This window comes from Xenopus laevis, chromosome 5L (genome assembly GCF_017654675.1).
Source record: "Xenopus laevis strain J_2021 chromosome 5L, Xenopus_laevis_v10.1, whole genome shotgun sequence".
Classification (NCBI taxonomy): Eukaryota; Metazoa; Chordata; class Amphibia; order Anura; family Pipidae; genus Xenopus; species Xenopus laevis.
This window is the reverse complement of record NC_054379.1, coordinates 154,992,921-155,137,099: the sequence shown is the minus strand read 5'-3', so window position 1 is coordinate 155,137,099 and position 144,179 is coordinate 154,992,921. Positions and strand designations below refer to the sequence as shown.

Genomic DNA, 144,179 nt, shown 5'->3' with positions numbered 1-144,179 from the left:
ACATTAAGGACAACTCTATATTTGATCTGATACATAAAAAATGGCTTGAAATTCGAAAATTTTTTCATTCGAAAATTCACCTCGACCTTTGATAAATCTGCCCCTTAGAAGTACTGCCTATTAAGACAGCTGAAACAAACACAATTGGAGTTACTGGTGCACCATGCTCTGGGATGCCCACGTTATTGTAACCGCTGCATGTTTGGTGGTTGTATTGATGAAGGACAATTTTGGAATGCTGGGTAAGAATGCTGTTTTTTTGTTAAACACACAGTGAACTGAACTGATATTTTTCACTTTGCAAAATTAGTAAACTAAGCCCTGATCGTAAGTCATCCACAGGAAGAACCATTTCTACATCAGCACAAGGCAAGAGGCATAATGCCTACTCAACATCTCATCAAACATTTAACATTGGAACTGATGTGCCAAGTATATTGGACAAAGTTCTTTATGATCTTCAGTTCAGTAATTGAGACAAATATGTCACTTTCTGTAGAAAAATACAGTGTGGGTAGGCAGGACAGGTAATAAAATGGTATTATTGAAAATGCAATTTAAAGAGGTTGTAAACCTTTGAGTTAACATTTAATATGATGTAGAGAGCTGGGATATTCTGAGACAATTTGCATTGCTTTTAATTTTTTATTACTTTTCAGTTATTTAGCTTTTTATTCACTAGCTCTCTGGTTTGCAATTTCAGCAGTATAGTATTTTTTTTCCCATAAAATCCCCCTCATGGGTTTTGATGCCTCCATCGCCATCACACAGTGTGTGTGTGTGTATGTTTGTGAACTCCCAGTTAGGGGCAGATTTATCAAGGGTCGAATTTCGAGTTCATGGGAGTTTGTAAAAACTCCCATAAACTCTCATGAACTCGAAATTCAAAAAAAAAACGACCAATCGAAAATTTAAAAAAAATAAACAACTTTTCAAATTCGGATGAATGGGATTGATCCGCAAATTGAATTCAATCAAATTCAAATCTAGTTTTTTCACCAAAAAAAAAATAGATTTTCAGGATGTCTGCGAACAACTCCAAATTGATTCCAGGACATTCCCCATAGGCTAAAACAGCAATTCGGCAGGTTTAGGGTGACGAATAGTCAAATTTGAATTCTTAAAGGGCCACGATACATTTTGAAATTACAATACAATTTTCTTTAAAAACTCTGATCGAATTTTAACTATTCTCTAGTCAAATTACACTAAAATAAACTCGAAAACTTGAATGTTTAAATCCGAAATTTGAATTCAAATTTTCACTTCAACCCTTGATAAATCTGCCTCTTAGTGTCCATGTTGTGTATTCATGCGACATAGGATTGGAAACAGGCTGTGTCACCATGTGAGGGGATAACAATAGAAACAGGCAGTGGATTTTGAGTTATTTAGCTTTCTCTTCAACAGCTCACCAGTTTACAATTTCAGTAATCTGGTTGCTAGGGTCCAAATTACCCTAACAGCCATGCATTGATTTAAGTAGGAGACTGGAATATGAATAAAAGAGGCCTGAATAGAAACATGAGTAATAAAAAGTATCAAAAAACATAAAATTGTGGCTTTACAGCGCATTTAAAGAAGGCAAATAATTAAAAACATACTATAACATACTAAAAGTCAACTTAAAGGTGAACTGCCCTTTTAAATTGGTCTATAACTGCCATGAATTGTATGCAGGGGCTACAGGAACTTGTAGCCCATCTGCTTGCATTTGGAGAGCCTTGCTCTAACTGCCAGAGAATTAAAAGTGACCTGATGAATTTCACAATGAGATGACACACAAAGGGGGTTATTTACTAAACTCTGAATGCAAAATTTGTGATTTTTTTTTTTTTATAAAATTGGACTTTTAAAAAACCACACATTTTTTGAAATGTATTAAACCCAGAGGATGGAAAAGTCTAAATCAGAAAATCCGTCATCTCAGAACTGTCGAGGTTACATATAAGTCAATGGGAGAAGTACCAATGATTTTTTTGATGTGCGCTGGGTTTTGTGCAATACCCCGAAGTTTTCGGGCAACAATTATGAGTTTTCGTGTGAAAAATCCGAAAAAAATATGAAAATCTTTTCCCGCAAAGCAAATTTTAGGGAAAATGTAATAATAACTAAGCGCAAAAAAGCTGAGTGGATTTGATCAGAGTTTGTAGCAGAAAATATTGAGATAAATTCAGACTTTGATAAATAATCCCCAATGAGTAAGCTACACCTTTTCTCTACGTATATATTTTTGTGAATTTCAGATTTAACATGTATGCAGACTTTAAATCCCAAGATCAATTATCCACTATGTAGTAGCTGCACAAAAGTGATATTAAAGGTAAATTTACACTGTGAGTGCGTTCTCCTTGTTTAAGTAAAATGAGCTGACACTGAACGCATTACTCATTTATACACATAAATCCTCAATGGTACTTTCGTTAATAATCTCGAAACACATTTGGCACAATCATTTTGGTTCCTGAACATTGATGCAATTGTCAGTGATGTTGAGAATTTCAGCCAAATGAACAGAAAAAGCATTTGCAGAAGAAAAGAAATATAGCTGATAAGTGCTGGGACGTGCTGCGCGAGCACAATGCGTGCCAACAAAAATAAACTCATCTGTTCCTAAGGTTTCAGAAGCAGTAAGTCAGACACATGTGTAGCTTCTTGTAAGAAACTGTGCACATAAAGCTCATGTAAAAACAGAAAATCTCCTCTTCTGTCAAACTCGATTCATCTTGTTCTGAAAAGCTTCCTGAACAAAGGGAAAGACCTTTTCTAGCAAAAGTAGAGCTTTCTGCTACAGATGAAAATATTAACTCCTTCAAACCTAAGTTTGAATTTGCTCAGCGTCGCCATACATAAGTTGCTTTACTCCATTGTTTAACGCTCCCCAACTCCTATTACATCTGAATGTTGCTCATGGGTAAAAAAAGGTTGGGGACCCCTGGTTTAGTGTTTATCCTCTATATATAAGAAAACCTGTCCATAGTATAGTGTCTTGTCGAGATAAGAAGGCTAGCTTGCAGTAGGGAAGCTAAGAGCTATGGTTCCTGGAGAGTTTTAATTCCTGTTGGTACCAGACTATGACCTATATTGGGCAGCAGCAATATAGAATAATGTTGGCCACGGTTGATGACAGAGGTGACAATGGCAAAAACATCAGTTTGAATTGCACGGAAGAAGGCAATGGTAAACCCCTTCTGTACTTTCCCAGAATTAAGGGAAAGTTGCTCACCAACCCATTGGATGTTGCTCCCAGTGGCCTAAAGCAGGTCCTTATTTTTGAATTTCTGGCTTGAAGGCAAGTGTTAGTTGCATAAAAAACAGATGTACTATCAAACAAAGCTTTCTGTAAGTTGCCAGTCCACATAGAGGCAACCAATAGCCAAAGACAGACCATATTTGGTACCCCCAGGACACTTTCACATACTTATGTTGCTCTCCAACCTTTTTTGGCATCTGACTGACCCCTGTGCTAGACAAAAACTGAATAAGCCACAATATAGTGCCAAATGTACCTCACAGTTCCGAATGCACTGATTATAGTACAGAAGAAGGGCTAAAGCAGGTGTTTGTTTATGATATGATTGAAAATCTTTTTGCCCTTCTGTCTATTAATGGCCAAAAACAAAATTGTAATTTGTAATGTACGGAGCACAAATCAAAGTAAGCTGGAAGTACTGAACTGCTTATTGGACTTAGATGTTGCTAAAAAGCCATCCAACCCCTTCTTATACCTATCTAATGTATCAGCCTGTACAACTGGTTCAGGGAGAGAATTCCACATCTTCACAGCTCTCACTGTAAAAAACCCCTTCTGAATACAGTATAACATGTTGAATGGGATAGTGCGTTCAGCAAACTAGTAATGGTGTTTTTGTGGGCTTTTTTATGATATGTCTCTTAAGTATTGTAACAATACCTGGCAGTCTTGTGGGGAGGTACGTCCTTTTATTCAGCATGCCGTGTCTGGCGTTGCCATGAAATTCAAATGCATAAAGGCACCTTGTTTGTTTTTTCATTGCCCAATGTAGCTCTATTCTATAAAGTTCCTATATGTTCTTCTAATCTGATTCATTGTTCCTTGACCTCTGCCTGTCCTTGATCAACGATGTATCGCTGCTTGACCCGACCTTTGCCTGTTACTGACTACTCTTCTGGATTCTGTACTGCACTGACTGACTTGTCATTGACTCTGGCCTGTTCCACAACAATACTTACTCTTACCCCATACCCTGTCACACATTCTGGTTCCCTTGCCTGCCCAGAACCCTTGCCTTGGTCGTCTTACTTTAAGACCTGGCTGGAAGGGCTTCTCCTGATGTAAAAGGCGGCTGTTAAAGGCAGAAGCGTGATGTGTGACTGGGAAATTGACGTAATAAATGGGTAATATCGGTGATACTCCACATAGAGTTATTGTGTGCTTTTAGAAAACATTCCACGTGAACACACACAATCAATATATTATTCTATACTGTAATAAGGAAAATGCAACATATCTGTTCCAGAACAATAGCAGACATTCATTAGCAGAGTCAAGTTGTTGAAATGGCAGATGGTTAAGCCACTTAAGGTCCGTATTCACAGCAGGGAGCAAACTATTTTAACACCCAGCTATTTGATTTTGTTGTAAAGTTTGCACTCTGTTGACTGCAACAATTTTACATCTGCAAGAAGTCATTTTAGGCCAAAAGTATATGTCATTCCATTATTAGTAAAACCGAGTGTGTTGGCTTAAAAACCTTTTCTAGTCCCCATGCAGAGTGGGGTTGAGAAGATGGATCTCAGCTGCAGAAACAAATGACAACTTCACTTTTGAATAGTAGTACGCACTGGTTCTGGGATATTCAGACAAAACTGGTGGTAAGAGTTATTGTAGGCGATAAGGATTGCATTTATGGAGTTAATTCCTCAGTTTGTGTAAGAAGAGAACTTGATAGGGATGAAGACCAAAATGAACTCACTGTAAAAATTAAAAAAAATGAATTGGAACGTAGCCCTTAAAATGTTTATGAGTTTATCCAAACATTTATTTAATGCATTGAACAGATGTCATGATGTCGGAGATAAGTAATTCCATTATCTTGATTGTCTGCTTCCTTGTTTTAAGGTGGGGTCAGTAGGGAGTCTTTCACTTAATTATAATTGCAATTAAAATTTGGTGAATGTTCCCCAACTGTGCATGAGCGATACTACACTTACTTGTCAATACCATAATCAAAACTGCAAGGGCAGGGCTGCAAAAAGACCAAAAAGTCAATGGGATGAACAAGGAAGTTTATCCATATTACATGATTCCATTTTACAGGTATGGGGCCAGTTATCTGGAAACCTATTATCCACAAAGCTCTGAAATAATGGGAAGGTCATCTCCCAAAGACTCCATTTTATCTAAAATACTATATACTTGATCCAAACTTAGATATAATTAATCCTTATTGAATGCAAAATAATCCTATTGGGTTTATTTAATGTTTAAATGATTTTTTTTAGAAAACTAGGGAGATCCAAATTACGGAAAGATCCATGTTCCAGAAAACCCCAGGTTCCAGGAATTCTGGATAAAAGGTCCCATATGTTGTCATCATTATCTAAACGAGCATTTTAAATCCATGCTAATGAGCTAAAGCGCTCAGAAGAGCTTAGTTTCAGCTATGTGTCCAGGAACAGTAACATCAAAAAATGTAAAAGTGTTTTAAAGTAATACAAATATGATGCAGTGTTGCCCTGCACTGGTAAAACTGCTGTGATTGCTTCAGAAACACTACTATTGTTTATACTATTGCTGTGTAGCAATGGGGGCAGCCATTCAAAGGACAAAAGACTCAGGTTACACAGCAGATAAACTCTGTAGAACATACTGGTGTTATCTGTTATCCACTATTTAACCTGTGCCATATAGACTTTTTTCAATTTCCGCCATTGCTACACAGCAGCTTGTTTATAGGAACTATATTAGTGTTTTTGAAGCAAACACATCAGTTTAACCAGTGCAGGGAAACAGTACATGATATTTTCATTACTTTAAAACACTTTCATTTTTTGCTGTTACTGTTCCCTTAAAGGTTTATATATGTTACTTTACCAAAAAATAATCTGTACCCAAACAAGTGGCCATTTTGATGAAAGTTGCATTACTGTAGGAAAATGTATAACATAGTCCAAAAGTAGCAACTGACAGAAGCACAGTTTTCTTGATTACTCATCTTAAAAAGTCCTATATCCTTAGGTGAACGAAGGCGAACAGTAAATTATATACTGAAGAGTGAGTGAGCATTTAGGCGATTAGCTACAAAAATGGAAAAGGATACGTAACTAATCTTACCTAGTAATAGACAATACCTGATGGCCCTTTGGGTTTTGTGGGGACGACTATGCGGAACAGACAAGATGATTGATTAAAATTTACTTTGTGAGATCTGGGAGTGGAGGAAGCGATGAATTACCTAGGTTTCAGTAGCTTCACCACTTCCCAATCTGGCAAGGGAAGTGATCCAACTGGACAATTTTTATTATGTTTTTACTATCACGTCAGCTTTTGGAGAGGAGAACAAAATAACAGGGGAAGGAAATAAACTGACATGATCCTATTTGCACACACGCACTGGCAGAACGAATCCTCGTCTCATGCCCAGTTACCAGCTGAGCAAAGAATTGGAGGCATTTTATTTTCCTCAATACATCCGGAATTAATAGAGGCTTAACAAGACAACTTCCAGGTGCAAAGTGGAGGGGCTTTCATAAATTGCCAACATGGGCATCAGTCGAGAACATTTAGTCAATATCCTATTTTCATTCACTCTTTGTGACCAGGTCATGCCAAGTGGAACCAGTCTGTTTTGTGTCACAAACAGAGGCCTTGCTGAACCTACTCACTGATGAAAATGTTTCTTCTTCTTCAATTTTAGTTGCAATGCAATACAGGAGAAAACTGTAACTATATTCTTGTATTTAGTCTGTAAAATATGCATCCTATTGGCAGTTACAGTGGGTACTTTTCAAATTCAAGTAACACAAGAAACATAAAGGGGTTTGGACACTTACTATTCAATGCCAAACAATTATACTTTATGTGTAATACAAGAAAAACCTAAATATCTTTTGTGATTAATCATTGTCGTATGCGTTATCTGACAAATATAATTATACCATAGACTCTACATTTGTTTGGATAGGAGAAGGATACTTAATACCGCTGTCAGATCTATTCAAATCAGCGTATTTGTTCTATCAAAATAATAAAACGCTTTGTGGTGTCTTGATTTCAGTCCTTGGGATTGCACCCAGTACTTATACTTTTGTATTGCTGGATAGTGGTTACACTTCGGGGGTTATTTATCAAGGTCCGAATTTCTCAATATCGGCTGCTACAAACTCCGATCTAACCCGCTCGGGTTTTTAGCACTTATTTATTATTACATTTTCCCGAAAATTCACTTTGCGGGAAAAGCTCAGATTTTCACGATTTTTTTTGTGAATTTTCCCTGAAAGCTCCAAAAACATTGTGGAAACCCACGACACAACCAAAAATCTATTTGACTGTTCCCATTGACTTTTATGCAACCTCGACAGGTTTGAGATGCCTTGTTTTTATATTTGGGCTTTTTAGTCCTCGGGGTTTAATAAATTACGATGATTCGTGATTTTTTTTTAAAAGTCCGATTTTATTAAAAAAAAAAAATCACAAAATTTTCGGATTTCAGGGAATTTCGGGTATTCGGAGCTTAGTAAATAACCCCCTTCATCTTCTAATCAGCAACTGATACATTGATTGGTTGTAAAGAGTGAATTAGGTTCAGGAGTTTACCACAAAAATAAATGATAAGTACAAGTCTAAGAAATAATTGTGAAAATAAAATAACTGAAAACACTGAGAAAATGTGGCAGTCGGTTAAGATAAGGAAACCTACTGACCTATTAGTGGTCCTCCATCTGTTGTTGAACTATTGATCTGCTCTTGAACTGATTTTTAGGGGGTTATTTATTAAAGTCTGAATGCAAAAAACTTGAAAAATTTGATTTTTTTTTTTAACTATAAAATCCAAATTTTTTTATTATACCCAGAGGATGGAAAATGTCTCAATCCGAAAATCAATGGTCAATAAAAGTCAATGGGAGAGGTCCCTATCCTATTTGGAATTTGCTGTGGTCTGCGCTGGAATTCCCCCGAAAATCCGACTATTTCGAACTTTTGGGGAAAAATCAAAATAATTTAGGCTTTTTGGGGAAAATCTTGAAAAAAATCGTGTGATTCTGGAAAAAAACCTGAAAAAAACATACAATTCAAATGTTTGCTCTATTTTTTTGTTTGTCCCCAATCCAATTCAATTGTGATTTTTTTTTAATAATAAATAAGATCCAATCTAGTTTGGTCTGACTTTTTTCATTACATTAATTATAAAAATTCAGACTTTGATAATCAAGGCCCCCTGAGGCTGCTGCCATCAAACAAAACAAACCAACAATATAAGGGTAAAAAACATGGTGGATGGTGTCTGTTTTTGCACCCGGCTCTGAAGGTAGTAAAAGAGCTTTTATGTCACAATTTCATAGAAATTATTCCTTGAATTTTAAAACTAAGCCTATATGGGATATCAGCATGTGGAAAACTTTGTCACCATGACAACTGTCATATTTATTCTTGCTGTTTAGTCAAAATAAATTAGTGCAAAGGTTCTAAAACCCCACCCTCCACCCGTTTTATGGAAAAATCGCAGGGATAATTGAACCGCAGACCAATACAGGGCATATAATATTTCAAATTACAGGGAAGCAAACCACAGAGAATACATCATCAAGGTCTCCGATTTACTATTCTTTCAGGGGCACTTTTGCTGTTACGCCGCACCGTCCCAAAAAAGACGCTTGACAACATTACACAAATATGTCAATGAATGTGTCCCAGAAGCTAAGTGCATGGCAACAGACTAATAAAAACTCATCACAAAGTCTACAGAAAGTAAAAAGGTAAAACACAACTTAGTTACATAAAAATATTACAATGTATAAAATTGTAAAAACATACTTTTTATCATACTGAGCCCAACAGGAAATGTAATCTTTGAGACAAAATGGTTTGTCCTTTCTTTAAGATGAGGCACATGCGGGGAAGTGATATACAGTACACTAACAAACTAAACCAGAATCTCACCACTTCTACATTGAAGAGCATTGCAAAACTCTTCATTTCAACTTCATGCCTAATAAAATAACCGGCATGTTCTCATTTTGTGCCTAACTGGCGTCAGATTATAAGCAAGATCCAATAGGAGAAGAAAACGTTTCTCATAATTCAATTTCAAATTTTCCTATAGACCTCTCTCAAACTGAATCTGGCCCTATGTTTGCAATACAGGTATGGGGCCTGTTATCCAGAATGCTCAGGACCTGGGGTTTTCCCAGATAACAGATCTTTCTATAATTTGGATCTTCATACCATAAGCAGAGTCGGACTGGGCTGGCAGACACTGGGAAAAAACCCCAGCTCTCATGGGCCCAGACCCCCTCTCCCAATCTGCTGGCCCTAGAAAAAAAACCAATTTGCAGCGATGAGCGACTCAGTTTGCGCATGCACGCCCCGCGGGCGTGCAATGTTGCAATAGGGGGGCAGCGGCCCTGGACAGGGTTCCCGGTGGGCCCCGGGCCCCCCAGTCCGACCCTGATCTTAAGTCTACTAGAAAATCATTTAAACATTGATTAAACCTAATAGGCCGGTTTTGCTTCCAACAAGGACTAATTATATCTTAGTTGGGATCATGTACAAGTTACTGTTTTATTATTACAGAAAAAAGGAAATCAGTTAAAAATTTGGATTATTTGGATAAAATGGAGTCTATGGGAGATGGCCTTCCCATAATTTAAAGCTTTTCTGGATAACGGATCTCATACCTGTAATGATTTTATATTTTAATCTGATATTTTAATGATATATGCATGCAATTATAGACATAAAGGACCCCATATACATCTCATTCCAACTTATAGGGGACCTGCCTCTTTTTGGAATTTCAAACTGTATATTAGAGGGTGAAGGTACCTGTACATCAATATGCTGAACCTTATTCTAACTAGTCTTTGTGTTGGTGATGGGAGTCAATACAGGTATGGGATTCGTTATCCAGAAAGCTCTGAATTACAGAAAGGCTGTTTCCCATAGACTCCATTTTATCCAAATAATTCAATAATTCTCTGTAATAATAAAACAGTATCTTGTACTTGATCCCAACTAAGATATAATTCAGTTAAAAGGGATAACACCCAGTGTTTAGTTACAATTAACCCTAAAGGTGCCTATTTCTTTTACTCTCTCCCTTTTACAATAATACACACATTACTCTAGTGTTCCTTTGTGGTACGACTTATTGATATCATATCACATAAGCCTTAGTGGACCTCCATCAAATAGCAGCAATTCCTACTCACAAACCCAGGGTATGAACATGCATGTAGTTTATATTCCTGTTCTGGTTAGCTCCAGCCCCGCACCAGTCTCCTACTCCAAAGCATGGAAAGAGATGGAAACCGAAGATAGTATAATCCTGTTTTATTAAAACAATTTTTTAAAAACAATTGCACTCACGTTTTTGAAATAAAAGAATCGCATATAGTCCACATAGGGCGCTCTCCCAGGGGTGGTTTTGCCGGCTCTTTTGGTGTCCACTCCGTGGTGTTGTCTGCAGCCCTTATATCATGTGTCCTTATTGCCTTATGGCAATGGCAATAAGGACACATGATATAAATCTTTGTTTGACTAAGCAAAACCAGCCTATTGGGTTTATTTAATGTTTGCATGATTTTCTAATAGACTTAAGGCATGAAGATCCAAATTACCGAAAGACCCGTTATCCAGAAACCTCCAGGTCCTGAGCATTCTGGATAATAGGTCCCATACCTGTAATCTTTCTTTATGTACAGCTTAATATAACAGTTCAAGTGTATTTCTGTGCTTCTATCATTGTCTTACTATAGTTTAGTAATTAAGCATTAACCATCTCACCCTTAAATTATCCCCCCGTCACAGCTGCAGTAGCCTTAGGAAGCAAAGCCCCACAACTTCAAAACCTCTGCCTCAGGATCTGTTGCCTACAAAGGGAACATTGTGCAGGAGGGCTCACTTAATGAACCAGGTCTTCAGCTAAAGTAAAAACATTTTTCTATAAGCGTAGAGCAAAATTACTAAAGGAAAGCTTCATAAAACTAATATTTTTCTTACAGCGTATGATTACCTTTATGACTGGTAACCACAAGAATCCCAGCTTTTAATTACATTATTGCGGTAATGTATTACAGTAAGTAGAGTGAGGTTTTTCTGTTTATGGATGTATTCATTTATACATGTCTATTTGGCAATCACATGAATCAGATTTTTTGGGAAGACCACAATGAGGGTTGGTACATTTCCACTTTGATCAACTTGCGTTGTTGTTAGAACTTGTGCTTAGTGCTAAGTGCACAAATTCAGAGCAATATGCCGTGTTTTTTTTACCCACATGAACTGCTTTTCCCAAAATCCCAAGCTAACTGACCTGGCAAAATTCTATGTGTACTGTATGTCTGTTTGGAAATGACAAGCAAGCTGCACTCTTGTGCAACACAGGTTGGCCAACCATGGATGATACTTTCACTTCTCATAATTGCAAGCCAGTTGCAGATCGGTGGCAGGTGTAAAGTACAGGACACCATAGTGATAGTAATAGACACAATTGGCTTATTGATCCTATGGGTTTTTTATGCATCTTGCACCAACCACAATGGCATTTTGGCATGACACATTTGTGCACCATTTTGCACCACTAAAACTTACTTATGCATATATATATTTGTATATTTTAAACACAAGGTGCTTCTATTTTAATTTGTATTTCAATTTTATTTAATTATGGCCCCCACCTCTGCCACATTTTGGCAAGTCACAAATGCCACATAAATCAGGGATGTCTAACCCTACAGCAGTTCAGCAATAACATCTCTCAGCATCATCTCAGTACCAAAGACAACAGCCTTCCAATGAGTTCCACAATGTACTTGGCACATATTGAACAAGCCCAGTTATGCCAAATGATGGCCCTAGCCCCACCACCACCACCCAATATATATAATTCCAGCATGTTCCTGGTAAAGATAGGAGGGTTGACATATCAGAATTATTCTACTAACATTAAGGGGTTTATTTACTAAAATCTGAATTTATCTCATAATATTAATTAAAAAAAAGCTCAAACAAACTCAAAACTTTTTAAAAAAAAACTTGATTTAATCGGATCAGGAAAAAATTGTAAAATTGAGCAAAAACTCATCGTACGAATTGTTTTGGCTTTTTGCCAAATTGCTGGATCTTTTTCGAGTTTTTCCCAGATTTTAGGGCTTAACCCAGAGCAGACTACGATAACTTCAAATTGAGATAGGTGCCTCTCCCTTTGACTTATAGAGGACCTTGACAGGTCTGAGATAGCGGATTTTGGATTCTGGCTTTTTGCAGAAACGGGGGTATAATAAGCGGCAGATTTACTGGCTGGTAAATTCAAATTCGAATTTTCAAGTTGGTCTCTTGGTGAAAACTCACATTTTCAAATTTGAAATTTATCGTACCGCTACAATGGAAATAACTCGAATTTGATAGCTACACCACCTAAAACCTGCCGAGTTCATGCAGAAGTCAATGGCAGAGGTCCATTACAGTGGCATAACTAGATATTACTGGGCCCCACAGCAAACTAATTTTATGGCCCCCAACATAGCCAGAGGTTGTCCTGTTTAACCAATATTTCTTGAAATGGTATATGAATTAGAGCCTGATGGGGCCCTTATAACTACTTGGGCCCCCTGCAGCCGCAGGGCCTGCTTCCTCTATAGTTACTCCCCTGCCAATTACCTATTTGAAGATGTTAATAGCCTTTATGACATTTGAGTTTTTTACAGAGGTAAACAATTCAAGTTTCGTTCGAATTTGATTTGAGTTTTTAGGTCGGTACCATTCATTCGAATTTTAGACATCCAAGTTTTTTCTTAGATAAGATACCATTTGAGTTTCAAGGTCATTCGAAAACTTTTGAGGTAAAAAAAACTCTAACACTCGACCTTTGATAAATACCCCCATTAATCGCGAAAAAAATGTAGTTTTTTTTCCCTCTAATAATTCAAGTTTTCGAATGAAAAAAAAACGCAGAATTTTTGAGATTTCACAACTCGATCTTTAATAAATAACCCCCTAAGATAGTCCTACACTGGATCTTCTGAATCTCTGCAGGGGTCCGTAAACTCATACTACTTAATCTCCGGCTTTCTCTACTTTCTCAGCCATACTGAAGCTATTTAAGAGACAGTTGAATTTAACATATAACATGACTTAGACAGGGTATTCTAAGACAATTTGTAATTGTGCATTATATTTTCATTATTCTTTTTGCTTGAGCGCTCCAGTTTGGAATTTAAGCTGTTATTCGGTTGTCAAGGATGTTATACTGGATGAAATTCCGGTTTGTATTAAAATTATTATCATTGATTGATTTTCAATAGTTCTGGTCAAAAAACTGTAGGATAAACACCTTATGCAGATGTAAATCAATGTATGATGATTTTGTAACTTTTCTAAAGTTTTATAAGGCTACCAAAAAATACAATCTTGTCTTGGCAGCCCAGGATTGGAAAGCAAATCATCTGTTAATTGTATGACATGAGCATACAGGAAATGAAACATTGTATATCCTACATTTGCCAAAGCTTCCTCTGCTTGTTGATACTTGTACAGTAGTTTATCAAAGGCAATCATATGTTCCAAATCCCTAAATCCTCTGCTTGTTGCTACTAACAGAACAAAAGGCATGTATCTATCACAATCTATCTGTCACAGTTGATGATATAATGACATGTGCATCTGCAATTAACACAAGATAATCTAATTTCCCCATGGTGCAGGGTACTTACTTGCCAATCTGGACATGTGCTAAAGCAGGGGTCCCCAAACTTTTTTACCCGTGAGCCACATTTAAAAGTAAAAAGAGTTGGGGAGCAACACAGGTATGCAAAAAGTTCCTGGGGTACCAAATAAGTGCTGTGATTGGCAATGTTGTAGCCCCTATGTGGATTGTCAACCCACATTGAGGCTCTGTTTGGCAGTGCACCTGGTTTTTATACAACCAAAACTTGCCTCCAAGCCTGGAATTCCAAACTAGGCACCTGCTTTGAGGCCACTGGGAGCAACATCCAAGGCGTTGGAGAGCAACATGTTGCTCAAGAGCCACTGGTTGGGGACCACTGTGCTAAAGGCACCCAACATCATTTTTATCATCTGCAACTGGATCTTTTTGGCTATTGAGAAACTAGCAAACATAGTGATTTCAGATTATTCACAAAAAGGCTTGGCTAGAATTATTTGCTGATGGGTGGAGCCACCTGTTATTTTGATGGGCCAAAGCTGGACTATGCCCTACCTCTAAGTACAAGGTATTAAAGTGGTTGCTCGCCTTGAAATTACTTTTTACTATAATGTAGTGAGTGATATTCTAAGACAATTTACAATTGGTTAGCATTTTTTATTATTTGTGGTATTTAAGCTTTCTTTTAGCAGCTCTTCAGTCTGCAGTTTCAGCAATCTGGTTGCTAGGGTCCAAATAACCCTAGCAATCATGCACTGATTTGATTAATAGATTGGAGTATGAATAGTAGAGGGTCTGAATAGAAAGAGGAATAATAAATAATAAGGTAACAATAATAATATATCTGTAGACTTACAAACCCTTTGTTTTTATATGGGGTTATTTGAAAACTGGAAAGAGGCAGAAAAAGACAAATAATTTAAAAAAAAAATTAAAAAATTAAGTCCAGTTGAAAAGTTGCTTATAATTAGTCATTCTATAACATGCTTAAAATTAGCACAAAGGTGAGCCGCCCCTTTAAGTAAGCTTGAAAATGATATACCACGACCAATCTGAATGTATATTTAGGTTGACGTCATGCCAAACATAGATACATGCATGGCCAGCTTTATACATTTGCATTTGTATTACAGAATATTCAGACAGCAGCCATACAATCTCATGTCTGAAACCCACTGTCATCAGTGGGTAGAAAATCAATCACACTGTGGGGCAGAGCGCAGTAGCTAATGCTGCAGGCGCCAATTCACTAGCGAACTGGACCATCGGTAGTGGTCATTCGCACTCTATAGGCAGGCGACTTTTCGCTCTGGCGAATGGACGTTACTCCACAAATTTACTAAAATGCGGATTTTACTGAACGTTACCTCTTTCACGAGAGTTGCCTTCGCCACCTCAAACCTGTGCTGAAAATGCATTAAAGTTCAAAAAAACGCTGGCGACTTTTACTTTTTTTAAGCGGGATTGGCTGCAAAACTCCTAACTTACTTTTTTGGGTAAAAAAACACATTTTATAACATATGGAACATTAATTTTACAGTGGGCTCATGTGTAGGGCATTATATTAACTCTCTTGTCTTTATTAAGGTTCCCTGGACATGTGTAATATAAACCGGTAACTTAAACCATTTGCAGCAAGATTTATAATAAAGACGTCCATACAACTTTAAATTTCCCACCCTATGCAAATTGACCTAAGCACGAGATCACTAGGAAGTCTCGCTAGGCACAAATGAATGCTAGCGCATCTTCGCTATGAAATGCTCGCACTGCCGAAGTAACGCTAGTGAAAAAGTCGCCATCGTTCGATGCCCGGTACTAAACTTTGCATTTTAGTGAATTAGCATATTCGTAGTGTATTTGTGCCTGGCGAAGTTGTGTGATGGGTGTGAAGCTGACGCTGATGAAAATTCGCCCGTTAGTGAATCTGCCCCTGTGTGTATTTTTAAAAAAAATTAAAAATAAATGGCATTTGGACAAAATAATTAAACACAAAAAAGTTTGAAAAAATTATATAAATAAAATGTTAGTATTATTCTTACATTTACCCTCCCCTCTGATTATCAATCTTGCAAAACATCAGAGGGCTCATCAATTTAAACCTAAGGGTAAGTCCTCACAGGGCGTTTTGGGGAGATTTGGTCGCCTGGTGACTAATCGCCTCGTTTTTGCGGCGACCAATCTCCCCAAATGCCTTCCCTGTTCCTGTTCCGGCTAAAATGAAAAAACGCCAGTGCTAATCACACGCGGCGGATCATTTTCCAAAGTCGCCCGAAGTTGGCTCACGAGGAAACTTCGGAAAACGAATCGCCGCGTGTGATTAGCGCCGGAGTTTTTTTTTTTCATTTTAGCCGGCGCATATTCAGGGAAGGCGTTTGGGGAGATTGGTCGCCGCAAAAACGAGGTGATTAGTCGCAAGGCGACCAAATCTCCCCAAAACGCCCTGTGCGGCCTTACCCTTAAAGTGTACTACAGATATAAAATCTGTTATCTGGAATGTTAGGTCCTGGGGTTTTCTGGATAAAAGCTCACATACCTTAAGGTTGCTAAAAATCATTTAAACATGGAATACTCAAGATAGATAAGGAATACCTTTACTGGTTAAATATATAAATTAATGAAATCCTAAATATTATACAGAGTATAATATTTTATTAGTAAAAAAAAAAATCCTCTTACTGCATCGTCTTACCAGATCTTGTTTTTTTTCCTTTGTATTGGCAGTCTCTGCAGTTTGTCATATTATTGTCATAGTCTGGCTGCTCTCGCCTTCTAAGCAGTCTTCTTTCTGATTCCGAGAGTCAGTGAGCCCAGCAACTACATTACACATTCAATTCTGGCATGAAATAGAGGTGATTAAAAAAATTAAATATTTAGGAAAAAAATAGACTAATTACCAGGTTGCTGGTACCTACAAAAAAAAAACCAGTTACTGTTAATACAAATATATATATAAAAAAAGACAGGTTGCACTGTCTGAACATTTCTTAATGTCCCACCTTTCCTATTTTTTGCTGGAGCTCCATCTCCATCTCCATTAGCAGCTCAGTAACCCCTCACTGGCATCTTTCTTAGCACCTCTGTCAAAGTATAGAATTAAGACATTATACATGCTTAAAATATTATATAATAAAGGGCATATCGAGGATTAATCCTCCTGTCGGCTTTTTCTTTCCTCTGCTCTGTGTAAAGCTATGATTAAAAGAAATCATAATATTCAACATTAGTCAGTAAGATGTCAACAGGCATGCAAAGGTCTTGGAAAAATGAAATCAAGACAACAGCATTTCCCTTGATACATAAAGTAACCACAGCTTCCAGGACACCTGCAGTCAGCGGTACATGAAGTAACCACAGCTTCTGTACTGCATAAACTCAGCATTAGTCAAGTCTCTCCAGCCAACAGCAGTTGAATTGAGTGTTGCCAATGATGGAAAAAAAGCACTGCTGCTGGAACACATGCAAACCGGGCAGTCTATTCTTGTGCTAGAGCACACTGAAGGCTTCGACCCTTAAATAAGAGGTTTAAGCTTTTCACCGCACTCCCTGGCCATATACAGGTACAGGTTCTAGGTGATGTTGCTTTATTCTCTTTTATTTATTTTTTTGCTTCTGCCAGTGATAACATATATACAGAATAAATAAACATAAACGGCACAAAGAATGCATGGTGATCGTTGTACCCAGGATACAGTTTTACACCACAAGCCGAACTAAATGGCTGCACTCAAGTCTTTAAAGTATTTGTTACATTTTAAAAGACCGGCGTGGTTTGAAAAAAAAAAAACATTGTATAAATAAACCTTTTATGTAGCAGAATCGTATGCCTTTGGCTCTATTTCCCTTTCCTTTTGGTAAGTTGTTGTTGGTGTGACTGCCGTGAGTGATGACATCTGTGCAACTTCACTGGGACATCAGATCGGGGCATAAACCAAAGTGTCCTGTGAGTGAAGAGAAAATCCATTATTGATTGTCCTTATTATACACAAGAGCCATGAATATCTTGCAAAATATATCCTTAAAATACACAAAAGCCATGAATGTCATCAGTTATAATTAATGCTTAATAATGTCACCGCCGGATATAATTGACTCTTAGCGATGTCATTTGTTTCACATGACTCCATTAATTTTGTTTATTATAGCAAATAATATACCGGTACCCCCCTGCTGTACAAGGATATTAGTCACCTTTGTGTTTTATGACCTATATAAAAGCAGCTGTCTTTGGTCTCCTTCTGTTATATGGTCATGGAAAATCTTATAATATCCTTATATTTCACAATTGGGGGTATATTATTCTCTATATAAATGGTCAGTTATGAAAGAAGCTTAGTGATGTCTCATTTATCACATGACCCTATGAAACTGGTGTATTGTAAGAAATATTGTAAACCATTTAAAACTCACTTGAAAATTACTTTGGCGTTCCATGGCTTTTATGAAAGTACTTAGATCACAGCCTTGTGCCTTTATATGGCCATAGGACCCCTCAATGGGGCAGATTTACTAAAGGGCGAATTGTCGCCAGTGACCGCTTCGTACACTTCGCCAGGCGCATATTCGTTACCACTACGCTAATTCACTAAAATGCGAAGTTGTGTCCTGGGCACTGAATGCTGGTGACTTTACGCTAGCGATACTTCTTCAGTGCAAGCATTTCATAGACAAAATTCGCTAGCGTTTGTTTATGCCTAGTGAAAAGTCACTAGTGATCTTACATTAGGTCAATTTTTAATAGGGCGGGTACATTAAAGTTGTATGGACGTCTTTATTAGAGATGTTGGTGCAAATTCTTGAAGTGGCCACTTTTTATTACAAATGTCCAAGGAACCTTAATAAAGACAAAAGAGATCATATAATGCCCTAGACATGAGCCCACTGTAAAATTAATGTTCTATGTCCCTCAAATGTCTGGGGAAAAATGTTAACCCAAAAAAGTTCAAGTCAGGACTTTTACAGGCAATCCCGCTTAAAAAACTGAAAAAGTCACCAGCGTTTTTTCAAATTTAATGCGTTTTCGGCAGACAGGATATGATGTAAGTGACATAAGATTGAGGAAGATGAAGCTTCATTTTAGCAGTTCGCCTGGTCTGAGGTGGCAAAGTCAACTATGGCGAAAGAGGAAACGTTCAGTAAAATCCGCACTTTGTTGAATTTGCGGAGCAATGACCATTCGCCTGAGCAAAAAGTTGCCTGGTGATAGAGTGCGAACAAATGCTAGTGTCGATCTCTTTTGCTAGCGAATTGTCGTCTGTGCCTGTTAGTGAATTGGCAATGTCCCGGCGGATTGGATTTCGGGCGAATTTTCACTACTTCACCCTTTAGTAAATCTGTCCCATAGGGGTATATTTATCAAGAAGTAAAGTAAGAGATCGCCACTGTCCTCTAGAGGGAAACTCCGCCACTCTACTTTCATTTCTATGGGATTTTTAAAAGAGTATTTATCAATGGGTGAAAGTGGAAGTTCATTCTTTGATAAAACCGGTAGAAATGAATGGAGAGTGGCGGAATTTCACTCTAGAGAACTGTGGCGATTCTCTAACTTCAATGTTTGATAAATATACCCCAATGTCTTTAAATAGTTTTACATTTCACAATAGGGCATTCATTATTCCCCAATGTAAGTGATGATGTCACATGACAGTAAACCTATATATTATGAGAAAGATGTATCCCTTCCGTTGAGCAATGAAGTTTAAATGATGATAGACAAATGCAAGAGGAAAAATAAGAAAGAATGATGTGAAGGTTGAGACCAATATGGATGAAGGAGGAGGAAGGATGACATGAGAGGGAAGGTGATTGAGAGAACAAGTGATAAGTTGGGAAATATAAAGGTTGAGTCAGTCTTTTTGATGAAATGCTTTGAGGCAAGTATGGGATCACTCCCTCTCACCCAAGAAATACCAACAACTGACTGATAAGAAGAGAAAGATGTTTGGCGCAATTCATATTGCATAGTCTGTGTTTAAGGCTGAAGTCAATACTTGGTCAATTCCAGTAGTAACAGAATCTCTGTAGAAAGAGTTTCACCAGACCTTTCACTCACAATTTAGATAAGATTTGTTCACCAATCAACACAACAAAAAGATATGTTGAAGTCATTACAATGTTCTGAAAGTATTCGGGATTCGCTAACATGCTATCATTTTGATGCGCCTTCCATCCTGTTTTTTTCGTATTTGCTTTGCTTTATATATATATTATTAATATAGTTGTCCTAAAAACCAGAATTTCAGTCTGTCTTGATGGACCTAAAGTTGCTACCAAAAGGAAGAGTCCGTGGATGACAACTACAAAATTAAAACAAATACGCAATCAAAACAAAGGCATTGAGCTTTAAAAAGAAATTAAAAATGAAAAAACTTCTGCTAGTTTTGGTTCACATTCGTTACACCGTGTGTCGTTTTTACTACAGATTTATAGCCAGCGGGCGCTGATAAACAGGCACCATAGTGTTATATTTTTATGCATGCAAAAGAAATACTATTTTAAGACCATTTCCAGGAACCTGTGTTAAAATCCAAGCATTCACACCTGCAAAAAAAAGTACCCTCTGCTTATATTTGCTGTTATTAAGTCCACTTATAAAGTCGAAATTTTGTGCCCTAAGAACTCAGCTAGAAATGTGGTTTAGAATTATAAGATGACCAAACTCTCTTATGCCCGTGCCAAAGAGAAATCATTTCCTGATCTTTTGCAGCAAGGCATGGCACTGGCTTACGGGTCCCCACAGCAGCTTCAACAAGTTCTAACAAAAATAAACAATTCCAAAAAAATAAATAAATCTCTCTGAACTTTTACATTCTGTACAGAGGAAGGCCTTACAAGTGTAACTGTCCAAGGAAAGTGACTAAATGCTTGTTTTGGCCTGACAGTTAAATCTCAGTGGCATTCGAAGTCTCAGTTGGTATTTGGACAATAATTCAAGGATTACATCAATCAAAAAAGTCTGGAGAATAGCACGGGCCAAGGCAAGGAAAGATGTATTGTGTGTTTAACGATTGCAAAGTGCCCTGCAATAAAAATATGCACATTTGTAATGAAAATAGTCCATTTAAAGCAGCGATCCCCAACCTTTTTTGTACCACAGACCCAATCGGGTAATTAGATGTTACTGGGCCCCACAGCAAATTCAATTTGGGGACCCAAAACATTGGTAAATTGACCTATTGTATTAAGATATATAAAAGTTGCTCATTAATGTTGGCCTTTGTGGGCCCCTTACACTCCTGCCCCCCCACCCCCATGACCACAGGGTCTACTTCCTCTATAGTTATGCCCCAGATGCGTAGATAGATGCGTGGGTGCATTTCAGGCTTAACAAAAAAAACTGTCCAAACAGTATTTTGGTCCTTATAGCAATCAGTAGTAAGCTTACTGGCCTTTATTATAGACCACAGCTGGGAGCAGAGGTGGCCCAGTTCAGCACAGCCCACGGCCCACCACAGGTTCAAGGTCTTGTGGTTGGGGACCTCTGATTTAAAGAATCCCTTTTCTCATTAATATATTATGTAACGCTAATCTGGGATATCCAGACCACAAGGAGTTCATGTCCAGCCTTGTGACAGAAGCATGGGTTACATCGCTACTCACACTTCAGGATCAGGGCCTTCGCTAAGTGGAAGATTCCCATAAAGGTGTAGTTGAACTGTATAGCAAAATAGGAATGATTGGATGCCAGGAGGTTCTTGTGGTGAAAGGAGGGTTTATTAGTCAAAGACAATGACCACAGGTTTTACTCACATAGGAGGAGGTGTTAGCAGATGTACATCACATATGGCAGAACAGGCAGATGACACAGCATAGAGAATATGACTCCCATAAGGCATTGTAGTCAAAGAGTACATCAACTCCGTCAGGGAGATATACCTCTAAGTGGTCTGGATCCCACCCAGCAGAGTGGTCAGGGAGAAGGAGTCTAGCCTGACACCCTATACACTGTGGTCCCTGCACTAAAGGCAATCTAGGAGCCTTGGGAAGCTACTCCCTCCTACAGGTCCTCAATGGAGCACACAGCTGCCCTTGCTAGTTAAGCTCTCTATCTCACTCTCCTAGAGAGTCTATAACAGAACTATCCTGTTCTAGCTAAACCTCGTTCACAGGGTTCCCTGGTCCCCGACTTAATCGCTAAAGGTACAGTTGCCTTTAGGGCGGTGGCTTTACTGGGCCTTGGTGCACCCAGGCTCAATGAGAACACCCAGTAGGCAAGGACACCAGCAGCCAAAGAGAAAGCTCCACCCCTTTCCCTGCACTATATTGAAGTGTGGTAGGTAGTGGTCATTACACCCCTTGGCCAATAACACTGGTTATTAATTAATTAGTTAATAACTAACTAGATACATAGGCCTTTGCCTAGTAACTAGGAAGAAAAAAGGGAGGGTAGGGATTTAACAGCATAGTGGTGATTTAACCCCTATGGGTCCCTACAATTATTTGAAATGTCTATGCTGCACATTGCAAATACACCCTCTTGGTGACACCATGTGCATGTTACGTTCAGATCATCGCAGCGTTGCTAAAAATTCAACTCATGAGGTAAAAAGTGGGAGATTATGGTGAGACTGCTGTTCAAAAAAGAATCATAGAGAAACCTAATACAGGTATTCATTTCACCCTTTGCCTCAGCTATCTGTAATCGACCACGAACTGTATCTGTTGCTGATCAAAAGTTTTTTTAGTACAAATGTTTAATTTTGGATTTATATATATTTGTACCTGTGTAAATTATCTTAAAAATAAATTCCATTTTGCAAATCGCTGCCAACATTTGTGAGTCATTGGACCACCTCAACCTGTAACGTGACAGTAATGCACTCCCTTGCCAGGCCTGCCCATCACATTATAGAGATATGATGTCATTGAGCTGAATATAAAACATGATAATCTCTGTATACATATCAGCGCTGCCAATGGGCTGTGCATTATGCACCTGCAAAAGCATACAAGTTATGTTCTTTAGTTATTCTGCCCAAACATGACTTCTGAAATACAATAAAATTCTTATGGCTTGACAGCAAACACTAGAAGGACAAATATTGCTTGTGGCATCAGAGCATGCTGCTCAAGAAGTTTTTCCCATATATATATCCCTTATATCTAGACTGGTTATGGCTAAGAAATTAACTCAGTTCACAGTTGGAAAGTTATCATAAGAAGATCACAGGGTACACTGAATAAAAAGTTTTGCATATCTCAACAAATTCTAGAAAATACACCTGTGATTTATTTTAATGCAATTCACATAAGAATCCTTCTGCAAAAACATACCGGAAGGTTTGTTGACTCCTAGGGGCAAATTTACTTAAGGTCGAATATCGTGGGTTAATTAACCCTCGATATTAGACTGTCGAAGTTAAATCCTTCGACTTCGAATATCGAAGGATTTAGCGCTATTTGTTTGATAGTTCGATCGAAAAACGGATTGGATTTTTGTTCGACCAAAAAAAACTAGCAAAGCCTATGGGGACCTTCCCCATAGGCTAACATTGACTTCTGTAGCTTTTAGGTGGCGAACTAGGGGGTCGAAGTTTTTTCTTAAAGAGACAGTACTTAGACTATCAAATGGTCGAATAGTCGAACGATTTTTACTTTGAATCGTTCGATTCAAAGTCATAGTCAAAGGTCGAAGTAGCCCATTCGATGGTCGAAGTAGCCAGAAAAACCATTCGAAATTCGAAGTTTTTTTTCCTCTATTCATTCACTCGAGCTAAGTAAATGGGCCCCCTAATGAAACTGATCATTTTCATGCATCTTATGCTTCAGACAAAATAAAACTGAGAAGAGTAAAATGATGAAAATAATCCTAAATATACAAATTACAAATCATACAAGGGGGTATATTTATCATAAAGTGAAATCCCATAGAAATGAATGGAGAGAGGCGGTATTTCACTCTAGCGGACTGTGGTGATCACTAACTTCACTCTTTGATAAATATGCACCACTGTGTTAAACTACTTTGAGAAGTCAAACATATTCATTGCTTGGGGCAGATTTACAAACCGGCAAAAATTTGCCAGCGTCCACTTTTCATACAGCGCAACACTTCAATGAACTTTAATGCATTTTCCACTCACAGAATATAATGTAAGTGACAGAAGATTGAGGAAGATCTATGCACTCCAGTGCACTTCGCTGGTCTGAACTGGTGAAAGCAAGTCTTGCGAAAGAGGTAACGTTCAGTTAAATCCGCATCTTAGTGAATTTATGGAGTAACGTCCATTTGCCATGATAGAGTGCGAAAGACTGCAAGCGTCTGTCTCCACCTCTAGCGAATTGGCAATGTCCCTGCGGGTGGTAACACTAGCGAATTGACGCTAGCGTTAGCCACGTCGCCCTTTAGTAAATCTGCCCCGTATGCTGGATAATACACATCCACATCCTTAATTCCCTATTATGGGGACATTTATTTTACATATATAAATGTCAAACTCCAGTTTTACGAGCAGTATAACTTCATTTTTATGATTTTTACATATGGTTAAGACTAATGGCACAGGTTGAATTTCCCTGCCAGCAGAGAAAATGCCAATTTGTCCCAATTTTGCCCGTTTGTACGCACACAAATGAGATGGAATTGTTCCAAATCTGTATTTTATTTCCGCTAGTGTTTTCCCACTGTCAGAGAAATACCAATTTGTACAATGAGTTAAAGGAAAACTAAAGGTATAATCACTGGGGATGCCAAAATGTGAAGCACCCCCCAGGGATTATTAAAATTTACCTAATACCAGGGCCAGTGCTCCTGTTAGCAGAAGACTGCCCGGGCCCAGTATATTTCTGTAGAAGGGTGATTTGTCACAATCTTCTTCTTTTCCCAGAGCTGGGCAAGTACATAGGGAATAGAGTAAAAAAGCTGTTTCTATGCTTCCGAGTTTAACTTCAATCTGCAGTGCATGTTCTGCCTGGACTGGAACTGAAGAGAAGACAGAAGAAGCAGAAGAAGTTGGCAACAATGGACTTCTACAAGAAATACCGCAGGCTGCAGCAGTTTTAGAGTACATGAGCACCAGCCCAAGGTTCACCTTTAAGTTTCTAACCTGATATCTATGTGAGCATTGGTTTACAGGTTTTCCGCCAATCCAACTGGCATACCACTGAATATGTCCAGCTACGTAGTTATTGCATACTACCATACCATAACTGGAATTCAAAAGAACAAAAGTGGTGGCAAAAACAGCCATTATATATTTTAGTAAAGGGGTGGTTCTCCTTTAATTTCAATTTGTTATAGAATCGGCGATTCTAAAAAAAACTTTTCAATTGGTCTTCATTATTTATTTTTTTTATATAGTTTTTTAATTATTTGCCTTTTTCATCTGACTCATTTCAGCTTTCAAATGGAGGTCACAGATGCCAACTAAAAAACAAATGCCCTGTAAGGCTACAAATGTATTGTTATTGCTACTTTTTATTACTCATCTTTCTATTCAGGCCTCTCTTATTTATATTCCGGTCTCTTATTTAAATCAGTGCATGGTTGCTAGCGTAATTTGGACCCTAGCAACCATATTGCTGAAACGGCAAAGTGGAGAGCTATTGAATAAAAAGCTAAATAACTCAAAAACCACAATTAATAAAAAATTAAAAACAATTGCAAATTATCTCAGAATATCACTCTCTGCATCATACTAAGGGGCACATTTACTTAGCTCTAGTGAAGGAATAGAAGAAAAAAAACTTCGAATTTCAAATGTTTTTTTTGGCTACTTCGACCATCGAATTGGCTACTTGGACCTTTGACTACGACTTTGAATAGAACGATTCGAACTAAAAATCGTTCGACTATTCGACCATTCGATAGTCGAAGTTCTGTCTCTTTAAAAAGAACTTCAACCCCCTACTTCGAACAACTAAAACCTACCGAGGTACAATGTTAGCCTATAGGGAAGGTCCCCATAGGCTTTCTAGCAATTTTCTGATCGAAGGAATTTCGTTCGATCGATGGATTAAAATCCTTTATCGATATTCGAAGTCGAAGGATTTAACTTTGACAGTCGAATATCAAGGGTTAATTAACCCTCGATATTCGACCCTAAGTAAATGTACCCCTAAAAGTTAATTTAAAGGTGAACAACCCCTTTAAGTTAACTGACCTTTATCCGCACCTTGCTAGCTATATCCACTACTAATTCATTTAGCGTGGGTAGTTGCCTTTTATCCATGCCTATTCTGATCATAGAACCTTCACTGTGTTTACGTGTATGTGTGCTTTTATTATTTTGAACAGGAAACTTCATGTCACACATAAATAGCCCACTAGAGTTATATACCCTCTCTGCAAACTCACTTGTACTCACTTGTACTAAAAAAAATTTCACATAACACTTAACAACGCCTAATTATACTAGCAGAAAATTTGCTGCGTGTTTAAAATTCACCAATATTTAATTTTTAAACACTGTACAGTTTTACAACCTTTAGAAAGAACACACAAGTAAATCAGTGGCGAGATTATATCCAGAGAGGCAGTGTGCTTCTAACCAATGGGGCTGATTTTAGGGCTGGGCAGAAAAGGATTTGTCCCAGGCCACCAGCATCACAGGGAAAACTTGGTGAAGGAAACACAGCTATAAGTAGAAAAATTATATTATATTGTAAAACGGATATTTTCAGGGAATACATGAGAGAGAAGCGAGGGGTTGGGAAATGACATAAATTAGGAATGTGCAACCTGCAACCCTCCAGCTGTTGGATGTTGGATTGCGCACTGATCCCTTAACATGGAAACTGTGTACGTTTATAATGAAAAATGGGATTATTTGTCTCCATGGGTCCCTTACAGGTCCCTGGATCCCTATTTGCTCACAGCCTCTGCATCCCACGCAGTTACTCCCATGCATAAAGCATAACAGAAATGCTGACTTTCTTAAGTACGCAATAAATAAAGGAATGTTTTTTTTGAGAACTACTCTTCATGCACAATAACATAGTAACTGATGCTGACAAAGTAAAGTAAGGGTTCATCTTTGGGGATTCCAATTTGTTAGGCACTTCCCTTGATTATTATTAACCTCAGACCCCAGGCTGGTGATCCTCTAAATCATCAATTTATCATCATCATTTAATTATATAGCGCCAACAGGTTACGCAGTGCTTTCCCTTAGTTTATAACAAACGGGGAACAAATGGTGAATAACAACCAAGGGTTTACAAAGTACAACTAATTACAAACAAATTTATAATTTATGATACAACGACTGATTAATTGAGATTCATTGAATAAGCTTCCCTAAATAGGTGGGCCTTTAATGGTTGGAAAGGAGGAGAAAGTCTGACAGCTCAAAGGAGAGAGTTCCAGAGAAAAGCAGAAGCCCGAGAGAAGTCTTGCAGACAAGAATGAGCTGAAGTGATGAGAGGAGAAGAGAGGCGAAGGTCAGATGCAGAGTGAAGATTGTGTGAAGGAGAGTATTTGGAGATCAGAGATGAAATATAGGGAGGGGCTTCATTATTAAGGGCCTTGAATGTGAGGGTTAGTCATTTGAATTTTATTCTAGACAAGATTTTGCAAGTGTTTGGATGTGTGATGAAAAAGACATGCGAGTCTAGTATAACTCTTAGGCAGCGTGTGGTGTTTATACAAATGGCCTGTAGATGTCACTGTGCCCAGACATACTGTGCATACTTCCTGACAGCTTAAAAGAGAAAGTTACTGTTGTGTAATGGCTGCATGAGAGCCTGCTAATAAAGCACTGTTATACTCTACTCATCCTCGGCTACCAAAACATAACACAGCATGACTGTGTGGTGGAATGAAAGGTGGTGTTGTCTACTGTGAGTGATATCTGAGGGACAGGGGAAGATCTTGGAGGAAATATAATGAGTTATGTTTTTGAAGATTCAGTTTCAGGTGGTGCTGTGACATCCAGGAGGAGACAGAAAGGCAGTCTGTAACTTGGGAAAGGACAGAAGGATAGAGGTCAGGAGGAGATAAGTAGTTGGGTATCATCAGCATAAAGGTGATACTGAAGTCCAAACGACTGAATATGTTTTCCTAACAAAGTACTATAGACATGAACAGCAGAGGGCCTAGAACAGAGCCTTGTGCTCATGGAAAATGCACCAGCCTGGGGTACTACTCTGACTGCTGCAGCAATAGTTGCTAGGGACAGGCGCAGACAGCATTGAGTGAAATAACCTGAATTTTTTCTTTGGCATTTCACTCTACTGTTCAGCACCTTGGAAAACTCTTAGGGGGTTATCTAATGAAAGACACTAAGCCTGCCCAGGAGCAGTAACCCATAGCAACCAACAAACAGGAAGCATTTGCTGGTCACCTGTTTAAAAGCATCTTATTGGTTGCTATTGGTTACTGCTCCTGGGAAAACATGGTGCATTTTACTACATATCCCCCTTAGACACATATTTGCATTTGCCACAATGATCTGCTGAAAAGTTCTCTAATACCAGGGCTCAATCAGATTGGCCAGGTGTTACCGCCTTTACGCATTATTGAATTTGATTATATCCCTCACAATGCTGAAATCTGATGGGTTAGATAGTATGAATTGTGGTAACATGGGATAACACAAAATAGGGCCATAAAATATGGAGGGCAATTGCACACAGGAGCCCAGTGGTTTTTGAACAAAGCACCCGTTAACTTCCTCATGGGTGAGTAGATCACTGCTGCATCCAGTTATGCCGTGTGCAAGTGTATAAACTTTCATAACAAACTTTATTTACTTACACACTAACATATAGGGGCAGATTTATCAAGGGTCGAATTTCGAAGTGCAAAAAACTTCGAAATTTGACCATCAAATAGGCTAGTTCGATATTCGAAGTAGAATTCGTAGTATTTTTAACATCGTACGATCGTACTCCAAATTGAACGATTTAATCGTACGATCATACCATTTCACTTCGACTTCTAAAAACGTAGCCAAATGTTGTCTATATGTTCTAGGAGGTCCCCATAGGCTAACATAGCAATTCGGCAGGTTTAAGGTGGCGAAGTGTCGAAGTCAAAGTTTTTTAAAGAGACAGTACTTCGATTATCGAATGGTCGAATAGTCTAAGTATTTTCACTTCGAATCGAAGTCGAATTTAGGCCTATTCGATGGTCGAAGTACCCAAAAAATTGTTCGAAATTCAAAGTTTTTAACTTCGAAAAATCACTTCAACCCTTAGTAAATCTGCCCCATATTATTAATAAGATAATTCCAAAACACATGACTAGACTAGACTAGGACATTTTACTTGTGTATCTTGCAATAAAGCAGAAGTTTGTTTCTTGGGTCACCTGTTTTTCTGTGCCTGAAACAGGCGTGGGTCCTTCAGTACAGCACCTGGTACCACAAAGGTATGTGTTCAAGGTTTTAAGCTCTCCGCCTTGGTCTCTGTTTTTCTGTGCTGTGATTATACCAAGTACTGCACTGGAAAATCTATATATGCCTAGGAATCCCAAACAAATGCAAGGTATGGAGTACCTTGATTTCCTCCCCCATAATTACACTTTTATGTATGAAATAGCAAACTTATACGGTACTGTAACAACAGAAGAATTTTAGGAAGAATAATGACTTTATTTTTAGCCTAAAATATAATTGTTACTGACATTTAAAGGAAAATTTTAAAGGAGTTTTTTTAAACTCCCCTAAATTCGAACTTTATTAATAAAAACTAACTTTTTAAACTCGAACGAATTTAAACAGACCGAAAACTTGAATCAAATTCGATTTGAATTTAAAAAAATAGATTCGAGTTTTTTTCTCTGAAAAAACTTAAATGTCAGGAAGGCTACAAACATCACCAAATTGATCCCTGGACCTTTCCCATTGACTTATACAGTAATTCAGCATGTTTTAGGTGGCGTATAGTCGAATTCCAGTTCTCAAACGGCCAGAGTATGATAAATCTAGAAATTTTATTCAAAGTTAAAGCTTGAATTGAGTTTGGATAATTCACCATTAAATTTGAGTTGACCAAAAAAAAAATTAGAAAATTTGAATTTGTCCCATAGAATATAAATGTCAAAATATGAGGCTGATTAGTAATTAATACAGATAATTACTACATGGCAGCACAGCAACCAATGCAATTAGCATCAGAATTTAATAATCAGCCCTGTAGCATTAGCTTATATTACAGACGAACCTCATTTTCTGTTGATGACCCCTAAGATTAGCTTCTCAACAGCTGCTCAGAGCCTTGCTGACACTTTCCAAGAGTGTGACCCCGTGACAAGTTTGAAGTCCTGGATTATTGCTGCTATTGGCAAGCTGAACCTTTAGCCTGGTGCAATAAGGTATTTGTAGCCATATACATTTTTAGGGTTTACTTCTCCTTTAACTACAATGGTTAAAGGGATACTGTCATGGGAAAAAAACATTTTTTTCAAAATGCATCAGTTAATAGTGCTGCTCCAGCAGAATTTGGCACTGAAATCCATTTCTCAAAAGAGCAAACAGATTTTTTTATATCAAATTTTGAAATCTGACATGGGGCTAGACATATTGTCAATTTCCCAGCTGCCCCAAGTCATGTGACTTGTGCTCTGTTAAACTTCAATCACTCTTTACTGCTGTACTGCAAGTTGGAGTGATATCACCCCCCTCTGAGATTGCAATTAGTTGGGGGCACTAGCACTTTAAATGTATTAATTTAATGGTGGTAGATCCGTGGTCGATTAATCCAATTGAAGATTTGCTTTATATATTGAAATAGCACATGGCACTTGAAATGTTCTTATACGCAATCAATTAGAGACTTAAGCACTTGGATAAGTACATTTATAATAAAGCCTCATGCCAGTAATATAATTATGTTTTAAAATCTATTTATTGCACTAAGCACTTATTCAGTCTACTATTGGGTAGGTGTGTGGAAGGAAGGGACATTAAGGGGCCGATTCACTAACTGCGAGTGAAGGATTCGAATTTTTGTGCTCCTCGACTATCGAATTGGCGTATAATTCGCCTGAGTAGAATGATTCGAATAGATCGAGCGCAAAAACGCTGCAAAAACGCTGCGACTATTCGCCATTCGATAGTCGAAGTACTGGATCGAGCGCAAAAACGCTGCGACTGTTCGCCCATTCGATAGTCGAAGTACTGTCTCTTTTAAAAATACTTCGACTGCCTACTTCGCCACCTAAAACCTACCGAATTGCTTTAAAAGCCTATGGGAAAGCCCCATAGGCTTGTTTTCCAAGTTTTTGATCGAATAAAAAGGCATTCGATCGAATGAAAATCCTTCGAGCGAATATTCGATCGAGCGCCTATTCGCCTGGCGAATATTCGCCAGCACGTAAATTCGCCTGAATTGCCTATTCGATTCTATTCCCCATTCGAATTTCGAGGGATTTGACCCCTCGAAATTCGACCCTTGATGAATTTGCCCCTAGAAGTTACCTCAGAGGCCTTTGGCCTCGTGTTTTTATATGATCATGAAACTCCTCGGTAACTTTTAATATCCTTATAAATTAAGGATATTGCTCACCTTGTCAAACACATATGCTAATTTGAGAACAATGTTTTATCAAAATACATTTATGTAGATATAAACATTGATGTGGATAAAAAAACAATCAGCAACAAACATCCTCTTTGTAAGAATGGTCTCTTGTGTTTGTTGGGTTCGATGGATCAACCTTGTGTGACCTAAAAGCAACATACAAGCTTACCACAAGCAGGGTGTGCAAATACAGCAAATACAGTAAGCAAGAGCCCCTTGACTTTGAAGTGTAGAAAGTAATGATAAAATCATCCAATACTTGGACATTTTCGGTGAGTCAGCTCCAGGTTTTTGCCAGTTTCTTAAGCTGGCCATAGACGCAAAGATACGATCGTACGAATCGAGGATTCGTACGATTTTGGACCGTGTGTGGAGAATCCCGACATTTTTTATCCCTCGGAGATCGGTCATTTGGACAGGTTAAAAGATCTGTTGTGACGGACATAACTTTCGTACGACTGCTGTCAGGGGCAGAACATTGGCTGATCTCTTCTTTTACTACTTTATTTGATCTGAATGGTTACTGGCAGGTCGGGAGATGGGGAAGTCCGATCGTTAGAATCTCTGCATCTATGGCCATCTTTACAGAGCTCTGTTTGTACCACCTATCCTAATAAAAGAGAGAGAGCTGCACTATAAATGGTTGACATTTATGAACATTAAGGGGGTTATTTACTTAAATATAAATATGAATTTCTCATATTTTATTTAAGAAAAACAAAACCAAACTCCCATCCCCGATTTTAGCTTATTTATTGATAAAAAAAACTTGACTTTATCCGTGATAAACTCGATAAAATTGAGTGAAAACCCAAATTGCTAGAATTTTTCAGGCTTTTTACCTATTCACTAAAATTTTCTGTGGCTTTTTTCCAAATTGGATTTTAGGGCTAAACCCAGTGCAGACTACGAAAACTTTAAATTGAGATAGGTGCCTCTCCCATTGGGGTAGATTTATCGCCACAATCTGCTAGAGTGAAATTCCACCACTCTCCATTCATTTCTATGGGATTTTGAGAGGCGCATTTATCAAAGGGTGAACTTCCAATTTCACCCATTGATAAATACTCTTTTAAAAATGTCATAAAAATGAATGGAGAGTGGCGGAATTTCACTCTAGAGGATGTGGTGATCTCACTCTTTGCTAAGTATACCCTATTGACTTATACAGGACCTCGACAGATCTGAGAGGGAGGATTTTCGGATTCTGGCTTTTTGCAGTATTGGGGTATAATAAATCTCGAAATATTCTAGGTTTTTTTGCCTCTAAAAATTCAAGTTTTTAGTATATCTGCCCCTAAGGGAAATGTGCTATAGTTTACCCACAATGAAGTGATTTTCCCCAGAGTTCAATCATTATAGCAGGTATCTGTAATCAGGCCGTGGTACCATCATGTGAGGGGATAACAATGAAAATAGGCCGTGGTACCATCATGTGAGGGAATAACTATGGAAACAGGCCGTGGTACCATCATGTGAGGGAATAACTATGGAAACAGGCCATGGTACCATCACGTGAGGGGATAACAATGGAAACAGGCTGTGGTACCATCATGTTAAGGAATAATAATGGAAACAGGCCGTGGTACCATCATGTGAGGGGATAACAATGGAAACAGGCCGTGGTACCATCATGTTAAGGAATACCAATGGAAACAGGCCGTGGTACCATCATGTGAGGGAATAACAATGGAAACAGGCCGTGGTACCATCATGTTAAGGAATAACAATGGAAACAGGCCGTGGTACCATCATGTGAGGGGATAACAATGGAAACAGGCCGTGGTACCATCATGTTAAGGAATACCAATGGAAACAGGCCGTGGTACCATCATGTGAGGGGATAACAATGGAAACAGGCCGTGGTACCATCATGTTAAGGAATAACAATGGAAACAGGCCGTGGTACCATCATGTGAGGGGATAACAATGGAAACAGGCCGTGGTACCATCATGTTAAGGAATAACAATGGAAACAGGCCGTGGTACCATCACGTGAGGGGATAACAATGGAAACAGGCCGTGGTACCATCATGTTAAGGAATAACAATGGAAACAGGCCGTGGTACCATCACGTGAGGGGATAACAATGGAAACAGGCCGTGGTACCATCATGTTAAGGAATAACAATGGAAACAGGCCGTGGTACCATCACGTGAGGGGATAACAATGGAAACAGGCCGTGGTACCATCATGTTAAGGAATAACAATGGAAACAGGCCGTGGTACCATCATGTTAAGGAATAACAATGGAAACAGGCCGTGGTACCATCACGTGAGGGGATAACAATGGAAACAGGCCGTGGTACCATCATGTTAAGGAATAACAATGGAAACAGGCCGTGGTACCATCACGTGAGGGGATAACAATGGAAACAGGCCGTGGTACCATCATGTTAAGGAATAACAATGGAAACAGGCCGTGGTAACATCACGTGAGGGGATAACAATGGAAACAGGCCGTGGTACCATCACATGAGGGAATAACTATGGAAACAGGCCGTGGTACCATCATGTTAAGGAATAACAATGGAAACAGGCCGTGGTACCATCACGTGAGGGGATAACAATGGAAACAGGCCGTGGTACCATTATGCGAGGGGATAACAGGAGGCCCAGCTGCTGCCCTCACACTACTGACACACTCCCCATGAAGCCCCTAATACGCTCATCCCAGGCCTTTTGTGCCTTAATTACTCTAGTTGAGAATGATAAAGGACACCGTTTTAGTGCACCACCTCACTTTCCAGCACTTACACGCAGATAGCCCACCATTCCCAAGAATCACTTGAAGAAACCTAAAACAATTACTGTACAACACAACTCAGAACTCAATGCAATTCCAGTGACAATATAAACGTCCAGAGTCCCAAATTCCTGCATCCACCACGCACTTCCTTATTTCCCAGGAAGCCTCAGCCAACCACTCGGTTCACTCACTTCCGGCTCTCAGTCCTATAGCCTCACGTAAATCCCCAAGCACAACCCCTTATTTTATAGTAATCCCGCCCACCTATCTCTTTCCCCCGTGCTGTCAGTCCTTTCGCTGAACATGATGTCATGCGGCCCCAGCTGTCCTGGTTGGTAGAGCGCTGGAGGGGCGGAGCCTATTGCCGGTCTGTCTGCTGCTGGACTTGTGCTGCAAAGGGGTGTGCGGCTGGTGTCAGGGGTGAGGGCAGAAAGTCTGGGAGCCGCACTGTCCGAGGTACCTCATTAGTGTAATTCCGCTGTCACGTGTTTCTCTGTAGCCGAACTGCAGTATTCATTCATTAGTGTGCGTCATGCTACGTAGGCTACGTACCCCAGTCTCTCAGTACGTCTTATTCTCTCATTGTATGTTTCTGTCATTGTATATGTATTGATTCCCAGTCTGTCAGTTATTCTTATTGTGTGACTGTTCATAGGCGAACTGTACTCATATCCCAGTCTTATCTACAATGTTCGGGACCTATTATCCAGAATGCTCTTGGGCTGTGGTTTTCTGGATAAGGGATCTTATGTAGTTCAGACCCAGTCTTCATACAGAACCTGTTATCCAGAATACTCAGGACCTTGGGTTTTCCGGATAACAAGGGTTACAAGGAACCCTTGATTTTCAGGATTCAGCCAAATTCCAGGTACCAGGGGTTCATATTCAGCCAAATAGCAAACCGAATCTGAAACCTTCTTCAGCGCTGGATTAGCCGGTTCGCAGGCGCAAGTATCTGACGCATACAACTTTTTTTTTTCCATTTATATAGATTAGAATTCATGGGTTAGAATTCAGTTTGTCCAGGCTCTTGAATTGTGCGAATCCAGATAAAAAAATAGCTTCGATTTGGCCAAATCTTATGTATAAGGGATCTTTCTGTAATTTGGATATCCAAGTTAAATGTTAAATCAACCCAATAGGCTGGTTTTGCTTCCAATAAGGATTAATTATATCCGATTTAGGATCAAGTACAAGCTACTGTTTTATTATTACAGAGAAAGAGGCCCATTTTCAAATATTATAATGATTTGATTAAAATGGAGTCTATGGGATGCGACCATCCTGTAATTCGTAGCTTTCTGCATAATGGGTTTCCGGATCCCATACCTGTACCATACCATATTGTGTGGCTATGTATAGGCTAACTATACTGAAACCCCAGTCTGTGTGTACTTGTCATTAGGGATGCACTGAATCCACTTTTTTGGATTCGGCCGAACCCCAGAATCCTTCGCTAAAGATTCGGCCAAATACCAAACCAAATCCGAACCCTAATTTGTATATGCAAATTAGGGTGGGAAGGGGAAGACATTTTTTACTTCCTTGTTTTGTGACAAAAAGTCAGCGATTTCCCTCCCCGACCCTAATTTGTATATGCAAATTAGGATTCGGTTCGGCCAAGCAGAAGGATTCGGCCGAATCCGAATCCTGCTGAAAATCCTGAACCGAATCCTGGATTTGGTGCATCCATACATGTCATTAGTCTTAAAGGAGAAGGAAAGGCTTCGTGCACTTGGGGGTGCCAAACTTTAGGCACCCCCAAGTGATTGTATTGACTTACCTGAAACCCCGAGCCGGTGTTCCTATCAACAGAAAACTGCACCAGTCCGGGGTTATACTCTTCCTGCAACTTCTTTCTTCAAATTTCCCAAGGCAGACGAATGCCTAGTTGAACGAAATAGCCGACTTTTTAGTTAAAGTTTGGGTCTTATTCTACTGCGCATGCGCAGCCGCACGAAGAAAGTGGAAAACAGAAGAGAAGCGCTCTGTGGTGCTCACTGGTATAACCCTGGCCCGGTGCAGTTTTCTGCTGATAGGAGCACCGGCCCGGGGTTTCAGGTAAGTCAATACAATCACTTGGAGGTGCCTAACATTTGGCACCCCCAAGTGCACAAAGCTGGTCATGAACTCAAAGATCCGCTCATTTGGTAAGGTCTCCCCAATATGGCCACCTTGTGCTGGGCAGTAATGTCATGATCCGATTGGCCCTCAGCCAATGATTGGGTCATAACGAAGGTAAATGCAGGCTGTGGTGAAGGTACCTCATGAGCAACTTGATGCAGTCCTCACCCCGACGGAATAAAAACCTGCCCAATAGATATCTGGCCGAATCATGGGCTAGATAAGTTGCCAACTCGGCCCGAATATGCAGCAAAAAAACTGCCCAAATATGGCCAGCTGCTATCCTATTTCTCAATACTTATCCTGTCGTTGTACATAGGCTAACTGTAACGATACCCAGTATTTCATATTCTGCTATGGTACCCAATCTGACTGTTTGAATACCCCTTCTTTCAGTACTTGTTTTGTATATAGGCAATAACAATGAATGTTTTTGCACCAGAATACTTATTCTTTTAATGCCCTTCTATGGTAAAGCCTGCTCCATCGTACTGGTATTCTACAACTGCTAAATATTCTCTAATTATACTGAATGCCCCCTATCGGCAGCTCAATGAGAGAGGAGGCTGGAATGGGGGGTACAGCAACATCTGGGCATCTACAGGGTGACTGTCCCTGGTTTTATGACTGCAGTCATTCCCCACCATCAGAGGCTTTAAGGCTCATTCATTTTGTGGTTATTTCACAATGTAATAATATATCTTAAAACTGCTGAGTTATCAGGAAACTATGCTCTTGGCACAGCCTGAACCCCAGCAATAAAAGATCCACTTGCTGCACTTTTCCAGTGTGTGATGATATTAACAGAACAAAAGATAAGATATGCTTGTAACAGCACTTTAAAGTCCACTAGGGAATGGTCACATATCTATGTCTTGTTCAGTGACACCATATGCAGTCATTTTTGTGTTTTGATAATAGTTACTTAAAGTGATACTGACACTAAAAAATTTCAAAATATTAATCTACATGAAAAGTTACCTATAGCTCATGTTGATAATTTTTCACTGATAGTTCTGCTTTTGTAAATAATTGTCACTTGAAGTTCCTGAACCTGACTGTTTTGCCAACCTGCCTGTCTCTTTTTAACTTGTCAGTTAGAGATTCTAATGCTGACGGACTCCTGCTGCACAAATATGTCCGCTCTCTCCTAGAGGAACAGGGTAGTAAGAAAAGTAATGGAAAAGCATCAGGCAAATACTTTTATAGCAAATATAAATAGCATTCAAAGACATTGTTATGATAGATAATAAAAAAGGTTATTTTCTGATGTCCGTATCTCTTCAGTCACTTGTACGCTAGACTTCAAATAATAGTATTAAAAAAAATCATTACAAATATATATATATATATATATATATATATATATATATATATATATATATATATATATATATATATATATATTGTAAGGGTTTGGCTAGCTGGGATCAGTTTTCTAGGGGTAACACAGCCCACGGCACAAGCACCACTCATGAGATTATAGTCTCTTTTTGGCAGTTTATTGTCTCTTGCAGCAAAATAAACAAAACAAATAATTTAAAATAAAATCCTTGCCACTTAATGGGCTTCTAACTAATACAAGTCAGTTTTCCTAAATAACCAGGAGAAACCACTCTGTTTGGAACCAGGGGCATAAATAAGCTCCATCATGGACTTCCCAGGTATCCTAGTAGTGAACTCACCACAATATATATATATATATATATATATATATATATATATATATATATATATATATATATATATATATATATATATATTTGGATATATGACATGGATATATTTCAGGCAGCAGAGAGATTCCTGAACCCACGCCTGCTATCTCACTTTTTATTGATGACCTGGGCCAGGCTGCCACATTCAAGTTGAACCCAGACAGGTATGGAACCATTTGCCCCCATGGAATTGAATTAAACTCAAGACCATGATGGCATTCCTGTCAGGAGCACCGGGCAGCGCGTTCCTCCTCGACGACGGTGCATCCAAGATGTCGGCGCCCATAGCTACCACGTGGGTAGCGGCGGCGCTGGCGCGATGACGTCACGCGCTTGGCACAAAATTTGGAAATAAAAACCCTTCCAGTTGACGGGTTCAATACACGGTTGTAGGTTTTGTTTGGATTATTCCTGGGTGCTTGATAATTCCTGTTATATTGATTCCTGGACTTTCGACCCTGCCTGTACCTCGACCTTGCTTCTTATCTGCCTGCCTTTTGGACTTCTGCCTGGATATTGACCACGATTACGCCTGATCCTATTTGTACCTCGAACTTGGACTTTAATTTAACCCCTAAAGCTTCCTCCTTGGTCCTGACTACTCCCGCTGGCAGCCAATAGGCCCTTTGACAATTCCTCGCAATTCATTTATGGAGTGTCACATCTTCTGGCCGCTTAGTGCAGGATATTAAATTGATAAAAACTGCATTGTTTCTTTGTAGTGAGTCTGGGACAGCTCAGAAAGGTTAGAAGTGGCTGAGCTGGTTTTCAATACAGTCCTGCCCCTGCCAGATGCAGGGCAATTGGCCCCAAACTCGCAGGGATAAAGCTGCAAATATCTGGTGGCAGCCTTGATCAGATTATTCATTGGGAGCTACTGAGACCTGATGAATGAGGACAACATCAACTTGCTGATGTGTTCTGTGTCCAATGGGATTTTCAAACTTACTCACTTGATATTTGTCGATTTTTTTTTCCACATATCATTTAGTCCGGCCTGTCAGTGAGCCCCATGCATGGGCAGATAAGCTTCTGAGTGAAGAAGCCATGTGTTGCCACCTTAATACCTAGACCAGTTGTGCCCAGCCAGTGGCTAGTAACATCTTGTTCACCAACCCATTGGATGTTGCTCCCAATGTCCTAAAAGTAGCTGTTTATTTTTGAATTACAGGCTTGGAAGGAAGTTTTGGTTGCAGAAAAAACAGGTGTACCGCCAAGCAGAGCCTCCTGTAGGCTGCCAGTCCATATAGAGGCTATCAAACAGCCAATCGTATCCTTTATTTTAAATCCCAGAAATTTTTTTCATGTTTGCGTTGCTCCCCAACTCTACATTTAAATTTGGCTCATGGGTTAAAAAGGTTGGGGACCCCTGTCCTAGACCTTTATGGTCAGGTATTCAAAATATATCATGCCTGCATATGTTAGTTAGAGTCCTGCACCAGGTCGGTTACCCTCAGAATACCCACAAAGCGACCGGGTTTTGGGCAGAAAATCTCCAATTCCCTTACATGCAGATAACCCGCCTGGGTGCCCCGCTAAGGTGCGGGGTTGGTCCTTCGCACCCTCCCCTGTGGTTTGGGCAAGTTTCACTTCCGGTCGAAGGTGATGTCACTTCTGGTTTTGTGGGTCCCTTGTCGGAAGAAGAAGGGGGATTGATCAATGCACATACCCTGGTCCCGTCTCATAAGTAATCCAATATCTATGCGAATGCATGTATTTACAAAAACAGGGGTTTTTAGTTACAAAGTTATGATCATAAAATTGGTAAGCCACCATACCACGTCAAGGTAAACCCCATATGGCGGTCCCTAACTATTTACCTCCGGACACAGTGTTCAAAGGCTGGCACCTCCCTGCATGGTAGCATTTCATGGGATGTGTCTCCTGACCTGGGCATTAGTTTAATTTCATTCAGAGGGCTTAGTCCTCCCCCGCCATTAGCTTTTAAAAGAGAGACATTGCCTAGACCACAGCATTGGTTCTACAGGCTTAATCCTCCCTCGCGTGCGGCTTTTATGAGAGAGAGAGACTGCCCAAACCAACTCCTTTCAAAGGCGTGGGACCACCATTTAAAGGGACGTGTGTGGGGGTGCTACAACCACATGGAGCTTGGCCTGCAGCATAACTGCTAGACTTCCGGCACAATACAATAATGCAAAAAAGGGGGGTTGTGGTTGTGGGAGCACTCCAAGGCTAAGTAAAAATATATTTAATAAATACAATGGAAGTGCTTCTGATAGGGGGATATATTGGGTGGCAGGTGCAGGTCAGATGATGGGTTGGCAGGTCCGGGTCTGTCTGAATGGACCCGTTCAGTTACTGTACATCTTTTTCAGTAGTTGAAATACATCTTTTTCCTGATAATAATGTTTTTAGAGACATCAGAAGAGGTACAGGGTGTGAAGATGAGGTGCGAAGAACAGGTTGCCTTGGGATTGAGGCTTGCTTCTTGCTCATATTTTTTCAGCCACAGAAAACTGGAAACTGGAAACTGCTCTCCTTTCCTAAATTTCTGTTTGGGATTTTACCTTTAATAATATTTACAGAATTCTGATTTCTTTCCCCTTCCTCTGCACCTGTTCAGCACAGACCCTTGACCACAGTGTTTCCCAGTACATATTCGAAGAATTCCGTGCTATCCAAATGTTTTGAAAGAGTGTGGGCCCTGTTTGTTTTTCATTCACATGATTTTGGCCGGATACTCTGTATAAAAATGGCCTCACGTAGTAAAAAGGCATGGAGGTCAATTGCGGGTTGGCTTGAAACGCTGTGGGCAGGGAGCTGGCTAGTTCTGGGCAATGTCATATAGCTGGGAGTCCCACAGTCACATAGAGCTCGTCCTTTTTTTCAGTAAACAGGCAGCTTGGGTGCACGAACGGATAACGCATTTACAGTAAGAAGAAAAATGTTTCCGTTATTTGTTTTTTTAGCTTGGTCTTAAAAGTCTTGATTATTTCATATGCATAGGAAGCGACCGTGTCCAGGATAAACACTTTGCCCTGCAAAGTGCAGGGAAGTATTTAAAAGTAAATTTCAATCCCGCATGAAAGGTAAACTGGGAAACCACTGTTTTTTAAAGCACTTTACGTCTGTGATTGCCGTTTCCCAGATAGCCAGGGAACCAACTGAAATATGTAAAGATTAACCTTTTTTGTGCTGTGGGCTCAGCAAACATTAACGTTTTCCTGTTCGCATAAACTTATACTCGAATGGTAAAATAAGCGATGCTCTAAATCCTCAATCCTGGGATTCAGCCGAGAACCACCACAAAAGATAATTAGGGATCGGGTTTGGTTTGGTCAGGCGCTCAGATTCAGCCTGCGTAAAAAAAATGCTTGAATTCGGCTGAAACCAGGATTTGCTGCATTTCGATGGCCCACTATACCTCTTGTATCAGTTATTGGTTGTTTTGTTTTTTTGAGTTGAATCTGTATGTTCAATGTATGAACCCATTTATTGTGCAACACTGTGGAATATGTTCGCGCTTTATACTAATAATAATAATAACAATACATGTATAGGATTTGTTATGTGGAAACCCATTATGCAGAAAGCTTCGAATTATGGAAAGGCTGTCTTCCATAGACATTTTATCCAAATAATCCAGATTTTTAAAAATGATTTCCTTTTTCTCTTAAATAATAAAACAGTAGCTTGTACTTGATGCCAACTAAGATATAATTAATCCTTATTGGAAGCAAAACCAGTCTAATGGGTTTATTTAATGTTTACATGATTTTCTTGTAGACTTATGGTATGAAGATCCAAATGACAGAAAGATCCGTTATCCGGAAAACCCCAGGTCCCGAGCATTCTGGATAACAGATCCTATACCTGTAATAATAATGATATTAATAACCACCCCTGCCAGCCCATTAGTATATATTGATTTAAAACTCTGACCTTCCTTCTCCTCCAGCTTCACAAAGCATGTGGCCTTCATACAAGACTGGAGGTGGTGAAATGATCCTATAGGTCTGAGATATTAGGAGTCATTTACACCCACCCCCCCGGGTTAAATGAAGTGCGAATCAGGAAAAACTCAACCCACACACAACCCTAACCCCCAAAACCATAACCCGCACCTTACCCTAACCCATAAAATGTTTCCATTGTAGGACCCGCACCCGCAGATCAGTGGTGCAAGTTACAAAAAGCTATATCTCAGAAAACACAGCCACTACAGTATTGTTGTACCCCAGTGTGACCTGCACCCACCATGGATGCCCAGAATTCAACCCAAACCTGCGAGTCTTACAGGTATCAGGTCAGCCCACACATCAGCCCAGGATTGTAGCTCTCAGATTAATGTACAGGGCAGCAATTAAGGTTGTGCCTTCTTCCGCTCCCTAATTTGCACGCGCAAGTGATTGACAAACTAAGGGAGGTTAAGGAGGACATATATGTGCCTCCACTCACCGTCCTTTTGGAATGGAGCGTGGCCTACTTCTAGGTGCAGTCCACAGGTCTCTGCACTGCTGTGGCTGTTTGTACAATTCCCCATGCAGTGAGGTTAGTGCAAAACAATTGCAGATTGTGGTTTTAAACTTGCAGATCCCATAGAGTCTATTGATTTGGTAGTTTCTTGACTTATTGGTGTTTCTGCTAAAAAAACGCCAATACTGGCATCCCGTGGCGAATTTCAGTTTGCAATTATGAGAATTGCCAAAGTGCGTTTTCCATTAGTTTCAGTGGTAGTGCAGTTTATGCGTATTTACACCAGACAGAGCTTTTTTAAAAACGCAAAGTAAAAAACGCCACGTCTGTCCTTTCCCTAAAACCTAACCTTGTCTCAGCAGTTCAGGGTTTTATTTAGGGTAAGACAAGGTTAGCCCCTATCAAGGAGAGACAAGGGAAGACGGTAATAATTGACAGAAGAGGAGGAACAGGGGGAGAGATGACAAATAGGAGTAGAGGACAGAGTATAGATGAAGTAGGGATGCACCGAATACACTATTTGGGATTCGGCAGAATCCTTCGTGATAGATTCTGCCGCATACCGAACCCTAATTTGCATGTGCAAATTAGGGGTAGGAAAGGAAAAAGTGGAAAAAATCCTTCTTTTGTGACTAAAAGTCATGAGATTTCCATACCGGCCTTGAATTTACTTATGCAAATTAGGATTCAGATTCTGTTCGGCCTGACACAAGGATTGGGCCGAATCCTGCTGAAAGAGGCCGGATCCCGAACCGAATCCTGGATTCGGTGCATCCCTAAAAGGAAGACAACTTACTTTGGACGTTAACAAGTGGTTGTGTGTTCTCCATTAATGGAGAAGTGGAGGTGCCAAAATGTTAGGTCTTCCCCAATCTTGAGACCCTGGAACAGTGCTCCTGTTCGCTGGAAACTGCATCAGCCTGGGATACTAAAGAAGGATTACCAAGATACCATCTTCTTCTTTCATAATCCTGTCTACAGCTTGGTCAAGGTATGCATGCACAGTAGTGTGCAAAAATCCAGCTTTTCATTCTATTGCTCTGGCTCCGGGATGCAGTAAAGGTCCAAGAAGTGGCAATAGATAGCGGCATAGTGCTGCTCAGAAGTTCCCTGGGCAGGTGAAGTTTTCAGCAAACAAAAGCACTGCCCCTATACCAGGGGAGTATGAAACATTATGTTAATGTAATTTGGCCACACATGGTGATCACATTGCACCTTTCCAACTGCTTGATTTGGGATATCATTAGGATTATTAGGCTTAAAGGAGTATTAAAGCTTAATAAAAGAAGTAGGCTAGAAATGTTGGACATTATGTTTTGTGCTTCTGTACCAGCCCAAGGGAACCACAACCCTAAAGATCTGTGTCTCCAAAGATGCTTGACAAATGGGCGTGACCCCGAAACGTTGCACTACTGCATAATAAAATTGCAAGGGCTTGCCCTGCTACTACAATTCCTGTGTGCCGGTGAAATTCTTCTTACCCTTGTTGTGAGGCTGCCGATTCCTCTATCACTGGGCACCAGGATAAGAACCTTTGGGAGTGTGTGGTGTGCGGCTTCTCCATAGTCTATTGGATTTCTCCAAAGATGCCCCAGTAGCTCCCCATCTTTTTTCTGCTGATTCACTGCACATGCTCTGTGCTGCTGTCACTTACTGAGCTTAGGGACCCACTCACAATATACAGTACACATAGAATAGAAATGTCACAATATAAGGCTGATTAGTAATTCATACACATAATTACTACATGGCAGCACAGAAACCAGTGCAACTAGCATCAGAATTTAATAATCAACCCATCAGCTTATATTACAGACCAACCTCATTTTCTGCTGGATAATTAGTGACGAGCCCTAAGCTTAGCTTCTCAACAGCCAATCAGAGCCCACTGAGCATGTGAGTGTCACAGACACTTTCCAAGATGGTGACCCCCTGTGACAAGTTTCAAGTCCTGGATCATTGCTGCTATTGACAAGCTGACACTTTAGGCTGGTGCAATAAGTTCAGTTTATAAAATATGCAATTTTAGCCATATTCAATGTTAGGGTTTAGTTCTCGTTTAAGGTGGAACTATCATAAACAAAGAAAACCTGCTAGCCTTTTCAGGCAGTTTTATCCCTTCAATTCTCAATCAGATTATTACAGCACCATTCCCCATTTTTGCCCCATTGCCTTTACATTTTACCTTGAGCTGTGGAAAGCCAGGAGACCGACACCGATATGATGAATCTGCAAAATGTGTGGGTTTTTTTTTCCAGCAGTGATTTGTTGCTTGATAATTTTGTGTAAAATGACATGTTGGTGATTTGTGATTCAGCTAGGATGACTGTTTTTGGAAGGATATGCTTTGATCTTTCTGATGCTTTTTGATCTTAACCTCACAAACCATGTATTACTCATTTACTCATTACTCACTTTGCTCTTAGCAATGGAACAAGTTCAGTGCATTCATTTCTTCATAGAGAGGTGCATCTTACATGCCTCTTTCTACAAGTCTCTCTTTCTTGCAGTCGGCTACTTGTCCAGAACAATATCCAGAACTGAGCCATGGTTCATCCTAGTGAAGTTGGGAGGCTTTTGTGCTTTATGGTATCTTTGGAATTAACTAAGGTTGAACAATCAAGGATACTGCTAATAATTGCAGATTGGTGGACTGATTATACACGAATATCTCATGATCTGAAATACTTAAAGGGCAAGTAGAGTTGTATTTAGTGGGGGGTGGCAATGTGTTAGGCACCTCCCCAGTTACTATTATCCCTAACCGTAGAACCTTTGCCAGCACCCCTGTCCATGTTTTGCCCCCAGGAATAGACAGTGTGGTCATGCATATGTAGAGAAAAATCGGACTGTAGCTTTAAAATTGTGAATTTTAATCTACTGCACATTTGCACTTTCTGGAATAGAGCAAAGAAATGCTGGGACATCAGGACCAATGCATTTTTAGCAGATGGGAGAACTGGCCTGGGGTCTAAGGTTAGTGATTATATTAGGGATGCACCAAATCCAGGATTCGTTTCAGGATTTTGCCTTTTTCAGCAGGATTCTGATTTGGCCGAATCATTCTGCTATGCCAAACCAAATCCTAATTTGCATATGCAAATTAGGGATGGGGAGGGAAATTGTGTGACTTTTTGTCACAAAACAAAGAAGTAAAAAATTTTTCCCTTTCCCATCCCTAATTTGCATATGAAAATTAGGATTCGGTTTGGTATTCGGCAAAATCTTTCGCAAATGATGTGGGGGTTCGGCCGAACTGCTGTATGGCTCCTTTGGACCCTGTACCCATTGGTGCCTGAATGACATTTGGGGGAAGGTAGGGTTAGGATGGGGGGGATGCCTGCTATATAAATACTGCTATATAAATACATGTTGACAATAATAATGTGCTCCTCTGTAATGTTAAGACAAGTATGGGACCTGCTATCCAGAATGCTCGGGACCTGGGATCTTCCAGATAACGGATCTTTTCATAATTTGGATCTTCATACCTTAAAGAAATACTGACATCAGAAAATGACCTTTTTTATTATCTATCATAACATTGTCTTTGAATGTTATTTATAATTTTGCCATAAAAGTATTTACCTGATGCTTTTATATTACCTTTCTTACTACCCTGTTCCTCTATGAGGGATTTGCCATATTTGTGCAGCAGGAGTCCGTTAGCATTAGAATCTCTAACTGTCAGGTTAAGAACAGACAGTCAGGTTGGCTAAACAGTCAGGTTTAGGAACTTCAAGTGACAATTACTTAGAAAAGCAGAACTACCAGCGAAAAACGATCAGCATGACCAATAGGTAACTTTTCATGTAGATTAATATTTTGAAAACAAAATTTTTTAGTGTCAGTATCACTTTAAGTCTACTAAAAAATCATGCAAACATTAAATAAAGTAAATGGACTGGTTCTGCTTTCAATAAGGATTATTTATATCTTAGTTGGGATCGAGTACAAGCTACTGTTTTGTTATTACAGAGAAAAAAGGAAATCATTTTAAAAAATCTGGATTATTTGGATAAAATGGAGTCTATGGGAGACGGCCTTTCTGTAATTCGGAACCTTGTGGATAATGGGTTTCCGTATAACAAATCCAATACCTGTACTTGATTTCTGTAATCTATTAATTCATAGAGCCCCACAAGCGTATGCAGGGATTTCTCTGTAATTTGGCAGAGAGTCCAGCATGATGAACTTCACCTTTACTAATAGCCTCATTCCATGCGAGCATGCTTGTTATAAGCCTGTAGGCTTTGCTTTAAGCTTGGTGCATAACCCACGCTATGTAATGGCTCATAAACAAAACAACAAGGGCCGCCACGGCCAGGCTTTTAAGAAAACAGGTCTCGATATTCTGGTGCAAGAAGTGGGAATTTTTTTGGCAGAGCGTCGTATTTGTAATGAGAAATGGAAAAACTGACTAGCCTTCTCCGTGCAGGTGGAAAAAGGTTAACATAACTAGCCTGTCAGATCTTGTTATGAAACGTGCACAATATTGAGAAAAAAAACATAAAAGACAGAAACGAAATTACCTAAAAGTAAGTGCTAATGAGATCCTTCAGTCCCAGATGTCCCTGCAATATATTAGTCTGCTTCTGTCACACGGAGTTAGGGGAGCGGGGGGGGGGGGCTCCTTTTGGGATTTATAGATCAAAAATAGGGAACAATATCAGTTGTTGGCTGTTCCAGCTGTGGATTTTTGACTTATTCTGCCTCAAAATGTACTGGCAGTTCCTTGTTTTCAGAGCTGCTTTTAGTCTCCTAATTCATCTTTTCAAGCGGTATTTGCAAAAGCAGCACAAAAAGTTCATGCTTCTGCAGGGAAAAAAAAAAATCTCCTGTTTCTTTTCTTTCAATTACTGATTTACCTTAGTAGAACAATAAGACTTTGAGAGGGCATAGATGTTAAAGGGCCACTTACGCCATAAATGCCCTAAATGCATTTACACATAAGGGCATATTTGTCGCTGGTAGATTTGGCAATTGTGGGTGCATATGTGTGACCATTAAAATTCTATAATTCTGCAATCCTGTGCAGCAGTGATCTGTGTTCAGGACCAAAGGCAAGTGCAAGGTGAGTGCACAGTAGAGATGTGTAGGTTTAGTGCCAATTAATTCAGGAGGAAATTTAGGTGACCACCATTACAGATTTGGGTTGGGTGCGGGTCAGACTGGTAAAGTACACCCCTCTTCTGCTCTGAAGATTCCTAGTCTTGGAATCAGAGGTGCAGACAGATGTATGGTACAGAGAGATAAGACATGGGTACGGACTGGGTGTTGTCCTACAATGGCAACATTATGCAAGATAGGGTGTTGTCTTCAGGTTATGTTCGGGTGTGGGTTGAGTTTTTCCTGACCCCCCCACATCACTAATGCCCTGTACAGTTTTCCTCACCAGAATTAGCACAGGGCGCACATGGGAGGGCAAAAGAAACAAGCAAAAAAAACAACGTACTATGGGCATTTTTTGAATGTGTGCCAGCCCAAGTTAGGGTGCCCACCAACTTGGGGGCAAATTCACTAAGCGCCGAAAATGCGCTAGCGATGTCTTCGCCGCACTTCGCCAGGGCGCCGCTAGTTAACTAAAATTCAAAGTTGCGCTCAGGGAGGCGGAAGTTAGCGAAGTTGTGCTAGCGTTAATTCGCCAAGCAAAGCAAAGTTACGCTAGCGATGCCTAATTTGCATACGGCGCCAAGTTAAAGTACAATGGAAGTATATGTAGCAGCAAATACATTACACTACACAAGTCTGGGAAAGCTTCTTATAATAAAATAAAGTTGTTATTTTGCTCTATACATGTGCCCACTGTATAGTTTAGGTGCCATATATTAGGAAATATAGGGGGGAAGGAGGGTACCCCCAAAAAAATGTATGATCTTTTTCAGCCTATAACCCTTAAAAAAGTAAAAGACGCCAGCGTTTTTTGGGACTTAGAAAAAATGTAAACTTTTTTTGAAGCAAGTCCTATCTACTGGTCTGGTCTGAGGTGGCGAAGGCAAGTCTGGCGCAAGAGGTAACGTTCAGTAAAATTCGCAAGTTAGTGAATTAGGGTAGTTACGTCCCTTCGCCATAGCGTAACTTCTCCTGGCGTAATGGTGTCAAGTAGCGCTAGAGTAGGTCCACTTAGCTAAGGAATTTACACCAGCACCCGTTAGTAAATCGGTGAAGTGACAAAATGACGCTAGCGTTAGCCACTTCGCCCTTTAGTAAATGTGCCACTAGGTGTCCTCCCAGTGTTCTTTCCTCTTATTCTCTTTTAACTGTTCTGGTCTCCTGTAACTATCAGAGAACTAGTGAAAGGACAGCAAGACAAGGTGGCCACCAACCACTAAACTACACTACATTTTATTAAAAGGAAAGGGACAGTAGGTAGTTGCACTGGTGAGAGTGATTGGTGCAGTTCGAGAAGGGGCATGTACAGGGCCTTGTACCATATACAGTATATAACTTTCCTTGTATTTTAATAGCAGCCTTAAGCAGATGCTAAGTATATTTACTCTCCCTCCATAGCACCCCTTATACAGCAGAGGGCACTTGTGCCCAAATGTGCACTATTCAATATTTTGGGCAAATCAGACTAAACCAAGTGCTAAACAAACTTAAAATCACAAATAAATGATTAAACAAATGGATGTTCTTTCACCGTGAATCTTAATCTGTGTTTCCAAGATCAGTACCTAAAAAAAATCTAGATTTATTAGATTTCCTTTACTAATACATAAGAATTGCAGTGCTCCTTTGAGCTATCCAAATTAATTGATAGGCCCCATATGAAACCCTTTAATACAGTTGCTCTCATGGAGTGAATCTAGGGTTAAAATAACAATTTTTGGTGATTGTTCTGTGGGATGCCTGAATATTTTTTCCAATATGAGGGCTGAAGACATGACAACCCATTTATAATTACAGCTGATGATGTGATCAGCATGACTTTTTAAAGCTAGGAAAAAGCTTTTTTAATAAATTTAGTGATGTCATGAAGACACCTGTTACCATTTGAAACCTTGATGAAAGATTCTGTTAGAGGGAAGATTTGTCATTCGCTTATCTGTGTGACATTTACCTTGATTACCAAACTGTAGAGTTGAAAACCCCATGGTGGAATTAATATGCTGCTCATGAAGGGAAGTGGTTTGTGAGTAATACATGGAAAGTGTCTGTAGGATACATGTAATCTGGAGGAGAAAAGTAATGTAAATACAAGACGGTGGAGATTATTTAATGCGTTTATTTATGTATTTATTGATATCCCCTGATTTGTAAGGGGCTGAACCATATGGTGCGCCTTCTTCAGATCCGACACGATGAGAGGAAGCAGATGCGACGAGACGGATGCCCCAAATATAATGTAAGTTATAGGAATGTCGGAACTACAAACTGGGTGCATCCGACAGGACACGACTGTCGGATGCGAACGCCGCATGTTGCGTCTTCATCCAACAGTAGTGTTGTGTCGGTTGCACGCAGCTTGTAGGTCCGACATTCCTATAGCTTACATTATATTCGGCGCATCCGTCTCAAAGCATCCGCTTCCTTTCATCACGTTGGATCGGTGGAAGCCACACAGTATGGTTCAGGCCTAAGAGATCTGATACTAACCCTGTGCATAATGATTATGATTTTAATTGTGTAATAAGAGATGTATTTACACCAAAGTTCCAAGTTTAGTGCCTCCTCCAACCGAACACAGTGGGAATCTACTACCATCAGGTCACAAGACCACAACTTGAAACTGAACTTCAGGTGGGTTGGACAGCTTTACAAACCCAAACATAACCAAGTCAAGGACAGAGTCACTGAAAAAAACATAAAAACATAAAAGCGTTGAGGAAAACCTCGAAAACAGCTTGTCTTGTTCAAAAACCTGCAGATGTTTCTGAGAAAAAAACAAGTTTTACATAGAGAAGTGGTATAAAATTCATCCTGGTTGATGGGAGACTACAACTGTAGTCAACAACTACAAGAACGCACTCATTGCAACTAAAGGTCTGATGATGATGGTACGATTACTGTTACACACTTAAAACGGAACATTTAATAATTATCTACAGCACAGAAATGAATTATCCAACCCTTACCTGTCCTAACCTGCCTCTTCTAAACCCAGGCCCACCTTAGCCTAAGCTTGAGATGGAACATTTCTACTTGTGTTTGATGTCAAAGATGGCTTTCAGATGGTTCAGGACAACACTATCCCACCAATGATTGACAGTAAGGGCAGGGAGATCAGCTGTAGTGCACCATACCCAGCCTGAGCTAATTATATGCTCTTTTTTCTGCTTTCCTGGAGTAAAAATCTTTGAAAGTTGTTTATCGGTGCAAAGGTTGTTTAAGGTTTAGTATCCCATTTTGACCAAATAGCAGGGTTGGAGTGCGCATACTCAAGGGACGGTTGGTTGATAGATTTACAATTTTATGCAAAATTTTTGCAATTCTGCAAAATATTTTCACTAAAAGAATAAATACAACTATTGCTAACTGTTAAATTAGAATATACTTTCAGTTAACTAGGACACTATAGTAAATGTTTTTGCCATATTTGAGAGCCTTATTGGTTATGGGTTTCTAGATAATCAGACTGGAATGCCTGGGGCCCACCAGAAAACCTCTGGCCATAGGTCCACTCTCCAAACTATTTTTCCTTCTTTTGTCATTCACTTTCTTTATTTTTTTAATCACTTCTCCTTAAATATTATTATCAGTCTCCTCCACCATTTCTTCTCTTTATTCTTATATAGAAATGGGGAAATTGCTGTTGTATAGGCATACAAGGCAAATAGTTGTGTGATCAGAAGGGCCCACCGACACCTGGGCCCACTGAGAGTTTTCCTGGTATCCCGGTGGGCCAGTCCAACACTGTAGATAATATATCTAATATCTGTATAAAAATGTTTTAGGTGCAACCAACTTTAAACCTTTACATTGCCTTTATATAACTTGTGCTTAAAAAAGTATTTGTCATTACTGAGTCATTTGGATAAACATGTGGAACATTAAAGGATTACTTTTCAAAAGGTACCACTTGATTTATAGCTGATGTAAGTGCTTTGTTACATAAACAGCAGAAAAAAGGGGGTTAATAAATCACATTTTTATAAAACCGGTCACATCATTACTTGCTCTAGGCTACACCAAACTCCCTACGACACAGTAACTTGGATATGTTCATGCGGCATACCAGCATTACAATACTGTGCAAGGGACTAATAAAAACTTCCATAAACAATCTTTCCATTGAACAGAGAGTGAGAAGTGTTTGATTGATGGATAAGCCAACTGCGCAAGGCTCATTAGGGTTCCCAATAGCAACTTTGCTTAGGTGAAGAAAATCATTTGAAACCATTTGGGTCCAAGGTGTTAAAAACATCTCAAGGTGCTAAAATGTAGTTTGGCAGGTAATGGCTGATAAACTCTTCTCTATAAACTTTGGAAGAAAAACATTGGATCAACTGCAAGGGAAAGCTAGAAGCCAGAATAAATGCTAACTGTAGATAGCGGGAAAGATATGGCAGATGCCCCCCCCCCCCATTTTAAAGCAAATGGTGTTGAGAGAAAGGGAATGTCATGAAATGGCACAATTATTGATTCTTGTGAAATCTAGAATTATATTTATCTCCCTGATATTCTGAAATCAGTGACACTGGGAGCCTTGCTTATTGCTGTCTAGATTTTTTGAAAAGACAGTTTCCAAGTTCTTGTGGTGTTGAATATTGGAAAATGAAAACAGCTTGAGGCTTCTATCCTAGTCTAGAATGTTCTTGTGTAGGTTCTATGGAGTAAAGTTAGATAATTGTTTTTCTGTAGAGCTCCGTCGCACTGCAAATGTTCAGATACCTCCCGACAGTTGCAAAGGGAAAGAGACATTTTAGTCCACCAAGATCCTGCTTGCTTTTTGGTAAACCTTTTTCCATTACATTGTCCGTGAACGGGGACTGTCCCACCTAAATCAGGGCAATTGGGAGCTATGTGTTTAATAACACAATTGGACATACGGTATGTCGTTCATTAGATGTAACTCCTTGGAAAAGGGTTTAGATGGCCACTGGAGTTAAAATCATAGAGCAAAAAGCCATTTGGTAAGATGAATGTGGTTTATGTACAAAAAAGTTTTTGAATAAATATAAATTTGTAGCCTTACAGAGCATTTGTTTTTTAGAAGGGGTCAGTAACCCCCATTTGAAAGCTGGAAAGAGTTAGAAGAAGAAGGAAATAATGCAAAAACTATGAAAAAGAAGAAGGCCAATTGAAAAGTTGCTTAGAAGTGGGCATTCTATAACACACTAAAAGTTATTTTAAAGGTGAACCACCCCTTTAACACCCCGTTAACTTCCTCCTGAAATTTTAATTTATATCTGCTCAGCACAACAACCTTCTCTCCTAACGCTTCTCAGCTGTTTTTAACAACTGTAGATAAAACAAAACAAATCTCGTAAAATTAAGACAACACTAAAAAATGTAGCAGTGGTCAGTCTAAAGCATCTGGGCTTGCTGAGTAATCTTAAAAATGTTTCACTATCATCCGAGCATCTTCTTATGTTCAAAATCATCTTTGAGTTTATCATCTTTGAGGATGACACCTTTATTTTTTGAGCTACTTGTGGTTCATCTTTCATTATAACCTTTTCTAGCTCCAAAGATATTGGCAGATGGCTTGGCTTATGAAGTGTAGTGTCATTATTTCCTAATATAGTAAAAATAAGCCCAAATATTTAGTAGTTGTTTACCACACATTGTTATACAATATGATAAATATGGAGTCATCTTTGAGTTTCATTATATAATGGTATTAGAAGTAACAGGGAACTCCAGTGTGACCTCTAATATCCTTACAATACACAAGAGCCATGAATATAATGTATATGATATCCTTATAAATGGTGCTTAGTGATGTCATTTCAGCTTGCAGCTTAGTGATGTCATTTCTGTCACATGACTCACTGAAACTAGTTTATTATAATAAATAAATTACCCCCTGTTGCAAAAGGGGTACTTTATTCACTAAATATTGTATACCATAAAATATATATATATATATATATATATATATATATATATATATATCTTATATACAGTACATTTATTAGTGATATAAAGGTTTGGAAAGGTTGTGCATATATACTTCCATATTAGGCTACCACAGTAAAGTCACATTTTATTACTATTGTATTTATTTATATAGCACCAATAAAATCAGAGCTTTAATAGACAGATGGGTATGGTAATTATAAATAGTTTAAGGGGCACATTTACTGGAAGGTCCCCATAGGCTAACATTGGTGCTAGGTAGGTTTTAGCTGGCGAAGTAGCTAGTCAAAGTTTTTTTTAAAGAGACAGTACTTTGACTATCGAATGGTCGAATAGTCTAATGATTTTTAGTTCGAATCGTTCGATTTGAAGTTGTAGTCGAAGGTCGAAGTAGCCAAAAAAATACTTCGAAATTCTAAGTATTTTTCATTCTAATCCTTCACTTGAACTAAAGTATATGTGCCCCTAAGAGTTTGGTTTTGGTGGCAACCTTAAGAAATTATCCCTAATGGCAAAATCCTGAAAGGAAATGTATGAATCACCTGTATAACTGAGGCTAATTACCAATCACGATCGGTTGAAAGATTATTTTTACTAATTATGGTCAAAAATATTGACAAAAGACAAACCCTAAATGACACCTAAATTTTTTGGAGCTTCTTGTCATTCATCTTTCATTATAACCTTCTCTAGCTCCAAAGATATTGGCAGATGGCTTGGCTTATGATTCACAAGAGGAGTAGGGTCATTATTTCCTAATATAGTAAAAATAAGCCCAAATAGGAGAAAGCAGGCAAAAAGCGTTGTAGGTAAATATTTTCACCTTTCCCCCACAATTTGCTGTTTGTTAGTAGATAAATGCTACTTTGTACGGTTTCTATTTTTTTTAATATGAGAGAAACTAAAGGAAACTGTTGTAATTGATTTGGGAAGGCCCTAAAATTGTGTTTTAGAAGTGAATCTGTTCCTGTCTCTGTTTTATTTGGCTGATTATTGTTAATATATATTTCTAGATTTTTGTTCATCATCTTTTTCAAGTGAATGAACAGAAAATATTGTTTCTGACACGGTACACAGCTGTATTCCAACCCAATCCCCCCCCAACTTGCCGAGTTTTGTTTTGGCATATTTGTCCAAATGTAAAATTAGTAACCATGGACCAGCTTGATTTTACTGGATGCACAAAATCACACTTCGCGAATTAGAAAACATCTTAGAAAATTAGAGCAGTAAATCTTTACAACTGCTCGGTAACTGAAGGAACACACGAGGGTGTGTATTTTGCAATTTTCAACCTAGGATAAAAATACTTCATTTTGTACTCTGGAGTTTTGGTTCATTGCAAGGGTTTTGCTTCAGGACACCAATGAAACTGTCAGCTTATGTAGAAAGATACAATTCTTCCAGGAACTTGAATTCCGAAACATACAAAATTTGCTTATTCTAATAGTGAAATAAGGCAGTCTGTAGAATAGTTTAAAAACAGAACAGGATATTATGGAAAAAGAATCACCTTTACATAAAATGTTAAATGTTGTTAGCATCCATATTGGAAACTTGCTTATGACTGGGCATCTGGAGTTTTGGATGTGTATAAAATATGCAATCTTTGACCTTAACCACAAAAAATATTATTTCAAATAAGTTGCAAAATGTACCAATTTCAACTATACAGAAACAACACACTAGTCAGCCAAATTCTCCCGTCCTCAGGAGCCAAGTTTCCAGAAGGACCCTGTAACCACCAGTGGTCACTTCTTCTTCTGAAAGTCCTTAGTGGTTGACCTTAGACTTGTAGACTGGTAGTTTTCTTTGCAGGCTGGCAACAAAAAGCCCAGACTTGCTCCTCATTGAACTAAATAATGGTTGCCTGGTGCACGTATAGATTCGATTGTTTATCCCCAACCAGTGCCTCATGAACAACATGTTGCTCGCCAAACTCTTTGATGTTGATCCCAGTGGCCTCAAAGCTGGTGCTTATTTTTGATTTCCAGGCTTGGAGGCAAGTTTTGGTTGCATACAACCCAGATGTATTGTCTGGGTAGGCTGCCAGTCCAAAAAGGGGCTACCAAATGGCCAATCACTTATTTAGTACCCCTAGGAATGTTTTGCATGCTTGTGTTGCTCCCTAACTCTTTTTACTTTGAATGTGGCTCATGGGTAAAAAAGATTGGGGAGCCCTGGATTACCGGTAGATGATTAAGGTTAAGAAATTTGGAAGTCCCAGACGACCAATTGTTTGCTATTAAAATCACTAAAGAACAATTCCTGGAATTGTGTCACGCACTTGTGGAGCTATTCAATGTTTGGACAACAAAATCACACCATTGCCCATAAGTAGTATTTTGTTGTTCCAAGGTAATATTTGCCTTCTTTGAATGGATTGATGCAAAAAAAAAAAAAAAACTTTTGGTTTAAAAATTTTCATGACACTGTTAGTAACAATGGCTGGACACTTTGGGGCAGATTTATTAAAGGAGAAGAAAAGGTTAAAACTAAGTAAGCTTTATCAGAAAGGTCTATATGAATATATCAGTAAACCCTCAAAGTAATGTTGCTCTGAGTCCTCTGTAAAAAGAAACATAACATTTCTTTCCTTCTATTGTGTACTCATGGACTTCTGTATCAGACTTCCTGTTTTCAGCTTAAACCTCCAGGGCTTCGGCTTGAGCATGCTCTGTTTGCTTCTCTCCCCCTCTCTGCTGTAATCTGAGCTCAGAGCTATGAGCGAGCAGGGAGAGACTCAAGCAGGAAGTGGTCACAGCAAGCTAATATGGCAGCTGCTATCCTAAACAAACAGAAACAGTGTCTAGAGCTTTTTACTCAAGTATGGAAAAGCATTCTAAAGTATTAAAAATAGCATTCTAGCTTGCATTGTTGTGGCTAATCTATTGGCAATAAACTGCCTTGGTAGCTTTCCTTCTCCTTAAACGTTCAAGTTGTGTTTTCAAGGTTATTATTGAGTCAAAAATAGTTTTTTTCCAGGTTAAAAAAAAACCTAGAGTTTTTCAAAATGTATTATACCCCGGCCCTGGAAATAACTCCATTCCTTAAATACACCATCTAAAACCTGTTGAGGTCATGGAGAAGTTAATAGCAGAGGTCCCTTGAAGATGTTAATAGCCTTCATGATGTTTGAGGGGGTTCGGAAGGTGTTGCCCGAAAACTCGATCAATTTCGAGTGATTCGAGTTTTCGGGTTGTTAACCCAGAACTTTCTGATTTGAGTTTTTTCCATTTGAGTTTTCTCTCAAATTAGAAACCATTTGAGTTGTGAGTTCATTCAAGGTATAAAAAAATTCTAAAATTCGAGCTTTGATAAATTGCGTCCTTTATGTATGTTGTGCTTTGTTCCCACCTTACAACATTTTTTATTTCCTTTTTCAGCAACAATTTGTGGAACAATGTCAGAAGACCACATCCCCATTCATGAAGAATTTATATACTGCTCTGGAGGTGCTACGGAGGTCCTGAAATTTGGCCCTTGGAAAGACCTGCATGAATCCAATGGAGAAAGCAAGCCTAAAGTCTTAGTCCTCGTCATTCCTGGTAAGGGGACAAGAACTCCAGGCATTGTGTCTCTTGTGGTGTAGAATTATTAAAGATAGAAAACCTTATGCTTAGCAGAGTTTACATGTAGCAGGCATTATTTTCTGGTACATAATGCTCTAGCACTTGTGTCGAGCCCTTCATGAATGAGCCCTTTTATCTAGCAAAAAATGGTGGTACTATAAACTGAGAAGTATAAAGAGGGCTGTGCTGGATCATATATATAGTCCATAACAGGCAACATGTGATTTGTTTTTTTGACCCATTTGCACCGCGAGTAGAAGTTATTAACAGAGTTTCAAATAATGCCCCCCACTGCAGGAATTTGCCTTCATTACTCCATCTTTTAAACTATTTATTTAGATGGGATTTCTTTCAGTTGTATTCATTTAGAGAATTTTGTTATTAATATTTTGGAGTATTAATATTTTTTCGGAGACTTTACACCTGTTCGGTGCATTTTTGTTTCTCATATTTCAGGAGAAAGATTCCATATCCATTTTACTCTTTATATGATTGCGTATTGAAAGTGTTTTTCCTTTTAATTTTTTGGGGCTTAATTTAATAAATTAAAAAGAAAAAGCCTCCCTAATACGCGCAGCACAAATTGGGTGTATTGGGGTGTTGTGCTTTTCCTATGACTGCTGGAACCATGCACAGAAAATTCATAGATGAAATAGGGAAACTATTAGGGAAAAATTCAGCACTTACTAAAAGTCTTGGACCTCATTTAGCCTGGCAAGTTGGATGGATTAAAAAACATTAAAGTCTATTGTGTGGGTAATACTAGGGAATATGACTTCAAGGTAGAAACTTCTGCTGGTCTCATTCAGTGGACCTTCACCCAACGATGACCTGCAACCCATATGTTCAAAAGGTCCGTGACCTGCAGGTAATTCAGTAGCTTCCTCAACCCAGTTCCCAATACCCAACTGTATCTGAACTTTTGCTTGATCCTACTCTTCTCATTGTGCTACATATTTCATGTGCTAAAGCCAGATGGACAGGTGTTCATAATGTACATTCAACGTCAGGGAAGATATTTTTTCTGGTTTTGTACTGCTCAAATGATCTTCCCCCTTGGCTTGGGCACACACCCCAAGCTTATACGTTAATATATTCAGCCTACCAAGTGGCCAGCTTTGCAGGGAAACCAAATGCCTGCGTATAATTACCACTGGTTCATTTTCTCATATGTTCTGTATATCTCCAGCGCTTGTTGCTATTAAGTCCCAAGAAAATGTGGTCTGACTTTGCACCCTGACTTTGATATGTAAAGTACTTTGCTCCGCGTACTTCTTACATTTAAGAAAAGGAATGCAGCGGCGTATACTTATGGCTGGAATTTTAGCTTTTCATCCTATGGTGTAAACAAGCCCCTCGTATTGTGGTTTTCCCTTAGAATGTTTAGTTTATATTTGATAATGTGTGATGTAAAGCATAACAATTTTTGCGGTGTAGCTGGCTTCGCAAGATTTTCCTTAGAACAATTCAAGGCTCGCTCCTTTCTTTTTTTTTCCCATACATTTTCATCCTTCAGTCAGCTGGAGCCCGTTTTGGGTTCCTTTTTCTTTCTCTGATGGTACTTGGATTGCTTCTGGCTAATTGGAACCCAGCGACACATTCTCAAGAGGAAATTGTTGGTGTCTTGCATGTTATTGAAAGCATGAGTTTCCTGATCCTCTGAGGAGCTATATGTCCGAACCCATTACTTCTATTTCTGTTTTTCTTACGTGAGGCTAACTCACCGAACAGCCCCCCGCGACAGAAGTTGCTGAGCAGGAGTTTTTTACTTTTAGAATAAACAGCAAGTGCTGGCTGAGGTAAATACAAGTGTGTGATTGTGAGAGGGACACATTGTATGGCCAAAAGTATGTGGATCCTTTTCTACACGTTGTAAATGGCTTTTTAAGCCCAGCCATATTTGTCAGCACACGCACCTACGTCATACAATGATGATTTTGTAGCAACAGTTTGGGGAAGGCCCTTTTTTCTGTTCCAGCTGGAAAATAACCATGTATTGACCCTGTAAGGTCCATAGGCAGTGGTTTGCAGAGATGAGAGTAGAAGAACTTGTTTGGCCTGCACAGCCGAATATGAGAAGATACAGGACAGACTGGTCCTCCAGGAAAAAACTTGGTGGGCCCTTGGCAGTCCTGGATCTCCCTCCCAACACAAAGCATCTGTGCACACAATTTGTAGTTGCACATACACCAGCCTGCTCTCAATACATGTTGACGTGCACACATATGCAGCACATCAGCCCATCTGACCCTGTTGTCATTGGCCTGGCCTAAACGATTTGCTGCCTCCTGAAGCATTTACATGTTGTAAATGGTGCATAATGAAGTATGGCACATGAAATAATGTGGTTCATAGTAAAAACAAACATTACCTGCCTTCAGTTCAGCCCACTAAAAACTTACTTCTCCCCCCCCTTTTTATTTTCTTTATATGTTGACATTCAACACCATACCATTGTATTACTGACAGCCTGACTCTGTATTCAGTAAATTATATCTTACATTAAATATGAGGTGCTGAATTTGAGTATAAAGCTGGCCATACATACAGAGATCTGCTTGTTTGGTGAAGTCTCCAATCGAGTGGATCACTCCCCGAAATGCCAACCTTGAGGTGGGCGATATCGGGCTGATCCAACTATTGGATCACAATGATGACTACTGTATATATGATAGGACGGATTAAGGACCACATCAATGAACCAATGCAGTAGAGTCCTGTGTGGAACCAATTTCTATGACCCGGACCTAGCCCGCGACCCGAACCGCAACCTGCATATTTACCCACTTTGATTCACTACCCGACCCAAACAAGCAACTGCCTTATCCACAACCTGGCCTGCCACCCGCCGACCGCCATCAAACAGTAAGTGATGGTGCTGCAAAATGGAAGTGACATCATCAAAAGTGGACGGGGACAGAAATACGTTTTGTAAAACATTAAAAGAAGTAAAATATAGACAATATTACATAATAATGCGACTATGCCCGCACTTGAAAATCCTCCCCTCATTCCGCAGGGTGCCCGCTTTTTTTGCAGGTAGCCCGCGGGTACACGACCTGCTGCAGGACTCTACAATGCAGTCAGATGGGATTTTTAACTCTGCCTGATTGACATCTTGCCGACTTACGACCAGATATCTATTGGGGAAGCCCATTAGAGGGCCACCATACACTACCCTTAAGGAGAAAGCTCCAAATTACGGGAAGGCTGTCTCCCATAGACTCCATGTTGTCAAAATAATTCAAATTTTTAAAAATGATTTCCCTTTTCATTGTAATAATAAAACAGTACCTTGTACAGGTATAGGACCTGTAATACAGAATGCTCGGGACCAGTGTTTTTTTTTCAGATACCAGATCGTTCTGTAATTCGGATCTTCATACCTTTATAAGGGTCAGGACACACAGGCAGATTCTGTGAGATTAGTCGCCTGGCGACAAATCTCCTCTTCTTCAGGTCGACTAATCTCCCCGAACGGCCTCCCCCACCTTCTCACCGGCTAAAGAGTAAATCGTCGACTGCATGGTTTTCCCGAAGTCGCCTTACGGGGAAACGTCAGAAAACAAAATGCTTCAAGTGCCATCCCTCCGGCAATTTACATTTTAGCCGGCGGGGAGGCAGTCGGGCAGATTAGTCGCCCCGAAGAAGAGGAGATTTGTCACCGGGCCACTGAATTTGTGTGCCCTGACCCTAAGTCTGCTATAATATAGTAAACATTAAATAAACCCAATAGTCTGGTTTTGCTTCCAATAAGTATTAATTATATCTTAGTTGGGATCAAGTACAAGCTACTGTTTTAATATTACAGAGAAAAAGGAAATCATTTTTAAAAATTTTAAATTTTAAAAATTTGGATCAAATGGAGTCTATGGGAGATGGCCTTTGTGTAATTAGGAGCTTTCCGGATAATGGATCCCATACCTGAACTTTTTCCAAACTAAGATATAATGAATCCCTATTGCAGACAAAACTAGTCTATTGGGTTTATTTTATGTTTCATTAATTTTCTAGTAGATCTAAGGTATAATGATCAAAATTGTAGAACGATCCCTTATCTTGAAAACCCCAGGTCCCGGACATTCTGGATAACAGGCCCCATACCACCCCATTATTAAAATCCTGTGCCAGTAAGACCTTAAGTAAATACTGTATACCATGTGCATCAGCCGAAAGCCTTACAAAAAAGCAAGGTGGCGATCACTTTCACATTGCAGAAATCCAGCACCTGATATGTTTGGTGAAAAAGAAATTGTGTTTGGTTGATTTATTAGACGGCAAGCGGTTGCAGGCACAGGCCCATTCTGCCTTCATTAAGCAGCGTGGCTGAGAAGGGCCCAGTATGATGTTTCTCATCTCACACAGTCCCGCTCATGGAGTGAATTAGACTTCGAGCATGACCAGGGGCTGCCTATTCTGCTTTGCAGCAAAAAAAAAAAAATTGTTGTTTTCTCTTGTTTGATTTCAGTGTCTGTTTAAAGGGATTGTTCACCTTCAAGCAACTAGTTGTTTTCAGATAGATCACCAGAAATAATGACTTTTCCTAATTACTTTCTATTTTCTATGTGTCACTGTTTTTCTAATATTGAAGTGTAAAGTGTCATTTTTCACCTTCTAAAGCAGCTCTGGGAGGGGGTGTCGCCGACCCTGCAAACTGTTCTGACCTGATACATTTAGTTGATACATTTCTTATCTTTGTCCCTGCTGAGCAGAATCTCTGGGTTTCATTACAGGCAGCTGTTAGAATTGATACAATAGTTGCTGATACTCCAGAGATGCTGCTGAGAAATGGATCAACTAAATGTTGCAAAATTGTAACAGTTGAGTCTGCACCTGAATTACTGAGCTGCCAGACTGAGACACCAGAGACAGGGACATTAAACTTTGAACTTAGATTTTGGAAAAACAGTAAAAAATAAATAATCATCATCATTTATCATCATCATTTATTTATATAGCGCTGTCAAGATACGCAGTACTTTATGGGAAGTTATTAAAAAAGTGTTTATTTCTGGGGAACAATCTGAAAACACTGAACTGAAAAATAGTGTTTGGAAGGTGAACGACCCCTTTAAGATTATCCAACATGTGGCCGCCATTCCACTGACATAATTATGCTGGAAAAATAGTATATTTTTGGCCAAACCCCAGCTCTTTTTGCAGGATTCAGGTTCGGCTGAACCCAAAGGGGCCGTTTATTGAACTATTGCTTTGTACAATATTACAGGTATGTACAAATCGTTATCCAGAAACCCATTATCCAGAAAGCTCCAAATTACAGAAAAGCCATCTCTCATAAACAAAAGTAAAGAGCATCATGAAACCCTCTTCAGCTGAAGGCCATTATAAGGGTTTGGCTCCGGAAGTTCATGCTTAAAGAAGCCTGTAGGACCCCATTAAACCCCCAACAACATAACATACTACCCTACTAGTGATGTGCGGGCCAGCCCACAGGACCCGCGGGTTGGGAAGGTTCGGGCTATTTTATCAAAATAATTAAAATTTTATGAATGATTTCCCTTTTCACTGTAATAAAACAGTACCTTGTACAGGTATAGGACCTGTGATCCAGAATGCTCAGGACCTGGGGTTTTCCGGATAACGTATCTTTTCGTAATTTGGATCTTCCACCAAATCACAGTGAAAAAAAAACCTTTTTTTTCTGAATGTGATTTATCAAAACAGTCTCAAAAATTGAAAAAAACTAAAACTGGCGAGCTTCTATGTTAGTCAATGGGAGGTGTCGTTTCAACATTCAAGATAATTTAGCTTTTGAGTCTCTTAAACTGAAAAATTTGCAAGAATTGAATGGAACACAATTTTCATAGATATAAAGTTTTCCTCTGATTCAAGTTTTTTTCTATGATCGTATTTGTAACAAACTCGGTGTTTAGCGGAATGCTTAGTCACATGACTACAACTGATCATGTATAAAAAAAAAGATATCCCATAACACAACTTGTTCCTTAAAAATTATTAAAATTTCCACTTAAAAAAGAAAAATGCATACAGACCCCATGGTACTCCACCTTACGGTTCGGGATTCGGCCAGGATTCGGCCTTTTTCAGCAGGATTCGGATTCGGCCGAATCCTTCTACCTGGCTGAAACGCATCCTAATTTCCATATGCAAATTAGGGGCGGAAAGGGAAATCGCGAATCCTTTGAGAAAGATTCGGCCGAATACCGAACCAAATCCTAATTTACATATGCAAATTGGGGCGGAAAGAGAAATCGCGTGACCTTTTGTCTCAAAACAAGGAAGCAAATATTTTTCCCCTTTCCACCCCTAATTTGCATATGCAAATTAGGATTTGGTTCGGTATTCGGCCGAATCTTTCTCAAAGGATTCGGGGTTCGGCCGAATCCAAAATAGGGGATTCGGTGCATCCCTAGTAGAAAATGTATATTAGTTTATATTTTATAAGGCAGGGGTCCCCAACCACTGAGCCGTGGCCCAGAACCAGGCTGCGGACTCTCCTGATCTGGGCCACCGAAATTAATGCGGCACACCAAATTGGACACCAGAATTGGACGCCAACTCCCCCGACCCCCCCGTACTTGCAAAAAAAATTGCCGATACACCGGTCCCTTGGCTAAAAAAGTTTGGAGACCCCTGGTCTAAGGGGATTGTATGATCTCCCCTTGGGGAGTTCCCCGGGGAACTTCCACTCTCCAAAAACAAAACAGTCAAGTTAATTGTCTCCGTATTACATTGATCATAGTGAATGTGATAGGGACCTTAGATTGTAAGCTCCACTGGGGCAGGGACCGATGTGTGATCTCTCTGCCACACTGCAGAATATGTTGACAATATAAAATTAAAGAATGGTAATAATTATATTCATTTCCATTGTTTGCCATATCTCTGAATGTCTTGCGGCCGTAGATTCCAGCCTGCCGAAATCGAGACCCGCCAGCACACAAACATGCTCAGACTGTAATATCTATATTGAGTTCTGCAGAGTTCATACCTCCTTACACCTCCGCCATATGTATGCATTTAAGCTCTATAGAGTGTTGCTGCAACACGTTCCGAGCACCGGTTTCTCAGCCTTGCACCTATTTATATTGTGGAGCACCGTGTGGGCGCAGAAGTGTCTGAACACACAGACCAAAAAAAAAAACCCTTTCTCCATTCCCACATTTATTTCGGGTTTCCCAAAGTCCCCACACAAGGCTTTTGAGAGGATTTACATCACATCAGTATGACCTAATTAGAGGCCTTCGCGGTGAAATGTGTTACGGCCCCTGACAGCGACGCAGCTTTCTTATATCGCTTACAGATGTTACGAAATGATGTCTGTATCCTTCGTTGGTGGCTGAAACCTTTGCTGCAATATATTTTGTTTTTAAAATTGCTATTGACAGGTCCCTGAATCATTAAGCCAGTCTGCTCGCAGGATATATTTGCCGTCCAACCTGACCGACGGCTCTCGCATCTGTGCAAGTTATGCGTTTTCTGCTGACACGTATGCTTTTTTGTAATGATTTATTTGTTTTCTAAGGGACTCGTTTTGCAGATGAGACAAAAAGGAAACTGATTTAAACGTCACGGTATTATTAGTTCAAGGGGGAGAATGCAACTTTTTTATTATGTGATGTGTGCCTTCTACGGCTATTGTACCGATGGAGCAAATGTTACGGTGGCCATAGACGTAACAATTAAGATCTTTCCTGGAAAATATCTTTCCAAGAAAGATTGTTCATTTCAATAGAGCTGAATCGACAGATATACAACTAGAAACAATAGAATGCTACCTGTATCTGATGATTCAGCACTAACAATGGACGATGTTCGGTTGCCTTCTAAGTCGCCCGATCCAAATGTTCCGATTCGACGAGCCGACCGATATCCAAGTCTTCTGCCGATATCAGCCGGCTTGTCTCCCTCCATACAAGCACTGAATATTGTACGAAAATTTTTTCCTACGACAATATCAGTATGTTTATGGCCACCCATATCTAGATATTTGGTTCAGAATGCTGACTTTATTGAATGGTCACTGCGAAAACTCAACTTTATTGGATTATCAAACGAAAACCCAGACTTTATAGGATTGTCCACCACAGATCACAATGTCCGTAAACAACTTCAGGGACATCTACCATTGACTTCTACATGACTTTGACAGGTTTGAAATGGAGTACGTATATTGGGATTTGGATTTTTAGCAGCTTTGGTGTATAATAAATCTCTAAACATTAAAGTTTTTTTTCCCCTCAAATTTGAGTTTTCCCCTTTAAAACCTTGAACCAGGTAAATTTGAGGTTTAATTAAACCTACTGCATTTCTCTGCTTTTTGTGAACAGGTAGGGCAACTGGGTCTGTGTTGCGGATCAGTTCTGGAGGGGACAGTTGTTCACCATCCAACACTTTTTTAGTTGAGTTGGTTTCAGATTTTTATGTCCTTCTAAACCAGCTCTGGGAGTGGGGTCTCCGACTATAACTGTTTAAAATAGATACATGTAGTTGGTACATTTCTTATCTTTGGCCTGCTAAGCTGAATCCCTGAGTTTCATTAAAGTATTGGTTCACCTTTACTTTAACTTTTAGTATGTCATAGAATGGATAATTCTAAGCATTTTTTCTTTTTGATAGTTTTTTAATGTTTTTCTTTCTCCTTCTGACTTTTTCCCATCAAAAAAAAACAAATGCTCTATAAGGCTACTTTTTATTACTCATCTTTCTATTCAGACCCTCTCCTATTCATATTCCAGTCTCATACTGAAATCAGTGCATGGTTGCTAGGGTAATTTTGGCCCTAGCAACCAGATTGCATGCAGAAAAAAAAAGCTAAATAACATTAAAAACCATGAATAAAAAATTAAAACTAAATGCAAATTGTCTCAGACTATCACTCTCTTCATTATACTAAAAATTAAACAACTCCTCCAGGCAGTTGTAGTTAAAAAGTAGATGTTTATTGAAGTGCAGGTGTAGAATCCGTTATCCGGAAACATGTTATTCATGTTATTAAGAAATCTCAGCATTATGGAAAAGCCATCTCCACTCAATTTTAATTAAATAATTCAAAATTTTCCAACATGTTTCCTTTTTTATCTGCAATAATAAAACAGTAGCTTGTACTTGATCGTAACTAAGATATAATTAATCCTTATTGAGGGCAAAACAATCCTACTGGGTTTATTTAATGTTTAAATGAGTTTTAGAAGACTTAAGGTATGGAGATCCAAATTACAGGCAGACCCCTTATCAGGAAAACCCCAGGTCCTGAGCATTCTGGATAGCAGGTCCCATACCTGTTTGAATAAATGGGATTTGTCATGCAACTGGCTGCAGGAAAATCTGCGTGTCCACAACTGAGCTAGCACTTGTAAATGACCCCTTTTGCTTTTGAAGGCAGGGTTCTTTAAAGGAGAAGGAAAGGCTTTGTGCACTTGGACGGCCAAATGTAAGGCACCCCAAGTGATTGTATTGACTTATCTGAAACCCCGGGCTGGTGCTCCTATCAGCAGAAAACTGCACCGACCTTGGGTTATACCAGTGAGCACCACAGAGTGAGCTCCTTCTGGCTTCTTCTTTCTTTGTGCGGCATGCGCATGCGCAGTAGAACAAAAAGCCAAAATTTAACTAAAAAGTCGATATTTCGTTCAACTGCGCATGCAGCTGCCCCGGGAAATTTGAAGCAAGAAGCTGGAAGAGGATCACTCCGTGGTGCTCACTAGTATAACCCCAGGCCGGTGCAGTTTTATGCTAATAGGAGCACCAGCCCGGGGTTTCAGGTAAGTCAATACAATCATTAGGCACCCCCAAGTGCATCAAGCCTTTCCTTTAAACAAGTAATATTGTGCGATGAAGACAGTTCCCAATATCAATGCCCTTACTCTATAGTCGGAACAGCCCAGCAGAATTCCATGCATCAACGCAGCACCCTGGGCGGTCTGACTTTAGCCCTTGTTTATTGTACACAAATGGCTAATAAAAGCTTTCTCATCTTCACAATTAGGCAGAAGTGACTTTTTTTTTCCAGCAAGTGATCTCCTTGAGTCTTGTCAAGTGATACTCTTGGAAGAGTCTTTCTTTAAAGGATGTTATTTAGGGAAAGAACTTGCGTTTGGGTAGAACAGATGTAGGCCTAATGTGCTAAGTAGACTTCTGTCTCTCCAGATGCTGTAAAGCCTAATAGATTTAGGACGTTCCCAACAGATGCCGCGTCAGCACACCACAAATGGAGTCGTTTCAACTGCACGTTCTAAACAAAGCCCTGTTAAGGCGAGCGCTGATCCGCAGAGCTCTCACACCAAAGCCACTTATGTTTTTTCCTTATTAATTACATTCACTAACGACAGTAAAAGGAATTGTTAGCATACCCTCACATCAGTGAGATGCTCCAGACTTAGCATATTGTTCTTCCATCACTGTTGATTAATGGTTGCAGGCAGCATTACCCATAAAGTTGACTTTTAAAGGCACGGTAAGGGCCTGTAGGTAATATGTTGCAATATGGTATTGCTATTAAGCACCAGGGCACTCACATTCCTGGCACATTCATGGTAATATGCTGTAAATCCAGCGAAAAACTTCTGCCTCTTCCGACATGCCATGGGTTTCTTGGCACAATGGGGCAGTGACTATGCACCTCTGTAACATTGAACTGCTTCCCACAAGTACAGTTGGCCATACACTTATTTATTAAAGTCTGAATGCCAAAAACTCGAAAAATTTAAATTTTTCACGATTTATTATACCCCGAGGATGGAAAATGTCAGAATCCAAAAATCCGGCACCTCAGACCTGCCGAGGTTGTATGAAAGTCAACCGGAGAAGTCCCGAAAAAAAATCCGATAAAATCTGTTTACTTGGGGGGAGAAATCAGAAAAATTTGTACAATTCGGATTTTTGGAGGATTTTCACGATTTTCCCAATCTGAAATTTTTCGGGAAATGTATTGATAAATAAGGGGAAATAACCCGTGCGCATTCGGTTTTCCGAAGTTTCCTTGTGAGGCAACTTCGGGCGACTTCGGAAAAGCGCACCGATTGCCATGCCCTTAAAGTCTGGCTACGGCTGATCCAGAATGTCAATGTTGTATATGTATCGGCTGCGCACACTGCTATTTATAAATTATTGAAGTTTACTAAGCCTTGTACGTCCGTAAGATGAATATAATCAGATACAAAAATGAAATTTAAAGATACTATTTTCCACACTCAGTAAATTACTTCAGAACCCTGCTATACTGGACTGCTGACACTGGAATCAAGAGGCTGTATCCATTGCAATTGCCCAGCAGTACCTTTTGCCATATTAAATATCCAGTGTTTGATAAAGAAAAGAACATTGTGAAATCTAAAGTAATAATGGAAACTTTAACATTTCCAGATTGTATACATTTATGCCTTGCTGTGTGCAGTTCCACCTATTGTCTGTGCCCAATAAATTAATTTTAGTGCCCGAGAAAAAATAGTATAAATTGATTTTTGCAACTGGATAACATAGAATGTACGGGGAAAGTGACCCAAGAATTCAAACCAATAGCTCAGTGTCCTGCTCACTCGTTTATCTCAGAGGGGCCCTGTGGCTGAAGTATGAAGTCATCAGACAGAATGATGTCATGCCATTTCCTGTACCCATTACCTTCATACTTATGTCAACGCTGCTGATTTCTATTTTTAAAGCATTAATATTGTGCATATAGGGTAGACTTCATTTATCATGCTGCCTTGTTATGCAAACTGTGGGTAAATTTACCCACATGAACTCGATATACAGAAGGCAGTTGTGCCATACCAACTCGTTTAGCATCAGTATATTAGTACAGGTATGGGACTTGTTATCCAGAATGGTAAGGACCTGGGGTTTTCCGCATAATGGATCTTTCTGTAATTTGGATCTTTGTACCTTATAGTCTACTAGAAAATCATGTAAACATTAAATAAACCCAATAGGCTGGTTTTCTTCCATTAAGGATTAATTATCTTAGTTAGGATCAGGATGCAAATTCGCATTTTAGTAAATTAGTGTAGTGGTAGCGAATTTACACCTGGTGAAGTATGCGAAGCGGTCGCTGGCAACAATTAGTCCTTTAGTAAATCTGCCCCTTTGTCCGAAAAACCCCAGGTCCCATAACTATTATAAGGTGTCCTTCCTTAATTTGGACCATATTTCATCTACTAAAAAAATCTTTACACCTTAAAAAAAAACTTAGAATTGTTTTGCCACCAGTAAATCTTAATCATATTATTGTAGCTCGGATGAAGTACAAGGTAGAAATTTGTTTTTTATATAATTTTTTGGATTATTTGACTAAAGTGGAGTCTGTGTGAGACGGCCTTATCATAATTATGAGCTTTATGGATAATGGGTTTTCAGATAATGGATCCAATACCTGTATTGGCATATTGCTTCCCAGTCCCATGTGCCAAGCTATGCCGTGCAGGAATTCTGGGTTAATTTTGAATATAAACAACCTTCTTTATAAACACTTTGTTCATTGTTAGGCTTAATATGTCCTTGCCCTGTAGAGCAAATGGTACTAGTACAGTGCATTTCCCTTACCACTTTGGACTGAAATCTTGGTTCATAAATGAGACCTGATTGTGTTCTCTTTGTCTGTAATGTCATTCTCTGAGCCAGGGGAAGAAAACCGGTAACATTTTCTTTAATTACAGGGAGGGATTTGGCCTGGAACAGTCATTAGTCCCAGGTGCTGCAAATGACCCATATTTCAACGCCAACTCCTATTAGATGGGTGGAAGACACTTTCACTCGCTGGCCAGCTGATGGCCGGTGCTTGGGAACACACCTAATTCCTAGATCCTTAGGGTATGTTACTCGTCCCAAGAAATTAGAGAGGCCTGTGCATTGAGAAGGTAATACCATTTTTCTCTGGAAGCTGGATGAAAGTGGATATTGTAATTGCCCTCACGTCTGTTTAGAGGTCATCCTGACCTGTTGACAGTAAACAGCTTGATGCATTGTGTGGCAGCATGGATGTGTCGCTGCAGAAAGGAGATCGGCTATGCACCTCGACACGCCGCCCGCCCCTCACCGCCAGCTTGTTAAACATTTGCTTCTATTCAACAACATTTAACAGCTGTTCCCTGAAATACATATGATGAGAATTTAATGCCTAACATTTCCTACAAAATGCTTGAAAAGATTTAGAAGTACTCATCTGGCCTTAAAGAAAAATAGCACGTCGCCAAAACAAATCCACAAAGTGCACTAAATTTAAGCGAAATGGAGGGGGAGTGAGCTTGTGGAAATTACAATCCAAACAATAGTGTAATTCTCATCTCCTACTGTCGGGATAGCGCACAAATGTATTTCATTTAACAAATGTAACTCTGGCAGGGTTTTTGGGCAAGGTGCTGCATCCTATTGGAGTTTTGGCTTGGCGTAAGCTTTTCGCTGCTGAAGGCACAGTAATAAAATTTCACTGCTGAGCTCTTACCCCTAATGAATATGAACTTGGGGACGCTCTATGTGGTATTCTACTGAGCAACGGTATTCTACCTGACTGGAGTTTTGTCAACTTCTAGGAGATGAAATCCCTCACCTGTTTGGCTGGACATGGTATTTTTAATTCTATTTGGGGGGGTGTATTTTGGACAAGAGCAGAAGAGGACACAAGATTGTTCCTGTGCACAATGGCTGAAGGCGTTTCTGGAGATTGGTGTTCTGTTATTTCACTATCGGGCCCGGACTGGCACTCTGTGGGTTCTGGCAAATGCCAGAGGGGCTGCTGTATGGTTCCATAGAAAGTCACCATATAGTGGGCTGGTAGGGGGCTGTTTGGGCCTCTGTGAACTTGGAATGGCAGAGCCTATTTTGACTACCAGTCCAGGCCTGTCACTATGCAATGAACAAATTCTCTTATTTGCTCAGCAGAAGATCCATAACTAGTTTGTGACCAGACTGAACAATGACCTTGAATTGGATAGTCCTCTATGTTCTCCGGCTATGACTGGCAGCCTTTTGGGTTAGAATTTTGCTTTAACACAGAGAGAATATGGAAATACCACGTTCATGTACTATGAAGATATATAGTGAATAAAGTACCCCCTATTGTAAAATATAAGGATATTATAAGTTACCGAGGAGTTTCATGACCATATAAAAGTACGAGGCCGAAGGCCGAGTGTTTTTATAAAGGTCATGGAACTCCGAGGTAACTTCTAATATCCTCATATTTTACAGCTGGGGGTACTTTATTTATTATAATACTCAAATTTTAGTGAGTCATGTGACAGAAATGACATCAGAACTCACCGTTTATAACTGATGACATCAGAACTCACCGTTTATAAGGATATAATTTACAAGATATTCATGGCTTTTGTGTATTATATATACATAAACGCCTTGATAATGTTAAATAAAGACTAAAACTTGAGTGGTGGTGTCTCTTTAAGGGAACAACATTAGCGGAGTTCATCGTATATGTCCCTATAAATGAGCTATTACCAGTTGCGATGCCTTATTTAGTATTTTCATGGAGAATTTGCCAGTAATTTTGCCTGAGTCTGTTTTGGATTGAGAACACAGGAACGGGAAGTGTGTAAATGTGTCACTTGATTGTGTAAACATCCTATGCAAAGGGGTATTGCCTTACCGTAACAAATAACAACCCATCACACGCTGAGTGAAACATTACTGATTTATTATTCGACACACATATTGTAGGAAGCCAAACTAACATTGGCAACTTGGATTGGAAGTTGAATTATTGTTTATTCCTACACTGCCCAACAGATGTTAGTGTTGCAATATAATAGGCCGTATTACTTTCTCACGTGTTTGTGATAATACATCATTCCTGGTGTCTACACATTTATTGTTTTTTTTTTTTTTTGCAGGTAATCCGGGTGTAGTAGGCTTTTATAGGACCTTTATGCAGGCGCTCTACTGTGGTCTGGATCAACAATATCCAGTGTGGGCCATCAGCCATGCAGGCCATTGTTCCCCACCAAGAGGAATGGACATGACTCAAGGTACCATATGAATTGATTTATTCTCAGTGAAATGTCTAATTGTTAAAGTCTTAGCATTGGATCACTAACTACTTTAATGTGACATGGTTAGGGACATAAATGCCCAACTAGTCAAGACCAAAAGAGTTTTATTGTATTACAACATCATCGGGCATTCTCCATACAAAAAGACTCAGATAATGAGAAGGTTCCAGCTACAATAAGAGCTATAAGCTCGGACTCAAGCCTTGCAGTAAGAATGGAGGCATGAAGTTCTTTAGATCCCTTAGACCTTACAGTATCATGTGAGATAATTCGGTTTAATTATAATTGTCTTGGAAACATGGTTCAATCACATCTTTTCTACTGTGCTGCCTTGCCATGTCTCCATTCAACCTGGGAATGCTTCAACGTTATGGTGGATCTAGGTATGGTTTAGAAAAATTCTACAATTGCTGTCAGCTATATGACTATAGCAGTGTCAGCTAGGGATGGCTTCTGAAGAAGCAGTTGGACTTAGCGAGACCTTTTTTTGGTTGGCCCTGGGAAAATGTCCCCTCGGCTCGGCTCTATATATTTAAGCCAACTAGATTCTGCTCTTTTGCTTGCTTTGGCATTGTTTTTGATGATTAAGGTTATCCATAAGCAATAAAATAAAGGTACTATCTACTTTGAGGTCCAGGACAGCTCCTTGTTTAAGTGCATGTACAGTATCCAAACAAAGAATAGTCTGTACCTGCCATATGTAGGGGGTCTAGTATGCACAAATATCTGTATATAAACATTGTAAGGGTTACAGGTATACACAATACAGTGAAAGAATGGTATATATGTGCCTTAAAGGAGTGGTTCATCTTTAAGTTAACGTTTAGTATATTCATTATTTATATTTTTATAGATCTTTATTTATTTGCCTGGGTTATGGGTAGAGATGCACCAAATCCACTGTTTTGAATTCAGCCAAACCCCTGAATCCTACTCTAAAGATACCGATCCGAATCCTAATTTGGGGTGGGAAGGGGACAACATTTTTTACTTCCTTGTTTTGTGACTAAAACTGAAATCCGTCCCCACCCCTAATTTGCATATGCAAAGTTCGGCCAGGCAGAAGGATTTGGTTGAATCTGAATCGTGCTGAAAAAGGACGAATCCTAAATGAATCCTGGATTCGGTGCATCCCTAGTTATGGGTAAGTTAATGAACATGCAGATAGGCTTTTGGTTTTGTATGGCTGTAGATATCGACATCACTTGTGGGCAGTGGGTAGCAGTCCTGTTGAGGATAAAGCTTAGGGTTGCCACCTTTTGGCCCGGTTGGATCTGGGCAGGGGGCAATGCTGTGGCGCAATGGGGGTGGGGCTGTGATGCTGCAGGGGGCTGGTCGTGACGTCAGGGGCAGGGTTTATGACGTAGCGATCGGTAATTGGCCGATTGCTGCGTCAATCATAGTGAATCCTGCCTGGTTCTCCTAATTTGAAAAACCGGGCAGGCAGTTTTGAACTGGACAGCCCTCCAAAAAAACAGGCTGTCCGGGTCAAAACTGCCTGCCCGTTTTTTCAAATTAGGAGAACCAGGCAGGATTCCCTATGATAAACAAATGGCAACCCTAAAAGCTGTTGTGAATTGGTTGGTAGGTCAGAGCAGGTAAAAATAAAAGGTATTATTCCTGGGTATGGGATTAAACTTGCAGGTCTGAATGTTAGGCTGTGCCTTGTGCTCTCTTTTCAGTGTCAGACCCAAAAACCTTAGACCAGGGGCCCACTCTCAGTACTATTATTCTTCCTCTCCTCACTCAACCTCTCCTAGTCTAGTTTACAATAAATGGAAGATAAAAATCAACTTTTTTTAGGGGCAAACATTTCATTCAAAAATGATTCTTAAACCTTTTTAGAAGACCATTCCCATTTCCCCCCATTCTCTCCATTTTGTTTTGTTTTAATTTAAAGGCACTTTTGAGGGTGGGATTTGTTGTTGTTGCCTGCGCTGCACAAAAATGAGTGGGATGATGTTTAAGTGAGAAAAGGATATAGATATGTGCATTTTAGGCAGTTTTATATATACACCAATAGATGGCAGATGATCTCTCTTGGTAGTTGAAATGAACTATAGAAGAAGCCACAGTGGAGGTGCACAAGCAAATTCAATAGTGATCTACTGATGTAACTGATCCCCCTGTGTCCATACAGCACATTATCTGTATATCAAGTGATATTGATGGGGTACATATCAAACTCTTGGTGCTGAACCATGTAAATAGAGAGAGAGAGAGAAATACTGAATATTCTTCTGTAAGAAAACATTGACAAGGTAATAAGAGGGTTTCTCATCTGACATAGAAATATTTTATACCATTACTACTGGGCTGACAAGCAAACAACAACTTACAGGCAGGCACTAGAGCCGGGAAAGAATACAGCCCCCTGATTGGACAACCTGTATGAATAGCAATTAGGGTACAGGTATGGGATCCGTTATCCGGAAACCCATTATCCAGAAAGCTCAGAATTACAGAAAGGCTGTCTCCCATAGACTCCATTTTATCCAAACATGCCTCCCAACTGTCCCACTTTTAGAGGGACAGTCCCTCTTCTGATAGCTCAACCCGCAGTCCCTCGTTTGTACTGGAAAGTCCCGATTTTCTCTGCACTGAACAGCCAGAAAATGAAACAAAGTTTCTAACTTAATTGGCTTTTGGCAGAGAGCCCAGAACAGCCACAGCTGCAGATAAGATACTTTTGTAACAATTTTGAGCTAAGCAAATAAGTAATTGTAACAATATAAGATAACAGGTCCCTTGGGAGAAGTTAGACTCAGTGTCGGACTGGGATGCCAGGGACCCACCAGAAAACCTTAGACCTTGGGCCCACTATCCAAACTGTTACTTCTCCTCTCCTCACTCAACTTCTTTATTCTCTTATTATATCTACTTACCTTATTCTTCCATTACTACTCATTTTTTTCTCATAAAGAAATAGGGAATGACTTTGAAATTGGTCAAGTGGTTAGAAGCAAAAGGGCCCAATAACACCAGGGCCCACCGGGAGTTTTCCTGGTATCTCACAGTTAAACTCACAGTTTAAAGGGCAATTCACCTTCATTAGCAAAACTGTAATAACTGGAAAAAAAACCCCAGAGAAATATGTTCAAACTTTCATAACCAATTGCAAATTGTCTCAGAATATCACTCTCTACATCATGTTAAAAGTTGATTTAAAGGTGAACAACACCTTTAATATATATATTTTTTTAGCCTGTGTTTTAACGGGGTGCAATGATAGATTAAACTTCCAAACTAAACCTAGGAAGGCCTGAATTATGTCCCCGCTGTGTGTGTGTGAATGTATTTACATATGTACGTGAGAAGGGGGTCAGAAGTGATGATCTCTGTTAAGTGGTAAGTGCACAGCTAATATCAGTTAACACGAGCTTTGCTTTCAGACCCCAGGCTTCTGATGAATGACTGTTTATGAGCTAATGATTATTTCAAGAATGTCATTTGCAGTAACTAAAGTCAAGTCCGTAGCCTGCGAGGCCTAGCGATTGCCTGTAGGATTTAACCTATGACATGTTATGGTAGCACCATCACTTCCATTTAAAACAAGTCATTCCTCATGCGCAGCCATCTCATTCTGGGAATCCTGTCCAAATTGTTCATTTGCGGCGGGGAAATAAAACAAACGAAATTTCCCTATTATAAACAGTGGGATCGTTTATAATATTTGTTCCTATGTTTGAATTGTGGCCAAACAAATGAAAACATTTAGGGGACGGACTCCTTATAAAGTGCATTTTAAGAACTGTACCACTTGTGGGACTGTATTCTAAGGGCAGGACTGTAGCTGGACAATAGAGGAACCCTGATAATACAGGCTGGTACTGCTAACAGGGCAGGAAAATAAAAATAAATAAACCTACTACAACTCCCAGCATCCTCGGCTTTCCACCACAGATGATTATTTGCAGGTTCAGCATCAATGATGTTTTTATTACAGGAAGACTTGTGAAATGGAGTAAACACTTGAAAATACTTAGTTACATATGTTTTTGTTTCATAGAATGCCAATATATATCTATATATATATATATATATATATATATATATATATATATATATATATATAACACAGGATTGGAACGCACAACCACAAGAATTGTCTGGAGCTTTTGCCAGGGAACAATGATATATATATATATTTGGGATGCACCGAATCCAGGATTGGGTTAGGCATTCAGCCAGGATTCGTCCTTTTTCAGCAGGATTCGGATTCGACCAAATCTTTCTGCCCGGGCCGAACCAAATCAGTATCCTAATTCGCACATGCATATATATATATACTTCATAATGAGATCAAGCAAAGTGAAGTTTATTGTCAACGTTTCAGTCCAGTCTGGACCTTTCTCAAGACATATATATATGTATATATACATCAATATGCTGGTGCACTCAAAAATAACACCAATGCCTGTGTGCTGGTTAAAACTGGATAAATACCAAAGCAACAAGAAAAACCGCACACACAGGAGCCGAAACATTGAAATAAACTACATTTTTTGCATTAAGGCAAGCCCTGTGAGTGCAGTTTTCTTGTGTATATATATATATATATATATATATATATTGCAGTCCATGAAAGCACTCACAGCAACCGCCATCAAGTATGTATCACTCTATCTTTATTTGTGCATGGTGTAGCAACGCATTTCGGCTCACATGGATGATGATATATATATCATCCTCAAAAAGGAGCACTAACGGGTCTTACAACTCATCAAAAAAATGTAATATAGTGTGGGCACAGAAACTGTTTTTTGTTGTAAGACCTGTGAGTGCTCCTTTTTGAGGATGATGCACGTTAAAGTTTAAGGATTGCACCCAGGCAGTTGTTCCACATTTTCCAATAGTGTGTGTATATATATATATATACTGTATATATATAGCAAATTTGAGTACAGTGCACACGGATAACCGAAAAAAGCAATGCCTGTGTGCTGGTTACATGTGTTAATAGTCATAGGCAAGAGAGAAAAACTGCACCAACAGGTCTTTATACAAAAATAGAAAACCTTTTATTCAACGTTTCGGTTCAGGTTCCTGAAGACGGCTCCAGCGGTCGAGCCGAAACGTTGAATAAAAGGTTTTCTATTTTTGTATAAAGACCTGTTGGTGCGGTTTTTCTCTCTTGCCTATGACTATATATATATATATATATATATATATGGGATACGTTATTTATCTCCCTCCTCTTTTTCCTCTCCATCTATCTATCTACATATACAGTATGCCATGGTTTTTTTACCCCTAATTGAAGAATTTTCAAGAATTCCAATATGTTTGTGGGCACCTACAAAATAGAAATCAAAAAACAAAAGCATACACCTCGAACAGCCATTGGCTGTTGGTGGAATTCAGGGGAATTGTCGGAGGGATGCTAAGGACTTTAATACATGTTTGGGGCCCATGGCAGTACCTTAAATCCAAGTCTGATGTTAAAATAACATAATAAATAACACAATGCTTGAGTCTGGAGTATCCTTGAAGGTAGGAGGTATGAAAGCGAGGGAGTTGAGTTGCACTCTCTCATAGGCAGAAAGGTTAGAGGACATTTGTGTTGCTAAGTTTCAGCTGTACAACCCACCACCAACCCTTGTGCACAAATTCCTTTTTATTGCCAACATGCCATCTTATACAGAGCCCCAGCACTATATTAATCTCCACTTTTCTTTTCTCTTTTTCTTCATTATAAAAGAGGTGTTGTAGATAACCAGCATGATGTTGTAGACCTTTGTGAGTCTTTTTGTCTGGACTTTCCAGGGTGCCCAAAATGAACTGTTGTGGTCTGGAATGTCAACAGGAATTTCTTTTCAGATCACATTCGCAAGCCAAATATCAATTAAGCACCTTTCTGTGCCATTTTCTCCCCCCCTGTCTTCCTACTATACTCGTCTCATCTGCCTAACCTGCTAGCTGTGCTGCCTCTCCATGGGATGTAGTGGAAAAAGAACATTTCACAAAAGCGGGAGCTACAACTCATTAGTCTGCATGTCATTCCCACACGTTTTCTCAGCTCGTTGCTTAAAGGAAAGGATCTAAAGGAAACGAGATTTTTTACTAACATGCATACAGCACGACATTCTGTGCCTGAGCTTCCAATACTGCACCTCTAATGGCCATCTCCTATAGACTCCATTTTATTTAAAATAAAGTCCCTTTCACATTTACACACATTAAGGTAAACTTTTATCAGGAGCCAGTTAACCTAATTTAGGTTTTTGGAGTGTGGTAGGAAACCGGAGTATCTGAAGGAAACCCAAAAAGCCATGGGGAGAACATCCAAACTTCTTGCCCAGGCTGGAGTCAAACGCAATTCCCTAGTGCCGCAAGGTCAAGATGCTACCCACTCACCCATCATGCTGCCCACAAGGCACAGGTATGGGATCCATTATCCAGAAAGCTCTGGATTACGGAATGGCTGCCTTCCATAGTGACCATTTTATCCAAATAATCCACATTGGTAAAAGTGATTCCCTTTTTCTCTGTAATAATAAAACAGTAGCTTGTACTTGATGCCAACAAAGATATAATTACTTAATATCGAACTGGGGAACCCAGAAGGATCTTCTGAGTTATTAACATTTATTGACAGTCAAGGGTAAAGCTCCTGGCAAATGAAGAAGTTGTTCAAGCATGTACTACTTTGATTCATCAGAATTAAAGGAGAAGGCCACCCCAAATTCAAGTCTGTCTGTGCCGAATTGGCAGCTCCTCTTCAGTTCCCACCATTTGCTGCCTACAATAGACGTAAGAAAGAGAAAGATGAGAAGACCCTTAGATCAGTCGATCAGATGCTGAAGACAGTTTATGGCTACCTTAAAGGGTTCGTTTACCCTTAAATTATCTTGTAGACTGTAGAGTGATATAGACCGTGACATTCATATATATTATTTTTTTTTTATAATTTGTGATTTTTTTTTTTTTGGTTCAGCGGCTCTCCAGTTTGGAACAGGTCCAATTTACCCTAGCAACAAGGCAGTGGTTCAAAAGAAATACTAGAGAATGGAAAGGCGAGGGGCTCATAAGAAAGATACGTAATAAAAAGTAAAAATAACAATAAAATTGTAGCCTCGCTGCCATGGTCAGTGACCCCCACATTTGAAAGCTGGAAAGTCAAAAGCGGAAGGCAGATAAAGAATAGGGATGCATTGAATCCACTATTTTGGATTCGGCCGAACCCCAAATCCTTCGCAAAAGATTTGGCCGAATACCGAACCGAATCTGAATCCTAATTTGCATATGCAAATTAGGGTGGGAAGGGGAAAACATTTTTTACTTCTTTGTTTTGTGACAAAAAGTCACGCAATTTCCCTCCCGTCCCTAATTTGCATATGAAAATTCGGATTCGATTCGGCCAGGCAAAAGGATTCGGCTGAATCTGAATCCTGGCTGAATCCCGAATCCTGGATTCGGTGCATCCCTAATAAAGAAGGACATTCTATAGCATACTAAAAGTTAACTTAAAGGTGGACTACCCCTTAGAAAGCTGGAAGTTCATATGTTGAGCGTTTCTCATTCAATTTGTTGCTTTCAAACGATGGTTTCTGTTGATAATATATTGCTGCAATGATCCCCTTACTCCCCAAAAATAACCTGGGGCATGCATTCCTGTTGTATATCCCCACCCTCTCATCCTGGCTTGGAAAGTAAATAAGATAAAAAATGAGCCAAGTTGGGAATGACCCAGCTAGAAGTGTTGATAGATCCCCCGTCATACACCTCAAATGGGAACGTGCAGCCACATTTTTCCCAGTGCAATCTCAGCCCAGTTGGCTTCCTGGCTTTCTGGGAAAGGAATTTACTGCTCCGGCATCTCAGCCCTCCTAATATATGCAATAAGCGAGCAGCTGCCTCGTCATACTTTCTTTTTAAGGAAAGGCCGATGGTAATGCACGCTTGTTTTATTTGACAGTACAAGTCCATTATCTCATGGTACTTACAGGACTTGTCATTGTAAACATTGTTTAAAATGCTGACCTGTTTACACTAATTTATAGCAATTGACTTGCAGTCTCGGCATAAACTCCCACCGTCATATACCCTTCAGCTTTAATTTGCTAGAAAATAATATTGACCTCCTTCTCGCACCATACACTAAAGCTGGTTCCCATGGATTTTTCCTTTTGGCTAATATTCCATTCACAGTGCACTTAAACATGGTACAGGTATGGGACCTGTTATCCAGAATGCTCGGAACCTGGGGTTTTCCGGATAACGGATCTTTCCGTGTTTTGGATCTTCAAACCTTAAGTCTACTAGGAAATCATGTAAACATTAAATAAGCCAAATCGTCCGGTTTTGTCTCCAATAAGGATGATTTATATCTTAGTTGGGATCAAGTACAAGGCACTCTTATTATTACAGAGAAAAAGGACATAATTTTTTAAAAAAATTGGATTATTTGTATAAAATGGAATCAATAGAAGACGGGCTTTCGGTAATTCTGAGTTTTCTGGATAACGGGTTTCCGGATAACGGATCCCATACCTGTACTGTTGCAGCTGCCTGCAACGTTTTATTATGCAATTAGCAACAAGAGCAGTCTTCCCTGGGAAACATGTTTTTGGTATAGTTCCCTGATCTCAGTTACCCCTGTCCACTTACTGTGTGATCTACAAGGCTGAGCCCATAACTAAGCACCCTGATGGGTGTGAAACACGTAGGATGGATGGAGATGAAGCTATATTTTACATTTTTCTACCAATAAATGTATCTTTTAACTGAGCATCTCTGGTCTTGTGGATCCGTTTGAGTGCCGGTCAGCCCTGCTTCTTTATCTTCTTATCTACAAGGCTAACAGTGTACAAGAAGTCTTCACTTTCATCCAGCTCAACATACAGAATATTTTTCCTTTAAAGTATTCATATATCTTGAAATTAATTCACTGCAGGATCTAGAAAAACAAAAATGACCTTTCATAAAATTTGTTTCCAAATACAGGTATGGGACCTGTAATCCAGAATGTACAGGACCTGAGGGTTTCTGGTAAGGGGTCACTAGAAAATCATGTAAACATTAAACAAATTAATTACATCATAGTCCGGATCAAGTACAAGGTATTGTTTAATTAGTACAGTAAAAAAGAAAAAGCAAATCATTTAAAAAAAAAAATGGATTAATTGCATATAATAGAGTTCTGTAAATCAAAACTTTCCGGATAATGGATCCCATACCTGTATTTGACAAAAAACTTACAACATGAAGGTGAATAAATGTGAGATGACAGTTCACCACAGAAAAACTCGCCCACTTTATGTTCATTGCTAAGGAATTAAAAATGAATCTGCCCAAAGTGTTGGTTATACTTGATAAATGAAAAATTTGCTCTGATTTTGAAATTTTTACGCTTTTATTTGCACTTCTGAAAATAATAAACTGAAAAAAAGTGTAATATTGAATTATGTTTGTGTTTGTCACATGATTGACAATTATCCCCCAGTTCTGCTTAGGTGAGGCTTCAAACTGATCACTAAATTGCACATGGCCTCTACATTGCCCCTCTTGAATGAATTGGCATCCAGTTGGCCAACTATGGAACCCAAAGAATCATTGTCCCTATTAATATATAATCAGCCTTTCATTCAGATATGGGTAAAACCAAGAGGACCACATTAGTCTGCATAGCCCCCCAAGTGTGTCCATCATTAACCGAAGGGCTAAATGTTTGGATCTGCCTATTTGGCATGCCAAAGGGAAGGCCAAAACTGGCAGGCTAGCAGATCTAGGGGCAAATTCATTAACCTCCAAAAATTCGCCAGCGACGGCTTTGCTCACAGCGCAACACTTCGCCAAGCGTAGATTCGCCAGGACAACACTAATTCACTAAAATCCAAGTTGCGTCCAGGGCGCCGAACGCTGGCAAAGTTGCGCTAGCGTTACAGCACCAAGTGAAGCAAAGTTGCGCTAGCGTTGCTTAATTTGCATACGGCGGGAAGTTAAAGTTGAAAGGACGTATATGTTGCAGCAAATATATTACACTACACAAGCCCAGGGAATCTTAATAAAATAAAGTTATTATATTGCCCTACACATGAGCCCAGTGTATAGTTTATGTGCCATATGTTATGAAATGTAGGGGGGAAGCTGGGTACCCCCAAAAAAAAAATTACACTCTTTTGCAGCCTATCACCCTGAAAAAGAAAAAGTTGCCAGCATTTTTTGGGACAACAATTTTTTTAGGAACTCCTATCTACTCTATTGCACTTCACCTGGTCTGAGGTGGCGAAGGCAAGTCTGGCACAAGAGGTAACGTTCAGTAAAATCCGTATCTTAGTGAATTTGAGTTGTTACATCCATTTGCCAGAGCGCAAAGTCGCCAGTCATTAGGGCGTGAAGTACCGCTAGAGTCTATCTCCTTCACCAGCGTTAGTAAATCAGCGAAGTACCGAAATTACGTCACGCTTGCTAATTTTTGCCAGCGTTAGTCACTTCGCCCTTTAGTAAATTTGCCCCCTAGATGGCTTTGTACAGGATGCTAACATATCCTTTTCATTTATACCAATTTTTTGGCATGCCTTCTTTCTGCTTTTGGCACCCCAGGTATTTTGACTGCTGGCATCTTTCCAGTCTTTCCACCTGCCTAGATACGCTTAGATGCTGCCCATCATTGACCCAAATGGTAAAGTGAATGTCAGGTGAAATCTAGCTGTCATCTCAGACGACAGGCAACTTGCCAATGAAGTCAATGGCATGGATTGTGAAAGGCATTTCTGTGCAACTTTTGCTATTAGCCTGAGGGTTGTAGGGGCCAGGTCATGCTTATGTTCTATCTAAGGCTTCTCTGAATACAATAGACCAGGTTGCACCAATGTTGTTTTTGACTTTTCTGCTTTGTCATTTTAAAATGGAGAATAGGTCTTTTACTTCAGGGCCTAATATTTTGGAGCTTCTTTTAATGAATCCAAAAAGGCTGTGTAGGAACTTTTTTCGTTTCTAGAACTGTAGCTCAATATTCTGAAAACACTAGTTTTGTGCACAAAGGATTGTAATTAACACATTGCTGAATTTACTAGGCTGCTAAAAACTCTCGCTGCCCTTTCCCATGTGGCCCACGAAGAAAATGGACTCGTTGCCTTAAAGCTACCGGACTTGACATCCTAGGTTATACAAAAAGTCCCATCAATTTTAGCTTCTTCTCCTGGGCATCTCACGTTCCTCCCTTTATGCACAGCTGTCCCCTCCGGCAATTCCTTAATTAATGATGACAAATTGATATTTTGTTCTTTGTCCATGGGTGTTTTCTTTCGTAATCCGTGGTAAATGTAACAGTTTTGGATTCTATACAAGTCATTGTCAGGAAACCATTCAAATAAGATGTTTTTTTTTCAGCAGTCGTGCTAACATTATTTACTATTGAAAATTTAATGTGTTCACTGCCCTTTTTACTAATTATACAAGAGATTCAAACAATCGATTCTCTAGGGAAAAACTCATTGCTTTCTAAATGTATTTGTTTTTTATTTAATTTGTGTATTTGTAAATAATTAGCTTTTTTAGTTTTTGTGCTTTTAAAGAAAGGATCTTTAAACCATTTGCCATTTCTACAGTACAGAACAAATGCATGAGAACGACTGCTTGTCCATTCAGTTACTTGTATGTAGGCTGCTAATAAAAAAATTGATATTTAATTAACAGGTTATAACTTCATTGAAAGGTAACTTGTTCTACTCTCATAAAACTATTATGGGCAGATTTATCAAATTTAAAAATGTATGTGAATTGTCTCTAATAAATTCAGATATACTCACAACTCGAATGGGATGTTATTTAATAAAAAAATCCGAACGTCTAATATTCGATCAAATAGTCCTGACCTGAAAATTCGAATCGAATTTGAATCGAGTTTTCCCTCTGAAAAAAACTTGAATGTCAGGAAGGCAATTAACATATCCAAATGGTTCAACGGACTTCTGCTATTGACTTGTAAATGAACTCGGCAGGTTTTAGGTGGCGAATATTCGAATTAGGACTGTTTCCATGGTCGAGGTGTGATAAATCTTACATTTGAATTTACATTCGAATTGGGAGATAAAAATTCAAATGTGTGAATTTCTGACATGAAAATTTTTTAGAAAATTTGAATTTGACCTTTAATAAATCTGCCCCTTAATTTTATACTTTTATTGTTATTTAATAAAACCCCATGAAAATGTATTTTAAGTCCTTAAACCAAGCAGCCGTAAGAAGATTTTGGCTGTGCACCATATTTGGATCACAAGTGATAAAGTAACAGTTTTTGTAGGATGTGCATTTCCTTAGTTGGGGGAATTTGATTTTTTTTTCAAGATGTTCATTCCATATCAAGGGTTAAAAAAAAGTCCCCTTGGGCTTTTGTGCTTTAATTAAGTACCAATCCCTACTCCTCCCCAACTAGAGTGGTTAAAGGAATTTCTTTTTGTAAAAGTGCCGTACAATGGGTGGGTGGGTGGGTGGATCAGGAAGGTTCCATACTACTTGGTGTGGCAGGAAGCTAGTTTAGACCATGGCTTCTCAACCATGGTGAAAAGGCCAATCGTCAACATCTGTAATGTTTACCCATGTACATTTGTTTATATTACCTGTATATGCAGCCAAGGCGCAGCGAATATTGACGAGTAAGTACAAAACCATGCAATTTGTAGCCCAAATCCGCTGAGAAGAGGGGACATCGGTTTCTTCACACCTTGTCTGACATTAGCCTGAGATCATGTAAAAGATATGCTACTTCTAGAAAATACTGCTAGAGTTTAGATGCAACCAGTACAACCCAGTTATTGCATTTACAGGTATGGGATTTATTATCCAGTACCTTGTCGACATCACGGCGGGTGAGTATGTAGCACCTCTACCTTGCGGCACTAGGATATTGCGTTTGACTTCAGCCTTGGCAAGGAGTTTGTATGTTCACCCTATGGCTGCTTGGGTTTCCTTGGGACATACCTTCCAATATTTTAAAAGTACAAAGAGGAATAAAAAGATTTGGTGCGCGGGTGGGAAATATTTGGCCATGCCCATTTTTGTGGTCACACCCCCTAATTACCATGTTAATTTTACAAAATTTGGCAGGTTATGAAAGTTTGAACACATTTCTGTGGTTTTTATGTTTTATTACAGTTTTGCTAATGAAGGTGACTTGCCCTTTGTCACAGTTTCCCCAAGAAACCTACTTATCTTAAATTGTTACTATTGTTTCTTTGCTTATCTTAAATTGTTACAAATGAATCTATGTGGAAAAAAGCCAATTAAGTTTTAGAAACATTTTCTTTTTCTGCCTGTCCATTGCAGGAGATCAAATAGAAAGTCAGGACATTTCAGTAACAATATGGGACTTCGGGTTGAGCTGTCAAAATCAGGACTGTCCTGAATAAACAGGACAGTTGGGAGGTATGCCTTGGAATACTCCGGTTTTTAAGGTTTTTTTAAAGGTTAACTGGCTCCTGCTAAAAATCGACCTTACTATATGGGAATGTGATAGGGACTTTAGATTCTACGCTCCGCTGGGTCAGGGACTGATCTAAATCCCAAACAATCTCTTGTTCAAATCCATGTTGGCGTTCAAACAATTCTACTGGATTTTATTGTAATATTTCAATGTTTTTAAGTAGGCTTAAGTAATTATGATCTAAATAATATAAAGCCCACTTCCATTTCCTTTTTCTCTGTAATAATAAAAAAAGTAACCTGTACTTGATCCTAACATATAGGGGCCGATTCATCAAGAGTCGAATATCGAGGGTTAATTAACCCTCGATATTCGACTAGGAACTAAAATCGTTCGACTTCGAATATCGAAGTCGAACGATTTAGCGCAAATCCTACGATCGAAGGATTATTCGTTCGATCGAACGATTAAATCCTTCGAATCGAACGATTCGAAGGATTTTAATCCAACGATCGAAGGAATATCCTTCGATCAAAAAAAACACAGGCAAGCCTATGGGGACCTTCCCCATAGGCTAACATTGAGTTCGGTAGCTTTTAGCTGCCGAACTAGGGGGTCGAAGTTTTTCTTAAAGAGACAGTACTTCGACTATCGAATGGTCGAATAGTCGAACGATTTTTAGTTCGAATCGTTCGATTCGTAGTCGTAGTCGAAGGTCGAAGTAGCCCATTCGATGGTCGAAGTAGCCCAAAAACCACTTCGAAACTCGAAGTTTTTTTAATTAGAATCCTTCACTCGAGCTTTGTAAATGTGCCCCATAATAAATCCTTATTGGAGGCAGAACAATCCGATTGGGTTTAATTAATGTTTAAATTATTTTTTTAGTAGATTTAGGATTTGGAGATCCAAATTACAGAAAGATCCCTTTTTCCTGGAACACCCCAGGTCCTGAGCATTCTGGGTAACAGGTCCCATACCTGTATTAGATATGGTAACCTTCAACGAGAACATTGGGAATGGAAAAATATGGGCTCTTTTGATGCTGTGTAGCCTTTGCTGTCGTACATTTATAGGGTGCAGGATGTAAAACAAAGCCTCAGTAGATCATGCCTCACGAAAAGGTGTCACTGCAGGGCACACTGCTTACGATTTGTCCAGCGCTCTTGGAACGCTTACAAAAACAAATATGGCATCCATTGGATAGTTTTTGTTTTTTTCCTCTACAAATAAAGGGACAAAAAAGATCCAAATATAAAACTTTGCTTGAAATTTTTGTAAATTTTCTATAATTCGTTTACTGATTATACATGTTCGATTTTGTTTAATGTCGCACCAATTTGCATCACCAAGCATAGACTATTGGCTACTGTAAATCGTATTTGATGAGTGCACACAACAAGTCATTTGTGAAGTCAGCTCTGTAGGAGACAGTGGTCCATATTGCAACTTGCTGCAGTGACAAAAAGACTTACTTTAGTCCTGTGAGAGGTCACACACCCTGAGTTATGTATCTCCTGCTCTGAATGTCTCTTCTGTTCTCTGCATGCACACACAAGCTGCTGCCAGGATCTGTCCTTATTAAAATGGCCTTTTTTTTTTCAGATGGAAATTAAAATTATCTGGGCTGTGTGGCAGCTTTTGCTATTTCCGTTTTGGGTTTATGATCTGTATTCCTTCTTTTTCCTTGTTTTGTTTGCTCTAACTTTATTACTTCAGAGCTCCGCACTGTTCAATAGTCCCACACTTTTATTGTTGTTTTTAGCCGACTTCGGTTTTATTGTTTTTTTCCTTTGCCATTTTTTATTATCACCGTATAACTGAATTCTGTGTACTCGAAGGACATTTTTTACTCATTTGTAACACAGAAACTTGACAAATAATGTGTTAAAGCATGAATAAAGCACAGGTCTTAGCCAAGGGAGATAAACCCTGTTAATTCTTTGACTACACCCTTCGTAATAAACTAAAAAATGTAATTGCTATGCAGATCTTATCATTTTTGCAATGACCCTTATGTTCATGGCACATGGGCATATTCTCCATTATTAGCGTTTTTCTGCTTGTGTTGGTTGCATGAGTTGCTGACCCTTTTAGGGGTAGATTGTAGCCTTGCAAGTGTCAGTTGCACTTTAGATACAAACAGAAGGGACCATTTTTCGTAATGGAAGGGTATTGAGGATCCATAAGTTAGACTAAAGGTCTATTTTAATATAGTATATAAAACGTAAGTGTCCCACAGAACTTTACTCCATGCAACTTAATTCCATAGATTAGGGTGATAGGACTGTATTCCATCCTGGAGACCAAACTCCCCCCCCTGCACCTGCTTGTTGACAAACCGTAGGCGCATGGGTCACATGACCATATCCCACGCATTATTGACCCCCTTGAGAAACAAATTGGCCAATGACAAACCAAGCGTTGTGTTTCCATAGTTTTTGCACTCTACTCACTGTGCATTGTAATGTTTACATATTACATAATTATAATGCAGGTATCGGATCCGTTACCCAGAAACCCATTATCCCAGAAGGCCATCTCCAGTAGACTCCATTTTAAGGAAAGAATTTAAAAAAATTCTCCATAATAATAAAGTATTACCTTGGACTTGATCCCAACTGAGACATAATAATAATCCTGATTGGAGGCAAAACAATACTATTGGGTTTATTTATTATTCAAATATTAAATGCAAATTATGGAAAGACCCCTTATCCTGAATACCTCAGATCCCAAGCATTTTGAATAACAATGAATTCACAGGAATCAAAGATGGTGAGCTGTAAATACGATGAATGGGATACTTATTAGTAAGAATTTCTAAATTAATGTAGCGACAACCACAAGAGGACTGTAAAGGTCCCGATTTCATATATTTAGTTGTCCTTAAGAAATTAAAATAATAGTTTCCTTTTAACTACTTTAAGGCTGTCTAAACCCTCTGTGATTGGCTTCTATGTGTTTTTTGCAGCTATTGACAAATGAATTTACTGTAAATGTTCAGATGGACTGAGAATCAAATCTTTTTGCAAACGTGTTACTTGCAAATGTATCTCCGAGTATAATCTAACCCAAAGCAATTAGTCAAACCTACAGTAACAAATGATCTGTTTATCTTGAGCACTATAGGAACCGCTCCTTGGAGAATGGGGTTTCAGATATGTCATGAGGTTAATTTAAAGCATAATATTTGGCTCTCAGAGTTGATATTTTAGTGTTTGAGTATATTTTTTTTTTGTATCATTGGTTTGGTCACATCCAAATTCAGCTATAACTGGACGCAGCCCAATAACAAAATAATGTAGAAACAGTTCAGTTTTTTTGGATCAGCTTCTTGTTTGCATTCCCTACATTGTGGTAGTTTGACAGTATAAGAACTCTGTTCATGCAGTAAAGAACACAGAGGTCAGATGGAGACAGAGATTAATGACTAAAATAGCAGAGAATAGAAACTGGTGCCTCAACAACTGCTCAAAACCACATGAGAACATATAGCATGAATATGAGTGGCTAGTTTTTCCTAAAATAAAAAGTTGCATAAAGATAATGCCCAATGCTTCTGAAAAACACTATTTTAGACTACATCCCCCATTCATGCAGACCATGGTCATTACGTCAACTCTTGCCATTTCCAGGTGTGCTCTTCCATGATATTTATCCATAATAGTAGGGAGCATGGCTTGAATAACCTTCCAAGTGACAATGTTATCTAAACTGAAGCTGGTGGACTAATGCCAAGGTCTTTGCTTAACCCCCCCCCAACCCAACATTACCAAAAATGATCTAGGGAAAGCAATTTCAGGCCAACATAGGTAACTTAAGTAGGAGAAGAGCTGCAAGAAGGTGGGGATTCATTTTTGTAGATGAAATTGATACATTATAGGCTTTTTATGACATATTTACAGAAAAATATTGTCCATGTCAATATATAAAAGAGCATTAACATTTTTTTGTGAAAAGCTGCTAAAAAATACCCCACTCCCTTTGAATAAAACATACCCATCATAATCATCTCTTGTGAGAACAGTCGTACCCCCACTTTAAACTGTTTGTTTAAGAATTATAACTTGTCAAGCTGTAGATGCAACTTGCTTTTCCAAGTTTAAAGCTCCAAAATGCAGGTCCTTTTTGTTGGATGCCAAATTGCTGCTCTCTTTTATTGGCTGGCTTAAGTATATTGCGATATATAGATAAAGAACTCGTTTTTTGATGACATATTTTCTGAAGCTTTTTAACTATATTACTAACTATCCCACCCCTGCTTTATAGTTTTGAAAATATTTAGGTTGAGTTCAACTTTTTCTTTTTCAAGGAAGTATTCCTGTGAAAATCTGTTTCAGTACTAATTGAGATGCATTATCATTTTTTGGCAAATAAAAATTGCTTCTGGGGCTACAAGAAGGCCGTACCTGAAGACCATAGTGTATCACGTTCATTAAAGACCTTTCCCTAAATAGAGAGCCAGCTGAGGAAGTAGTCAAGTGGTTAAAGATTCCCAACTCGGAAAGGGTTAAATCATACCGTCATGATTCCTATTATGCGTTATTATCCTTTTCAGTGCATTGTGCATCGAATTTACTGGATTGCATATTAGAGCAGGAAGCATTTTGTCAAAGTGTGTTTTGCTCTGTGCCGTATCCAATCAATACCAAAGTGTTCTCAATACTACGTGTTCTCAAAATAGTAATATGAATAACAATGTTTTGGCCATAGGGCATTTTCGACGTTTTGGAACATAAAAACCGGCTTCCTTGTTTTAAAATAGCAAAGGAAGACCCCCTTGGCTAAATAACATCTTATCTCTTTTACTGCATGTGTTTTGTTTTCGTTTCCAAATGTGCTCAAGAAATGCTTTTTTTTTTGGCCTGCCAGAATTCAGAATTCAATCACTCTGGGATTTAAAGGGGTAGAATTGCTTACTTCTAAAGTGCGTGTGTTGTAAATTTTGTGCCGTGGAAAGAAATGTCCCTAAAGTTCTAGGAAATGCTTAGTTCAAAAGTGACTTGAGGTACTGTTTCACAACAATGCTGCTGACAAATCCCTTCCTAAGATTGCAATTAAACAAAACTAGACACGCATTAGGAGGGCACATTCACAGATAAACTCCATATAATGCAAATTGCTTATCTATTGGGTCTTCTCTGAGGAGCTTCCTCATCTTATTTGTGGTCTTAGGTCAGGGATCGCGAACCTTTAGAACCCATGAGCAACATTCAGAAGTAAAAGGAGTTGGGGAGCAACACTAGCATGAAAAATGTTCCTGGGGTGCCAAATAAGGACTGTGATTGGCCATTTAGTAGCCCCTATGTGGATTGTCAACATACATTGAAGCTCTGTTTGACAGTACACCTGGTTTTTATGCAACCAAAGCTCACTTCCAAGCCTGGAATTCAAAAATAAGCACCTGCTTTAAGGGCACTGGGAGCAACATCCAAGGGATTGGAGAGTGACATGTTGCTCATGAGCTTCTAGTTGGGTAGAAACTGAAAATCCCTAAATCACTCTGTGGTCCCAGTAAACCCATCAGGTAAGAATCACATCAGCTAATTAATGAGCTGAATGACCCAACGTGCAGTTTAAAGTATATGGACATCTTATACTGGTGGCTGTTTGCTGTTGGTAATTCTCTCATTTTATCCTCTTTAATAAAACCATTTCTTCTTCATCAATACATGAAAATACATTCTTAATGACTTCTTCAGAATCAGTGCCATAACATGATAAGGAACATGAAGTTATTACAATGATGGTGCTGGATTATTGGACCTGTGAAAGAACAGTAGACTCAAAGCTGTTGGCATACCCTTACACACAGACTGCTCCACCTCAAACTGAGGTCAACATCCCTCCAGCAGACTTTAGTTGCACTTTAATCAGAGGAAGACTTTTACAACATATCATATCTAGTTAAAAAGCTGATATTTCCCCTTTAAAAATGCTATATATATATACATATGTTATTACGGATTTTATCTCATACTGGAATTGTGCCTTTTTTATCCATTATTTCTGAATAGTGAAAAGCCTAGAGATTTATTAAGTACGATGTGCTGGATATAAAAAGGTAATTTAAAACACGTTAACAGTAGACATAAAATAAAATAACATACTCAGTGTTAAACATATTAGTTCTGTTTACATTAAGTATTATTTAATTTTTATAAAGTGATGTCGAGATGTAGCGCAGATGAATAAACACAGCTAGCTAAAATATATTATCTGTCACTGAGGTTCTCAAAAAAGGACCAACCCATGGCCATACCTGGCTGGAAACTGTGTTCAAGTAACCTTTTATTGCACAATAAAATCATATATTTAAGTTAAACAAATGAATGGAAGCTGTTTTAATCATAATGTATGGCAGAAACTTATAGGCCTGTTTTGTAAAACATGAATTTTGTCTTTTTCTCATCTTTTCTGAATGTGATTTTCTATTTGTGTGTTGTTGAGAGATATTTGGTAGTCTTAAAGCCTTGACTTTGGCAGTTTCCTAAAGTCAGGTTTCTTTGCTAGCTAGGATCTTCCAATTCAACAGTAACTATGTTACTATGAACATCAGTTGTACACGTGTTTTTTCAATGTGGAATGTGGCCTTGGCCATAAACTGATTATGAGAACCATCCATGTGGTTGTCTAAAAGGATATTAAAAATAAGTTTTGGGTCTGGTACAAAGATTTGATGTAGTCCTGTACACATATGAGAAAGTGCCTCCATCTAGTAGGTTTGGGCAGGACCAGAGCACATGCAGTAGGATGCCCCTATAATTTTGACATCTCAGGCAGTTGGGAGATATCTTGGATTGTGCCTATATGTTCTTGAGACATAGATGTTTTTAGATCTTGCTGACATTGAGTGTCTTTCCCAGTCCCTATTTTTAATTTTATGGAGTACTGATATTGACCCTCTTTTCACTTTTTTTTTATCACGTGTTTTTGTTGATTTTCAAAGTGATCTATCAGTGGAAAAACACTCCCATTAAATGTAATCATTACATCATTGAGGCAGACGGACACTTTTAGGAGTAAAAGGGCTGTGGACCTAATATACACCCACCCGAGAATTAGTAAATAGCAGTAATCACACTAAAAAAAAAGCAATAGAAACACCATTTTCACTAATCAATCTTATGTTGTCCAACTTCATATCAATCATTTCATGACTTTCTCTGCGCTTGAGGACTACGTTCTTATTAGCTTCATATTGCACAAGACTTGCACTGTTCTCCTGCAATTCTAGAACCTTTTCAATATGCGACAATATCTTGCTTGGTTCAGTTAAGCTTTTCTCCTGTAGGGATTCACTTAAGCCCTTTTAAGTATTTAAGTACCAAGCACTTTTGAGTCCATTAATGCTCTTCATGCAGTTTGAGAATATCAGAAGTAACCAAGTATTTCCAAGACCAGATGTACAGGCCATGGAATGCCTAGAGCCGATTGTGTTCTTCCTTATTAAAACAAAGGACTAGTGGTTTAGGACAAAACCCACACAATAATAGTTGCGATTGCTCCAAGAAAACATCTTTTCTGATAGATGGAAGCTCTGTTTTGGACAAATCCATGCAATAGTCTTGATTATTTAAAAAAAAAACTCTGTGATACATGGTATCTGGTATTTAATTAGCTGGTACATTTTCTCATTGAATTTAGTTTGGTGTGACATTTGTTATTTAGAGTTGGTATTTGGACTTCATGGGACTTCAATGAGACTTCTTAGCATGTAAGTGATGCCCATCTCATGGCATCCATCTGATTGTAGCCACATCTCCAAGCATTTCCTTGGCATGGGTGCAGTGAATTAGAATTTAGTAGCACGTGCAGCTTTCTGGGGTGGGGGTTCCTTATAAATATTAGATTAGGCTGTATTTGCAGGGACTAGCGCATGATCAGAAGCCTTCTTTGAGATGTGATTGTTTTTCCAGATATTTGCAAGCTCCACAAAGTGTCAACTTCCCTGTGTGTTTTACACAAACTGGTAGTGTTTTACCCATTCACATTTGTGGTTTTGGGATCCGCCACTGCCATTGTCAATTCTTGCAGTTATAATCAGATTACTTTGGAATGCCAGTAACAAAATCCCAGTCCAACTGCTTCAACTATTCACACAGCCTGACAAACACTATGCTCATAAATTTGACGTTATTAATTAATTTCATCGACAATAGCACTTCCATTGCATATTTTCAAATGTGTCACTTTCCCGTATTGGGAGGAAGATCAGATTACTCCTCGTTTCAACAAAATAGGCAGCCTAATGTGCAGTTTATTGTTCTAATTTAGCAACCTCGATGACGCATCAGGAGAGATGTTATAATGGATCCAGATTTTTTTTTTAATGTCCTGATTCCGTTTGGCTTTGGTTGTGCCAAGAACACCCTCATGGAATGCTGAAGTGAGACTGGCTGTTCTAACAATTGCATGGATTGGCATCGTTCGTGCCAGAAATGGTAACAGATGGATCAGTTCAGGCAGGAAGAGAACTGCATGCAGCCTTTCAGGAATATCCAGATTTTAAAATATTTGTATCCTTTATATTACTAGTGCCAACATATTACTTAGCACATTTATAGAAAATCGTCCGTTGACCCAGTGGAACTTAAAGTTTATTTTCCCTACCATTGGGAGAATGTATAAACTATATGCCCGGGCAGATGGAAGGCCAGGACCTAAGCACTTCAAGGAACCAATATTAACTGATTGTGCCAATATGTGGGAAGCAATTCCAGGGCACAGTTGGTAGCATTTCTTTGTTTCAGTTTTGAAGGATTGAATTGTTTTCAATAATAATTTTTCAACACAATTTCATGGTATTTTAATACGCACATAAGTGTGTAGGATTTCTTCAGGCACTCCCAAAACATACAATTAGGTTGGCTCCTGATAAAGATTACCCTGGTGTGTTTTGTGAATGTGATAGGGAGCTTACTGTAGCTAAGACGCTCCATAAGGCAGGGACTGGTGTGAACGATGAAGAATAATTAGTAATGTGTTAGCATGATAATAATAAATACACAATCATAGTGATCTAATAAAACCCTCAAAACCCTACAACTTGAAGGGGGTTATTTACTGGTGGAAGTTTTTTAGGCTAAAACTAAAATTATTAGTGAAAAAAAACTAAAAATGTTTGAGATTTATGGTGGCTGCACTTTAGTATCTATCTGATCTCCCCTATGTTTCTTTTGCTGGTTTAGATTATAGCCAAATGGAGGACGTGTTCGGGCTCAATGGACAGGTTGAACACAAGCTCTCATTCCTGAAGGCACATGTGCCAGCCAATATAAAATTGATTCTGATTGGTCATTCCATTGGATGTTACATAATACTGGAGATGATGAAGAGAACTGCAGACCTTAAGGTATGTTTGCTACAATGGGAAATTGGTTAAAGGAGAACTAAAGCTTTATAAAGAAGAAGGCTAGATATGCTGTACATTATATTTTGGAGTTCTGTACCAACCTCAGAACTTTAGCAGGGACGATCAGTGAATCAGAAGATGCCCCCCAGTAGCTGTTTCCCAGCATTCTTTGTGCTATTTACACCTGAGCTTAAGGGTCAACTAATAATATACAGTGTATACAGTGTATGTATATATATATATATATATATATATATATATATATAATAATTACATGGCAGCTCAGAAACTGCCATAAACATTAGCTTATAGGACAGACAAACCTAATTTTCTGCTTGATGATTTGCGACGACCCCTAAGCTTAGCTTCTTAACAGCTTCCCAGAGCACACTGAGCATGTGCAGTGCCACTGTAACTCCAACCCGAATCCAAAGTGGTGACCCCCCCTTTGCAGTAGTGACGTGCGGGCCGGCCTGAACTTTGCAGAACTTTGAAGACCTGAATGATTATTATTATGTTATAGAGATTCTGAAACTTTAGGCTGGTGCAGTGAAATCAATATGGAAAATACAGATTTTTGTATCCATATTTTTATAGGTGTTTAGTTCTCCTTTAAAATGATAAATAGTATGAACTAGAGGGATCATACTCTGGCCAAAAACGTTGCTGATGTTGATCTACCCCCTTTCATCTTCTATCTGCTTCAGTCTCAAGCCAGCCATCTAGCCATCACCTTCTAGATCCTGCCCCAGCCACCCAGTCCCTGCCCCTGTGGCCAGTAATGCACTTGGGCTAAGATGGCATCCATATTCACCATGCTGTTTAGGGAGAATGATGTATAATCTAGGGTTGCCACCTGTCCAGGAAGGGCTGTTTGGGTCAAAACTGCCTGCCTGGTTTTCCAAATTAGGAAAACCAAGCAGGGTTCTCCTAGATTGACATGGTAATAGACCAATCACCGACCACCTCATAATATCCCCTCCTTGTGATATCAGCAACTCACCGGCCCACCATGTGACATCACTTATGAAGATGTCCGGTTAATAAGTAAAAATTTTTTAAAAAAAATAGACCCCTTTTTGTGGAGCTTTTCACAATTCAATGACTATTCATCCAGTATCATTTCTGTATCCAGAGTGCAGCCTTTTCCCAGTTTAGTATAAGTGTTAATAAACTAATCAGTTTACACCTGACTTGACAAATTTAAATCAGTTGTTGCAGAGTTCCCCCCCCCCAAAAAAAATAACATCAGCATTTTAAAAACCTCAGTTCTTGTGTGGCTAATGCGTTTTTTAGAACAAGGTCTGACAATAGATAATATTTCATTAAACCAGAGTGTTGTGCAACCTCTTTATTGCTGCCAATAAATGCTAACTTCTGCCTTGGATAACACATGAAATGGAATAATTAGAAGCGGGTGTTCATGTCTTGCTTTTTTTTTTTTTTTACCTACGTTGCGTTCTACAAATGTTTACTAGTTTATATTGGATAAACACAACTCCTAAGGAAATAAGTAATCAAATATATTTATAGAAATAAACCGCAGTCTGGTTTTGACAGTCACGGGCCCACCAGCAAGTGCTTTTTATGTTCTTGTTTCATTTAATCCACCTTCACATTCTTTTCTTTCACATTCTTCTCCTCGACCTTTAAATGGGAACATCATGTTAGATGTACAGGCCAAGTAATGCACAGACAAGGGTTCAAGCCCTTATGCAGGGGTGTCCAAACTTTTGGCTTCCCTTGGAAGAAGAAAAATGTTCTGGGGCCACTCTCGAAATACACAGAAACACTAAAGGTGGCCAAAGTCGCACAGATAATATCGTACGAAACAAATTTTCGTACGATGTTGGGTGCATGTATGGGGGAAAAGGAGCCGACCGATGTAGGCAGAAGACTTGGATATCAGTCGGCTCGTCTGGACGAAAAAATTTCGATCAGGCACCTTTGAAGACACCCAAACATAGTCCATTGTTAGTGCTGAATCGTCAGATACAGGTAGAATTCTATTGTTTCTATCTTTATATCTACCTGTATATCTGACGATTCAGCTCTACACGTGTGTATTGAAATGAACGATCTTTCTCGTAATTGTTACGTCTATGGCCATCTTTACGCTAACTTTTGATTTATTTTATTGTAAAAGTAACAGAAAAGAAACCTAATGGGATTTTTGACATTTTGTTTGAGAAACACTGCACACCCCATGTCAAATTTAAAGCACACATGCACACAATTAGCGACCGCGTACATACGCTCTCTGTGTGTGACATTGCAACATGACGTTTCTTGGATCGGCGGAAGTTCAAGCTGGCCGCATTGAAGTTCAAGCTGGCCGCATTGATATCCATCCTGGGCGGCATGCACCCTCGGGCCGCAGGTTGGACACCCCTGCCCTAATAGCTCCTCACAAGGTTATGGAAAGACCTATGGAATTGTCACTCCTATTTAAAGTGCCATTTACAACCTAGCCACACCCACTTTATTTCACACCACACCTCCTGGATTTCTAGGCCACACACCACTCTGGTGTTTTGCAGTGGAATGATAAACACAACAAGAGCCTTTTAGGAGTTGATATTGATCTTGTGGCCATCCTGTCGGATAGACATGGGTTGCTTAGGTTCATTATCCAGAAGATCAGTTTAGTGTGAGTATCCAATCACAGCTCTGCCCTCAAATAGGGAATTGCAGTATATCATTTCCTATTAGTTCTACCAAGCTGTCCAACTCCCTACATACTAATGGGAAGTGGCTGACTCCCTACAGTTCAAAAGGTTGAGTGTCACCAGCTGTGAATGTCAGCCTGCTAATAGTAAAGTATTTGGGGAGATTCTAAATGTAACATTTAAAGGCACATTACTGAAATGCAGCACTTATTCTTGACACCCTAGTTCCCCTTTAAACTGCAGATTTACTTGGTTATGGGTGGTATTGTAATTTGTGTTTCTCCCGTTTGGGGGAATCCATGCGTTTTCCGAGAAAGGCCCAAAATGGTGAAACTGGGGGGTAACGGTTCGTGGTTGACGAGAAAACAATTAGGCCCTTTTTTAATACTGGTCAGTGTGGCTGGAACAAGACGTCATAGTCATATATTTTTTTACTAAACAAATCAGCCTCAAGTCTGAATAGTTCATCTGGTATTCTTGTCTTGAAGGAAAAACCCTCACTTTTTATGACTAGTAGCAATTACTTCTCTAACCACAACAGTGGAAGATCTGTTCAACCCCAGATATGGAACTCTCGGCCTTAGCAACTACCTTGGATTCCATCAGATAAACATCATCAACGAGTCAGGCTTGGAGCTTTACTTCTCCAGTTATTGTTTCTTCTCAAAATGACTTCATGGTACAAGGTGTGGTGTTTTACGTTACTAAGGGTTATTTTTGTTTGCAGAGAAATAGGAACAAATCATCTGAACGAGTGCATAGAATAGCAGCTAGATAAGTGTAAGTGGCCAAAGAAGCTTGGTTCCTTAGTAATGCTGGCTGCATTCTCTTCATATTGTTTATGTAAGTGAATGATACTTAAGATCATTGGGTGGCAATTTGTTAGTAACCCTCCACTGATTCTAATCCCCAAGCCACCTCTTCTTTAAAAAATGCAACAGGACCAGGTAAGTTTTGCAGAGAGGGCCGACACCTTTGCAGTTGTGATTCCAGTGATCCACTGCACTTCCAATGGTGGACACAGGTAAGGTGGTGATACACAGGCAGATTTAGACCAATTTATCAGCTTATCTGCCTATGCCCTCCGACCGGCCCACCCAAGCGATATCTGACCGAAAATCAGCCAGATGTTTATCAGGCAGGTTGAATGAGGATCGTATTAGCTAGTTGGTGTGGTCCTCGCTCCGACACCTCCTATTCCCGCCGTTGACCCTAAGGCAAAACAATCTTATTAAGCACAATATTTTACAGTACAGAAGTAGATGACCAGTAGATGACACCTTCTGATTGGTTGCTGTGGTTGGGTTAGATAGGTGGCATGACAGTGACCATGGAGAGAAACTAGAACCCTACCATAATGTACATGCATTCTTTGACTTTACTGGTGAGTTTTGGCCAATGGCTGCCAAGACTGACGTCAGGGTCCAGCTTTGCAACCCCGTAGTCTCTTGCATGAGGCCATAAAAGGGTAAATATACCATATTTGTGCATAGAGCTTGCTTTTATTTTATTTTCCCATTATTCTTCTGCACAGAGATCTTTGTCTGCCTATTTTTAGTCATAGTTTGGACCAACTTAATTCCTCTGGCAAAGTGAATGTAGAGTTGAATGAACAGGGCCTCAGATGGCCAATTTATCATGATAAACAATATTCCCTTTAAGATGAGCACTTGCAAATTTTCTACTTGAGTGGTACTGTGTGCGGACTATTTGCCCCAAGCCAATGTTTAACAGTCTTCTCCTGGCTGTGGTCCTTCCAAGGATAACCTACCATGGTACAAGGGCTGACAGTGTGCTAGATCTTTTTCCATCTTTTCTAAACCAATGACATTTCTCTTCAGGATGTTGGGGATTGATATTTCCTTCCATCCTTCTCCTTCCCCCACTTCCTGAGGTGGCAGGTTTTGGAAATCTCCTTTAGAAGCAGGGTAAGATCTCTCTATGGGGGGAGGCTGTGGTATATGTGCCAGACAGGTATGTGCCGGTCATAGGGAGGATTGGGGAGACTATTATATACAGGTATGGGATCTGTTATCCGTGAACCCATTATCCAGAAAGCTCTGAAAAAAACTAGAATTCTCAGGAAGAATGCAAACATCTCCAAATTGATTCCTGGACCTTTCCTATTGACTTAAACAGCAATTCGGCAGGTTTTAGGTGGCGAATAGTCAATGATAAATCTCGAAAATCAAATTCAAATTTTTTAAAAAAACTCAAATCGAATTTTAATAACTCCCTATTCGACTTTGACAGTTTTGACCATAAGTAAAATAAGAAAATTCTAATTTTCAATTCGACCCTTGATAAATCTGCCCCTTAATGTCTACGTGATTTTCTAGTAGACTTAAGGTAGGAAGATCCAAATAATGGCATGTAGGGATGCATTGAATCCACTATTTGGGATTCGGCCGAATCCTTGGTGAAATATTAGACTGAATACTGAATCAGGAAAAGGAAAGCAGGAAAGGAAAAGGTGGAAAAAATTAAATATGCAAATTCGGTTCGGCCAGGCACAAGGATTCATTCAAATCCTGCTGAAAAAGGCCAAATCCCGAACTGAATCCTGGATTTGGTGCATCCCTAATGGAAAGATCCCTTATCTGAAAGCCCCCAGGTCCCGAACATTCTTGATAACAGGTCCGATAACTGTACTGCAGAGCTGCTGCACATGAGATGATACAAAGCAATATAGACTCTCCAAAATTTGTTCTGGGACTCTTCTGCTTTTCCTTTCATTCTTAAAGGGATTTATTGTTCATAGTGCATGGGAAGGGGGATTAAAAGACACAGGTCCATGCCAATGACTTCTCCAACCTGTTAGAGCTGAAAGCAAATGCACCGCAATTAATCACGCCGTGTTCTGAGGAGACAGAGACAGAATGGGTAGGGTGAAAGGTAAAACTATATTTAAGTCAATATCGGGCAGGAAAATGTGAGACAAGTTGGGAGATTTTGACAGGGAACAATAACTCACAGAAATGCTTAACATGGCTCTGTGAGAGGAAGGTTTTGTTTAACCTCCTTGACCTTTTTATGATGCCGATGAGTAGGGTCAAGAGTGACATAGTGAAAGCGCCTGGTTTGGGACAGCCTGGGGCAAAATCCCATACTCTACTCTGGGAAGGACTCCGCTTCTCTTTCTCGGGATCCTCCAGTAACACTGAAGCTTGACAACTCAGAGTAGTGCCTCCAATCTGTGCCCCCAGAGGTTTCAACTTCACCTTACCAGTAACTTTAATTGGTTGGTTTACACATTTATGGTGGAAAAAAACATTTTCTGAAACCCAACCTTTTTCCTGTGCTGTCACCACATAAAAAATGTACAACAGTATATTCCATTACAAGCTCATTGCTTGCTGAGATGTAGGGAATTATGTACCCCCTGTTGTAATATATTAGGATATTAGAAGTCACTGAGGGGTTTTGTGACCATATAAAGGCACAAGGCTGCAGGCTGAGTTGTACAGGGAACTCTGAATATCACTCATGTATTATAAGGGATAATGTACCCCCTACTGTAAATGATAAGGATATTAGAAGTCACTGAGGGGTTCTGTGACCATATAAAGGCACAAGGCTGCAGGCTGAGTTATACAGGGAACTCTGAGTATCACTTATGTATTATAAGGGATAATGTACCCCCTACTGTAAATGATAAGGATATTAGAAGTCACTGAGGGGTTCTGTGACCATATAAAGGCACAAGGCAGCAGGCTGAGTTATACAGGGAACTCTGAGGATCAGCTGTGTATTATAAGGGATAATGTACCCCCTACTGAAATTTATAAGGAAATTAGAAGTCATTGAGGAGTTCTGTGACCATATAAAGGCACAAGGCTACAGGCTGAGTTATACAGGGAACTCTGAGTATCACTCATGTATTATAAGGGACAATGTACCCCCTACTGTAAATGATAAGGATATTAGAAGTCACTGAGGGGTTGTTCTGTGTCTATATAAAGGCACAAGGCTGCAGGCTGAGTTATACAGGGAACTCTGAGGATCAGTCATGTATTATAAGGGATAATGTACCCCCTACTGAAATTTATAAGGATATTAGAAGTCATCGAGGAGTTCTGTGACCATATAAAGGCACAAGGCTGAGTTATACAGGGAACGCTGAGTATCACTCTTATTAGAAGGATATATCCCTTACTGTACATTATAAGGATTATTTTAGAGCCGTTTATTTAAATGATTTCTGATGGCTTTGCTGTGTTAATACAGCTGAAGACTTTGGAAATGTTGCCTGCCTCCATTGTGTAGCTGTAGCTACATTACTTACGTCAAACAGGTTGGACACACTTCTTCAGCAAGACATGAGAACATACTGAAACTGATTTTTGTCCTTGGGTAACAGCAGAATCAGCACTTTGGAACATTCACATCTCAAAAATCAGAAGGCACCTGTAAAAGCAGCAGCAGCTAAATATATGTCAGACATGTCTGCATGGCAGGCAGCTCATACATTCTGCTTCTTGTTGCGGGTGGGGCATTTTGAAGGGAAAATTCACAAATACACCTTTTTGTTCACACCTGTACTCATACTGAGATCAAGGTATGCCCACTCATGGGGATCACATGCAAAATACAGAGGGGCTGATTTATACCCATAAGTTGGATTGTAATAAATAGTGGTTCACCTTTAAGTTTACTTTTTAGTAAGTTATAGAATGGCTAATTCTAAGCAACTTTTCAGTTGGCCTTCATTACTTATTTGTTATAGTTTTTGAATTATTTGCCTCTGTAATGTATTGTTATTGCTACTTGCTGAAATTGCAAACCGTAGAGCTGCTGAATAAAAGGCTAAATACATAACTCAAAAACTATAAATAAAAAAAATGAATATCACTCTACATCATAGTAAAAGTTAATTTAAAGGTGAACAACCCCTTTAACATAAATAAAATACGCAAAGACAAAAATTCAGCAAATAGATTTTTCCTTTCCTGTTTCCTCCCACCTCCAAACATACAGGTTAATTGCTTCCGGTAAAGTCGATGGCACAGGACTTTCATGCGTAGGCGATGATGCAGTTGGGGCGCTGGATTAGGGGTATTGGTTAATAACTGAGAGGCACACTGATCCTGACATGATCCAGCATTAATATGGGACAAGAATTTCTTTAGAAGTTAATTTCGGATAGAATGCTACCTGTACAGTTGACAAGCTGTTTAAATAGTTTTTCTTTATGAACATAAGAACAGGATCTGATGCAGGAGCTCTAAAAATATTTACCCCCTCTACCTGCAATTTACCATCTAAATGAGTGTAACATTTAGCATTGCCCTAGAAGAACTGTTTATTTAATGTGATCAGGCACCAGAAAAATCTTAGCTCTATTCTTGGCCAATCACTGTCGCCGTAGGGCTACATGTGTCTTTATGTTGGCACGGAGAGAGTTTGTAGAAAGTAGATATTGACACAGCTCTTGCTTCTTGACTTACTAAAACGGAAGGGAATATTATCAGCACTGGGTAAAGTATGATATATATATATATATATATATATATAAATATATATATATATATATATATATATAAATATATATATATATATATATATATATATATATATATATATATACATTCCCCACAGTCACAGCACTCACGTTTAGAGATTTCTTGTTGGCCTGGGTGCGTGTATCCTATGTTGTCCGTATTCTTCCCAAGTAGAGACCGCACTCCCAGGACTTACGAAAATAAAGGGTATTTTATTGTAAAAAACTAACGTTACCGGATTGTAGACAACTTTGGGTGCAAGGGTCAAAGATTCTTCATATAGTATAATGAAAGGACCCCACACTCCATATTCTCATGAACAAGTTGTGTTTTATTTAATGCATATCCAACGTTTTGGCCCTCCTTATGGCCTTTCTCAAGGAAAGGCCCTAAGGAGGGTTGAAACATTGGATATGCATTAAATAAAACACAACTTGTTCACGAGAATATGAAGTGTGAGTCCTTTCATTATACTATATATATATATATATATATATATATATATATATATATATATATATATATATATATATATATATATATATAACATGGAGGAGCACTCGCCAAACAAAAACACATCATGCCTGGGTGCAGGTAAAATGTGTACAAAATAACAAAGAAATACTGCACTCAACAGGCTCAGTTAAAGAAACTGATTTTAAAGGGATACTGTCATGGGGAAAAATGTTTTTTTATTTCAAAACGCATCAGTTAATAGTGCTGCTCCAGTAGAATTCTGCACTGAAATACGTTTCTCAAAAGAGCAAACTAATTTTTTTTTATATTTAATTTTGAAATATGCCATGGGGCTAGACATATTGTCAGTTTCCCAGCTTCCCCACATCGTGTGATTTGTGCTCTGATAAACTTCAGTCACTCTTTACTGCTGTACTGCAAGTTTGAGTGATATCAACCCCCTCCCTTTCCCTCCAGCAGCCTAACAACAGAACAATAGATCCAGATAACAGCTCCCTAACACAAGATAACAGCTGCCTGGTAGATCTAAGAACAACACTCAATAGTAAAATCCAGGTCCCACTGTGCCACATTCAGTTACATTGAGTAGGAGAAACAACAGCCTGCCAGAAAGCAGTTCCATCCTGGCTCTTTCTGAAAGCACATGACCAGGCAAAATTACCTTAGATGGAGCGTACACACCAATATTAAAACTAAAAAAAAATACACTTTTTGGATTAGCAATACAATTTTATATTGTAGAGTGAATTGAATTATTTGCAGTCCTGTCCTTTTTTTCTTTCATGTGCAAAACATTATTAGTTTGTGCTAAAATGAGAAGGTCCACCATGGTGTTCTGAAGCAGAAGATATGCTTGACGTGTTTTTTTTTTTACCCTTCTCTTTGCAAAATATGAGTCCATGTTGTCCTGTTGTGCCATGGCCAAGAATCACACTGTAATTGATATCCCCATGCATATATCTGTGTTGTTCTTTGTTATAATGCTAAATTCTAGGGTCACTTTAGAACACCAAAGCTGAGACTAAAGCGGAAGCCAGACTTCAGTCAATCCATAATCCAGAGACTCTGCACAAGAAAACCCATAACAATTCATAATATTACTGTGTGCGGCGTTACAATGGCATCTGTGCAGTAACACAGAGCTTGGCGCCCGGACAAGAGCTGATTCCTGTTCCAACGTTCCCTTAAGTTTATCTGTATCCAATGTCAGATGTGCTTCCCTTTGGCACCTGGCAGACACCTGGCTTTTTCTTCCCCAGTCTGTTTATATTCCTCTCATCTTCCTATCAGCTTATTATTTCTCTCATTGCCGAGCCTTAATTAAAGCAACATCATGTAACTGTACCCTCAGACGTAATGAAAGGTCATTGTTCCTTCCAGACAGAGAAGATCGGGAAAGTGGAAGCTGTCACATTGTGACAAGTGTAGTGTGTGTGATGCACTTTAATGTCTCACTATTATATTGTCTCTCTTTGGAAATCCTATATCATAGGGCTCAATTTGCAAACATGCTGCAAAGTGCAGTGGGGACGGTGTCACTTTTGGCGTTCCAGTTGGTGCTGTGTCAGTAATGGCATTACACTTCACTTTACTTGGGGCAAGTACGTTTCATCCATGGATATATCCTGCTAGGGGGCTTTGAAATGATCTGCAAATACCTTGTACTACTTCCTCCTTTAAACTTCTGTATATTTGAGCTCAATGCCATAGGGTCCATCTTGCCTGTTCTTCTGAATCATTTTCTAGTACATCTATTAACACTGGGCAGAGCCGCCATTAGGGGGGCACAGGAGGTACGCGGGCCCCCCTTGACAGCGCCGAAGCTGTGCCGCCTCCGAAGTCCCGAACAGCCAAAGTCTTTAACTGGCGAAAAGCTCCAAAGTTACAAAAATAGATGAAGAATAAGTCCTGAAGCCACGAGTTCAGTTCTACTGAATACCAATGTGTGTGTTTTTTTCTTTTTTTTAAACCCCTGCCCACCAATGTATTATTTTAATACTCTATAGGCCCCTGCCACCAATGTTTTTTTTTTTTTTTAAATGTGTAGGTGGCCCTGACCACCAATGTTTTTGTAAAAACATTTATGTGGGACCCTGGTTGACATTTTTTTTTTAATACTCTATAGGCCCCTGCCACCAATGTTTTTTTTAAACTTGTAGGGGGCCCTGACCACCAATGTTTTTGTAAAAACATTTCTGGAGGGCTCTGGCACAATTTTTTATTTATCAGAGGGGCCTGACCACCAATGATTTTTTTTAACTTGTAGGGGGCACTGATCACCAATGTTTTTGTAAAAACTTTTGTGTGATACCCCTGGGTCTACCGTTTTTAGTGCTGGTGTGGACTTTTTACTGTGATGTTGGCAGGATCTGGGGTGGCCTTGGGGGCGGGGACTAGGGGACCCAGGAAATTTTGTGGTACGGTACCCCATGATTTCTGTTGGCGCCCCTGACGCTGGGAGCCCAGGAGCTACCACCACCCTGAACATGGAGGGTTTTTTTGGGTTACCGCAGTAGTATAAAGTAGGGATGCACAGAATCCACTATTTTGGATTTGGCCGAACCCCTGTGAAAAATCCAAATCCTAATTTGCATATGTAAATGATGGGTGGGAAGGGGAAAAATTTACTTCCTTGTTTTGTGACAAAAAGTCACGCAATTTCCCTTCCCGCCCCTAATTTTCATATGCAAATTAGGATTCAGATTCAATGTGGTCGGGCACAAGGATTCGGCCGAATCCTGCTGAAAAAGGCAGATTCCTGGATTCGGTGCATCCCTAGAGTAAAGCAGTGTTGCTCCAAAAGAATCACAAGCTTATTCCATTCTAATGGCAGATGCATAAAGCACATATTGATGCAGAGGAACCATGGAGATTTGCCACCTCCGATGATGGCATTAATGCCAGGTTTCCCACCGTAGCTTGCATCAGTCGCCACAGTACACTTAAATTACCCAGTAGAATTTTGATGGCATGTGCTAGAAGTGACACCATCTAGACTTACATATTTGACATGTTTGTTATATATGAGTGCCTCCATGAAAGATATTTTAAAATAGGTTACAAGCCTGAAAACACATGAACAGGTCACAAACTAGGCATACAAGTCGTCTAGGCATACAATGTCTCATATATGTCTGGCTTCAAACTCTTAGGGCTGAACTCCATGGGCGTCTTTCGTCTGATAAGGTCAGAACAACATAAAACAGGAGACAAGACAGATGTAGTCGCAGGTGTCCAAATATAATGGGAGTGAACGAAAAGTCACAGGTAAGAACTACATTTCATCCAACACAACACGACTGTTGGATGTGAACGCAGAAAGCTGTGGAGTTTTTACCTGTGACTTTTCGTTCACTCCCATTATATTTGGATGCCTGTGATTACATCTGGCTTGTCGCCTGCATTATGTCGTTCCGACCTCATCCGTCGAAAGACGGCCGTGGAGTTCAGCCCTTAAGGTGCCTTCAGGTGTCGCGGAAGCACCCGCTAATAATTGCAGATGCTTAATTCAGATTTTATTAAAAGACACTTAGGGGGTTATTTATTAACCTCGAATCAGGCTTTTTGAGGCAAAAACTGAAATTTTTTTGTGGTTAAAAAATCTCACTTTTTTCAAGATTTATTATACCCCGATGCTGAAAAAAGCCCATATCTCAAAATTTCCTATCTCAGACCTGTCGAGATCATGTATAAGTCAATGGGAGATACCCCTATCCCAATTTGAAGATATTGTAGCCTGCGCTGGGTTTAGCCCTATAATCCGATAAATCTGGTGTTTTCGGGCAAAAAAAAAAATATGGATTCGGTGAAAAAAGTCCAGAAAAAAAGGTACAATTCAGGTTTTCGCTCAATTTTATTGAGTTTATTCTCTATCTAATTTATTCAAGCTTATTTTAATAATAAGGCACAATCCCTTAATCAGATATACTGTAAATGATGGTGGTGTAAAAAATCTTTACACATAACGAGCACATGGCAGATCCTCTTTTTCTATGTACAATGCCAAAAAGACCTTTGAGATTACAGACTACATCATCTGAATACTGATCAGTAAATCATTTCCATTAAATGTCTAGATTTGAAGATTGTCATTCATCCAGGTCATGGCATACAATACAGTATCTAGTAGAGTTAAATCTAAAGCAACTGGACTTTTCCTGAGTAATCTTGAAAACATTTCACCACTCACCCGAGCGGCTACTTCAGTTCATTGATGAGTGGTGAAAACCCAGAAAAGTCCAGTTGCTTTAGACTTAATTCTACTAGATACTGTATTTCCAATGAATGTATATCACCTTCAGCTTTATCACTATTCCCAATGTGCCCCACGGATTGCCTAAGTTCTGACTGAGGTACATGAAGGGTTCAGCTGTGAAGACTGTTGATTTTGGCTCTCGTTCCATATTGCAAACCTGTAGAAACATTAAATCCCTCGGTATTTATATGAAATTAACTTAATTGAAGTTGTTTTTTTTTTTCAGTTCAAAAGCATAATTTGAAATATTATTTTGGGCTATATTTTTACGTTGAGTGTTTAGATGCTCAGTTTGGTCCGACGTTAATGGAATTATTTGATAGGGAACATTATATTCTGTTGCCAGCTCTGAAAATCTCATGTAGCTGGTTGTTGCTGAAATAATAATTTTAACATAAATTTATTAATTTAAGGAAGGTAGGTAAACCAAAGCTCCCAGCATTTTTCAGTACATCCTTATGAATACTGGGGGGGTTGTAGTTTACAGCCTTTGAAGGGCCAAGAGTCTAACATATGTAGCCTTAAATGCTGTTCCCTATCCGACCCCATGTAATAAAGGCATTATTTAGGAGAATGGTCTGTGGAGATATTGGTATGAAAAGAGCTGGAGCAGAAGACGAAGGACCTTCAGCATGAGACATAACTGTGAAGAAACCAGTCCTGTAATGAAGGTGTGAGCACAGAGCACAGTTAATGACAACAAGGCTTAAAGTTCCACCAGCTGAGAACTACACTGACCCAAGTCAATGTTGATAATGAAGGTGTGTGCACAGTACGTTAAGAATTAAGTTTAATGTTCTACCAGCTAAGGTCCACACTGACCCAAGCCAATGTTTGTAATGAAGGTGTTTGCAAAGTCTGTTAAGAACTAAGTTTCCCCAGCTAAGGACCACACTGGCTCAAGCCAATGTTAGTAATGATGGTGTGTGAGCAGTCTGTCAAGAGCAGGGTTTAATGTTCCACCAGCTGAGGATCACACTTGGCCTAACCAATGCTAGTAATGAAGGTGTGAGGGCAGTCCGTGAAAAACAGAGCTTAAAGTTCCACCAGCTAAGGACTGCCAAAGTCAATGCTAGTAATGAAGGTGTGAACATAGTCTGTAAAGTTCCACGAGGACCACACTAGCACAAGTCACCATCTGAGGAACATATTGGCCCAAGTGCGCAACAATATTTTAATTTTATTTTTTTTCTTCTCTGTTATATGAGACCCAGGGCATTAGCAATGCTTCATGGACCACATGATATATCAACCCCCCTTTCCATATGAGAATGGGTCAGAGGGTCTCTTTTATCTGTGGCCATGTTGGTAAGGATTTGTGTGCAGGGATATACAGACATTGCCAATACTTTCTAATGTGTTCCATCTGGCACTTAGGGGCCTATTTATGAATCTTTAGTGTTCTTATGGTTGATTTTTTTAAGGGGGAAAACTCAAATTTTTTTGAGATTTTTCTATACCCCAAATCTGAAAATACTCAAGCTAATACCTGTCAAGGTCATGTAGAAGTCAATGGCAGATGTCCCTGAAGATGTTCATTGTGATCTGCGCTGGTTTTCGTTTAATAATCCAATAACACAGCAGCAATTCAATAAAGTCGAGTTTTCAGAGTGTCAATTTGAAAAAGTCGCACAAGATGAATTAACGCACAATTTTGTTGCTACTTTTTCACACCAACTTTTTCGAGAAGAATTATTGGTAAATTAAGGGGATTCGGGTTTGGAAGTTTGGTTGAATGTTTTTTGTTTGAGAAAAAGTCGAGTTTTTAATACCCCCTTAAACAAGTAGTAGGTGAATTTGAAATAAGATGTGCAGCCATTAATTGTGCTGCCAATACACTTTTTGTTTAAAGGATACAGAAGAATTAAAAAAAATATTTTTCACTCCACAATGTCAGCTAACCAGTCCCTGGATGAATTTGATATTAAGTTGTACACCCTAAATGTATACCCCTATGTTGCTCATCTGTAACAAAAGATTTCAATGTTACCATAGGTGCCAACTTTACTAAATGACTTTTGGTGTGGATGTTGGCATTGTTTCTCTCTCTGAAACGGTATATTTAGCAAATATAGTACAACAAAATAGTTCCACAGCAGTGAGGAAACCCCCTTGTCTTATGTTATTTTGGCTGATCCTTGAATTACAATGGCTCGGTGACACCAGGCTTACAAGCACTAAACTGATATAATATGCAACATGGTCCATCTTATAAAAGCACCTAAAAAGCCACTTCAGAAGAATATCTTTTTTTTTTGTTCCATGTGTGCTGATAAAAACATTATCCTTTCTTTTTCTCCTATTACGAGGTTAAAGGGATCCTGTCATCGGAAAACATGTTTTTTTCAAAATACATCAGTTAATAGTGCTACTCCAGCAGAATTCTGCACTGAAATCCATTTCTCAAAAGAGCAAACAGAGTTTTTTATATTCAATTTTGAAATCTGACATGGGGCTAGACATTTTGTCAATTTCCCTGCTGCCCCTGGTCATGTGACTTGTGCCTGCACTTTAGGAGAGAAATGCTTTCTGGCAGGCTGCTGTTTTTCCTTCTCAATGTAACTGAATGTGTCTCAGTGGGACATGGGTTTTTACTATTGAGTGTTGTTCTTAGATCTACCAGGCAGCTGTTATCTTGTGTTAGGGAGCTGTTATCTGGTTACCTTCCCATTGTTCTTTTGTTTGGCTGCTGGGGGGGGAAAAGGGAGGGGGTGATATCACTCCAACTTGCAGTACAGCAGTAAAGAGTGATTGAAGTCACATGACTTGGGGCAGCTGGGAAATTGACAATATGTCTAGCCCCATGTCAAATTTCAAAATTGAATATAAAAAAATCTGTTTGCTCTTTTGAGAAATGGATTTCAGTGCAGAATTCTGCTGGAGCAGCACTATTAACTGATTCATTTTGAAAAAAAATTTTTTTCCCATGACAGTGACCCTTTAAATATATGTGTGAGATCTAAAGAAGGTTGGCGATCACTCAAGCCAACTGCAGTGTGCTCATAGACTTTAAGGGCATATATTTAATATATTGTGATGTCTGACCTATGGATTTACAGGCCGGTTGAATCATTACAGAATGTTGGTGCTAAATCTTATTTTGGGTTGTCCAGTCATCTCTGTACATGTGCCAATATCTTTTTTAATGGGTATCATTAGAAAACTTTTTTTTGTTTGACCAATCACCTTTGGTACATTGGTTTAAAATGTTCATTTAGGGAACTGATGGTTGAAATGAGCAAATTGTGTGGCCAAATCATTGCCAATGTGTCCAGCTTTAAGACTAGGGTCAAATAGTCAACTTTGATGCAGTCATTATCCAGAATGAGAAAATTGCCCTCTACGGTGCAGACCTCAAACAGACCTCAAACTCTACCTTTTCTTATGTATACCTGAAAAAAACAGCTGTAAACCTCAAAGGTTAGTTTTCTGCTTAACTTTTATTGGCTTATTACACACCGCTTTAGAGTAAATAGTATTTATTCTGAATGGCCACATGTTGGGCAACATTAAAGTGTTACCATCTTGCTCTACTGTCTCCATCGTCATTTACTGTCCTGTCCCATTCAACTATACTAGGGGCAGGCAGGCAAGAATATAAAGTAAATGAAAGAGGCAAGTGGTTGGAGAAGAAGGAGTGATAGAGGAGCTGAAGAGTGGTGAACTCTAGGGCAGGGAAGGCCATGGGCATGCAATTTGCCCATAATGCACTTTGCCATTTACCCAATGCATGGATCCTTCAAGTCTTAGGCCACCCCTCACAATAGTAAAGCACTATGTGCAGAACCTGGGCTGTTGCCCCTGTTTGGACCTTTAAAGTCTCACATCAAATGTAAAACCTGCCACTAGAGTTTTTCTGATTATCTTCCATATATCAAGTGAATTCAAATTCAACTTTCCACATCCACCCACAGACTGCACTGTAGAAACTGACACTCTCCACATTTGTTTGATTTGGACCAGATGCAAAGGGGGGATAATGACAGAGGGATTTTGTTTTGTTTTTTAAGTGTGTTCTTTAAACAGCTGTGAGGTCTATGAACACATTGTGGAATGCGTGTGAAATGGTTAAAATGGCCAGTGCTTGCTCAGCATTTATATAGAGAGTTGGAAATGATGTTTTCTCAAGTGCTGTGTTCTGCTGGTTTGGTCATTCTGCACGAAGATCATGTCATCAAGAGCCTTTGCTGGGAGTTGGAGTTCACAAGATATAGAGGATGGTAGAATATTCAGCTATGTTATTATTACATAGGGTGCCTCCATGATAAGAATTGTAGAATATTTTGTATGTTGACTTTCAGTTTAGGGATGCACAGCTTTTCATAAGTGAGTGAGAGGCAAGTTAACCAGGAAATGTATATGAGCCGGTTCTGACTAACAGCCTTCCATCAAAAGAACAGTTGTCTTCACCCTGTAAGAAGCTTCTATCAGCCAGAGATAGCTCATGCAACCTACCTGGTTTGGAACTGTTCATGTATCTCCAGGTGTTACAGAGGCAGCCATTTAATAGACCTGCATAACACATTATCCCTTATAGGTAAGGTTTTCCAGTGCAGGAATGAGGTGTTGAAGGTAAGAGGGTAAAGGATGTGGAGGCCTAAAAATTTGTGAAGCAGGCGGAATACCCAGCCACATGGCTTTCCGTTCAGTTCTGGGCAAGAGTGTCATTATTATTGGTTATTTGCCTATGATAATATTAGTACCAATTGTTTTGGGTGCAAGGCTGTCAGTCACTTTATATTCCAGCTGTTGCAAGAGGACTATTATTATTTAATTGCATACTGCCAAACAATGTATTATTCATTCACATCAGTCCCCGCCCCTGAGGTACTTAGTTTTGCATAAATTTCCTATTGCGGGCACACAAGCAATGGGTGGTTTAATTCAAAGCCAGTGTAAGACACGCCGGGAGATCTTCCATCAGCCTTACCTCCTGGCGCGTCTCTTCCAGGCTGACGGGGCACAAGCATGTCCGGTGCTCATGTCACACTGGCGTCGCTTCGCCGGTGTCGACACTGAGCGTTGTGACGCTCGCGTCATTATGCCGAGCTTCATGATGTCATCATTTTGGTTCCAAATTCCCTTTAAAAATCCAATTCTCCATTTTGACAGTGCCCAAGCTGGCTTCTGTTTACAAATCCTGCCGAAGCGTTTCTATTTGGAATTTCCTGGTTTTTAACTACTGCCTGTTTTGACTCAGATTCTAGCCGCCTGCCTCGACCCTTATTATCTGTTTCCCGACTATGTCTTGCCTAATCCTTGCCGGTACGTTTACGGACTTATACTACTTCAAGCACTAACTCCTTGTTGGTTCCACAGCTGAAATTCCGGGGCCCCAAAAGGGTGTCGGTGAACACTGGAATCCACAGGGGTTCCCAGTACGTCTGAGTGTACCCACTGCTTCCAAGGTTCCTAATAGACGAGTATGTTACAGCCAGTTAACCTACTTTATGTATGGACGGGAAACCAGAACACCTGGACAAAATCTATACAAACAGGGATATTATAAAAAGTCAACATAGATGGTATTTACTGGTGCCATGCTGATGATCCTCAACATGACTAGCATGCTCTATGAATACTTGATAAGAACATGTAGTAGGACTGATTTTCAAGGCAATGATCCTTTGCATATATGTTCAATAAGCAGCTGCAGCCGTCCAGTTAAAAGACAAGGTGTGCTACAGAATCACTTGAGGGTAATAGCCTTATTCACGTGTTGAGAGGAAAAGCAAAGTGCAGAGTCACTGCCAAGTTTAAAGTGTTCATTAGAGAGTTCAATCCCTCCGTCTTATCTTGCAAACTGTGCGTAGTGCTGCAGTGTAATGAATGGATAAATGGGACTCCAGAGGGCTGTTTATCAAACTTCTGCATGCATTAGACTCAAAACGTTGCCTTGATTTCCTTACGTCAGTCTATGGAACATGGCTAAGATCTTACCGGAGATGGCTTTATTCTACACATATTTCATTTTCAGCCTGATAAGCTGCAATTTTACATTAACGAAGCACACAGCGAAAAGTGAGATTCATTTACTGCTTTTCAACACAGGTTGGAGCTACTACAGAAACTTTCCATCTATGTATTATTTATGTTTGCGTTGTCTTTGTATTGCTATTTAAAGCAATGCAATTTGTTGTCTTCATTCTGTCCCTCGCCCTTTCCTGTTACATTCACACCTCCTAAATGTCCCCATTCAGGTGGGACAGTCTCAAATGGAAGATCTGAAAGAAGACTTTGTGAAAGCTAGGACCCTGGATTAGGGCATGGCTGAAGGTAACCATACTCGGCATCTTGATTTTCCCATTAGTAATATTATTAGGTGTGTAGTAGTAAATAGGGTTAACTTTGTGCAAGATGTAAGACACATGTTAAAATGTTCACAGTCTTGCCTAACATTTATGTATCAAACTTGATATTGGTGTTTATAGCAAGGCTTTAGGAGGATCATAAAATATTTCGTGTCCCACCTCTTCAGCCAAAGAGAGGTGTTGAACTCTTCCACTGTCAAGCCAATAGTAGGCTTGGAAAAGGCAAATGCAGCAGTTTTTGGTAGGACTAGTGGTGGATATTGGAGTGACACCTCCAAATGCACAATGAAAAGATGTCATTTTTAATTTAATATTTTTTTTATAAACTGTACCTACAAGATGGTAACAGTAACACTTTATATAAGTGTTCGATCTTTCAGCTATAGGTCGGTATGTCTTTGTCCTTAGGCCATGCCACAAATAAAAAGGTCCCTGAACTTACACTTCTATGACCGGGTCTTCTAGCTCTGAACTGCATGATCCCTTAGCAAGAGCTTTGCCTATGTCTATATGAACCCATTTGAGAATTTGAAGCAGTTCTATAGAGTTGAAGAGCAATTCCAGATTAAAGTTCACCAACAATATGAATAGACATAAAGGACAATTCATTAAAAAAAAACATTATACAACAGACATTTCATCCTAGAATAGAGAGGGGTTTTATTCAGTGGAAAGGTCAGGCTTTTATTAATGGGCACGTGTTTTACATGAACTGTACCTTCTCTGGCATCAACTTTAATTAGTGACAGGTGTGCGGGCCCCTAAACACTTGCTACATAGCTATGGGATAATTAACCCATTGAGAGCCAACCAGTTCCCCGCCAAGCTAGTCCTGAGTTGCCTGACGAAAATCTGGATTCTACCAAAACCATTGATTTTACAATCTGAGGAAGTAGAAGGTTGTTCTCAAAAACATTTATTAAAGAGAGAGATTTATTTCTCAAACTTGTTGGTTGTTGGTAAAGTTGTTGGTGGGGGGGTATTTACATTAAGGGGGTTATTTATCAAAGGTCGAGTGTTAGAGATTTTTTTCCTCGAATGACCTCAAAACTAGAATGGTCTCTTATTTAAGAAAAACTGGAATGACAAAAACCTGAATCTACGAGTTCGAGTATCTCAACCCGAAAACTTGAATTAATCGAAATTTCCATGAAAAAACTCAAATAGCTTGAATCACTCAAATTTTCAGGTCAAACCCTATGAAAAAAACTCAAACATCAAACAGGCTGTTAACATCTTCAAAAGGTTCAAGGGACCTCTTCCATTGACTCCTACATGACCTTGACAGGTTTTAGATGGTGTATTTTCAGATTTGCGCTATTTCCAGGGTCAAGGTATAATAAATCTTGAATATTTGATTTTTTTTTTACCCAAAATTGTTACCTTTGACCAAAAAATACAACTCACAAGTGTAAAGTCGTGGAAAAAACAACCCAAACCTTAATATATCTGCCCATAAATGCTTTTTTGCAGAATATCTATGTAAAACAGAAAAGGTAACAACTAAACTATATCGGAAAACTTTAATTAAATGAAGGCTGCAAGGGTATTGAACTTAAAGGTTTCCTCGGGTGGGATTCCTGAAAGTATTAAGCCGCTACCTCTAATAATACTTGAGCATTACGTAAATGTTTTGACTTGTGTGCAGTCCAACAATGCGAGTGGCTTAACTGCACTCCAGGGCGCTGAACGCTAATTTGCATACAGCGGGAAGTTAAAGTACAATGGACGTATATGTTGCAGCAAATACATTACACTACACAAGCCTGGAAAACCTTAATAAAAGGAAATAGAGTTGTTATATTGCCCTACACATGAGCCCACTGTATAGTTTTTGTGCCATATGTTAATAAATGTAGGGGGGAAGCGGGTTATCCCAAAAATTGTACGATCTTTTGCAGCCTATCACCCTGAAAAAAAGAAAAGACGCCAGTGTTTTTTGGGACTTAGAAAGATTTTTAGCTAAATTTTGAGGAACTCCTATCGACTCTATTGCACTTTGCCTGGTCTAAGGTGTGAAGGAATGTCTGACGCAAGAGGTAACGTTCAGTAAAATACGCATCTTAGTGAATTTGCGTAGTTACGTCCATTCGCCAGAGCGAAAATTCGCCAGGCGTTAGGGAGCAAAGTACCGCTAGCAAAGTTACACCAACGACCATTAGTAAATTGGCGAAGTACCGAAATGACGTCACGCTGGCGAATTTTTGCCAGTGTTAGTCACTTCGCCCTTTAGTAAATTTGCCCATCTGTGTCTAGGACCAAAAGATCACTGGTGTTCACTTTTGCTTTATTTACAGGCTTCAAACAACTGGTATCAAGGACCATCATTTTCTTAGCAGACATTATATATTAAATACCTGCCTCTGCAGCAGTGCCTGACTTTTAATGAATGAATGAATCATGCCTTATACTCTTCTACTCATTCAAATAATTCAGGGAGGCATAGCTGAGCTAGTTTACGAGGAATATTTCCTGCATAACCTACCCAAGAAAAGTTACTTTGAAAGGGATGGCCATATTTCCCTTTTATTCTCATTTGAACATACCCCCTTCAACACCCACAAAACCTGCCTTTAATCTCCAAAACTCAATGCCAAAAGAAAAGGCTGTTAGAAACATGGACAAACTCAGTTGTGTTAAGGAATAACATGGTTCATTGCTGTCCTGTGTGGCTGATGTTGACACTTAGCTTGACATCTTTACTAGTTGCTGGGCATACGAGTGCTGCTATCTCAACATTTCCACGTTGTTTTTATCTCTCTCTTTTTCTTTCTCTCTTTTGAAACTAGACCCATTGGGAGGGGTCCAAATTCCATATTAGATTGAGCTGATGCCTGCAAAACAACTAGGCTTCTCTAACTCAATTTATAACAAATGCTAATTAGATTAAATGGATCAGGATTTATTGGACGCAAGCAAAGCAAATACGGTTTTGTTGTTTTTATAAAGAAAATTCTTTGCTCTGGGATACTGTGTATGTGCGGGACACTACGTTCATCGTTCATTCTGGTGCTCTTCAACAGTTTTTAACATTCATTCATAGATAACGTGGCTGGGGCTTGTGACTCAAAGACTGGTAGGAGATCCAGGGTGCTTTGTTATGAACAGAATTCTGCCCAATGTGGCCTTAGGACTAGCAACCCGCTCACTTGGGGGTGGGGTGTGCAGGCCCCCTAGGGGATTTTTCAACTTTTCTCATTTATATACAGATGCAGCCACTTTGGTTTGTCTGTTTGACACAGAATAACTAAACACAGATATCCCATTTATCTCATTTAACACAGAAAACTGTGACACAACATCCCATCTAATTAAAGCATTCACCATTGTGAACAATGGTGCTTTGGTATGCTAATGAAAAGGTTAAATGCATTAAATGAGTTAAGATAACTTTAGATAACACAGTTTCTTCAATTAACTCTGAGTCATGACGCATTTAACTCACAAATCCAAGTGGCTTCATCTGTATAGTGCTACGCAATATGATGGCGCTATATAAATACATGTTAATAATAATAAAAATAATAGCCAAGTCTTGGATGACTTGGTCAGGAGTGGTCCACTTGTCCAGTATCAGGCATAACATAAATTAGTGATCTAACTTGTATTAAATTACAAGGAAGTTATTAATCACTGTGGGGGAGGGGGTTCAAGTTGTATGTCGCCAACCCCCCCCCTCCAGTCATTACAATCTCTAACCTCTGATGGCAACTTTGGTCATTAAAGATTTTTCAATTTATTGGGTGTTAAATATTAATAGTGAGAATTACTGGCCATTGACTTGTGGCCATTGTGTACTACAAAGGAAATATTTGCCTTTTGCTGTTACTGGCACCCACATGTGATTTATGCCTTTCAGATATCTTTGTTTTAATATATGTTCCCCGTTTATGAAATGATAGGAAAATGTAGGAAGTTCTGCAAGGGGCCTTACATACAGGAAAGCCTTCACTTTATGGTTGTTCTATATAACCTTCCGCTATTTTGTTTTTTAAATGTATAGTAAGGCAATGGGAACCCAATATTACAAAAATTCTTCTACTGTACTATATCAATGTACAAGTATGGGACGTGTTATCCAGAATGCTCGGGACCTGGGGTTTTTCAGGAAAAAGGGGTCTTTCTGTAATTTGGATCTCCATATCTTAAATCTACTAAAAAAAAAAAATTTAAACATTGATTAAACCCAATAGGATTGTTCTGCCTCTAATAAGGATTAATTATATCTTAGGACCAAGTACAGGCTACTTTTTTATTATTACAGAGAAAAAGGAAATTTTTAAAAAAAATGTTGACTTTTTTGCTTAAAATGAAGTCTATGGGAAATGGCCTTCCTGTAATTTGGAGCTTTTTGGATAACAGGTTTCTGGATAACGGATACCGTACCTGTATCAGTAATGGTCAGAACTGAGGTTGTTCTTTCTGTAATTTGGCTCTTCATACCTAAAGTCTACTAGAATATGATGTAAACAATAAATAAACCCAAAAGGCTGATTTTGCTTCCAATAAGGATTAATCATATCTTAGTTGGGATCAAGAACAATCTACTGTTTTATTACTACAGAGAAAAAGAAAATCATTTTTAAAAAAATTGATTATTTGTATAAAATGGAGTGTATGGGAGATTGCCTTTCTGTAATTCGAAGCTTTCTGGATAATGAGTTTCCGGATACCGGATCCCATACCTGTATTGTCATAATTATTAAGGCAATATTTACTGTGTATGTAGAAGGCAAGCAACTGCCAACTTAGGTTGTTCTCCGATGCCCAAAGACGTGGCAGAAAAAGCTTAAAACTAAAAGGCAAATTTGTTTAGAGCAGAGTTTGCAGATTTGACCACATCTTTCCAATTTAAAGTTTCTTGTAAATATACAAACAAAAACATGTTATCATGAAAAAATACTGGACTGATTAATTACAATTTTTTTCTAGAAATAAAATATATTGAACATTAATAAATCCTCCCTGAGTGCTATCTTACTTGTGTCCAAGAAAATAATAAATGACCCCTACATGCCACTGTTCAGAGGTTGGATCTAAGTCTAACAAAACCATGGGCCTCCATAGAGAGCATGCCAAAGAATGAAAATCGCCAAAGAATGAGAATCGCCAAAGAATGAGAATCGCCAAAGAATGAGAATTGCCAACGCAAACAATGCAGGCCTTCTATATGTAATAGCAACCAATCACAACAGTGAACATTATGTGCTTTGGTTTGTATAAAATGTGCCCCTGTTTTCACATTACCCCCATAAAATGATTTTTTTGCTACTAAATTGACGTGCCCTGAATCTTGATCTGTTGCTATGAATTCCCGTAAAGCATCCCATGTCAGACCCTGTCTTGTTTTGCATTTTTTTAATTATACAAATTAATAGTACAGGAGTGCTTTTTTCTACTCCCATATCTTGAAAGCTGCAATCGCTATAATAGGAGTTATTTAGTCTCACTGTCCCTCCCATTGGAAGCTAAAGATCCAGCCTTCTGTGTTGCCAGTGGTATCATTGTTGGTCCAATTTATAAACCCAGACCCTGATTCAACCTGCAACTGCTTTAGCTGCGACCCAAATTACTTCCCACTGGCCGCCATGAAATTGGAAGTGACATTTTTGCAAACCGGAAGTGGTGCCATCACACATCGGAAATTACAGGATGGGGGAGGTGGGAAAAAAAGAGTAAAATTTGCCTATACAGGTATTAGTGATGTGCGGGCCGGCCCGATACCCACGGGACCCGTGTGTCGGGTGAGTTCGGGCAGACCTCGCACCCCCTTTTCCAGATCGCGGGCCGGTCCGGGTTGAACTCTTCTACAATATCGACTTCCGGTTTCAACTTTTATAGACGCGTGCCTGCTCTATACAAGGAACCCAGAAGTCGGGCTCAGGTGGGTGAAGGGGGGGCAGGAAAAACCCAACCCGCACATCACTACCAGGTAGGGCATCATTTACGCAGAAAGCTCCGAATTACAAGAAGATCACCTCCCATAGACTTCATTTTAATTAGGGATTCTGACTTTTTCAGCAGGATTTGGATGAATGCTCGTGCCAACCAAATCCGAATCCTAATCTGCATATGCAAACTAGATGTAGGAAGGGAAATCGCGTAACATTTTGTCACAAAACAAGGAAGTAAAAATATTTTTTCCACTTTTTCCCTTCCCTTCCCTAACTGCATATGCAAATTAGGATTCAGATTTCTCTGTAATAAAGTACCAGTACCAATAATTAATCGTTATGAGAGGCAAAACAATCCTATTGGGTTTATTTAATGCTTCAATTATTTTTAAGCAAATTTATGTTACGGAAATGCAAATTACGGAAAGATCCATTATCCGGGAAAACCCCAGGTCCTGAGCATTCTGGATAATAGGTCCTATACCTGTATTAAGAAAAGTGACCCACAGACCTGAACCCATACCCACAACTACCACAGTAATAGTGCATTATACAAGGAAATTATTTACAAAAAAGAATAATTCTCCTGCCATGGTGACTTTGCAGAATCCTCGAACAATACTGTCCCTGAAACCCTGCCCGATACCCTGAGAACCAGTGTTTATATTGTATTTTATTGAGATACCCTTGTTCCGCATGCCATATTCTGCATCAGGTATCACACAATGCACAACTGGAAACCGTTACACTTCAAATGCTTTCTGGGACCGGTAAAATACAAAAATTATGAAGGGGGAGATGAAATAATTTTTCACTATGCCAACAATTTGTCTTGACCGAATGAAAACTGTCCAACAAAAACATACAGGTTATACATCTATACTCAGATATTTTCTTGGCATAAAGATCACCTTTAGCATGAGCCATTTCCAGCCTGCCAGTCCTCAAAAGATAACCGTAAGAATCCGCGGAAAAAAAATTCTATCCTCTTAAAGGACATGTAAAGAAAATTCATTTTCCAAACCGTTAAGGTTAGACGATTCTAATTTTTTGCCTGAGGGGAAATATATATTTAAGAAAAAAAAAAATAATGGAATGTTTAACAAATATGTTTTTATCCAAAAAATGTCAAGTTTGTTAGCGTATAGATTTCAAGGGCCAATGTGGAACGTGTTATAAAATTGCCTCAAAGCAGGGCGAGTGCGTTATTCTAGATGCTTTGATGCTAGAGGAACGTTCGCAAACTGGGTCCGTTTTGTCATGTGCATTAACTTGGACCCCTTCACCGCACAGCTGTGTTAATAAGGCAGCCGGTATTTCCTCGCCCTTGGAGAATTTGACTGAAGGCTCCTACGAGCCGAGTAGAAGAAATTTTGATTAATGTGACACGCTGTCAAATTTGGACGTTAGATTACTATTAAGTGCGTCGTTATGTTATCTTAGAAAAATGTAGTAGGTTTCACCTGACAGATAATAGCTTTTTTTTCTTCCTCCAACTGAACACCAGGGAAAGAGTAATGGAAAGGAGGTATGGATATATTTCAAAGTAAGTGTTGTTCCTGACAGACAAACGGCACTTGGCTTAGTAAATCTTTAAGCAATCTGATTTTCAGAATAATTATTTATGTATAATATATACAGATGTATTATGAAACAAGATGTATCTTCAAGCCAAGTAACTTAAGCCTGTGTTAGTGGTTCTAAAGCTGTGGGGCTGCCCCCCCCCTGGAAGGGTTGGAGTAGTGGTGGGGGCACTCAGGCTGAAGGCCAGTTAGGGTGAGCTTTGGGGGGAATACTTATTTGCTCTCTTGGATACACCTGAAAGCCCAGTTTAAGGTCAGTTAGGGTGAGATGTGGGGTTAAAACATATTTGCTGTCCTAGATATTCTTGGAGCTATGGCTGAAAGGCTGTGTTCCTATATCTGTGACCTTGTTATGAGCTAAGGGGAAGCCCTGACCAAAGGTTGAACCTCCGAGGTAAGTTAAAATGAAAAAAAAAAAAAGCCTGAAAACCATTGCCCTTCATTATATATGTTTCTGTCTCTCCTGGATCATTTCCATGATTGGCGAAATTCAAGTATTTTTGCACTGTTTTCCTTCATGTCATGATTGCATGTGAATATTTTTGGCACATTTAAGTGTGTCTAATTAAATAACCTAAAATAAATAGGGGTGCTAAGTTGCAGGTACCCATCAGTGACCCTATTTACTCCAAGCCTTTCCACCAGCCCAGGGTATGCTGAGTGCCATGCAATCACCTTTTTCTGGTCTCCATGGTATCCTCTGGCTGCCTTGGGTGACTGCATATGCCAGGGGTCCCCAAACTTTTTTACCCGTGAGCCACATTCAAAAATAAAAAGATTTGGGGAGCAACACAGGCATGGGGTGCCAAATAAGGGCTGTGATTGTGGACTGGTAGCCTACAGGAGACTCTTTTTGGCAGTGCACCTGGTTTTTATGCAACAAAAACTTGCCCCAAGCCTGGAATTCAAAAATAAGCACCTGCTTTGAGTCCACTGAGAGCAACATCCAAGGGGTTGGGGAGCAACATGTTGACCGTTTACTCAGACCGTTTATTCTTCTAGAATGGAGGCAGGGGATAACTGAAAAGAAAAAAAAAAGATGTTGCTGCAGGGCTCAGCATAAAGTGCAATTTTTCAAGAAGAAAAGCACCAGCCCTAGAGACTAGAATAACTAGGGGTTGCCTAACAATTTGGTCCCCCCCATGTGATTTTTGTTGCCTTCTCCATTGAGAATGGGCAACAGGCAATATTGACATTTTCACCAAATCCCCAGCTAAATGCTGCTCCTTAGGTGCAAGCAGCCCTCTACTCACCATCTTCCATAGGCAGACAGGATAGGGTTCTCTAGCACCATGCACCCACCGACACTCCATAACATGCATGTCGGAATGGTACTAAGTTAGGGGGCAGGACAGGGACTCCCGAGTGAGTCCTCCAGCTTGCCCTCCATGAATGTAGACAGAACTGTCTGGGACAAGCGTCTGTGGGTGCTCACCACAGATAGTGACAGGGTGCAAAATGCAAATGGTTCTTCCACTTTGCCCCATGATGTGTCTATGACTAAAGTGGATAAAGTTTCGAATCCAAACTTGCATTTTGATATTTTGAAAAATCCTCCGCATAGCAAATTAAAATTCTCTTCACAAGACATACCGGATATTTGCTTGGTCCCTTTATTATTGGCACCAGACTTCAGATAATGGGTGCCTGTTTGGTCAGCATTATCTCGTACAATACATGTACTGAGCAGAGCAAAAGCCCAATCTGTATGTAGCGTAACAGCTTCTGCTGGTTATTCCAGGTGCAGTGCATAAACTAACACTAATATCTTGCTTTTGCCCTCTAGTGGTACCTTGACTTTTTTTTATCTGTTTCTTTACTTTTGTATGTGCCTAAATGTTGTCCCTTTCAGTATGCAGGTCATAATATGTGTGTGATAATCAGATTATTTATGTCTACAACTAGAGTTTTGACACTGTGACCTGCGCCAGTTCTAGGTGGTGTTTTTGCCCATAGAAGGCATGGAAAGCTGACACTTTCTACGCAATCATGTTTTTGTTAATTGGCATTTATATAAAATGTACCTGTTCAATAATATTTTCCCTGATACATTTAATTTCCAAACCCTTTCAGGTCCTGCAGTCGATAATGCTGTTTCCCACAATCGAACGGATGGCCCAGTCCCCCCAAGGCAAAATAATGACACCCCTTCTGTGCAGCCTTCGCTATATATTCTACATGCCTCTCTATCTGCTCTCCTACCTACCAGAGAACATCAAGATGTCGCTGGTGAGATTCATCCTGCGCGGGATTAAATCCGTGGATGAAGCCTCCATAGAAGCTTGTCTCAATTTATTTAGAATTGATTGTGCAGGTGAGTCTTTGGTTTTATAGCTTGGAATGTTGACAAAGTAGGGTGAACTTAGTGAGGGGCTGGTAGGTTGGGTATTTGGCCTGGCCAAGGACTCACTAATGGCTATAAAAGTTAGAAGATGGTCAAAATCAGATCAAAGTTGGAGCCTCATCCACCACCTGTGGTTGCTCTGTGCGTGTAGCTTGTTCTAGTGTCTCAGACTTTGATAGATGAAGGGGTCACAATGTTCCTTGACAGTTTTATTCGTATAATTTTTTCTTGATTAGAAGGGCTGTGTGTTTTCGTATGATTATTTTGCCTTTCAGCATTGTTTGTTTCTTTGCACCCAGAACATGCCAAGCTCACATCTCAAAAGATCTTTATAAAGGTGGCAATACACGGGCAGATTAATGGTGCCGATATCAGTCCTTTAGACCGATTCGGCATCTTATCTGCCCATGTGTGGGAACTTCCGACAAGTCTCACCAATCGATATCAGGCCAAAACTTGGCCTATCTATCAGGCAGGTTTGACTTTTCCTGCAATCGAGGTCTGCATCTGATGCGGTCCTACAATCTGTCAGCGCCCATTCTCTTTATAATCCAATCATTCGGCCCTAGGGCCAAACGTCCGAATTTACCCAATATCGCCATGCCGTGGGTGGGCATATCGGGGAAAGATCCACTCGCTTGGCGACCTCACCAAATGAGCAGATCTTATAGTGTATGGCCACCTTTACTTCATCAGATAATCCCATAAAAGATACCGGTTGACCCTAAAATCCTGGGCCACTGCTCCACCACAGTGCCTCTACCCAACTGTATAAAAATTACATCAGCACCCACATATACAGACAAAGCTGCACCACATGCTTCACTGTCCAATAAAAGAGAAAATTAACTGGGAATGAACATTGAGCATTTTATATTAAACTAGTCTGTTCAACTCTTTCAACACGTAGGACACCAGTTTTCCAGTATACTGGACATTGACTGACTTAATTGCCAGTGTTTCAGATATAGTTCCAAGAATACCAAGGACAGCAAATATGTTTTTACCCAAAATCTCACTCTATTTGACGTAACCCCACAGCAGGTTATCAATAGGTGCACCAAAGAATCACAGGCAAACGCCATTTTAAGGGAGAACTACGGCCTGCACCTACTGAAAGCAGCCAAAACTATGAGAAGTTGATCCACACTTCCAATGTGAACCGCTATATTTATTTTTTAATAGCAACTTCCCTATTTTATAGTTCAAGTATGGGATCTGTTATCCAGCATGCTTGGGACTGGGGGTTTTCTGGATAAGGGATATTTCCCTAATTTGGATCTACATACCTTAAGTCTACGTAAAACTAATTTAAACATTAAATAAACCCAATAGGCTTCCAGTAAGGATTAATAATATCTTAGTTTGGATCAAATACAAGGAACTGGTTTTTATTATTATTTATTATTAGTATTATTACAGAGAAAAAGGAAATAATTTTTTTTAAATGTTAGTAATTAGATTATAATGGAGTCTATATTAAGCTTAATTATGTCAAGATTCTGCATGCTCAGTTTTAATGAATTTCTCTACACATCAAAGTATTCCGCCTACTAAATTGCATTTTTTTTTCCTTTCTAATATTTTCTATTTTTTCCGCTTCTAGTTCTGTATGATCCCATTCTCTGTGCATGTTTAGAAAGATTTCCCTTGGAAGTAGTGACCAAAAATGTATTTATATTATGGGATTGAAAACAAATAATAACACATTATTTATAGCCGCCAACATCATGATTTATATAGTAACAGCAAGTTACACAGCAATAATGTGTTACCAACAGGAATCTTAAAATGGGTGGTTCACTTTTAAGTTAACGTTTAGTATGTTATAGAATGGCTAATTCTAAGGAACTTTTCAAGTGGCCTTCATTTTTTCTTTTTTATAGTTTTTAAATTATTTGCCGACTCTTTCCAGCTTTTAAATGGGGCCTATCTAAAAAAACAAATGCTCTGTAAGGCTATAAATTTATGTTTATTGGTACATTTTATTACTGATCTTACTATTTAGGACCCTTACTATTCATATTCCAGTTTTTATTTATTTCAATGCATGGTTGCTAGAGTAAAAAGTTAAAATTAAATTGCTGAAATTGCAAACTGGAGAGCTGCTGAATAGAAAAACGAAATAACTCAAAAGCCACAAATCATTAAAAACAATACCAATTGCAAATTACAACAGAATATCACTCTCTACACTCTCATACTTAATTTAAAGGTGAACCACCCCTTATATATATATATATATATATATATATATATATTAAACACCCAAGGGCCTGTGCCTAGGGCAACAGATTTATGGGGGAGCCTTGGGTTCCTATATTTAAATAATATGGCTGTGTAAATATATTTTTTCCCAGCCTGTTGCCGGATGCTTGTTGCTAAATCTGGTGGTGGAGCGAACAGAGCTACCCACCTTTTTTAATGATCACATGAAATACATGTTAATAATCACAGCAAAGGACAGGCGGGGGGTGCAGTTGGCAGTCCACTCCCTATGTCAGGACCGAAATCTATTACAATAGGAATAACAAAAAAGGGTTATAGAATGAAATAGGGTCCGAGAGCCCTGCTCACCAGAGCTTACAATCTAAACTCACATATTGTTGGGTTATAGAGCCCGGGACACTACAGATACTGTGCGAGAAGGTGTTGGGGTCGTGTAAGGGCACAAGGTTTTATCAAACGTGTGTCTTTATAGCATTATGTGACAGAACTAGACATTTGTAACCTGTTGCTGGAAACCCTGGCTCCTAGCCTGTAATTCCGAGTGAGTCACAGGCACCTGTGGAATGTTGTCCTAGGGCTTCAAAAATAATTTTTTTAAAAAAAGAGAGAGCGAGAAGCCTCCAGTCCACATTGGTGCTATTACTTGTAGGGTCTGTTTTCATCCAAGAGCTGCTTTTCATGACTATCATTAGGCAAATCTATGCTCGGCCCTTTTTCCAAGGGGCTGCTCCATTTTCCAGTTCAAGTTTAGTCCGTGGTCATTTTTACTAGGTACATATCCCTGACTATTAAAGTGCTTTTGGTCTCGGCAAGAGGTCTCTGACTGTTTGTAGGTGACCTTTCTTCCCTTCCTGCGGCTTGTTTATTATCCGTTTCTAGTGACAAGCTGAGGGATAGGGACCCAAGCCAAACGCTTTTCTCAGACAACCTACTAAATTCCATTCGGTAAATACTGCTACAGGCCCCGAGCCAAAGAACATCGAAAAAAAAAGTGACACAGACCTGGGCAAACTTGTAATGGATGCTGTTCCATTGAAGTACACGGTACACAGTTGATTTAAGTGTCACTGTTTTATAAACGTATGCGTGGACATAAATATAATTTGTCTCTATACATCCGGAAAGCCATTATCCAGAAATGCCAAAGGTTCTGACATTTTCATAAATAAGCAAAAAAAAAAAGTGAAATGGGACGAGGCAGGGAAAATTTCTGTCTCAAAGGTTTATAAAGAAGGTCCTTATTTCTTGTGCGGCTTCTTTAGTAAACAGTCTTCTGTGGGTCGTAGTCATCGCGGCAGACACCAGATTGCTCAATATTTTTCACATGGAAACCAGTGAAACGTTCCCTATTTAGGTATCACTTTCACCCACAATTGCTTCTTTTTTTACTCGAGAAACTTATTGCTAATTATTTTTTTAATTCTTTTTATTCCTTGTAAACAATAAATAAAACAGATACTGAATTTATGGGCAAATTATTGAGGGACAATCGACTTTTTATGGGACTTCTGTTTCCTCTTGTGGGCTATTTTCATTAAAATTTTGGATTTAGACAAAACTAAACCACAATGATCCACTGATGCCCGGTCTCTCCATTCTTTTCCCAAGTCCGGACAGATATAGGGCAGAATAATGAAGTGTAGAACAAAGAGTGAACCATAAAGAACATGGTTATTTATCCCCAGTGGATACAGCAATCTGTTGCATTTGTATGGTGAGTCAACGGAAGAATGAACACTTCTCTGTAATTAACGAGGCCTGGATTAACTGCTACTTCAATGTGTGCTCAAATGTGCTATAAAACCCAAGCAAACAATTTCCATTTTTTTATTAAGAAACAAAATCAGCTGTTTGCACGTTTGAAGAACCAGTATGTTCCAAGTCAAATGTGATGCAGTTCTCTCTCTGTGAACTCCCCGAAACATGCAGGGTATAAACAGTCATATTGCAGCTGTTTCATATTTATTGCGCACCAGCAAAGCCTCTCCAGATTCGCACACATTGAAACTCTCGTTTGGAGCAAATAACCTCCAACTTGTGCATTATTGTTTTCAGATGCAAACGTCCCTGTTTAATCGATGTTACGATGTCTGCGTTAGTTATCACTCACGGAGCAAGACTCAATTTAGAATGAGATGTGACATGGCCAGGCAGCTCTCTTTCCGACCTTTTCTGTGATTCTCGGTTCCCAGTGCTTCTCGTTTGCGCCAACCATGATGTCACCACAATTTAACAATTAGATTTCTAAAAAGAACAGAATGAAGGGTTGGTATGATAGGCCCATGCCTCTGAGTAAGTGATGCAGAAATAGAAATTTTATGCTTAAAACGTGCATGGTTTAGTCAACGAGAACATTTTTTAAAAAAAATGTAGGCGCTTTCTTTCGTTCTTGCGATTGACTGTTACCCAGTCAATGTATTCTGCCATGAATTGTTCCTGTGGGGAAAACCTCAAATTGGATTGATCCATTTGTTTTGCTTTAGTCCAGTGATCAGATCTCATGAAAGTCTCTGATGACCCACCACTTCTAGGACAATGTCCATTGTCAACGGTGGTCTTTTTGTAGCAGGATTTTTCAACTTTCTTAGACAACACAGAGCACAGATATCAATTAAAGAGGCCATCATTTTGGCTGCATAGATAGGCCAGTAGGCTGCTGACTCAACAGTTGGCAGGAGAGATGCAAATACCAGCCGAATATATGGCTTCCATTTTGATAGAAAAATACAAGATTCCTCTGCACTCAACCCATTATCAATATATATCACTATATATCACTAAGTGGTGAGCACAACTTTCCCTTGTTTGTTATAGTTATACAGGAGCAGTGACCAGCTCCATGTTGTAGCTCCCACCCTTCCCAGCTATAGTCAGGTGATCCCACTGGTGTCTAATAAAAGGGCAGCCAAGTATGGAGGTTTACTTTGAAAGCAGCTAGTAAGTTGCGGGTAAAACTTATTCCCTTTGTAAAATATATAAGGAAGCAATAGAATACTTAATGAATCAGATGAAAATTGAATGTAGGTCTGGCCAGATATGGGATGACTTTGAAGTAGTTGTTCAGCCTAAATATATTGCAATATATGGACAAACAATCCCTGTGTTGTTTAAAGGGTAAGGCATTTTTCAGTAGCAGTATGCACAAAATGTCTCTGTCTTAAATATATTGATAATGGGTTGAGTGCAGAGGAATCTTGTATTTTTCCATATGTATTTTGTGGTCACACCCTCATTGCACCTCCGCCTAATGATTTTAAAAATTAGTGGTGAGCACAACTTTCCCTTGCTTCCATTTTGATAGCTTCTTTTTTGTGGCAACAATCCGATCCCTGCTGCTTTTCCTTCACCTGGATGGAAAAAAATGTGATCAGAAGTGTCTGAAATACATTACTGGTATTGGGCTTTTCTGCCTCAAGACTTGCTCTCTGTGAATAGGAGATGGCACCAGTGATTTGATAAATTTTCCCTTTTTGATAAGGTTTATTGCTCCCATGGCATGGATGGGGAGAAGCTCCTAAACCTGCCCATGGGAAACTGAACATTTGTCTTTGCTTTTCTTAATATATTTTTATCCATACCTGTAGTTCAAATTATGCATATTAGAATTTCTTTCTATCCCGTTCATTTCAAGCAGAAGTCCTGTTATGTATGCAGCAAGATTATTCTCGGCTCTCTAGCATTCAACCGTCCTTTATCCTTTTTCGTTACAAAGCCCATCCAGGCATCTGAGATTTTTGAAATATATGGAAAGCAAAATTACTTGCTTTGGGGTCAGCCATTCAAAAAAAAATAGTGCTTACGTTACACAGCAGATAGCAAATAAGTTCTGTAGAACATAATGGTGTTATCTGTTATCCACTATTTAACCTGTGCCATATAGCCTTGTTTCAATTACCGCCATTGCTACACAGCAGCTTGTTTATATGAACAATAATAGTTTTTCTGATCAAACACACCAGTTTTACCAGTGCAGGGCAGCATGATATTTTCATTACTATAAACCCCTTGTTTTTTGGTGTTACTGTTCCTTTAATGTTAGTGGCTCTTTAATTGGCTCTGCACTGCACTGTCTACAGTGTGTGTGCTTCCAGCTACCAGCCCACCATCTGTATCCGAACTACAAACCCACCAAATGTCTTGGGAGAGGAGGGGAAGTCTTTGCCAATAGATTCAGAAGGCTGTAGCAGAACGTTTGAATAATTCCTTATCTTTACATATCTGAACAAGCAATATTATTTATTATTGAAAATAAATTGATTTGGCATATTTTCCCAAATGTGTCATTTTTGTGCTACTTAGTTACACTGGAGGGATCATTTACGAATGCCCCAAGCACTTCTAATTATAGTTGCCAATGCCTCTGTTGCAACTCATCTGATGAATGGCGCTCAATCCCGTCTATTGACACTTGGGAACTCTGAACTGACGCCACCCTGCTTGGAATTCCTTCAAGTAGGTTGCATTAATGGGCGCACCAGATCTGTGCCCGGTGATGCAAATATCATTTTGAATAAGCACCTCAGAAGTGATGCAACCTGCACTCTGAAAATGCTAGATGCAACTTATTTAAGTCAAAACATAAGTGCAGTCATGTCTGATTTGGGGGCACAATTTCGGGCATGTATCTCAACGCATTTATGCTGGCCAATCGCTGATTAGAGCGGTAAAATCCAGCCCCCTTGTATCACATCCCTGCCCCTCTGTCACTCACCTCCTCATGATGTCACTCCACCACCCCCTGTGATGTCACAACCCGCCCCCATGCTTGGAGTTCCAGAAGCAGAAAAGTGCCATCCCTAAGTACTAATTTATGCTCCAGTGCCAGGTTGATAATTATCTGCCAGCCTTCTTATCAGTAACATTAGCAACAATCAAAATTTTTACTCTATGGGGGTTATTTATCAAAGTCTGATTTTATCTCAACATTTTCTGCTACAAACTCCGATCAAATCTGCTTGGGTTCTTTACTCTTATTTATTAATCTATTTTTCAGAAAATTTGCTTTTCATCCGAAAACTCCAATTTCTTATGTTTTTTTGCCCGAAAACTTTGGGTATTGCATGAAACCCAGCTCACATCAAAAAATCATTGAGACTTCTCCCATTGACTTATATATAAACCTCAACAGGTCCCGGATTTTCTAATTTGGACTTTTCCATCCTCTGGGTTTAATAAATTCCGAAAAATTAGTGATTTTATAAATAATTTTCGTGATTTTTGCATTCAAAAACCCCCTATGACTTGCCTTTCGCTGGGCTCATTTATAAACACTGGGCAAAATTGCACCTGGGCAGTAACCCATTGCAACCAATCATCGATTAGCTTTTTTACAGCCAGCTGCACGTTGAGCAGTCAAAGCAATCATAATAACATAGTAAGTTAGTTACATAATAAGTAAGGTTGAAAAAAGACCCACGTCCATCAAGTTCAACCTTTTAAGTTTTTGAAACCTGCCTAACTGCCAGTTGATCCAGAGGAAGGCAAAAAAAACATCTGAAGTCTCTCCAATTTGCCTTAGAGGGGGAAAAAATCCTTCCTGACTCCAAAATGGCAATGGGACCAGTCCCTGGATGAACTTGTACTATGAGCTATCTCCCATATCCCTGTATTCCCTCACTTGCTAAACACCATCCAACTCCTTCTTAAAGCTATCTAATGTATCAGCCTGTACCACTGATTCAGGGAGAGAATTCCACATCTTCACAGCTCTCACTGTAACAAACCTCTTCCCAATATTTAGGCGGAACCTCTTTTTAATCATTTGATAGGTTGCCATAGGTTACTGCCCAGTTTCAAATTTGCCCAGTATTTATAAATGACCCCCACTGTGTTGCCTGTACTCTCAGAAGCGAGGAACCATTTGTTGCAGAGAGGGCAAAACAGAGCTAATTCTTGAGTTTATACTGAGCACTGAAGGATTATACATTGCCCTTTAAATACAGCTGTATTTTGGAAACTGAAAATGTTCACTTTGTGATTTTATTTCTTGTTGATATAAAGAGGAAAATAAACTGGGCTCTAGGCATTGTTTTGTTGCACATGACACCACTGAGTATCAGCTTTGTCACAGAGGACCCCAGATGCTGGGCCCAGCCACACTACGTCTTTTGCTTTTACAGTTTTGAGAGAACTTTGTTGAAAATGTGACAAAAAAAATGAGATCATAGAGTGCGTTGTCAAGTCACTGCATTAGGAGCACATAGCCCTTAGCAATACTGGGGAGGCAACCTTCCAACTGCTTTACAACTACAGATCCCATCATCCACTGTGTTTCGCTGCAATGGCTTCTAGGCTTGGAAGCAGAATCCAACCATCCACTTTTAGATGTTTATGACATCGGAGCAGTTATTGTGTTTCCATGGGGGATTCATTTCCAACAGTGTGCCGTTGCCCTAAGAAACTTTTTGTACATGTTGATACTGACATATTTAAAATGTTATTGTGCACACTATATAGCCTTATTTATATAGAGACACCTAAAGGGGAGGCCCTTGGTGCCTATATATTAAAAAAAATCACTTGAGGGAAAAGTAATCCACTCTCCAGTATGGCGATGGACACTTTCGGCTAAATCCACCGGGTGAACCAAAGCGGAAGGTGGATACAACTCCCTTCACAATCTGTACATTTACAGCTACTGTGTACAATTACTATGAGGTTGGTTTACTAACAATTGGAAAAATATTTTTCTGAATTTACATTTTTTCCTAAGTTCTCACAAAAAATAAATTTGCAAGAATGAGTTTCCTGCACAAAACTGCACAAAATTATGTAATTTATACAGTCATTATAGAGATAAAATTCTGGAATGAATATTTTTTGAGAGTTGTAAAAATTGAAAGAATTTTGGAAAAAGTGTAAAGTGTTGCAATGGGTTGTAATTGTACCTCAGATCACTTTGGTAAAAAAAACTGCTATTCTAAAATCTCTTTATTGCATATTGCAGGAAAAAAACGTGAAAAAAAGAATATTTACACAATCTTGAGTTTCATACAGCATATTAAAAAAATGCAGACATTTGGTAAAATAAATAAGTAAGGAGTATTGGGGAGCACCTCCCATCAAATAGAAAACAACTGATGGTGTGCAAGGTCAAATAATTAAACCAATAAAGAAAAGAAAAAGAATTGACCTAATTCTTTTTCTTTTCTATATTTGGTAAAATAATTTTCTGAATTTAGTTTTTCCTAAATTCTCACAAAAACAAATTTGTTTAATTCGTTATACTATTTGCAACAATGAGTTCTTGCACAGAAATGCACAAAATGATATTGCGTATACAGCAATTGTAAGAAAAAATGTAGGCATGAAAAAAAAATGTTGTGAGTTCTAGAATTTATAGAATTTTGGAAAAAAGTTCTACAGTGTTGCAATAGGTTGTAGTTGCTAAAAAAAACTGCAATTCTAAAATTGCCTTTGTAAATTGCAGGGAAAAAAAATCACACATGAAATGCAGACTAGCAAAAAATGGAATTCATGTATAAAACAGGGTTTAGAATGTTAGTAAATTAGTCCCTAAACAGCTGAAGCACAATTTTTGTAAATTTTCTCCACTTTGTTATCTGCAGCAAATGCCATGTACATGGGGAGTCAAGAAATGGTGAAAGTATTGGAGAGAGACAATGACACCATCAAACACAATTTACAGAAGGTAAGTATGTCTTTGCATTATTGTTGTTTTTTTCCCCTAAAAATTCCTTCAAATTATTGAATTTATAAAAAGTCATTGATTTTAAACTGATGTGAGATCTGGGGTCAACTTCAGCCCCTGCTTCAGGCATGTACTGTTAGTATTTGTAGTATTAGATTCTCAATGGGACCACTAGGTGGAGCTGAAAGTGAAAAGCAACAGCAGAGAAAACATTCTGCTAAAATCCTCAGAGAATGGCATTGCTGCAAAGGCTCCAGATATTGAAACCCTCTCATTATATTATAATATTAATATCGCAGTTTCAAAGTCAAACCTCAGAATGAAAGAATAAATAATTCAAATAAGCAAAAATTTTAAAAATTAAGAATTATCTACAATACTTTTTTTCTGTACTACAGTTAAAGGTCAACCACCTCTTGAGTCAGAATCTGACCTGAAAGAGTCTGGTCTGCTGAAAATGTAGATTGTGCAAAGCAGTTTCTTATAGTTGTTTCTAGCAGCTGGTGATGCTACAGTGTGGGTTACACCATGCATCCATTTGTTTTTGTATTATTCTGTATGTTAAAGGAAAATACTTCAGAACAAATAGCTTAAGTGGGAGCACTTACCGGACTTCAGCGTGCTGCACGTGCACTGCCATCCCCTGCAGTGATGTCTTGCCCAAAATAGATTCAAAGAACAGAGCACCGAGGAGGCCAGTTGTTAAAAATCTTTAAAAAGTCAAGATTTATTCAAAAATTCATTTAAAATCTCCATAATTACAGCAGCAAAACACACACTTAGGCTGCCCGCTTGACGCGTTTCGTGGCACCCTGACAGTTCATCAGAAGCTTCTGATGAAGTGGCAGGGAGCCACGAATGGCATCAAGCGAAGTGGCATAAGTGTGTGTTTTGCTGCTGTAATTATGGAGATTTTAAATTAATCTTGACTTTTTAAAGATTTTTAAGAACTGGCCTCCTCAGTGCTCCGTTCTTTGAATCTATTTTGTGAAAGGAAAACAATTGCAGTATTTAGGTAAAATATAGGTGCTAGTGCCCCTTGAAGTAGTTGAGAATGAAAAACATCCATTCTCAATGTTTTCAGGCAAAAACTTTATCTTAATGACCAGGACGGTATATTTTTTTAGTTATTAGTTATTTGTAGCAAATTTTTTTTTAAAAAAATGCTAATAATTGTGTTCCTATAAACAATGCTAAATAGGAGAAGGGGTTTGGATGGGATCACGAAATTATATAAATCAACAAGTGCAACTAGGTTTCTATTGAAAGTTTTTTAAAAACTGCTTTTGGCGCAGAGTTTAATTTGCAGCTCAAAGACAGGGCAAGTGGGCTGAAATTATAGGGGTTGGAAGTTTATAAAAACAAGCAGTAAAACCCAAGTTTCTTTACAGTTGGCAAGTTACCACTCTGAGAAATTTATAGTGTTTAGTCGTTATAGTGATCATAAGTTAAAAGCCAATCTTAACACCTGGCCGTGCCAACGCCTGTGAAAGAGAAAAGTTATTGCTGGATCTTGTTTGCATCTTGTGTTCTACAGCTGATGGAAGATGAGGCACTGAATTATTCCAGCCTCATACTGAGTGTGGTTTAAGGAATCTTCTCGCTGGCCAGGGAGTGACTCTATTTTCCTTTGAGTCTTATTCCTAATTAATGTCCTGTTTTAATTGTTGGTACGATCCCCTTTTTTTTTCATTAAGTCTCTACTGAACTTACAGACCTCATCATCAGATTTTAATATTTCATCTTTAAGTCGTGTTAAAATTAAGCATAAAATGGATGATTTTGACTGGTTTTGTGGAGGTTGACAGGGTTGACCATTTTTAGGAGATTAGATATTGTGGTCCACACCCTTAAGCTTGATTTCACTCGGGACGTATGCTTGGCACGGCCGTCCATCCATTTGAGTGTCCTGAAAAAGCATGAAAAGCTCACTAGAGCATTTTCTGTATAAATAAACCAGCGTCAAAAGTGCCACCTTCCACTCATTAGCACATTTTCAGGTTGAATAAAAAACAGTGCCAAAAGTGTCACTTTCTACTCAATAGAGCATGTTCATGTTGCAAAATACCAGTACCAAAAGTGTCACCTTCTACTCAGAGTATTTCCAGGTTGAAAAGAGCCAGTACCAAAAGTACCATCTTCTGAGCCTTTTAGGTGAAAAGAACCAGTACCCAAAGTACCACCTTCTACACATTAGTGCATGTTCAAGTAGAAAAGAACCAGTAGAAAAAGTACCTTAGTCTACTCCTGGCATTTTCAGGATGAAAAGGACCAGTACTAGTGATGAGCAAATTTTTGGCCTCGAAATTTACACCCATAGACTCCAATGGATGAAAAAATGTGTCATGCATCAAAAAAATGTGGTCGCACATAGACTTCAATGCATTTCGGAGAAGCAAAATGGGTCAGATTCGCCCATTATTAACCAGTACCAAAGGTGCCACTTTCTACTCATTAGAACAATTTCAGGTTGAAAGCAACCAGTAACAAAGTGCCACCTTCTACTCACTAGAGCATTTTCAGATTCAAAAAAAAAAAACTGGTTCCGAAGAGCCACCTTCTACTCACTAGAACATTTTCAGATTACAAATAAGTGGTACCAAAGAGCCGCCTTCTACTCACTAAAGCATTTTCAGGTTGAAAAGAAGTGGTACCAAAGAGCCACCTTCTACTCACTAGAACATTTTCAGATTGAAAAGAAGTGGTACTGAAGAGCCACTTTCTACTCACTGAAGCATTTTCAGATTGAAAAGAAGTATTACTAAAAAGCCACCTTCTACTCACTAGAACAATTTCAGATTGAAAAGAAGTGGTACCAAAGATCCACCTTCTACACACTAGAACATTTTCAGATTGAAAAGAAGTGGTACCAAAGAGCGACGTTCTACTCACTAGAACATTTTCAGATTGTAAAGAAGTGGTACCAAAGAGCCACTTTCTACTCACTAAAGTATTTCAGATTTAAAAGAATAGGTACCGAAGTGCCACCTTCTACTCACTAGAACATTTTCGACCAGAGAATTAGCATGTTCATATGGTTAGGACAACCTGTAGCCAAGGGCATTGTGATCTTCAAATGGCCGAAACATCCTGAAGAAAATCAGAGCATTGGAATGGTAGAATTAGAATAATATGTAGCCATTCAGAACGTCTTTTAGCTAGCACAACCTGTAGTCAATGAGAGCGGTAGAAAGTTTATATGACTAGGACAAAAGGACAAAGTTAGAGTATTCAAATTTTTATATGGCTAGAACAACATTTAGCCAAGCAAAGCCTCAGATGGGTCATATTGCTAGAACAATCTATAGCCAATAACCACATTTAAATCTGGCTAGGGCAGCCTGTGGACCATACGAGAATAAAATGTTCATATGGCTAGAACAATCTGTAGCTAATCAGAGTCTTATGTTGGTCCAAGTGGAAAGGATAGCAGAGCCATATTCAAAAGGAACAGTAACACAATATGCATGGAAAGTGGCATTACTAGGATATCAGGTCCTGGGGTTTGGCAGAAAAAATTAAAATGGGTTTGAATTCCTGTCAGTATCCCTGTTAGAAGTCTGTGGAGGTGATCTGCTCCAAGGTATTTTTGATTTTCAAAAGATAAGAATGGCGAGAAAGTGCTTTCAGTGATATTTTAAAGCTTTGCAGCATGGCAGTTATGCAAGGATTTCAGTTTTCTGCCATTAGTTTCCATTGTGTGCGCCACCTAGTGAAGAATACTGAACATATTGTCGTATGTTATAGATTGAATTAAATATATGTGAATTATGAATATTTTTTCACCCCAGATCACCCCACTTTGGGTCACCTGTATGCGTTCGTGTCAAGTGGCAGAGGCTTGACAATTAGGAATGAAACCTGCCCAGTAAAAAATAGGCAAATATTGCACAGCTAGTCGGCTGGTATTTTATCAAGACAATGCAGTCATCCTATTGGCCAGTATGAGCACAATATGTTCCCATTTCATTATCTTACTTTTATTGCTGCTCATGCCAAACCTTTAGTAGTCTGGCCCAGTAAACTGAATTGGTGAGCTGCAGTTAAAAAATATGTTTTTTATATTTATATTTATTAAAAATGTATTTTTTAATACCCTGTACTAATAATTCTAAATGTATCTGTCTTGTCCCCTTTTTTTTTTTTAATTTTCCTGTATTCTGAATTAAAGAAGGCGGTCCGGTTAAATTAAACATCGCAGATGTACTGAAACTGTTGCATTAAAACATATTATTCATTTAAGCAGCTGCTAATATCTGACCAATGTATCATAAAAATAATGGGCAACATCTCTCCCAACATCTGCTACAATTTTTTTGTATGTTCTAAATTTATTTATTTTTTTTAAATACATTTTTCTCTGGTTTGTGTTTATTAACCCATTTCCTGGTTGTCAAGGAATATCGGACACCTCTTATAGCTGCAGTACAATCATTTAAGGTGCATCTATGACTTTTCTGATTTGACCTAAAAACATTAATTCCAAACCTTAAAAGATAACTATGTGGGACATTCACTAAGATTCGTAGTTGCGCTGGCGTCCGCTTCGCCGCACTTTGCCTGGCGTAGTTTCGCCAGCGCTACGCAAATTCACTAAAATCCGAAGTTGCGCTCAGGGGTAGCGTAAGGTTGCGAATTTGCGCTAGCGTTGATTCACTAAGCAAAGTGAAGTTATGCTAGCGATGGTTAATTTGCATACGGCGCCAAATTCAAATTTCAATGGAAGTATGCACTGCACAAGCCTGGGAAACCTTCAAAACATCAAATAAAATTTTTATTTTGCCCTACACATGTGCCCACTGTATAGTTAAGGTGCCATGAGTTAGGAAATGTAGGGGGGAAGGAGGGGAGCCCCAAAAAAAATTTCGATCTTTTTCAGCCTATCACCCATAATAAAGAGAAAACGCCAGCGTTTTTTGGGACTTAGAAACATTTTTCACTTTTTTGGAAGCAATCCCTATCTACTCTATTGCACTTCGCCTGGTCTGACGTGGCGAAGGAAGTCTGGCATAAAAGGTAGCGTTCACAATAATTCGCGCGTTAGTGAATTTGCATAGTTACGCCGTTTCGCAAATTCGCCAGGCGTAAGGGTGCGAAGTAACACTAGCGAAGTTACGCCAGATTCTGTTAGTGAATCTGCGAAGTAACGAAAATGACCAACGCTAGCGAATTCACGCTAGCGTTAGGCGCTTAGTGAATTTGCCCCTATAACTCCATATTTGAGGGAGGTGGGGATTGTATCTGTAAAATAGAGATATGAGATAAATGCATTTTTTTTAATTAAACAGCCATTGTTGCACAGTCCTGACATCCTGTTGTGTAATATCCCCTTAACTACTGCTGGTATTTGCCATCATTGTTTGCTCAGATCTTGTACAGCAAGATAAGGTAAGACTATGCAAGTATGTACTTGTATTAAAGGACAAGGAAATCCCTACCCAACTGCATCGAGTTCTCCTCTTTTACGGTATCTGGACTTAGAATGTACCGTAGTAGACGGTTGCTATGTTTGCCCGATTATATACGGCATTCAGGGACCGCCAGCCAGTAGCATGCTTACTGGAAGAAAGGACCAGATATCGGCATCCATTATTCTACTCAAGGGTTTATGCTGGGGTGTCTGGTGCAGACCAACCAGACGGTCCTTTAATACAAAGATACTTGCATACCCTTATATATCTCCATAGTCTCATGCAGTGATCCACAACCACTGCCTCATGAGCAACATGTGACTCACCAACCCCTTGGATGTTGCTCCCAGTGGCCTCAAAGTAGGTGCTTATTCTTTTATTCTTGGCTTTTCGGTTGCATAAAAACCAGGTTTATTCTCATACAGAGCCTCCTGTAGGTTGCCAGTCCAAATGGCCATATATAGGGGTACTTTAAGATGCAAAAACACCCAGCACTTGGCATATGAAGGCTTAGTATATCTACAAACCCGTAACCAAGTATTAAGAATACATTTACTAAAACATTGATTATTTTTTAACCAATGTGAAATATTTGTAGTCTGAACATTTCTGCAGATTGATGTGTGCGGTCTGTGGTGTAACCAGTGCCGGTGGTGAGAGGGTCACAAACGAAATACATTGATTCTTTTTTAATGGAAAGTAATGGGGCTCACTCACCGTGTTATGCCTGGAGCAGATATTCCAGCAGTTTGTTGGAGTTGCTAATTTGATAACCTGGAAGTAGTTTACATTAAATAGGATGGTTGGGACTATGCTTGATGGTTGAGTACAGATGCATGCTTGCACAGCTCTCTCATTTACTTTTTTAGAAAAACAATTATTAATTTATTGATGGATTTAAAATATGTAGGTTAAATACCCCAGCTTCTACGCAGTTGGTACAGACAGTGACCAAGGCAATGATTGCAAAAAGTGGACATAACGAGATGAAGAATGTGTGCCCACTATTCCTTGACCTTAAGCATAAATGATAGGGAGGTCCACTCATAGGTCCAGATGCCATACCTGTGTATAGAGCAAAGCCCAACCCTCATTTAATAAGGACAACTTTCTGCCTTATTGAATTTTGTCATCACTTTCCAACTGCGTTTGATACCATTATATTACATACAACCTTAATCTGACAATACAATCATTGGCATGCTCCGTTGCCCTCATTGGGAAGAAGGAGAAGTTTAACAATGAACTTGAGATCTATCAGGGTTTGACTCATTTCTCAGTTCCTTTGTCATTTTAAAATTGGATAAAAGGAGTTACCCACAGGATGGGGAGCCAACTCCTGGAAGGAAGACATTGTGAATTACCAAATGTAGAGGGCCTCTATACATTGATGACATTCAGTAGTATCTTGTTGAACAGAAAATTGAGGAGTTTTACCTGGTGTGGTGAGTACCAGTTATGAGCCTGCTTGGCTAACCTTATCAACAACGACACCACCGTAATATGGTACGCACTATTCTGGCATGGAAGGATAATTTAAGATGAATACGAAGACTATAGCCAACCAGCCTGAGACAGTAATCGCTACTGTGGCCCTTTTTTAACACGACTCCTTGAAATTAAAAATGTAATTTAACCAAATTTTATTGTAATGAACCTGTCAATTTATGGTTTTCTTCTCCTTTTTCTTAGCTCATTTTCTACTATGGTGCCACGGACCACTGGTGTCCTGTTCAGTATTATGAAGAGATCAAGAAGGCGTTTCCTGAAGGCAGCATCTTGCTTTGTGAGAAGGGCATCAGGCACGCATTTGTCCTCGACTCCAGTAACGAAGTCGCCTCTATGATCATTGACTGGTTAAAAAAGCGATCACTTTGTTGAGTGTTGCTGCGGATTTCTTTTTTTTTTTTTTCATTTTTTTTTTTTAGACTTCTGCAACGATTTTGTCAAGCTGTAACTCAATTTTATGTGTCTCCAGTCCTGTAGATTATACAATGACAGGGTTTTTATGTAGTTTAGATATAGTTGAGGATGAATTACAGCCTACGGCTCTAACTTGAACACACTTGATTTCCTGCCATTGAAATGTTGGCTGTGCATGAGGACCAAAAGTGTCACTCGGGAAATGTGCAAATCTGCATTGGGTGGGGAGTTTTGGGAAGGTGAATCTAGCTTGAAAAAAACGTACAAAACCAGGAAAATGGAGATTTATGCTGCAAACAGAAAGCTGACAGCTATTTGAATGTTGGGCAGAAGACGATTTTTTTTTTACTGGCCCAGATATACAGTCATCTGTTGTATTCACATACACTTGTACAGTATTAGGAACATCTAGCATTCAGAGGTGGGGTCCAAGCAAGACTTACTACCCTGGGTACCACAGAGGAGCAGTTGTAGGTAGAAAGAGTATGGGAAAGTGAAATAAATCACCCACAAATTCACCGTTTGTATATGCGGTTGCATGGTGGTACCTAATAAGGCAGCTTTTCTCTTCAAAGAGACTAAATTATGAGAGAGTCTTTGTTTCCGATACAAGATTATCCATAGAGTGATAGCACACAGGGCAGCTGGACAGTCTGGTTAAATATCTCCTTAAACCCCAAGGGGATGAAAGGTTGGACTAAACTAACATGACATCTCCCTGATCAAAAGTCTTCAGTGCGCCCTCTGGTCCCAATGCTTCTTCATACCACATCCACTGCTGAAGGTTCAAGGCTTGGCCCCAATCACATAACAGAATGATGTGTTCCAGGTAAAGGCCTTCATCAAAAAAACAGTTTTTCCTCTCATTTCCTGTAGAAGTAGGACATGACAAGCCAGAGGTTTTGAAATCGTAACACCAGGATTGCAATAAGTTCCCTTTTGGGTACTCTGCTCCTGAGGTAGTTATACAGGAAAGGGAGAAACTTGGGGTAGAAAGTAGAAAATAAGATGGCAAAGATAAAGGGAATGGAAAGAGAAATGCGGAGAAGAGGGGAAGCAGGGAGAAAGAGAGGAAACAGGGATAGAAAGGAGATCAGAAATGGTAGCATGAGTAGAAGATATGTAGAGAGGTAGAAAAGAGGGCAGGAGCAAAGAGTTGAATGGTTAGAGGTCTATGGGGCATGTTTACTAAAGGTGGCCATAGACGCAACAATTACGATCTTTCTTGGAAAAGATCTTTCCAAGAAAGATCATTAGTTTCAATACATGTGTGTAGAGCTTAATCTTCAGATATACAGGTAGAAACAATAGAATTCTACCTGTATCTGACAATTCAGCACTAACAACGGTCGATGTTTGGGTTCTTTCAAAGGCACCCAATCAAAATTTTCCGTCCAGCCCGATCGACGAGCCGACCGATATCCAAGTCTTCTGTCGATATCAGTCAGCTCTTTTCCCACCATATACGCACCAAATATCGTAGGAAGATTCGTTTCGGGCGATATTATTTGAGCGGCTATGGCCACCTTAACATTGGAGATAAATATCTGGAGAGATTTCTGGAAATGTTGCCTATGGCAACCAATCAGCCATTAGATTTAAATATCCACCTATAAGTTAGAAAATAAAAGCAACAAGCTATGGTAAACATCTCCAGAAATCTCTTCAATGTTAGTAAATATGTCAGTATTGTGTCTAATTATTCAACTTCCTGGTCATATTTTCTTCTCTACAACGACAACTATATATACTGTTATATTACTACAGAAGGCAGATCTTTGGTCTCATGTTGGAGGAACATTTCATCTTATCAGCTCATTTTACCCCACTGCAGTAATTCAACTAAAATTCGTAAGGGTTATTAGAGATGCACCAAATCCATAACTTTTTGGATTTGGCAGAATATCAAGTATTTCATCGAATACCAAGCCAAATTAAAACCCTACATTTGCATGTTTGAAAAAAAAATGCATCATTTGTTAACAAATTGTCAAGTTCGATTGTCTAGATCTTTAATGTAATTAATGACTGCAAAATGTGCTGAGATTTAGCCAAATCCTGGATTTGATGCATTCTTATAAGATTTCCCTTCCCCTCTTAAATACTGTATGAAATAAGCTAGTCATTATATTTATATAATATATATCATAGCAGAAGAGTGGAGATGGCCAAAATGTGGACTTTAATCCATTGGTGCTAACCAAGGTTGATGACTGAGCAGACTGAAATTTTGGAAGAACACATCATCATATCTTTATAAAAAATAAAGGGGGGGGGAGATTTACAACAGAGTTGTAACTTATTTTAATTAAACAATAGCTACCAATCGTAGTTTTGCTTTTATTAACTTGCTCCAGGTAACCAATCGGAGCATCATTCTAATAAGCAGTAACAGTTGAACTGGAGTTTTGTAATATAGACTAACATCAAAGATCCCTAAATAGTTATGGGCAAATCTGACCCATTTCGCAAAAATTAGCAAAATTCGCTGAAATGATTTGAAGACTATAGGCGACAAAATTTTTTGATGCGCGACAAATTGTGCGTCAAATTCTTGATGAACGACAAATCTTTTCATCTCTGTGGGCATCATTTTTTGAGGCGAAACATGGCGAAAAATTTTACTCATCACAATTACTAACTTGTTTCTTCTATATAATATGTGATAATAGATGAATGTATAATAAAAGTCGGTCATCTACCATTTAGTTCATTGCTCCATGCTCCTCGTTTCTATTTCTGGGACTGCCGTCTTTTGTGCAGAATAATGTGGAAGTTAGAATGAGTTCTAAAGGAAACAGAAGAGAGCGAGAACGCTGCAGAGCATGGTAGGCTTTTTCCTTATTTTAAGGTAATAAATTGTGAAGACGGTTCCTTGGGCTTATCTGTATCGCTCTGGGTGGGAAGGATGTTGAACAGTAACATTAGAGAGAGAGCTCCATATGGCGGGATATGATCTGGGTGGCCGATGTTATTTACAAATGGCTGAGTATTTCCATATATAATTATAGATTGCACAGGTTGGTTTAGCCAGCGTATTTAAGTGGGGAGGCCAGCCTGAGGTTCCTGGGCTGTTTTATAACACGCAGCGAGATCCAATCACCAAATACTTTTTTTTTTTTTTTTTAATTTCTGCCAATAGCTCCAGCTGTTGATTCTCACACACAGTGGGTCACTAACGTGCTCCAAACTTCAGGACTTTAGGGAAAGGCTCTACGGTATTTCTGTTTAACACAGCGTAATAACATTTTTTCCGACGTCCAACTTGGAATC

General features: G+C 39.2%; 1 protein-coding gene across 1 annotated transcript; it reads left to right on the top strand.

Moving 5' to 3' along the window:
* The first annotated feature begins 34,350 nt into the window (after positions 1 to 34,350).
* On the top strand, positions 34,351 to 143,622 carry ldah.L (lipid droplet associated hydrolase L homeolog). The gene is made up of 7 exons (XM_018264048.2): positions 34,351 to 34,533; positions 56,768 to 56,929; positions 71,779 to 71,913; positions 94,495 to 94,658; positions 123,422 to 123,662; positions 133,490 to 133,572; positions 140,676 to 143,622. Exons 1-7 carry the CDS (start codon positions 34,389 to 34,391, stop codon positions 140,862 to 140,864), a joined length of 1,119 nt encoding a protein of 372 aa, XP_018119537.1. The 5' UTR covers positions 34,351 to 34,388; the 3' UTR covers positions 140,865 to 143,622.
* Positions 143,623 to 144,179: the final 557 nt, after the last annotated feature.

Coding starts and splice junctions, on each gene's coding strand:
- ldah.L (XM_018264048.2), top strand. CDS start 34,389: ATGCGGCCCCAGCTGTCCTGGTTGGTAGAGCGCTGGAGGGGCGGAGCC. Junction 56,930..71,778: donor CTTAGTCCTCGTCATTCCTG/GTAAGGGGACAA, acceptor TTTTTTTTGCAG/GTAATCCGGGTGTAGTAGGC. Junction 133,573..140,675: donor TCAAACACAATTTACAGAAG/GTAAGTATGTCT, acceptor CCTTTTTCTTAG/CTCATTTTCTACTATGGTGC.